General features: G+C 38.3%; 1 protein-coding gene and 1 pseudogene across 3 annotated transcripts; both read left to right on the top strand.

The window, feature by feature from the left end:
• Positions 1-45,942: 45,942 nt before the first annotated feature.
• On the top strand, positions 45,943-130,159 carry HTR1E (5-hydroxytryptamine receptor 1E). 2 transcript variants are annotated; one of them, XR_013992510.1, is made up of 3 exons: positions 45,943-46,424; positions 126,868-128,203; positions 129,134-130,159. XR_013992510.1 is itself a non-coding variant. In XM_081037550.1 (2 exons), the coding sequence occupies exon 2, from the start codon at positions 127,054-127,056 to the stop codon at positions 128,149-128,151; it is 1,098 nt and encodes a 365-aa protein (XP_080893676.1). In that variant the 5' UTR covers positions 45,943-46,424; positions 126,868-127,053; the 3' UTR covers positions 128,152-128,946. The 2 variants fall into 2 exon arrangements, 1 of the variants encoding a protein (XP_080893676.1); XM_081037550.1 differs by lacking the exon at positions 129,134-130,159 and having other exon boundaries at positions 126,868-128,946.
• Positions 103,241-104,322, top strand: LOC308495926 (E3 ubiquitin-protein ligase RNF13-like; annotated as a pseudogene). The gene has a single exon. The product of its transcript is annotated as an E3 ubiquitin-protein ligase RNF13-like (transcript).
• Positions 130,160-144,179: the final 14,020 nt, after the last annotated feature.

The following is a 144,179-nucleotide window of genomic DNA, read 5'->3' as shown; positions in this document are numbered from 1 at the left end:
CACATCATAATTAAAATGCCAAAGGTTACAGACAAAGCGAGACTCTTAAAAGCAGCAACAGAAAAGCAGTTAGTTACCTACAAGGGAGCCCCCATAAAACTGTCAGCTGGTTTCTTAACAGAAACTTTCCAGGCCAGAAAGGACTGGCCTGAAATATTCAAAGTGATGAAAAGCCGGGAACTATAACCAAGACTATTCTACCCAGCAAGGCTATCATTTAAAATTAAAGGAGAGATAAAGAGCTACCCAGACTAGAAAAAGTTAAAGGAATTCATCACCACAAAACCGGTATAATAAGAAATATTAAAGGGACTTCTTTAAGAAGCAGAAGGAAAAAAAAGATAAAAAAATATGAACAATAAAATGGCAATAAGTACATATCTATCAACAATTACTTTATTTTTTTTATTTTTTTTTTATTTATTAGTTTCAGGTGTACAAGACAAGGTAATACTTAGACGTTCATCATTTATATCCCTCACACTGTGAACCCCCCTCCCCCCATCCACTATCCCTCTGACCTCGCACCGAGCCATCACATTATATATATAAAATTGTAGTTGGCATTCATTATTATCAACAATTACTTTAAATGTAAATGGATTAAATGCTCCCATCAAAAAGAGATAAGGTGGCTGAATGGATAAGAAAGCAAGACCCTTATATATGCTTCCTATAAGAGACTTTAGATCAAAAGACACACACAGACTGAAAGTAAAGAGATGAAAAAGATATTTCATAAAAATGGAAACAAACCGGAAAAAAAAAAGTTGGGGTAGCAGTACTTATACCAGATAACATAGACTTGAAAACAAAGGCTATAACAAGAGAAAAAGAAGGACCCAGTAACCCACTTCTGGGTATTCATCTGAAGAAACTCAAAACACTACTTTGAAAGGATATGCACATTCATATGTTCATTGCAGCATTGTTTACAATGGCCAAGATGTGGAGGCAGCCTGGGGCCTGGGTGTCCATCAATGGATGAATGGATAAACAGGAGGTGGTACATACGAGTACATGCAATGGATTACTCAGTCATTAAGCAAACATAAAATCTTGCCATCTACAACAACATGGATGGACCTAAAGGGTATTAGGCTGAATGGAGTAAGTCAGACAGAGAAAGACAAATGCCATATGATTTCACTTATATGTGGAATCTAAAGAACACAATAAACGAATAAAACAGAAACAAACTTATAGACACATACAGAGAACATTTGAGGGTTTCCAGATGGGAGGGGAGTTGGGAGGATGGGTGAAAAAGGAGACAGGATTAAGAAATACAAATTGGTAGTTACAAAATAGTCATGAAGATGTAAAGTATAGCACAAGGAGCATACGTAGTCAATAATGCTATAATAACAATGTATGGTATCAGATGGGTACTAGACTTATTGGGGTGATATTTCATAAGTTATATAAATTTCTAATCACTATGTTGCACACCTGAAACTAATATGATATTTTATGTCAATTGTAATCGAAAACTTAAAAAAAATTTATTTTGAAAAACAGCTATTTCCTTACAGGTAGTAATTTTGTTTTAAGAAATCTGATGTTTAGCACCAGGCTTTTTAACAAAATATGTGTGAGAGAATTAAAAAATTATGTGAATTTCTTATTGTGTCTGGTTTCTTATTTATGGAAATACACCAAAACACCTGAACTTCAAACAGCTTTCAATCTGACAGCAGTTGATGACATGCCTCTGTTCAAGTAGCTAAAACTTAGCACAATAAATACAAAATTGATTCTTTAGTTCACATTTTAAAAAGAAATAATCTAGTTCACATTTATGTTTCTTACACATAAATTCAACTCATTTTATTTAAAGTCAGAATCTTTAAAAATATTAATTTTCTAACTCAAAGTATAAAGATGATGAAAGCCAGCACTCAGCATGATTTGTCTAAAGAAGCTAATCCTTCTTTAGACACTTATTTTCCAATTGATGGATTTAGCACAATTTTAGTTGCTTCTGTAACTTGTTTTCTGCTGCCTTTGAGCCATTTCACTATTTATTAGCAGCTAATTCAGAGTAACCAGGGTAACTAAGCAGGTACTAGAAAAAAAATTCAGTCAATGTTCTTGTGTTTTCCAGTAATAATTTCATTGGGATTAATGGCTGATCGGTGGTTTTCATTAATTTTCATTAATGGCTGATCGGTGGTTTCATCTACACTTCCATATCAGTGTAGATCCTTGGCCAAAAATGATTGATGAGTGATTGTAGTCAAAAGGAACTTGTTCTTATGAAGTTAAATATATATTCACCTTATGACCCAGCAATCCCCCAGATAGGCATGTGTCCAACAGAAGCGAAGATGTATGTCCACACAAACACTTGTATATAAATTTTTATAGTAGCTTTAGTCACTACCACTAAAACCTGGAGAAGACACATATTTCCATCATGGTGAATGGATACATAAGTTATATATAGAATACAACTCAGGATTAAAAATGAAGGAACTGCCAATACCTGCAAAAACATGGATTAGTCTCAAAGCATTATGCTAAGTAAAAGAAGAGAGACTCAAAGACTGCATATTGTGTGATTCCTTTTAAATGACATTTTGGAAGAGGCAAAACTATAACATGGACCAAGACAGATCAGTGGTTGCCAAGACTGGGAGTGCTGAAACAGGAATGACTAGAAAGGAAACCTCTTTGTGGTAGAAAAGTTCCACATCTTGATTTCCCTGGTGGTTACACAACACAGTATACATTTGTCAAAATTCACTAAAATGATACACACAGAAAGAGTGAATTCCACTGTACATAAATTATGTATCAGTAAACTCACTCTCTTTTTAAAGGTATATATTATAAACATTGTCCCTGACCTCAGAGAGCCTGTGGATGGTGGATAAGGAAAGATCAGAGAAAAGACAATTCACAGTAAGCAAGTATATCTTCAAACGTAGAACATTTCCTAAAACATGCACTGTAATAATCTCCCCTTATGTACTTCTTGGGTTTAATTATGGAGTAAATGAAATCTAGGAATGATCACGTATGAAATCATATTTTCTGAGGCATTTCAAATTGTGGCACTTCAATACATGGGAAATCACTTTTGAAGCTTAATGAAACAGTTTAAATTTTCCAGTTGTAGTTGGTTAAATCTAATCAAATTCTAAAGAGTTGAAATAGTCTTTAGCATGAGGGAGCCTTACCTTGTGGAAACCAAGAATACTTTTTTCATAGGTTATTCTCTTATTGTAAATGCTGTGATTTAAATGCAATCAACTTATTGCCTATCACCAGACCTGCACTATACTTAGCTGCAAAGAGGACCCAAATTTTTATGTTGGTTGAGTGACTTCCAACTTTTAACTGGGTTGTGATCTGAGACTCTATATTAAGCTGTGCATTTAGTTATGTGGACTTTTCTTTTGCCTTCAGAGAGCCTCTTGCTTCCCTGGTGTGTACTGTCTTGGTTCACCCTCAGGTTACTGGTGTGAAGGACTTGTCAGTGACCTCCATTTTTCCAAGTGTATTTCAATGCTTCTCTCTCCACCCTCCATCTCTGCGCCCCAACTCCTGGCCTCCAGCTGGTGATTAACTCAGAATTGCAGCTCTCAAGGTGCTTGCCCACAGATATAATCTCAGAGTTACTGCCAAGCAATACCTTCTGCAAAATTAAGGAAGGAGGATAGTCTATGAGAATTGCCTCAATGCAGGGGTTTTCAAACCTTTTAACTAGATTCACAGTAGGAAATATATTTTGTATCATGATCCAGTACACACATTTGAAACATACCATAAAACATTTCTCAAGACACTCTAATTTTTCTATTTCACATTCATCTATTTTTTCCTCTTTAAAATTGCCACCCACTGAATTAGTTTTACTACTCACTAACAGATACAACCTATAATTTGAAAATCTATGCCCTAAAGGATGTGAAACTTACCATTCATTTAAATATTATATAAACCAAGTGAGAGTAGATCATTATGAAGCATTTCACCTTGACCACACTGTATGACAAGCACCCCTTCCATGCTCCCATCTCCATGGACCTGAATTGTTTTACTGAGTTGTACTTTAGCCTAATACCATGAGCCCACAAGAAAATGACCCCTATGTTAATCGTTGAGAATGTTGTCGAAGACTTTGTTCTTTATGCTATGAAGTGTCCCCTCTATGAGGGTCAAGAGTAGAAAAAAAGGCTTTCTGGTCTCACTGTTAGAAAAAATAATGATTATCTTAGGTGACTGGCTTATTTTTTCTTTTGGAAAAACTTACTGTGTTTGCCAGTTAGGAGTTATTGCCAGTTAGGAGTCTAGTTTCACATTCACAGCCTACCTCTAACAAGCATGTTGAAATTTGTGACTAGAATTTTGGCACTTAACCTCATTGCAAATTCCCTTTACATTTTATCCATTATTTTTTCCCTTTACCTCATATATCTTACTGGTCTTATATTTACTATAACTTATTATTTATAGTTTTGTATGCTACTTTAAATCTTTGTGAAACAGAAGAGAAAGAGGAGAGAGAGTAAAGGAGGGAAGGAGAGAAAGATTAATATCCATTTATGATGATAAGATCAGGTTTTTAAGCTGTCATTTCTTACATTTTCAAACTGAAATTAACACAGTTACAAATTTAGAACACTTTGTACTACCTGTATCAGAAATAATAATTATAAGAGAAACCAATTTGCTGATATCTTAAAGCTAATAAAAATCAATTTTAGAGTTTTCTAAAGCTAAAGTATTCTATATGCAATCATAAACACTGCCTGTGACTTCAAGCAAAAGCTGCCTTCCATAACCGAATATGATTTTCCATAAAGCAGAGAATACAATAATTTCTTCATGGTCCAAGAGAACAATGTTGGAACACTGCGTGGTATCTAAATTGAAAGAATAGTTTCTTCTAAGAGAAGCAAATAACATGCATTTGACCAGTGACCAAGGTGACTGTGGCTTCAAATGCATTTCAAATGTCAGAATATTAGAGGACAGATAAAATCAACTACGAAAATGCATGTTTGATTCTATTTATTTAAGACCTCCCTGGAGAAGCTCAAAACCAAGGAAATAATTGAGTGACATCAACAATGAAGGAAAATTTATATTCTGAAAATATTTTAAAAAATGAAAACAAACTTAGCTTTGTTTAAGTAACACCCAGCCTGAAAAGTTGATTTATTAAATCTATATTAGTTGAATAGATCAAATATCAGTATCCAACCCACTAGTTTTCAAACAACTTTTATGATCTCTTCATACTGCACTTTTAACTTTTAGGAACTGATATGTAAATGATCAATGACAAATAATACTATTTCCTCTACAGGTCCAATTACTCTGGTGCTACTTTGATTTCACTCATCCACCCACCCCAGCCCCAACCCAGCTGTAATTACAATTATCTGCACAAAGACAAAAGAACAGGAAATGGGAACAAAAATAATCTATGGAGCAATTTAAGGATTAAAATATTTCTAAGTATTTGGTAAATAGGTATCTCAATAAATAGTAAGGAGATAAAAAGTTTAATGAAAGGACTGTAATTATGGTAAGCAATTACAGATTAATTACTTGAGTACTTTCTCTCAATTTATAATGAATAGTCTTAATGTGGCTAAGTTTCAGGTATGTAGACAAATTAACTTTGAGCAACAATACGATAGTTGAAAAATAATTTTGTTGGCGAAAAGATAAAATAAGAAGGGGTTGTTTCTGCCTTCCAGTAGCACTCACTTTTTGTAATCATGTCTCTGAACTCTTCTGATTTCCTTCGTGATCTTCCAGTCTTCTCCAATTATCACCCCTTGGTCTCTGTGGGCTTCAATACTCCCCCAACCTCCTCAATCCAACATTTAAATGTTGAGAGTGCCTTAGCGTTAGGTGCTGGCCCTCTCCTTTGCATAGTGCATACTCTCCCATGGATCATCTCAGTCACCCTGGAGCTTTACACACCATCTGTCTGCTAATGGTCCCCAACTGTACATTCTTGTCTCAACCTCTCTTTTGCACTTTGACTTACATAGTCATTCATGCAGTAAACACTTTTTGTGTTATTGATTGTGCATGATGTACGAGGTATTAACTTGGATCTGGAGATACACAGGTGAGCGTAACAAAGTCCCTGCTTTCATGAAGCTCATTTTCTAATGGGGAAACAAGCCATAAACACAATATCCAAGTAACATACTTATGTGTTAGAGGCAATAGCTTCTAGAAAAATTAATCAAGATACAGGGAGTGTTGAGTTGAATGTAGAAACCATTCTAGGAAAAGTGGTCAGGGAAGAATATCTGAAGAGGTAAATTTGATCAGAGACTTGAATAGAATAAAGGGTGAGAGACAGACAAATATCTGAGGGAAGAGATTTTCCAGGCAGAAAGTGGGGTGAGTGCAAAGGGACCTGAGGCACAAAGGATATGGTGAGTTTCCACAAAGATTTAGAAGATAAGCCTGTCTGGAGAAGGGAGTAAGGGGAAGAAAGAAGAAAGGTGAGAGCAGATAAGTAAGAAGAAGCCAAAACAAGACCTTGTCAGCCATTATAAGAACTTCAGATTTTATTCTAACTCAGATGGAAGCAAGCCAGTGGAGGGTTTTGAGCAAGTGAATGATATGGTCGGACCTAGTGGTCTACTTACTGTCTCTACTTGAGTGTTTCACAAGCATCTTAAACTTAACATACTCAAAACAGAACACTTAACCTCCCTCCCACCAAAAATAAAATAAAATCATCCTGTTCCTTCTCCATTTTTCCCCATTTTCGTAAATGGTATCACAAACTATCCAATTACTTAAGCAAATCATCCTAGCTTCATCTATCTCCTTTATCATCTCTCACATTTAGTCCATGCTAAAACACACACACACACACACACACACACACACACACACACACACACACACACACCTTACTTTTATCTTCAGAAGAGATGACTAATCTATGTGCTTCTCTGTGCCTCTCGTGCCAGCAACCTAGTCCATGACCATCTCTAACCTAAATTATAACACAGAGGCCAGATCTTTTACAATATCTATTTTCCCTCAATGGCTTCTCCATTCTCTAAAAGTATAATTCATACACCTTGCCATGATCTACAAGGCTCTTGCATGATGGGGTCCACTGCCAACACTTTGCTATTCCTCACCACTCTTCCCAAACTTCCTTTGCTCCAGCCACACTGATCTTTACCATTTCCTTGTGCAAAACTTTCAGATATTTGGCTTACTATTCTTCACTGTTCTCTCGCAGCTTGCTGGCTTTTTCTCGTCCTTAACTGACATATTCCCTCAGGGAGGACTTCTCTGCCCATCCACTGTACAGTTGTCCTCCCCTGTTGTTCCCTATCACAGCACCCTCTTCTTTCATTTTATGGCGCTTACCACACTGTAAGCTTTATGAGAATGAGGACCATGTTTGTGTACACATCCCAGAATTATGCCTGAAGCATAGTAGTCACTCAATAAATATTTGTTGAATGAAGGATCAGTTGGTACTCTTATCCCTGTGTCATTTGGAATTGTTTGCAAACATACAAGATTACCTCCCTTTTAAAAAAAAAGACATTTTTCTAAAATGCCAGCTGAAAATGAAGTAAATTTAAGGAATTAAACCATATTACCCATTTGACTGTTGTATAAATATGGTTATACATTTCCACGGGGGGCAGGAGGGAATGATTCTTAAAAAGTATTAAAAGTAGAATTAAAATCATAGCAAATCTTTGAAAACCACACAGTCCATAAATCAAACATTTTTTGAATGACAGGGATAGCATTTTTGAATCTCATCTGTTTCCTGGATACTGTTCTAGGCACATTCCTTATCTTGCCTCATTTAATCCTCACAACCGTCCTGTGTCTTAGAAACCATTGTGTCTCATTAATAGAGGAGAAAACTGAAGCTCAGAATTGTTCACTAAGCTGCCTAAGAGAATACAACTAATTAGGACAGAAACAGGATTCAAACTCCGCTGCCTGTTATGTTACAGGCACCATCTGAAAATACAGTTATATATTTTTCTAATCACAATATTAAAAATAGATAAAGACCAATGTCATTTAACTCAACTTTAATACATTGAATCAGAAAATGTCTTTACTTTGACCTCCATCATGGAAGGAAAAGAAATATGTTCTTTGGGCCTGTGCCAAACACAGTGAAAAACTCATAACAGGTCAATTGTTGACGATCATTTAAAGGATTCCTTAAATATCGGTTATGGATTTCTTTATCACAAGGTAAAAACTCATAAAAACTTAAAATCTTATTGTATTCTTCCTTGTGTGACTTCTTTTGATTGTTTGTTTCTTTAATAACAGCATAAGGCTTTTCATGTAAGTCAGTAGCCTCTTTTGTAAGGTTTTTCAATGGCAAAATTTATGGAGACTTATCTCTATAAATAAGACTACCAGTTGCCATTGTATGTATGATAGGCATAATCTATTATTTTAATGAAGCTAAATTTCTATGCCCTGATCCATTTTAACAAGCTCACATATGCATATAGAGTATGTGCATGTGGCTGCCCCAAACAGAAGAATCCCTTTGGTATTTCCACATTCTGATGAACAGGTAAATCGCCCATACAAGTTAGAAGTTAAGAATTCCATCTTTCTATCTCCTCACAGTTCATGGAACACAGTGGGCCCTCAAATATTATTTGTTAAATGAATGAATAATTGTATAAATGAACACATGAGACAAGTGAGTAGAAGGAAGAGACATATGAACTTTTGCTTTAAACAGAAAACACTTCTATTTATATAGAGGCTGTTGATTTTTTAGGATGATATTCCTTTTTCACAATCTTGATAACTTATCATTTAGTGCTTAAACTAATTTTTATTTTATCTTATAACTTCATATTTACTATGAAAAGCACAATGCTAAACATACTATAAATAATTAAAATGCTCATTTTATTTTCCAAAGTAGTATTTGTTAACCCTTATTGCAATGATATCTGCTTTGACCTATCTATAACTTAGAATGCACCATGTATTGAAACAGGTATTTTGCAAACTTTGTACTGTGTGATCTTTGTAAGAACCTCAAAAGTAAGTACCATTGTCAACCTTTTTTAAAGATGAGGAAAAAAAAGTTTAAGGGGGTTATATAATGTTATAGAGGTAACAATTCTGGCCTGGGACAGAACGACTTCCAGCCTAGGCTTGTCTGACTCCAAAGTCTACTCTAACTCCACACAAGACTTGGCTCTCTAAATTGGGTAGAACCAATGGCATTGCTGATAGTCAATCATTTTAGACATAGTGGAAATTGTGTATGATTCCATTCAATATGAATAAAATTAGTTTCCATTATTACTTTTGAATCAAGTACCATGATAAATAGCATCAAAATAACAGGTTCAAAGGTTAAAAACAGATTATCAGAGAATGTGGGTACAAATCCTGGCTTACCCACTGACCAGCAGTGAGAAATTAGTAGGCAAATCATCTCACTGCAGGTTTATTTCCTTGTTGAAAAACTAGAATTGCCTTGCCCTGAACACTTTATAGAAAGTGTTTTTGGGGAGCAAATGAAGTCTATAAAATTGTAAAGGATATAAAACATAAAATGATTTTATAAACAACACATATATATGGTAAATTCAACAAGCCACATTTCCAAGTTTCAAATGTGAAACAGTAACATTAGAAATTAGTGTACAATGTAGATGGTATTAATACAAAGTTCATAGGCTTTTAGACTCAAATGTAGACCAAGGTTCGAATCTTTACCCTCCACTTACTGTGTGACCTTGTGCAATTTGTTGAACTCATTTATAAAACAGATTAATAATGCATCTCGTAGGATCATTGTTGAAAATTAATAAAATCATTAACATAAAATGTCCAAAAATAAAAAGAAATTAGTGTAGAAGGCCCAAGAGCCCTCTACTGTGATGCTGACTCCATTTTTGATATTCGTGTCAAGGCCAAACCCAATCCTTCAGAACCCTATAAATGATTAGCGATTCTGACTTGTCCTAAGGACTATAGCTTATCTTAAATGTCAAACAAAAAATGCTTACACGGAAATTTGGCCTAATCTGTGAAAAACTCATCACCATTTTTGGAAAAGCGCTCAAAGTTGTTCAAGAAATAATTATTGCTATGCTATGTAAAAGCCCCAATTGAAATTTCAAGAAGCTTAGAGATTTCCATGCATCTTACACAAATTTAAGGAGAAGGAAATATTGGCCAAGTATCACAACCCGAGAACATGTGCCTCAGCTGGAGAAGGCTTCTTTAACAAGGGCTAAGAGGAACTCCAAGCAGCCCTTGAGATGCTCTTTTCTACAATGCTCTTTGCTACACACTCTTTCTGGAAACGGAAATTAACTCAGCATGAGGACATTCTTTGGAAATATTTTTGCAGTGTGATTTACATTCAAGAGTTTTATTCCTTCCAATCCTTTTAGCATGTGAGATAATTTAAGTGAACATACTTTGTAAATTGAAAGTCACTAGACAAATGGAAGGATTCTTCATGATTGTTTCCTAAGATAGACATAGAAGCCACTCTCCTTTCTGAACCCTCATCCAAGCAAGAATTTTAAGATGAACTTAATTAACACGTAACTTTAATGAAGATTTACATTTGCTCTTGCTACTTTATGAAAGATGTCTTCAGCAACTATTAGGTTTATATAACTAAAGCATTTGTATAGCGTATTGATCTAACCTTAAGTCTGGTTCAAAATTGGCATATGTGCTCCTCTGATTAAATAAGATAACTCTTGCATACCTTTTTTAAAAAAATTTTTAACCTTAGTCCATCTTTTCCCCATGGTAATTCGAAATATTTTTCATTCTAGGAAAATCTCCATTTCCACATTGCCTTCTACCCTTAGCCAATGACCTGATCTCCTTCAGCTCATTTTGTGGCAATATCTCTCCAATCCTACCCTCCCCACCCCATCTTTTTCTCATCTCTCCTCAGAAAAGGGTGGGAATTCCTTCATTTCCTAGGTGGACTCTTCCACCTGGGGTTCCATTCCTTTCCCCTACAACTTATCTTCTCTTTCTCCTTCATCTTTATGTGTTCCTTTCCTATGGAATGGAAGTCTTTCTTATCTCTAAGAATATAAATAAATAAATAAATGAATAAATAAATAAATAAATAAATAATCAATCAATCAAAGGCAAACAAAGACTTACTTCAATTTTATTCCTGTTTTACATTCCCAATTCATGTTACATCTTCTTTGACACCAAGCCCTAAAAAGAATATTCTGTACTTGTTTCCTGAACTTCTTAGCCATGTGCTGTTAATCCTATAACCTACTTTCCATTTACTGCTCTTCATTAATCTTCTAAAAAGTCTTCTCTCAAAGGCCTGAATAGTAAAACACCCTCCCAGTCATAGTTTCTAGAATTCTCAGTCATCTTTATTAATCTCTTCCCTCTTTCTCCAACAACCCCTTATCCAATCAGTATATTTTGTCAAGTCTTTCTCTACACTGTCCCTCATACCCGAAGCTTCCTATTTATTCCAATAATAATAGGTCAGGCCCAATTTCAGTCCTTCACCCCTTCTGCCCTGGTAATTACAATTCACTCCTAACTGGTCTCCCTAAACTTTTCTCCACCCCAAGCCTCTATAAGTGTCTAAAAAGTAAGCACTCTTCTTCCTCCATCATTAGACCCAAGCTCTCCTTCAGGCTCCCCACCTCCTCAGCCTTCCTGGCCCACACTGGTGTCCTCACTTCTTCCTGAACTTCCTGACTTATGATTTTGTTTAAACTGTACCCCTAGACTGGAAACGCCTTTCAAATCTGACTGAAAATGCACATACATTTACTGGCTCCCTCCTCCATAAAGCCCTCACCAAAGTACTCATAAATTAATATTACAAAAAAAATTAGGACACTAAAACGTAATTGCATTGTAATCCCAATTCACATGTATATTTGTATCGGTATATAAACATACTGGATAGAAATCAGCTATAATGTTAATGGTGCCCATTTTAAGGTATGATAGTCTGAAGATATGCTGTGGAACTTTGGGCTCATTTTCTTTTGTATTTTCTAAATTATTCAAAATAGCTAATACTCATTGAGTGCTTCCTATGTACTAAACTCTTTACATGCATTAATTCCTTTAATCTAACAACAACAACTCTCTGATGAAGCATTAGTAACTTGCCCAGTCACCAGGCTGGCAAAGGTGGTCTGGCTCCTGAGTCTATACTCTTAAACACTGAACTGCAGGAAGGATTTCCATAACTGAGAAAACATATTTTTAATTGTCTTTTTTTTTCCTATTTCTACCCTCTGCCCACCTCTATCCCTCCACCAAATTCCAAATTCTCCTTCCATTTCTTTCAAAGACACTAATCTCAGCTAGATGTTAAGGAGAAAAGCAATCTGATTAAGAAAATTTGCATGAACTTGTGAATTAGCAATTGCCATCTTGAGGTAATTGCATCTTAAAAAGGATTCTTGTTAACATAAATGAATCTCTAATTAGTGAAATTTCCGTTGCTATGACTAAGTGAATACGGCATATTATTGGCAATGTGTGGAGAAGTAGAGGAGTATCTTGGAAAGAGGATTTTCCCCATAAATCTTAAAGCACAAAGGCTGTCTTATGCACAAGCCCTCCCTCTGTCTCGCAAATCTATCCTCCTTCCACAATGAGTTTTGTTGAGCACCAATAATCCCCACCCTGAGATCTCTGTAAAATCCTATTAGACCTTTTTGATACTGTAGAGACTAACCAAAATCCAGAATCCAGGCTAAGAACCAGAACTCACAGGTGTGCCCAAGATTGATCTGGCTGGAATGCTCATTTTAGCCTGACAAGAGCACCACAATGTTAATAAATACATAACTGCAGCAATCGGTATGTTTATATTATGGCATTTATTCCAGCTGTGTGTTAGCTTTCACAGAAAAAAACTTTCAATGTAAGTGTCTAGTCTAACCTCCTTTGTACATTGCATATTTCAGGAGGTGAGTTTTATGGCTTGTATTTTTCTTGTCCTACTTTAGTTGCATAACAATGAGATTTTAAGTCAAGGATTCTGCCTTGTGTTTACTACCATAAAATAATACTAGGGATCCATAGGACATCATCTTCCCTCTGCATTCCTAGCGACTGAATGTCCATTGAGTATTTACTATGGTCAAGCTCCTGAGAGAAATCCATGGAATGAGCGCACTGGTGTCAACTGCAGGGCAAGCTGTTTACTCCCTGAGGAAGTGGAGGGGGCTGGAGAGCAATAGATGTTCATTTTCAGATGAAAAGTGTTGAATGAAATAAAGGATCAAAAACTGAGATACGTAGTAAGAACTTAATATTTTTGGGATGGCTGGACAGATGGATGGATGGACAGACGGATGGACGGATGGATGGATGAATCAATGGGTGGATAAAAGCACTCTTGGAAGAACAAATGGCCATAGACCATAGTGAGGGAAGCAGGAAGGGGAAAATACAATAAGGGAAAAATGAAATAAGTAACATTCTTTATTCCCTCTGCCAGTTTTGAAGATAGCTTTGTGGTATGCATGTATTCAGGGAATTGGGCAAAAAGCAAGCGCTTCAGTCTGACAGTCTTCTGCAAGACAGAATCAAATCTCAATGGGAAGAGAAGAACCACTGGAGGAGGCAAAGCTGAGAGAGAATTTCAGTCATTCTAAGACTCTACATATCCAATGGAGTCCAGAAAGTGCCAGAAAACTGAATGAAGAAGTAAATGTTACCTCAGTCTTGCATACCCACCCAGACAAAGGAATACCACAGCAGGGGGAGCAAGTGAGGTGAAGAGCCTAGGCAGGCTAAGGTTGCCCAGAAATTCTGAAAATCTAACGTAAGTTCTCTCCTGGCTTAAAGTTTGAAATTAATATTATTCAATGCTTTTCTGTTATTTAAAACTTTCAAAGAAGTTTCTAGTGAGAACAGCTATGGCAGAGACCTTTGTTACTCATCAAGTATTCTTTGCTGTCCCACATTTCCCACTGTCTTGCAGTACAAAGGGCCACATGACTAGCTCCGGACAACAGACTGCAAGCAGAAGTGGCTTTTGTCACTGCCCAGAGGAAGCACTTCAGAGCCAGCACACGATCCCATGATGCATAGATCCGGGAATGTGCATGTTCCAGATGTTGCAGCTTCAAGATGGCAGAGCCCCCATCAACTTGCACCCTAGACGATGTGGGCTCAAATTTCAATTCTTTCACAGGGTAGCTGAGTGATTTTGGGCATGTGGCTTAATATCTCTGAGCCTCATTTCCTCAAATTAAATAAGTATAATAACAATAGTTAGTACCTACATCAGAAATTTGTTTAGGGTGGCACAGACTGAGCACTCAATAAATGCAATCTATTATCAATAATCTTAAGAATAATAAGAAAGGTCACACAATAAATACATTTTTTTATTTCTCTGTCTCTCTCTAAGAAATGAAGGTAAAGTTGAACATTTTTTTTACAAAAGCTAAGTAATATAATTTATACTATAACTTCTGTGTCTTTTTCCTTGTTATGGAATTTCCAACCTCACAATCAACATTCTGCTTTTTTTAAAAAAGTCTATCACAACCACATTTTCAGATTACAAATATTTTAGCAGGTCTTAGTTTTCCTTTTTTTTAAAGGAGTATGTCTATTTCTTTAGAAATCTAGAATATTAAACTTCCCCACAATTTTCATATGATTTATGCCCCTCTGTCATGTTCAATAATTTCCCACACACACTGAGATACTTTGCAAAATACTGAATTGACTGGTGATTCATCCTCAGTGTAATATGAGATGGAAGCAAAATAAAAAGGTTGAAATCTGGTTCTGTTTCCAGAGATTCTAAAATAATATCCAAGCACTATTCACTCACAGAAATGTAACACACTGGGAGTTTTCTTGCCTTTTCTTTTTTATTCTTTCTTTTTTTTTTTCCTCTTTTTGGTCCTCGTAGTATCAAATGAGTAAACAGAAACTCACAAAAGTCTGGTCCAACTTCCCATGATATAGCTGAGTAAAGATAGTCACTAGACTCAAAACCAGAATATTGTTGCTACTTAGCCACGTGATGTTGGATAGATCATTTCATATCAATAGACTCAGTTTCTCCACTTAAAGTGTGATAAATAGCTTCCCTCTTATTGCACAAAAGAGTTTGTCAAGGATTTACTAAGAGAATATATGTGAAACATGCCTTAAAATCACTAAGAAAAATACAAAAATTATATAAAATGTGCACAGAGGCAAAGAATATACCAGCTTCCTTATCCGTAAGAAGTTTTTAATTTCAGAGCGAAATTTAAAAACTCATATTGATGAATAAATAGATGAATAACTCTCAGTGGGAAGAATCACACCACAGACAGGAAGCTGTACAGTGTCTTCAATAATTGCTAAAGGGCCAGGGTGGGAGAGTTAAAAGACAACAGAGTGCAAAACAGAAAGGAGATTTGGGGCTATACAAACAAGGGTGTATGGTTTGGTGATGAATAAAAAGATCATTTCATGCTTTGAGAAGATACTGGCTTATCTAACACCTATGAGACCAGGAACCATGTAATGCAGTTTCAATGGTGCAATGAGGAAATATAGTGAAACAGCCAATGTCAGTTCAAAAATATTCTGAGTTCTTTTCTTGCATTTATTGAATACTGTGAGGGGTATACGTAGACCATAGCAAAGCTTTGTGAACATTTCTCCCTCTCACCCCCCCAACACTTCCCTCTCATAGCACAACAGTCCTGGAGAATATTTTTTGTTCATCTGGAAATCACCTACTCTGGCTAGAAATAGCCCATAAGTATGTCACCCCTCTTTCTACTACAAGTTGGAGGTCCAACCATCAGGGAGCACAACCCCCGGCCGCACCAACACCAACAACAACACCAACAGGCCCCTGCACCCAGACCTCTGGGAAATATTGTGTCTTCTATCCCCAGGGTTTCTTCCTGTAATAATTGTAACAAAACCCTCCCCCATCCTCTTCATTTCTATAGGGGTGGGAGAAGGTTGTAGACTCTATTAATAATTTTTATCCCATCACTTTTATTTAAGGTTAGATTTAGTCTAGCGAGTTGAAAGTTTTACATTTCGGGAGGGCAGAGAAGACTGACTTGACATTCAATGGGGGACTATGCACAGGCAGTCAGGACAGGCTTGATACAGACCGGTGACGGATAAGGAGCACAGTGACAGAGACTCTAGGGTTTGTTTGATCACAAATGTTCTGATGGAGAGAATTATTAAAAAGTAGCCAGGCACAATATCAAAACTCTGACGTTTAAAGGAAAAATAAATGTGTTTCTGAGTTAGGTGTCCTGTATCTCTTAAGCATATATCTAGTTCAGGAGTTTCAACAGGGGACCATAAACATTCAGATATCCTTAACCAAAGAATTCTTATTTCTCTTTCCTCTCTCTGTCTCTCTTTCTCTCTCTTTCTCTCTGTCTCTCTCTGTCTCTCTCTGTCTCTCTCTGTCTCTCTCTGTCTCTCTCTGTCTCTCTCTGTCTCTCTCTGTCTCTCTCTCTCTGTCTTTCTCTCTCATTCTCTCTTTCTTTCTCAACTAAAACTTACAAAACATTTGCCATTTGCCAGGCACTATCCTTAGTGATGTAGATGATGTTGGATCTGCCGGCAGTTTCTGGGTGTGGGCCAGGATAGTGTCTCATGAAGCTGAAGAACGGAACCAGGGACCAGGGAGAGGCAAAGAGTTGTAAAGAAAGGTAGTTTATTAAAAGCAAAGGGTCAGAGCTCCCCAGTGGGAGGGTGTCCCCCATGGGGGTGCCCAATGACTGAGGCAAAAGCTCTTACTTTTATACCTTCCCTTGCCTGATTGGGGAAGGGGTCTGGAGCCTTCTAATTGAATTCATCCATCAGGTTTGTCCTGTTTGCCCATCCTGAAGGGATTAACAAAATAACCCATTCCTATCTATAAGATCTGTTCCTTTGTTTGGCCAAAGGGATTTGAGATAATTTGTTAACTTCAAGGCACATTCTCATATCTTTGTCCTGGAGCGAGGGAGACATTCCAGGACATGGAGTTTCAGAATATGACTGCTTTTTGTTAATTCCACTAGGGACACCAACCCCCCCCCACCTCACCCCACCCCCATCTACCTAGCAATATACTAACTAACCTGTCTCATTAGCACTTTACGAATATTAAATAATTTCATTTTTCACAATGCCTATTTTTCAGATGAGAAAATCCAGGTACCAAGAGACTAAGTGACTGATCCAAGTGGGACAGCCAGGGTTCAAGCCCAGGTGATCTGGTTCCAGAATTAAAGCTCATATGTACTATATTATCCTTCCCTCCAATTAATGGTACAGTCTTGGGAAGGATGCACATGATACAGAAACATAAATATTTAAGGAGTAAAAAGATGAGGAGAAAGTCTTATTACAGAAACCAAAGGAGTGATAATATCAAGGAAGAAGCTTCAAAATATATCAATGTACAGAAAAGTCAAGTCAGCAAAGGACTAGAAAAGTATCCATCGAATGGGGCAATCTAGGAGTGACTGGTGACCTATTCCAGGTTGGTTTCTGTGGAGTGGAGGGAAATGAGCCAGAGCGCTCACAGTACTGGAGTGTGGAGAGGTTTTACTCAGATAGGAAGGGAGCCCAGGAAGGAGAAATGGTGTGTTCCCTTGAAGTAGCAAGTTGTCATTGCAAGACACTTCTTTCCTTCCTGTTTCTTCACTTCTCTACTCTTATCACATTTCTAAGGGTAAAAAGACAGAAATTAAAATGGTAGTGCAGGTGGTAATTAGGCCTTTGGTGGTATGAACATTAGGCATATGAAAGGCTTCAGGGAAATGCTGTTGGCAAGGCTTCTCATTATGGGTGGGCTGGATGGACTGAAGACTGGTCCACATTGATGGTGAGACAGAGGAGGCCACATAGAGATGATAAACCGACACCAGGAGAGAGAGTAGGGCTGAACTCCTTAGGTAACATGACCAGATTTTGACCCCATGCATTGCTCCAATCTCTATTTAACCACTGGGACTAGTAAGGCTGTGACACAAGCTCAATTTAACCCAACCTAAAAAGTGAGAGATTTAATAATCTCTGAAATCCTTTGCCTTTTCATCCTATAACGCCATAAGTATTAACCTAAGTATAACATTGGCCAAAATAGCCCCAATGTTCCATCACCATAACTCCCCTTCTCTATCATCCATTTCCATAGTTCCAGGCATATAAAATAAACTCACTACCAAAGCCAACACAGTTCATGACACCAAATGTGGTGAGGGAGAGAAAACATCAAGTTCACTATCTCTGACATTCTTTCTGGGTCATCCTGACACATTTTTTGGCAAAGCTTGAATTGTCACAGTTTAATGATTCAGAATGTCAGCCTGTAGAATTATAAGCCTATAATTTCTATTAAGATCATTATCTGCTACGAATAAACAATAAAAGAAACTTCATGTTAAAAATAACTTTTCTGTAACTGAGTTATATTTAACAATGTGACACAAGAAAAGCATTGTAGATTGCAAAACTAAAACTAGCTCTGCCCCTTGAAATATCTGTGCATAAAACCACCTCACCAGGCTTCAGATACAGGCCAAGTGGTTCACCAAAAGTTACAAAGAAGTGGAAAGAAAAATTGGAGTAGGGAAGAGAAGTTTTTATTCTGTTTTTACAGGAGTGCTGAGAACAACTAAATGTCAATGAACTTAAATAAAGAAAATTGGAGAGACTCTTCTATTCATTGTTGAAATGATCTTTCTAAATTTCAGGGCATTAAAATAAATAATATGCACATGACCCACCACAGGAAAATATTTGAAGTCAAGGTTTACTTTTATGTTTTTATACTACTTTGAAAGATGTCAGGCAGCACTATAAATGATGCTTTCCTGTTACGTTTGATTTCCCAGCTTAACTAGATTTTTATTACAGAAGAACAATAGGTGGCAGATTCAACAGCACGATAATTATGTATCGCCTGGACTGATACGCTAACTCAGTGAGTGACATCATGAGTTTATAAACTTCATACTCCAAGTTCAAGCCGAACACTAAAGCAAGTCAGTTTCCCATTAGCACCCATCCATTGTCTTATAAACATGTACCCCTCCATTATGAGAGGAAGAGAGAAAAGGGGCTGAAAGAGCAACACAGCCAAAGCAGCTACTACAATGGCAATTCAATGAGCACTCTGTGAAGAGTGACTCAGACACCATCATGATCTCTGTATATAAAAAGCAGATCATGGTAATATTTTATATGGCACAGTTTCATAACCAATATTCAAAACTACTTTATTGATCATGATGATAAATCTGAGCTCAGATTGGAAATCTGAATGATATCCAGGCATTCAGACTAGAAACATTTCTCAATATTAAGAAAAATATCTATTTTGATCTCTCTCAATTTCTTCCATAGGCATGTCTAATTATTGACCTATCCCAAATATCTTAGAGTGCCAAGTTTATAATACACTTCTGGGTTCATTCTTACAAATATTATTAATCCTTTTGTAGTGTACATATGAAGACTGCCTACTACAGTAGAGTTATGGAACCATCTATGTTTTTGTGGGTAGAAGAATGTGTATATGCCCCACCATGCATCATGCTTATACAAAAAAGTTTCCTTATATGTGTGACATATTTTGATGCAAAACACTTCAAATCAGTTAATAATTAATAACTATGACAGCTTCACTAAAACTACACTATAAATTAGATCACCACAATTTTAGCTAAGTTAAAATAGTGTGACTCTCTTGAGTCTCACTTCCTCTCTCTCCCCCAATGTGAATGTGGCAATGGGTCATCTTATAAGTGTACAAGGGATCTGTGTTCTATTTTCAGCCTCAGTGTTATAAACTAATTTGTTTAAAGAATAACATTAATGTACCTTTTCCATCTATACCAAATGTAAAATTACTTCTTATAACCTTATTTGAGTGGTATTAGTATGGTATCATTATTATTATATTAATAGAATCTACACAGTATCCATCATTTGTTGGATTTCATTTCATTTTTGTTGTTGCTGTTTATTAAAGGTCATCTCATACTAATTCATTAATTTATCCTGTTATAGTAAGATGCTCCAAGAATGCTGGGGGTTGGACTAATTATATAAATATGTATTGAGATTACACAGAATATATTCTAGTCCTAAAAGAATATAATCAGCTGTATAGACACATTCAATGAAAGTCTCACCAGAAAAAAGATAATCAAGCTAATACTACCAGATTCAGGAAAACAAACCATGTCATTGTTTATCTAGCACTATTCAAGACAAATGCAAGCAATCCCATCACTAAAGAGCTATTCTACATTGAGGTCTGCTAACACTCCATACTACTTCCTCAGAGCTCAGTAGAAACATCCAAGCAAACCATTCTGTTGTTACTATCAGTAACACTTGGGGTTACTTAAGTAATATGAGGAGAAAGACATTAGTCCACTATAACAAACTACATCAAACAGCCCCAAAATATAATGGTCTGAATCAGATTGAGGTTTCTTATTCTCTCACACAGCCATCTGGATGTGAACACCCCAGGTTTGGTGAAGCCTACTCTACCATCCCCTACATAAGGCTCTCAGGGTAGTTCTAATTCTCATCATTCCCCAATCAGTATGGGGGGAGGCGGGGGCGGGGGAGAGTGTCTAGGATGAGAGAACTAATCTTAAAAGTGAGGACCAGGAACCACACAGATCTCTTGTATTCACATACAATTGGTCAGCAATTAGCTGCAAAGGACATAAGGCAAGGCCATTCCTAACTGGAAAAGGTGAGAGGATTTTCTTACTAAAAAAGAAGAGGAGAAAGGATACTAGGAGGAAGTGATTAGTTTTTGTCACATTCCAACCTTCTGATCATCCAAATATGCATACACAGTCATTTTTGCACATATAGAACACTCACACCTTCCCCACGCCCCCTGCATTTCATCCAGCTCAAAGCCCTGGGTCTTTGAGTGAAACAAAGTCTTTTCCATCAGGTCCAAATGAGGCTCCTTACATTTCAGTGAGCTACAGACTAATATACAAGTTCTTCTCTCTCTCTCTCTCTCTCTCTCTCTCTCTCTCTCTCTCTCTCTCTCTCTCTCTCGCGCGCGCGCGCGCGCGCGCGCACACACACAACAATGGTAGAGAAGGAAAAGGATAACTGCCATAAAATCTATTTATAAAAGACAAGAATGGCACATACACAGCAATGAGTGGTCCCAACAATGAAGAATCCTGCTGGGTAGAATTTATGAAGACACCCTGTACTGGAAGTATAGGAGTTCTCTTTTTAAAAATTGTTTTAGTTTTTTTTTAATTACAGTTGACATTCAGTATTATATTAGTTTTAGGTGTACAGCATATTAGTTAGACATTTATATTATAAACTCATCCCCCCAATAAGTCTAGTACCAGCCCCCCCGCCCCGACTCAAAGTTCAAGCCTAGCAGTTATTATAGTATTATTCATATAGGAGTTCTCTTGATTGGAACCTGGTTCTGCTCACCAGTTCTCTTGATTGGAACCTCCTTGTCAGTTATTCTCTGTGGCCACTGGCATTGCTCTCTGGATGGTTTTCTCTTGTTCACCATCATAGTGGCCCATAGCTAAAAAAGGGGTCATTGACACATACTCTAGCTTTCTGATGGTACAGGTTCAGGGGGAAGGGAGGAATAGTTATAAGCTTTTGTAGGTCAGACTTGTGGTTTCTTTGGCAAAATAATTCCCTCAAAATGTAGTAAGCTCCGTGGGTTTGCTTCTGCCAAGTTCCAAGTGCAATAACCATTCCTAAAGTTCTTCTCCAGGCATAGTTCTTAAATTGAGGGACTATTCCCTTTATTTACTGACCTCTGTGTTTCCTCAATTTCATGACTGCTACCCGGAGGCCATTCCAAACAATAAGCTTGGGAGGGAAAGCATTGCCCTTAATCAGATCCTTGCCACTGAGTTACTCCCAGGTCTGGATGTGGTGTCTTAACCGATTTGTCAGAAAAGCTCTCTAAATGACAGTTTTATTTTCAGACGTTTGCTGCAGAAGAGTTGAGTTTTCTAACCCTGTGAATCCCAAATTTAACCTGCAGGTCACAAGCAGAGGTACTTTCCTTTAGCAGATCTATACTCCTTTCCATCTCTCTTTCTGAAACTGGCTAATCTTGTCTGTTTTCATCTCTTTTGTAAAAAACCAGCGAGAAGAAGCCAATAAACATCAAACCTTTAAGTTTTTCCATGTAGTTACCCTATGCCAACAGACTCAGTAAGCATATATTTTGTCTTCCAAGTTATTGTAGACTAAATTTGACCAATTATTTTTCACAGCCTACAGTCAGCAGCATGACAACTGCAGTATCTGTCGCCTTGCAGTATCTGTCCCCTGTGCGGGGACTGCTAAGCGCAGTTTTAGTTATTGGTATGTAGGACCTCACTTCTAGGTTATCGCTTCCTTTTAGTAGGCTGCTGTAACCAAAGACCCCCAAACAGTAGCTTATAATAAGAATGAAGTTCACTTCTTTCCCACAAGTCAATCAAAAGCTCCCAGAGGGGCTCTACCATTGGTGACACATGGTCTTCAAGGTTCTTCCAGTTGTCACCATTTCTCAGCCAGCACACAAGGAGGGAGAGACAACCCAAGATGCACAGGTTCTCTCTAAGGAGATGACTTAGAAATTACACACATTTCTGGTCACATCCCATTGACTTAAACTTATTTACATGGCCACGACTTGATTCTAATGTGTTCTCTAGCTAGATAACCACCTGTTCCACTAAAGTTTGCTGGAGAAGGACTCTATTATTAAAAACAAAGGGGAAAAGGATGAGTGAAGAGCCATCACTAGTCTCTACCGCATGGGGATTTCAATATCCCAGCCCACCATTACTCTATTGTTCTGATTCCCTGTTTTAACGCAGGTTCCTAACAGTCTGCAAAGCAGAATAGGCAATGTAGTATCTCAAACAGAGACTCAAGACTCACTTTTGATGAGTTTTCATAGATTACAACACCCACACACATTACACAATCCCAGTCCAGCCTCCAATTCACCATAATATTTCACATCCCATAAAAAGGAGGGAAGAAGGAAGCAAACCAACATGTAAGTCTATTACTTCCATTCTGGAATGTTTGTACCTGAAGTTTGCTTTTATTACCTTTTTGTTATGCTGAAATTCTTGGAATGCTGTGTCACACAGCACCCACTCATTTGCAACAGCACAGTTTTCAGATGGATCTGGGCATTGCCAACCTTTTCAGCCCAGATGTTATCCTCCCGAAATTCCACCAACACCAAAAGTATGACTCGTGGGAATATTATTACTCAGAACATAGTCACATAAATGTGATACACAGCATTCTAAGATAAAATGGAAAACAAGTCCATTACTGATTATAGTTTATTGTCCCTTAACCCAGGTGCCAAGGGTTCCATTTGAGTCTGTTTAATGCTATTTCTATGACATTCTACTTCTAGGACTATAATTCCATGCTTATCTTCTGATAAGTAATAAGCTCACTTCCCAGACACTTGGATACCAAGAATATATATCATGGATAAGGGATTCATGAAAGGTCTGTCACCGAGCATAAATTGGATATAATGTTATTATGCATAAGTTGCATGTGCATTTAATAGCAGTGAGGCTGTAATTAAGAGACAATAATCTGTGGTTTAACCAAGAAAATCTTTTTTCTAGACCTACAAGGGCTTGGGACAAACAATAGAAAAATGGTGACTCAAACAATCTTGTTTTTCTAGGAGACTCTACTTACAACTGAATTGTCTTCCATACAGCAGACTCTCATTGGCCTTCCCTGAAACTCCTATAAATGCATTTCTAATTCATGTCAGTAGATCTTTTGTGAGCTGTAAATCTAGGGGAATGTGTGATCTTGCCAGTTATTTTTTAAAACACTTAAATAAGAACCACTCCAACACTAATTAAAGTAATATGACTGCTCTTGGTTTCTTAGTTTCTTTAACGAACTCCTATTTAGAAGAAATGCCCATGTACACACCACACATACCAGAAGACCAAACACTGAAGACAAAATCCTTTTTATCATATAGGTTGATAAGTATACAATATGCATCATCTACGCCCATAAGAAATATTCTAAACCAGTCATAGCACCCTTCCCCACAAATGCCAGAAGTAGTCTTGAAATCATTCTTTATACAAAACCCCAGGAAACTGTCATCAATTAGAACTGGTCCTCAGAGTGAAACCTGTTCAACACTCTAACAATTACACACACACACAGATCTAAGGTCACATGAAAAATTAGTGGTAGATCTAGGACTAGAGTCCAGAATTTCTCTTTCGTGAGATTAGCGCTCTTTCTTCTACAAAGTATTGTGACGGCTTATTAGTAAATTAACATTTGTAACAGCTTGAAATGTCTTTATTTGCCAAGGGGAAAATTACTGAAAGAAAAATCAATCCATAGCTCCCTGGATAGCATTTTAAAAGATCCATACCATAAAAATAACTTCTAAATGCCCTTCTAAATGTTAAGAAGGTAAGAAAATTGTGGTTAATTAAATGCTCAATTAATGTTTATTATAGCTATTATGTCACTATTAGGCTAAATTTATAACACAGTAGAGCTGTATGCATGTGCTTTTTATACTTTATAACATATTTGTGCTTCCTTGTATAATCAAAGTTTGTGAATATCAATGCCAGTTATATAGGATTTTAATAAGGAGTATAATAGTCAGTATTCTGACAAATTGGAAGACATAAGAGGGATCTGCCCTTAGGTTAGAGGATTGGTCTTAGCTAGTCACTGACTTCTCTACACCCTAGCTTTCTCTTTGTTAAGTTGAAGGGGTCTTTATAATCTCTGAAAGTGTTCAAGCCCTGTTATTCAAAGCATAATTTTGTTATTATTATAGGATACTAAACTTGAAGCTTTCTTTCACAACGTACCTAAAATATTATCAGCTTGACACTAAAATTTCAAAAAATTTTATGCCTCCTCGTATATTATTGAGGCTGAATTTTTATCTCAAATGTAATAGTTACAAAGATGCAACTTCTAGTATATTGCATATTATGTGCAATAATTAAATGCGTTTTTAAAATATACTTAGAGTTGCAAATTTCACCTGTTCAATTAATGAAACATATCTGCTATATAAAACTTCACTGGCAAAGCCAGTCCTCATGGTCAAACCAGTTAGTCAAATCAGACTTTGTTTTTGCCATAAAAAACCCAACTTCATTTTTCAATTTAAGTAAAATGTCAATATATGCTCCATAGCCATGCTTTCATGTCTGAATCCTATTAATATTTCTAACATACACAGACAGAAGCAAGGTGGACATAGAGCCTTTCCATGAGTTTGTGACCTGAATAAAATCAGGCATTACTTTCATCCTTTTTTTAAAAATTTGTTTGTTTGTGTTACCAAATCTAGGGACTCTCATTCAGAAGCTCTATATTTTCAAACATCCCTTTGTTTAGTGCCCTTCAGTTTTTTATACCCTGGGAATTGCCTCATAATAAGATTCAGATGGGAGAGAGGTGCACTTTTCTTTTTAAGTAGAAGAAAGTCTTCTGTAAAAAAGGAGGGAGGAAAGGAGAAAAACTGACTGCAGGTGTGGTTTTCCAGTCAGCTTTAGAAAGGGACACAATAGAAGTTGAGCATCTACAAAATGATTTGCCTAAAGCTACCCAAACTGTGTACCCCTAGAAAGTCTTCAAGTCCCCTAAGGTATGTATGTCCTATTGAAAGATATCTAGACTGAAATTTGTATAGGGTTGGGGAAAAAAAAATTATATGCAGCAAGTTGGGATGTCCTTATTGGAAGAAACGAGACAGAAATCAAATTCAAGTAAGAATTCACTTCCCTGGACCATTTATGCTCAAGTCCTCATGGCAAAATTATTTGCCATGCCGCCACACACAAATGGCAAAGAGGTTTTGTCATGCAGGGACTCAGCTCCCACTCTCCACACAAGAACGCAGGATATGGCGAGGCCAAAAAGGAACACCAATGAAGCCATAGATAGGGGAGTCATACCGTTAGATTCTCGCTGGTGTCTGGGTTGGAGACATAGGAAGCAGGACACACAGGAAGCAGGAGCCACACGATCTGCAATCCGTCGCCCATTTCTCTGCCAACCAACCATCCAAAACAACCCCCTGCTGTAGCCACAGCCGTTATATTAGTGGCTAATAGCTAACTGGTTACAGCTGACGGCCAACTAGTCACAGCTGATGACCATCTACTACCCGAGCCAGCACCTTTCCCCGTGAGGTCAAGAGCCTGGAAACTGCTCTCCTGGCTCTGTCCCCACAGGTTTCATCTTAGAAACTGCTCCTACTGGCAGGAACTTCCTAGAGTATAGGGATGGGTTTGTGATGTCGAGTCTAAGCTCTTCACAAAAAAAGGCCATGATTGATGAGCAATATCGGCCAGGGTGGGGAAGTGATAGCATAAATGCCATATCATTCCTCCTACATTAAAGTCATGATGACCTAACCAAACAACTTTATTTTAATGTTATTAAAATAAACTATGGTTCCTAGAACTCTGAATGTAGGTACATTCCAAAGAATATTCCTTTTTAAATGAGATATACACAGGATTTTTACTTTATCATATTAGGTTGGTACAAAAGTAATTGTGGTTTTTGCAATTATTTTTAACCTTTTAAACCACAATTACTTTTGGGGCAACCTAATATACGTGATATCATATGTAAATGTAAACAAATTTTCCCCACATCAAAAGAAAATAAGTGTATTTATTAATCAATTGAGAAAATAGGATTTATTCACTCATTTATTACTAGATAGATAGATAGACTTAAAAGAGAGTACACATGCTCTACTTAAGGAATTGAATTAATTTTAGTACGGCTGGAAAATAAGGTGCAAAGGAGTAAGAAGTAAAGAGAAGCCTGAACTAATTAGCAGAAGCTATGTCATGAAGAACCTTGTAATCCACAGGACTAATTCATAAGGCATGGAAGCCATCAATTTTAATCTTCATATGTGATCAGATTTACGTTGTAGAAAGCTCCCTCTGGTGACAGTGTAGGGAATAGATAGATTAAAGGGCAGTAAAACAGGAAATGCACTTGGGAATGTTGAGGCAAAAAATAATGTTGAGCTGAAAAAAATAGTATTTGTAGTGGGAATAAAGAGAAGTGAAAAGACTCAAGATTATAATAGTTGGAATCTCCCAGACTTGAGAATTTGTTGGATGTAGGCAGAGGAATGGCAGGTAGAGTCACCAAACTGGGGAATAAAAGGAAGTATAACAGGTGTAGAGTACAAAGACCGGGAGTTCAAAGTTGGACACACAGAGATTGAACCACTTAGAGGGGTCTATAGTTCAGAAGAGAGGTCAAGAAATGGAAGTGGGCGATTTCTGGCATAGAGATAACGGTCAAAGATGTGGAAGTGTAGTGAAAGTGGGGAGACTGTGTAGTGATGAGGTGGGATAGGAAATGGCTATCAAAAGAACACCAACATTACAGGGATGGTTCAGAAATAGGAGCTTGCAAAGGAAACTGAGACATATGACCAGAGAGTTAAAGAAAAACTGTAGTAAGGTGGGGTTCTGGAAGGCAAGGAAAGTGCTTCAATAGAAAGTACCAAAGGTGTAAAATATTGCCAAGTGGGAAGTAGAAAAAGACTAAGGCATATGGACTGGATGCATGGCAAACTATTTGCTGGTAAGAGGTTGCTCCCTATGTTGGTAACTTAGGACAGAGTGCCATGGCTTGAGAAGTTCACCTTTTTGAGAGGTGAAAAAAGGGAAGAAATTTGAATATAAAAAGGTGACAAGAACAGCAATAAATGGAAAAAGGAACATGGGCTCAAGGAAGGCTGTTGTTTTGTTTTGTTTTTTAATTTATGGAGTGACATTGTTTAATAACATTATACAAGTCTCAAGTTTACAATTCTATAGTACATCATCTGCATCATTTCCATTTGCAAACGCAGCAAAAAGAATAAAATACCTATGAATAAATTTAAGAAAGAAAGTGAAGGATTTATACACTAAAAACTACAAAACATTGTTGAAAGAAATTGAAGAAGGCACAAAGAAAAGAAAAGATATTCCATGTTCATGGATTGGAAGAATCAACATGTTAAAATGGCCCTATTACCTAAAGCTATTTAATGCAATCCTTATCGAAATTCTAACGGCATGTTTTGTTTTGTTTTGTTTTGTTTTAACACAAGAAAGATTTGGACTGTTTTAAAAGGAAGGGGAAAGTCTGTACACAAATGAAATGTTTAAAGATTGAGGAGAGATGTGGTATGCTGGAATTGAAGTGAAAAGCAAGAAGAGGAAGGAGACTTTGCCAAGCAGAGGTGGAGAGAAGAGCCTTAGATAGGAAAAGGGACATTATCGCAGGAGGGAAGGTTGAAAAAAAAAGTAAGGATGAAGCAATAAGTTTGTACGTTCATTTATAATTATTCTCTGTACAGAGCAGAAAGAAAGGTCATCTGCTGAGAGTATTAAGAAGAGAGTAGGAGGGGGGATGTAGGGAGATTTCAGAAGAGTAAAGAATGTGGAAGCACTGGCATGAGAAACAGGAGAGAGCTGATTATGGAAAGGGAGTGGAGCTATTCTAAGTTACCATTTTATTTGACACATAGTTAAAATCTAATTGAACTAAGAATTTTTAATAACAGATGAAAAACTGCTTAGGTCAACAAAATACCCTAAATTAATGTTAAGTAATGATTGTAAGTTGTTCTAAAGAGCTGATTAAGAAGACTGTACTTAAAAAATAAAAATTAATGAAAGAATAAATATAAACCAGCATTTTACTTGATTATAAGTCTTTTGCTATTTCTGCTCATTCTCCTGGATTTTGTAATCTTTTCTGACAAGCCCCACAGGAAGATATACATGTAAGAAGTATGGATTCATTGACATTATCATTTCAAATTACAGTTAAGAAAGGTGTGGAAAAGAAGGTAAATGTTGTGCTTATCTTCTCTCACAACCACGTCAAAATTACAACTAACCTACAGAACAGCCATCATTGAGAATCACCTAAAATCATGGTGAAGCGAAGCTCTACAATGAAGGATGCGCAAAAGAAGCCACCTCAAGACTGGTAGAAGGGGCAGAGACACCAAAAGGGCTGGTCCCACACCCCTATGTGACCATGAAAGATCAGGAGGGATATCTTGGCTATGGAGGTCCAAAGGAGCTACAGGACCCTGCTACACCCCAGCCCAGGGTTCCAGTGCCAGGGAAAAATGTCCCCATAATTTCTGGTTGCGAAAACCAGTGGAGATTGTGACTGAGGGTGGCTGCATTCCCAGGCGCTCCTCTTAAAGGGACTGCACGGATTTACCCACCAATGGAATCACTTGCTCTGAGCTCCAGCACAGGAGCAGCAGTTGGAGAGGCAGCAGGGACATATGGTGGGGAACTGAATTCTCTGGTTTGGGACAGGTTCTGGAGAGGTGGCTTTCTCCTGGATGAAGGAGCTGGTGGAGGCCATTGTTTCTTTTTGAGCCCTCCCCCTCCCTGGCACCCAAACACAGGTGGCCACTATATCTGAATCTCCATCGTTTGTTTGCCACACCCTGGCAATTTAAGACCTGCCCCACCCAACTTACAGACACAACCTTACAGACACACTTCCAGTGACTTTTTCATACAAGCCACCTGCCTTGGCTCAGGCTCCAGATTTTCCCCTGGTCTCTCAGGGGTTCACAGAACCCAGACAAATAGCATCTGGCTTGAGCATGTCCTATACCTCTGGCTGAGCAGTCCTTAGCTCAGCACTGGCAGCAGCCAGCCTTGGTTCGCTGCTTGGCCTCTCAGGGCACATCTGGGCATGGCACAGGCAGTGGCCATCTGCGGATTTCTGTGTGATTCCTGCCCGGTGGCCCTGGTTGGTACATAGGCTGTGGCTGAACTTAACCTGTAGTGGATCCCTGCCAATGTGGTCCTGAGGCTGGCACCCCCAGTGGCCAGCTTCAAAATAAGCTGAAGCATCACCAAGCTGCCTTGAAGTATGACACACCAAAGGGGCAGATTGGGCAGGCACCAGAGTCCTGCTGAGGCCGATAGGGTAAGCCCCTGAACAAAAACTCTTCCACTGTATTCAAGTCTAGTCCTCACAACGAGTGAGCCCAAGGGTCAGTCCTTCCCACTGATGTTCAATTATCAACCAAGGCTCAACTACAAGAGGAGGACACACATAACCCACACAAGGGACACACCTGGAATGCATGGCTAAGGTGACCAGAAAGACTGTGCCACTGAGCCCCACAGCACACCTACTACATAAGGCCACTTTACTAAGACCAGAAGACATAGCAGCCCTACCTAATACATAGAAACAAACACAGGGAGGAAGCCAAAATGGGGAAACAAAGAAACATGTCTCAAATAAAAGAAAAGAACAAAGCTCCAGAAAAAGAACTAAACAAAATGCAGACAAGCAATCTATCAGAAGCAGAGTTTCAAACACTGGTTATAAGGATGCTCACTGTTCTCAGGGAGAACTTTAACAAAGAGATAGGAAATATAAAAATGAAGATAGAAAACATGAAAAAGAACCAGTCAGAAATAAATACTACAATAATGGAAATAATGAATATATTACAGGGAATCAACAGTAGATTAGATGAAGCAGAGGATCAAATCATCGATGTAGAAAATAAGGTAGCAGAAAACACCCAACCAGAACAGCAAAAAGAAAAAAGAATCCAAAAAATGAAGAGAGTTTAAGGGGCTTCTGGGACAACATCAAGCGTACCAACATTCACATTATAGGGGTACCAGAAGGAAAAGAGAGAGAGCAAGGAATTGAGAACCTATTTGAAGAAATAATGACAGAAAACATCTCTAACCTGGTGAAGGAAATAGATATACAAGCCCAGGAAGCACAGAGAGTCCCAAACAGGATGAACCCAAAGAGGCCCACAGCAAGACACATAATTAAAATGCCAAAGGTTAAAGACAAAGAGGGAATCTTAAAAGCAGCAAGAGAAAAGCAGTTAGTTACCTACAAGGGAGCCCCCATAAGAGTGTTGGCTGATTTCTCAAAAGAAACTTTGCAGGCCAGAAGGAATTGGCAAGAAATATTCAAAGTGATGAAAAGCAAGGACCTACAACCAAGATTACTCTACCCAGTAAAGCTATCATTTAGAATCAAAGGACAGATAAAGAGCTTCTCAGAAAAGAAAAAGCTGAAGGAGTTCATTATCACCAAACCAATATTACAAGGAATCTTAGAGGGATTTCTTTAAGATGGGAGGGGGTTGAGGGTGAGTGAAGAGGGGAGGAGATTGAGAAGTACGGATTGGTTGTTACACAGTGGTCATGGGGATGTAGGGTATAACCTAAGGAATATGGTCAATAATATTGTGATAACTGTGTGTGGTGCCAGATTGGTATTAGATCTATCGGGATGATGGATGGGAATGGTTTGGGGGCAGAGTGAAAAAGGTGAAGGTACTGAGAGATTCAAATTGGTAGTTTCAAAATAGTCATAGGGATGTGGAGTATAGGGAATATAATCGATAATATGGTGAAAACTATGTATAATGCTAGGTAGTACTGGTTAGAGTGATCACTTCCTAAATTATATAAATGTCTAACCACTCTAATTGAAAATTTAAAAAAAGGGGGGAAGATCAATAATATTGTGATAGCATGGTACAGTGTCAGATGCTTGCTGGACTTATCACAGTGATCACTTCTCCAGTATAGGGAGCAAAATCAATAATGTGGTAATAACACTGCATAGAACTAGGTGGGTACAGTAGGATAACTATGATGTACTCCTGAAACTAATATAACATTGTTTGTTAACTGTATTTTAAAAGAAATAAATAAAGAAAGAAAGAAAGAAAGAAAGAAAGAAAGAAAGAAAGAAAGAAAGAAAGAAAGAAAGAAAGAAAGAAAGAAGAAAGAGAGAGAGAGAAAGGAAAGAAAGAAAGAGAGAGAGAGAGAGAGAGAGAGAGAGAGAGAGAGAGAGAGAGAGAGAGAAGAAAGAAAGAAAGAAAGAAAGAAAGAAAGAAAGAAAGAAAGAAAGAAAGAAAGAAAGAAAGAAAGAAAGAAAGAAAGAAAGAAAGAAAGAAAGAAAGAAAGGTGTGGAAAACATGACAGAAGTAGAAGATCAGCTGTCTAGATTCCCAATGATTAGGAATAGAGAAATATCCTTCCCAGCCTTCCCAGTCTTCTGTTCTGCAACTATTCAACAAACATCTACCCAGTGTTAAATGCCATTCTAGGGAGTAGCCCAATAGTAAAGGGGACATAGTTTATGTTTGCAAAATGTTCACAGTCTCATGGTAAATAAAGTAAGTACATGGGCTCTTTCATCTCCATGTAATGTGGACTAAGCATATTTTGAGACTGTTATCACAGTTTGCTCATTGTGTTTACTTATCCCCACCCCCCCCCACACACACACACCCAACACCCCTTGTACAGAAAGCATTCAGAGGATTCTTTTCTGAGGAATGTTATCAGTCTAAGAGAAAAGCCTAAAGATACCACCCAGATTCCCTGATGAAATGGCCCAGTCAGGTCTCCTGACAAAGCACACTATCAACAAGCCCTGCCCACATGCACACAGCTTCCAATCAGCTGTATAGACCCCTCATTTAAATATGAGGAGAGAGCCAAAGATCACTAGACATTTAAGAAGTGTGTGTAAGGAGTGGGCTTTGAGAGAGTAGGGGAGAACTGTGCCATTACAATTGAGAGGGGCAGAAATATAGGGCTTATATTAGTTTATAAAATTGTTAACATGTTTGAAGATCCAATGAATATATGTTCTACAACAGAGGTCAGCGAACTAGTCCATGGGACAAATCCAGCCTACCCACCCACAGTTTTTGTAAATAAAGTTTTATAAAAACACAATCATGTCTATCATTTACCTATTACCTGTGGCTGCATTCATACTACAATGGTAAAGTTGAGTAGTTGAGAGGGAGACACTATGGCCCACCAAGCCTAAAGTATCTACTATGTGGCCCTTTATTGGCAAAGTTTGCAGACCTCTCTTCTACAAAATAAATCATTCGAATGGTCTCTTCATTCAATTTTTCTTTTTTTTTTTTTGTGCTTACTATATGAAGGGAGAAACAAAGATGATTAAGATATGGAATCCATCCTCAAGCAACTTATAATTTTGTAACAAAAGATTATATATATATAAAACCACATTGGGAGTACGTGGTATAACAATTAAGTTGGTGAACTTGCCACCGTGTGCTTACATTGGCAGCACTGTACAAATAGCTCAGTAAGGTTTCATAAGGTTGGTAGATCAGTGTCTCACAGCTGTTTTTGTGTCAATGTGTGGAAGTGTCTTCCTGAGTGGTGTTCATTATTTTTGTTGCGTGTTTTTGTGTGCTGTCGCAAGAATGTCTGAGCTTGAATTAGAGCAATGAACAAACATTAAATTTCTTGTTAACTTAGCAAGAGTGGAAGTGAAATCAGGGACTTGTTAGTCCAAGTTTATGGGGATAATGCCATAAAGAAAACAGCACAGTACAAATGGATTAAATGTTTTCCTGAGGGGAGAGAACACATTACTGATGAAAAGAGGTCAGGGAAGCCAGTAATGAGCAGAACTGATGAAAACATTGAAAAAAAATCATCAAATTGTGCATCAAAATCATCGGCTGACTACGAGAAGCATAGCAGACCAAGTAGACATCGATAAAGAAACAGTTAGGAAAATCTTAACTGAAAATCTTGGCATGAGAAAGGTGTGTGCAAAAATGGTCCTGAAGGAGCTCACCAATGAACAAAAGCAAAGGAGAGTTGAAGTTTCCCAAGACATTTTGGAGAAACAAGACGATGTTTTGGTCCATAATATCACTGTTGATGAAACAGGGGTGTACCAAAACGACCTTGAAACAAAGCATCACAGTGCCCAATGGAAGTCAGCCAATTCTCCATGACCAAAAAAGTTCCGTTAGTCCAAATCAAGAGTCAAAACGATGTTGTTAACCTTTTTTAATATCAGAGGGATTATTCATTATGAATTTGTACCAACTGGACAGTTAACCAAGTTTACTATTTGAATATGTTGAAAAGGCTGTGTGAAAAAGTTAGACAAAAATAACCTGAACTTTTCACTAACAATTCATGGCTCTTGCATGAGTTCACATGGCACTGTCTGTGAGGGAGTTTTTAGCCAGTAAACAAATAACTGTATAGGAACTGTATTGGAACACCCTCCCTACTCATCTGATCTGGCCCCCGATGACTTGTTTCTTTACCTGAAGATAAAGGAAATATTGAAAGGGAATTGCCATTTTGATGGCATTCAGGGCATCAAGGGTAACACGATGACAGCTCTGATGGCCATTCCAGAAAAAGAGTTCCAAAATTGCTTTGAAGGGTGGACTAGGCACTGACGTTGGTGCATAGCTTCCCAAGGGGGGTACTTCGAAGGTGACTGTAGTGATATTCAGCAATGAGGTATGTAGCACTTGTTCTAGGATGAGTTCACAAACTTAATTGTCAGACCTCATAGATAGTGGAAAATACTATGTGGAATACAGATAATGTGCTATAGTTGTTGGGAATTAGACAAATATATATATAACACAGGGACGCAGAGATTCCTAAAGTAGAGGATATTTGAGTTGGAACTTAAAGATATGTCTTTGAAATCTTTACATTCTTTTATGCTCTCTGAAGTACTTTAAATATTTACTTGAAACTATGGATTTTTAATTCAGATATTTAAAACATAATAATAATCCTGTCCTTTAAAAATATCTTTTATACAGCTCTTTTTGTTACAATGGTATTTAATTTCATTTCTATCGAATTCTTGTCAAAGACCTTGAAAAATTTGTCCAAAGAAGCTAAAAATGAGCTTCTCTACATCATGTTCTCTACAATACTCTGATTTGGTAGGAATCATTTATTATGAAATACTGTGTGGCAGGGAAGAAGAAATGGTTAGGTCAAAGTAATTACAGCCAAGTTGTCCTCTATTTCAAGGTAATTTTGGCTGTTTGACATGAATCTAATTTTACAAAAGATGCCATTCATTATTGCCGCTGTGAAAGAATATTTTTTGAAGAACACTGTAGCTCTATATAGCAACAGAAGACTAAAATTTTATTTTAAGTTTTGAAATTGTATTAAAATTAAAGATGAACATTTTTTCTGAGCTCCATATACATGAGTAAGCTGAGGCTGTTCACACATACCAGTCTGGAATGATGGCTTACTACTTTCTTTTAAAATAATGCAGCCAACTATTGCAAGTTTCACAATAAAAGGACAATCTCTTCTTGGGAGGGGATCCCTAGCTCTTATCTCAAGATACCTCTATGAGCCACCTCTTGCTGGTTTCAAGAACTGATTATTGATGCTGACCAATAATCAACAATGCAGAAAGGAAAAAACCTGAAAATTCACCAAGGCTTTATTAAAGACTCTGGAATAACAAGTAAACAGCATTACAGACAGAGAGAGAGAGAGAGAGAGAGAGAGAGAGAGAGAGAGAGAGAGAGAGAGAGAGAGAGAGAATTTTACATTATTTAACTTTTTATTAAGCCATTTGAAAATAAGTTGTAGGCATAATGACTTACAGATACCCTACTCCAACATGCATCTTCTAAGAATAAGAATATTCTCTTACCTAACCCCAACACCATTATTTCATCTAAGAAAATTAAGGATGTGTAATTGTTGTTAATGGGATGTAATTGCTTCTGAGACATTTTAGTTAAGAGAGCAGGGAATACCTATACACAATTAGTTCACGCTATCTCCAATGCAAATCCAATATCCCAGGGTTCGTTCTTAATTTCTCCCGTTCCATATTTGTAGCCCATTTCTCTCACAATGAAAATTCTTGTTTTCCCCAAAAATTTGTGTATTCACTCATTCGTTCTGTCCTACTCCACAAAATAGTTTGAGAGTTACAACACCAATGTCACTAACAAGAGCAAACCTACGAAGAAGAGTTCAAAAGTGTTTTGTAATTGTTTATGTCCTTGGAATATATTCTTGTAAGTATATATGATCAAAGCACTCTGTTCAAAACTTACTTGAATTAATGCCTTCTTGTGTGTAGTTATGATATCAACCTTACACACAGTAAGAATAGTTTGTATCTGTACTCAGTTTTAGTGTTTGTTTACTTTTTATTTGTTTATTTTTGAATATATAAAATTATATAAAAATTTTAAATGAATATATAAAAGATTATCAAAGTCAAAACTACGTAAAAGTACATTCAGAGAATTCTAGTTTCCAGTTCTATCCCTTCCTCAATTCTCACCTGCCTACTTATGGAACCACTTACATTAGTTTTGTTTGTCATTCTGTGTTTCTTTTTTGAAAAACTAAGTAACAGGGTGTGTGTGTGTGTGTGTGTGTGTGTGTGTGTGTGTGTGTGTGTGTGTGTACTCTTGTATATTTGGTCTTCACTGTACAAAACGTAGTTTACTACAACCCTTTTTGAACCTTGCTTTCTTTATTTTCTTTATTTTTCAATATATCCAGGAAATCATTCCATATAGTTTCATAAAGATCTTGCTATTTTTATGGTGGAAAATTACTCCATTTTTATGGCTATTCAAGTAATCTAAGAGTGGGTATTTAAGCTGTTTTCATTTTTATTAAGTTTCATTAAATTTATTGGGGGGACATTGGTTAGTAAAATTATGTTGGTTTCAAGGGTACAATTCTATAATACATCATCTGTATATTGCTTTGTGTGAACCACCCAGAGTCAGTTCTCCTTCCATCACTATATATTTGTCCCCCTTTACCCTCTTCTACCACCCTCTGGTAACCACTAAGTTGTTGTTTGTGTCTATAATTTTTTGTTTGTGTTGTTCATTGTTGCTTTCAGTATTATATCTCACATATAAGTTAAGTGATATGGTTCTCGACTTTTTCTGTCTGACTTATTTCTCTTAGCGTGATAATCTCAAGATCTATCCATGTTGTCATAATTGGAAGTATTTCATCTTTTCTTATGGCTGAATTGTATACATATGTGTGTGTATATATATATATATATATATATACATATATATATATATATATATATATATATATATATATATATATATATATATATATGTCCCTTATCTTCTTTATCCAATCATCTATCGACAGACACTTTGGTTGTTTCAATCTCTTGGCCACCTTGAATAATGCTGCAATGAACATACGGGTACATATATATTTATGGATAAATGTTTTCAGATTTTTTTGAAATCCCAGAAGGACTGCTGGGACATACGGTAATTCTATTCTTAATTTTTTGAGGAATCTTCATAGTGTTTTCCATTGTGTCTGTACCAATTTACACTCCCACTAGCAGTGTATGAGGGTTCCTTTTACCCCACAGCCTCTCCAACACTTGTTATTACTTATCTTGTTGATAATAGCCATTCTAACAGGTGTGAGGTGGTAGCTCACTGAGGTTTTGATTTGTTGTTCCCTAATAGCTAGTGAAGTTGAGCATTTTTTCATATATCTGTTGGCCATTTGTATGTCTTCTTGGGAGAAATATCTGTTGAGGTCATCTGCCCATTTTTTAATTGGATTTTTTGTTTTTTTGATGTTGAGTTTTATGAGTTATTTATATATTTTGGATATTAGCCACTTATCATAGGTATTGTTTGCAAATATCTTCTCCAATATCCTTGGTTGCCACTTTGTATCATTGATGGTTTCTTGGGCTGTATAGAAGATTTTTAGTTTGATATAGTCCCATTCATTTATTTTTTTCTTTTACTTCCCTTGCCTTTGAGCTCAAATTCATATAATATTCTCTAAACCTAAGGTCTGTAAGTTTAGTACCTCTGCTTTCTTCTATGCAATTTATTGTTTCAGGTCGTACATTTAGGTCTTTGATCCGTTTTGAGTTAGTTTTAGTATGTGGTGACAGATAGCAGTCTAGTTTTATTCTTTTGCATGTGCGTAGGTTGTTTTCCAATATTTTACTAATACATGTGATTTTGCCATGAGTAATTTGGGACATTTTTGTTTTGTATTTGTAAGATGTATCTTCAGGGGCTTAACTGTTGTTTTAAGCATTTGGCATGAGAGATGGTTAAATGCTAGAGATATGGTTAGGATAATTTGATAATTTTCTATCTAATATTCATTTTATATTTCCTCCTAACAGATTCCTGGTGTAGTTATAGGCCTCAATATGCCAACTAGAAGACTATATCCCCTACCTTCTCTTAAGGAGGCAAACTCAATAGGAAGAGGATCCCTTTGCCCTTCTGTCCTCTGCATTCTTTCTGTCTAAAACTTGAACAAAATGTCTGGAAGCCCCAGCTGCCATTTTGCACCACAAGGCAACCTAAAAAGCTAAAATCTAAGTGCAAAGGATGGCATAGTGGACAAATATTAGACTGAGTTCTAGCCCCAAATTGCCTGCCTCCAGGTTTCTTTTACATGAAAGAGAAACAAACTTTCATATTGCTTGAGCTATTTATTTGGATTTTTCTTATAAACAGCTGAATAAAATCTTAGTAATTCAGAAACTGGTATCTGAAAGGGGAGTGCTACTAAGAACTTAAGCCAAAATATGTCAAGGCTTAGTGGAGGCAAATCAGCTGGAAAACTAGTGATCCTTATAAGAAGGTGGCAAAATGCTCAGTTAAATGCTTTCCTCTGTACTTTGGAAGAATGTTCATGTGCTGATAGAGACTCCAGTGTTAAGAGAAATGGTTGGAATATTCATAATGATACATGTGTTGGCTCTTTATTGTCACTTTTAGTAAAACCTACAAGGGAGAAATAAACTCAGACCACAGCTATCAATTCTGTAAATTGAGATTAAAGGAAACACTGCGTGAACAAGGAAACTGTTCCCTACCCGAGGTCTGCAATGTAAGTTGAATGAAAGACTCACAGTTTAAAGCTTCCAACCTGTAAGAGCAACCACTGCTCTGTACTTTCAACCAGAGCAGTAATAAGAACTGTCTATAAAACTGCAGACTTTGCAACACTACTCACTACATTCTCCATGCTGCACTCCACTTCCCCGACCACCCCACAATTACCAATCTGCACCTCTCAATACTTCTAACCCACCCCCTCCGGCAACCACCAGTCTGCTCTCTGCATCCACGAGTCCATCTCCATTCCATTTGTTTGCCCATTCTGCTCTCTAGACTCCACATATAAGTGAGATCACATGGCATTTGTCTTTCTCAGTCTGACTTATTTCACTTAGCATAATGCCCTCTAGGTCCAGTAGTGTTGTGACTGCTATGTTTGGTTGTGGTGGGTGGTAGACTGATTGGGGGTGGGGTGGGGTAATCGCTGCATAGGTTGTCTAGGTATCTGGTCACTGTGCTGCACATCTGAAACTAATATAAAATAGTGATGAATGTCAATTATAACTGAAAAAATAATAATTTAAAAAATAATAAAGTTAATTCAGAACCTGAACCTATGTTGTAGAAGTACAAAAAAATATTGCAACATTAACAGTATTTAAGATGGAAGGTGTATCTGCTGGCAATGACAAGCCTGAGGATGCAGCTTCCTACTGGAGCCATTATTTCAAATGTCCTCAACACTTCAGCCTTGAAGTTAAGAGTGTTGGAGAGAACACCAAAGCCAAAACTAAAAGCTAAAACTCTTCAGGCTTTAGAGTGATGTATCTGTGGGTGAGCTGGAATGCTGTCGTCTTTTTCAGAATGGATATAATGCCATTGAAGCAGCCCAGGACTGCGACCATAAGAACTGTTCCCTGCCTCGTTGACTTCTGTCTTCCACAGGAAAACCAACTGCTACTGGGGCTCAAGTGTCTACCCTAAATGAGTTATATCAGAAATGCTGCAAGAGAGAAAATTTGTCATTGGCTTTTTTTCTCTTAAGACTGGGGGGAGATCAGGAGGTCTCGCTGCTGCTATTGGATGGATCAACTACAAGTTCACTGAATCAGAACATTCTGCCAGCTGGGTCCTGCTGACCAATATACAATGTTACCTCATAATCCCTGATACCTTTTGAGCCAAAAGACTTGAATGCTAGTCTTTGACTCTTTGAGGGAAGAAAAAATATCTTCAAAAGAAGATACCTATGCCAAGATTAAAGTCTGCTTTGCCTTTTTCAAATAAATTCCCTAGATAAGATCATCACAAGGCTAAATTGAAGCGATATCCCTTACAGACTTCATGAAGGAGGTGAAACTTGAAGAATGGGTAAAACTTAAATTAACTGTTACCTCCTTCAAGCAGAATAAACAGCATGAGTGATATATTTGGTCAGGGTGTTTAGTGCAAAGCTAATACATTTGGACTTTGTTCTGTTGGTAACAAGGGTTTGTAGAAAACAAAGGGTGATGTTTGCAAATACTGTTTTTTGTATGAGTTATATAGCAATGCCCAAAGGTAAATCATGGAGTCAGCTAGGACTCATAGAAACTAGCACAAGTCCAATTGAGGAGAGTGAATAAGCAAAATGAAGTAAATCAGTGGTTAAACTAGCAAGTCGCTTTAGTGTCACCAGCATTGGTCACAATGGCAGGGTTAAACAGGGTCAATTCTGCTTTTCTGGAAAAACGCTTTCATTTTTATTTCTACAGAATCAGACTAACCAATTTGGGGACGTAGATAGCATATGATGAATAATACTTGCCAAACGAGGACTTTTTAAATCTTGCCTCTTTTCTCTGCCTCATTATTTGATAGTAGGTGAGCATTGGACTGCTTCTAGGAACATCAAGAGTCAGATTTGTAACTTGTCCCTCTAGACTAAATCTGTTCAATTGTGTGGCCAATTCTCTTTTTATGAATGCTTTGGAAATGACTAACTAAATACAAGGACAGAAGTTCTTTTAAGCTTACCAAGCAACCTTGAATTTTTTGCATCAATTTATGTAGTACTCTCTGTAAGCCTTAATTGAGATAGGATACAAGATATTGTCTTTATTTTGTCTCATTATGTCCATCAGATTGTGTCACCTCACTCTGGCAATGTACTATGATTTCTCTGAATTTTTGGCAATGTGATCCTGAAATGTGCTGTAACCTTTAGTGACCTGTAATCTTTAGTGCTGATTGTGATTTACTGATAATGATTTACTGAACAACCATTATACACACACTGGTGCAGTCATCTCAGCCTCTGGACTGTCAGCTCCAGATTACAAACTTGATTTACCAAGGTGGGTCACAGAGAGAGAACATCAGGTCTGGCTTTAAAAAGGGAATAGAAGCAAAGATGGATTCGACTGTAAAAACACTATGAAAAATAATTAAACAAAAACAAATATTATTAATGCCTCTCTAAGCAACAGAATTAAATTATCTAAATATGACTGCAACAGGAATATTACTATTTATTAGAGTTTTTCTCTCTCTGTCTGTCTGTCTGTCTCTCTCTCTCTCTCTCTGTCTCTCTCTCTCTCTCTCTCTCTATCTCTCTCTCTCTCTCTGTCTATCAACTCTCTCCTGTTTGGTACAGTACATCCTTTAAAGTTATGTTTTGCTAAAGGCAAATATAGTTTTTGTTGGTGCTGTTCTACATCTAAAATGAAAGCAACGCTGAGAGTCATTTGAAGGTAGATAGCATCTTATTTGTTCTTTTGGAACACTTGCACACCACAGATACTTGATAAAAGCTTAAAAATAAGGAAGTAACCTGCTATCAGCGGTATATACCATAAAGATCACTGTTTATGGTTATCCTGAGAACAAAAACTTTAACTCCATAATTCCAGAGTTTGTGTTCCCATAGACACATGAAAACCCTTCTGAACTCAGGCATTTGACCAGCTTGATCTAAGCTCATAAAGAAGGTGAGAGTTCTGATTATCTTTTTTCCTCCACAAAATAATACTTTCTACTCTTAAAAGGAATGCATAGCCATCAAGAAGAAATTAACTGAGCATTTTCTTTTCAGTTTAAAGATTTTTGTTTTTTTAAGGAATGATATTCTCTAAATTACAGAACAGTCTCCTCAGGTTAGCATACTGTATTAATATGGAGACAAAGATGATTATCTGGTACAGAAATCCAGGGGTTCTTACCAGGGTACCAGGTGTCATGGATTGAATGGTGTCCCCAGAAAGATGAGTTGAAGTCCCACTCCCTTGTACCTATGAATGTGAGCTCATTCAAAAATAGGATGTTTGCAGATGTAATGCAGTTAAGATGATGTTATTAGATTGGGCCCTAATCCTACATGACTGGTGTCCTTATAAGAAGAGGAAAATGCCATGTTAAGACAGAGACACAGAAAGAAAGCCATGTAACAATGGAGGCACAGATTAGAGTGATATGGCTGCTAGCCAAGGAATGCCATCCACCACCAGAAGCTAGGGATAGGCAAAGAAGGAGTCTACCCAAAAATCTCAGATGGAACATCACCCTGCCAACATCTTGATTTTGAACTTCTAGTCTCAAGAACTCTGAGGGAATAAATTTCTGTTGTTTTGAGTTTGTTGTACTTTGTTATAGTAATCTAGGAAATTAATGCACTAATATAGTATTAAAACAAAGGCAGGAGAGATGAGTCAGGAGCCTGGAGTAGCAGCAGCCAGTCAGCTGTCTCTTGCCTCAGGAGCCACCTAGGCTGGGGAAGCAATATTTTGTCCTCAGCAATATTTTGTCTTCAGCAATATTTTGGTTTTCTTTCTAACACATTAAGGAATAATTTGGGAAAGACTTTGAAAGAATAGATTTCTGGGCTACAGCTTCAGAGATTTTAATTCACTAGGTCAAGGGCGGGGTCTGGGTTGTGTTGTTGGTGTTTTTACATTCTCCAGATGATTCTGATGCACAGCCAAGTTTAAAAACCATTGCACCTTCTCAGAAATAATAGAAGAAATGAATGAAATCCCCTCCTCCCTCTAAACTTGTCTATACCCCACCCACTCCTTTTCTTACCAGTAAAATGAGTTTAAATTAATCAGAGTGTTAGATCGGAATCAGTATGTAGAAATTCTCTGATGAAGAACAAGAAACTTGCCACTCTGTGGTCCAATGATGAGATAATCTGCACAAGAGCAGGATAAGAACCTCAGGAAGACACAGAATCAATTCTGTCTGCTCACCAGATCTGTTACAGATCTCCAGATACTTGGATTCAAAATAATCTCCTGGATTAGTCTGTTTACTTTCTATTTACCTTTGCCTTTTAAAACCATAGATTTTGTCTCCCAGCCTAGAAACAAGTGAAAATTCCAACACCATTTTCCCTCCTGCCCCTCCTCTCTAGTTGGTCACCAAATCCTATTGATTTTGCCTTTTTAAGTCTGTCTTAAATACTTTCTTACCTCTATACTTAACCACAACCTCTGCCTTATTTCCAATTCTTATGATTTCACACATAATTATTGCAATAACTCTAGTTTTCATTGCTTACAGTCTTGACCTTTGATGATCTAATCCTGGTTAAGGTCCTCCACATTCCTTACAGGTACCAGCAGGGATTTTTCCTCTTTTCAAGCTTAACTCCCACAGCCTGACCCCAGTCCTGAACCATAAACACACAGCCCAGGGCCAGTCACATGAACTATTTTATTCTCTGAAAATTTTGTCTCATGATACAAATGAATTTCATACACTTTCTATTGTAAATTGCCCCTCTCCTTGGAATATGACTTCTCTAAAACTTATCCAGTCATACTCATCCTTTCTTCTAAACCATCCTAAATGTTGCCTCCTCTGTGAAATACCTGCAGGGTTAACGGGGGGGGGGGGGGGTAAGTTTTGTGAATAACTCAAATCTCTAGATAGGGCTGTTCTTGGTAAGCAAAAGAGTATGGGGAGTTAAAAACCAAGCTGTGAGTTTATGTCTCCAGAGTCTGGGATGTAAAGCAAAGAATCTGATTAGATTGCCCTCCTTTGTTCTCCCCCAGTACCTTGTACTTCCCCTTTCTCCCAACTATTACTCTGGATTGGATTTACTAGTTTGTGGATCAATGTATCCACTAGATTCTAGGATCTGTCAGAGAAGAAACTTTATCTTCTTTATTGTATTCCTAGAGTTTGCTCATGCCTGATACAGGGTGGGTGTTAACCATCATTATTGAAGGAAGGAAGGAAGGAAGGAAGGAAGGAAGGAAGGAAGGAAGGAAGGAAGGAAGGAAGGAAGGAAGGAAGGAAGGAAAGAATGGAGAGAGGGAGCGAGGGAGGGAGGGAGGGAAGGAGGGAGGGAGGGAGGGAGGGATGACTTTGATTAACTAATTCCTTCATAATTACCTTTGAGTTCTCACTGCAAGTTGATGAATTTGTTATGCCTTGTGCCCAGGGCTCTACTCAATTGTTATAGATTTTTTTAACTGACAAGGAATTCTTCATTATCAAAGTGGCATGTGATTTACATATACCTATAGTCTTAAAGCACTCATAGAGTCCCATGGAAATGCAAATGAACAATCCACAAATTGAATTATCAGCTACTAATTAAGCAGATGTTGACTTTCATTAACACTGGTAAAATATATTCCAGAAGTTAATTAATAGCTTGAGAATGCCATGAACCTCATGAAACTGAAATCTGCCAAAGCTGGGGTATTCTGAGCTACGTGCAAGAGAGTTTCCAAATCTAATATATGTTTCTATAGTTGCTTACACTGCAATAACCAAAGAATAGGCAAGCTAATTTCCTTTAAAAAAGAATATAACAAACCCAAATTTCCTTCATCTTTTGGAAGGACCATGTCCTCACTTACTCCTGAGATATCTAAAAAAAAACTTTGAGGTTCTTTTATAACATGAGGACTGATTCTTGTTCTGTTTATTTTTATGTAATGCCTCTATCATTAAACACCTTTGAAATGATGACTTGGAAGCACTATCTTTCTTTGATAGGAAAACATCCTTCCGTCCCATCGTCCTGTTAGGTTTTAGTCCACTTAAGCCGTTTCTGTTAGTGTAATAGGATGAACAGAAACAAATCACAATTCATGACTATAGTTTGCCAGCTTTTCTTTCTCTTGTTCAGAGAAATTCCCTTTCACACCCATCACCCAAGCCTTGCTGATCCTGAGGCATTCCAGGTGGCAGGAAGAAGGGCACACATGCTTGCTTTCTGAATTGAAGAAGAATTCCAATCTACAGACAAAGAAAAAAAAAAAAACCTTCTCAATTCAGCCAAAAGGCTACACATAAGAAAGACAAATGTGAGGCAGATATTTGGGGGGAACAGCATGAGTTGTCTACAGAGGTTCCCAGGTCGAGGTCCTTTCAGTGTGAAGATTGTATCAGGCTGTCTACAGATCATTTTCTCTGCATAAGGTTTTCTATTTCATTTATTGGCTCCCCATCTCTCCTCTCCCATCTGCCAGGGTTGTAGTTCAAATAATCTTGAGTTTTCCCCCCAAATGTTAGGGAATCGATCTATGTAAAGCTTCAGGGTTTCAGAGCCACCCAAGTTCCTGACAGAAAGTAACCAACCAGCCCTCAGGAAGCTTCCTTCATCAGTGCTAGGATTCTATAAGGTCCCTCCCAAGTTAACTTCTCTGGCCTTGCATCAGGTGGACACTCCTGGACCACTAGGAAGAGCACAAAGCCTCCCGCCAACCTGAAATACCAGCTCCAACCTCCCCACCCCACCCCTTCTCCTTTTCTTCTCAGCTTTCCCCACCTCTCTGCCCCGTTACTTTTCCCCACCCAATTTCCCTCCACTTCTTTCTCACATCCTTCTTCCCTTCCCTCTCATGAAGGCATTCTGTGCAGGCTGACTGTAATTTTCCCCTCGAGGAATGTTGAGTAATTCACCTCCAAAGGCTTTGCCTGGAGGAGCCCGCAGAGGCAAAGTTCAAACCTGCCCGCTCTCCCTCCTCTCCTCAACCCAGGCTGTCCGCACAGGAGGGGAATGGGACCTGCCGCTCCTTGCACCAACTGGCCCCTTCTCCTCCAGGGCCGCCGCCCACAGAGGGCTTAGGAGGGGGAACCCTTGTCCACACCCGCAACGCCGTCGGCCAGGTTTATAGCGTGGACAGCGCTGCCCTCTAGTGTTTGCAGCCGAGAGCACTGAGGGCTCCATCAGCTCCAGAATTTCTCTTTTACCGCCTAAGCAAGACCTGAAGCACCTCGGAGCTAAGACCCCCAGCTCTCTTCCACCAGCACCGTCTGCATTGCACCCCGGCTCACGTTTTCATCCCACCCATCCCCTTCTCGGGTCAGGGGTGTCCTGAATGGCTGCAACCTGCCGGTTGATTTAACAGACTGCCCCCCTGCTCCTGCGCCTCCTCCTCGTCTCCGCTCTCGCCGCCTCTTCCAGTCGGGGCGCCCGGACTTGACGAAGCGCAGCACCTACCACCCAGCGCGCCGCGCCCCCGGCCCCGTCTCGCCGCAGCCCTGAGGCATCGTTGCGGGCAAGGGACGCTCGAGAGGACAGCACCCCGGGACTCAGCGTACCTCAGAGGCAGGTATTGCGAGAAGCGGTGCTTTGATAAAAGCTCGGGAGAAAAAGGAGCGTGTTCGGAGTCAGACTTCTGGAGCCAGCGGGACGCCCCAGCTCGCCCAGTGCGACGCGGCGGCACGCACCGTCCACAAGGTGAGGGGCGCACTCGCGGGGGCGACCGCGACTTCCCTGCTCATCCCCACCCCGGACCAGGGGCTCAAGCTCGGCCTTGGGGGGGATTTTTGCTACCTCTGAGGTGGCGGGGGTTGGGGCAGGAGGCGGGAAACTAAGGGGGTCGCCTGGTAACCGTACCTGCCCCCTGGACCTCTTAATAAGCAATGCATTTCTCAAACAATCCCCCCAGATGTGTGAACCTGAGTGTCGACATTGTGTGTAACTGTGGTTTACGAATTTTATCCTGCTTCCTTGTGAAAGGATTTGAGGCGGCTTAAAGATTTTTAAAATGTGGAAGGGATTCTAGGAGGAAAAACTTAAGTGGAAATCCCGCGGAGAGGGGTGAGCTCCAGGGACTGCTGGAGTACGGATGAAGTGATTTCACAGCCAAGGCCGATTGAAAACCCTTTGATTGGAGAGGACAGCATGGTCGCTCCATCCCTCACCGAATAATGATGTGCTTAGTCCTGATAAAGAAAATACCCAGGTGGAGCTGACTCTTTTTCTTAAATTACAAAATAAAGCTTGGAAGTGCGAGTTATGATGGGAAGTTTAGTCTTAAGCTATTTCCACCCAATACTGCAAGGTGAGAGACTGGCCCCCCACGTAGTGAAATGAAAGGGAATCGAGGCTAAATGCAAGTGGTTCCTGCTCCTATCACAGGACCATACATGGTTCTGCCTTGCTAACATACGGTATGTATACTTCAGGCGTCTGCCTGCGTCCAGTTTCGGACAACACCGTGTATACAATCCAGCCCTGCATGTCCTTGGGTGAGAATGATGAGGCAGAGGGCGGCAACAGCCCAGGGAGCTTCTTCCTGACCTTTCTCGCTGTCCTTCTCCGCCTCCTGCACCAAATCTCTCAGAGTCCACGATGGGATAATGGAGGGACAAATGCTTTGGAGAGGGCTGTTTTCCTCAATAATTCAGGGTTCTCCTATCATTCTGTTTTTACCCGCAGCTCCAAGCAGTATATGCTCTGATCTGAACTTGACATTGGTTTAGGATATATATTTGCCACAGTTACACATTTGGACATAATGTGTATGATCTTAAACACCCGGGACGGGCTTGTGAATCTGGGGCTTTTCTGACAATCCTATTCATGCGGCAGGAAGCAGGGGCCTGGGGCTGGCTCCCTGTGCAGTCTCTTCCCTGGGGAGTATATTCAAAATCCCTTTGAAATACATATTTCAAATACAAAGAGATTATAGCCAGCCTTTCTTCTCCTGCTGGTGAATTTGTATTCCTGCCGAATTAAGTGAGATGACCTTGTCTTCAACAAATAAATGAGAGGAGGCATTTCAGGCCCACTTAGCAATTTCAGAAAATAAGCCTATGCCCCCGCCTGCCTTTCTCCTCCCTACAGAACTTTAGCCCCACAGAACTCTGAAAATGAAGCAGGCCTCCTAGGTAGCAGCCCATTTTCTGTAGCAGGTTTAAAGCAAAGTATGTTGCTCATTTCTGAAACTGCATAGCACCTCCACAGCTAACCATTTTGCTGCCTAGAGGTGGGAGACGTGCTTCAGCCCAGATATTTCATCACTAGAGAGCTATACAGAAAACTCATTCAAGTCCTGATTCATCATTGTTGAGAGAACTTCACGATTATGTCATCCTCACCTTATATGGGCTGTTGAAACACAAGGATTGCTACATATCTCTATAAATTGAGACTTGTGATGGTAGAGTGGGAGAGGGGCTCAAAGAACAGTGCAGGTAAGACTGATCCTCAGAGTCAGGTATATGGATGGTGCCATATTCCTGTAGGTGACATTGTCCCTTTCTTGAAGATTTCCAGGGATGAACACTTCGCAGATTATTTTTATATTAAAAAGTATTCAGGACAACAATTTATTAATACATCCACCAGCTGGAAATTTTAAAATTCCACAGAAATCAACATCATGAACATAGTAAACTCAAGTTTTCATTCTTTTCTCTTCTCCTGGCCATGGTGACTTTACTCAGGGCCTATTCCTAGACCCGGTGTTCCTTGGTGTCCTCCTGGACACACCATTCCTTCAGCACGTGTTGAGACATGAGTCACAGCCTCCCTTGCAGCTTACCCTGTTGTTACCTTTGTTAGTCAAATGTGCTATTCTAAACATTTGCTCTCCATTTCTTCTTAGTGATGCCCGGTCAGCATTAATCATGTAAATACATTTCTGTTCTTTGGAAGAAAAGAACCAAGTTAGGATTTATCAGAGATGCTATTTAGGAAGAGACAAAATCCAGGATACATCTCTAGCCTAGATGACACTGCAGTATGTTCCTATTCGCTGCTGTTTGATGAGATTATTATAGGTTGGTGCAAAAGTAATTGTGGTTTAAAAGGTTAAAAATAATTGGAAAAACCGCAATTGCTTTTGCATCAACCTAATATAATATGGAGAACAAAGTGAGATGCGTCACTAGCAGCATCTCCTTCCTACCTGGCTCAATCACCTTATTACGCCCCACCACTACCACCACCAAGATCCCAAGTTGTCTCATGGAAAGTAGTTCCCTTTTCAGAAAGCCTCAGGCCCTGACCCTTTAGGTCTCTTCTCATTATGCAAACATTCTAGGTATTCCCTATACCTCAGCTTTACACACAGGTTATTTTTTTTTTCATGTTTCTGTTGTCCTTCTTGGAATTTTACTTCTATGCTACCCTTTAAAAGTGAAAGATCTAAATCTAATACTTTATGGGGAGGCCTTCCCTCTATTTCTGTAGATTTATTTACATGCGAAAATAAGCTTAAGGCTGCTCAAGAGGTGAATTTCAACCAAATAAGGCTTTATTGTTCATACCATATGTTCTCAAGGCCATCTCAAGGCAGAGGTGAATCGGGCATCTCATGTTTTTGGCTCCTTTCTTCTCCACCTCCCCCATTTTCATACACGTGTAATTAAGTGAACATTAACTTCAGGGAAACACTGAAGATGAGTATGCCAAATGAAAGAGAGGGCAGATGGGTGGACAGGTAAGAAAAAGGGGGGGAAATGGGGCAGCGGTTCTTTAGAGTGGCTGACTTCTCCCTTGTTTTCTACTCCCTGAGTTATTTTCTAAGAACCAGTATCATGGCCCTGAAAGCTTGGGGCCTAGATGAGTTCACTTACCAAAGTCCATCTTTCTGAGAATAAAAGAACTTTTATCAATGTCTAATCTACTTTTCATAACTTGGTATCCCTTCCCACATTTTGTGGATTAAGAAACTGAGAAAAAGAATTTATAAAAATTGGCATAATCCTTGAGAACTCTGATACAGTTTAATTTAACTCTGTTTTTCATGTTTGTTTTCTTTTGTTTTATTTTATTTGTCTCACCCACTGTGCATTACTTGGTTCACTATGGTCCTTGTCCTAATAGAGTTCAGTGCTTTTATTTCATGGTCATGTTCCCCTGAGACTTGCAAAATGAAAAATACACATAGGCAGCAGCACACTCGTTGTTCATTGTTGTCCATAAGTTCATTGTTAATCAGTTCTCAACATGCAGTTGTAGGATTAGGAAGACAAAATCGTTTAGAAGAAGCTGTAAAATCCAATCTGGACCATTGTAAAGTACAAGTTGGAAGAGGAAGGAGCATCTCAAGATTCTGGTTATCAGTGCAGACCTGATGGAAGGTCTGTATGAAATCTGACATCAGAAGGAAAGCATTTCTACAGCAAGAAGATAATATTTTGAAAACTAACCACCAGTAGCTGCAGCACTTGTAGTTCTAAATTCTCAGATCTGCCTATGATCCCATCTACCTAATGTGCCTAAATAAAGCAAAACTAGACCCCATGAAATATTTTTCCTTAGCTATAGCTGTTCTTTACCCCTTTATCAGATAATGGGCATGTGGTAATATTTCCAGGGGATTTAGGAAGGATCTGACTTCAACATTAAAGTATGGGTTTTGTTGGGACCGTTTGTCCAGGAAAATGAAGTCTGTGTCAAGATTTGTATTCTAGAGAATTCAAGACAAGCCAGAGTGTCTCTGGGGAATAAACTCCACCAAATGGATAGAGATTGATAGGTACTACCTCCCAAAAAGTGTTTTTAGCTACAATACCATAATAATGTTCAGAGATATCAGAATTCTATTTATCTGTACTGGGGGGAAAGAAAAAAGAGGAAGAAACACAGGACGAGTGTCTGCTATGCTTCAGGAATTGTGCTAAGAACTGCACATATGTTCTGTTATTTAATCCTCAAAAAAGCACTGAAGGGTATGTATTATCAACCCCACAATTCATTCATTCATTAAAAACCTGTATTTGTCATTCAACCGCCTGACCTTTTCAGGAAGCTGCAAACAATCCAGAGTGATTGAAGTGAACACACACAGTGAAAATAGCTAGAGAGAAGGTTTGAGGAGTGTGCTGTTCATAGAGAGGATCCTATGAATTTGACTTTATTCTGTAGGCCTGGGGGAATCATTATAGGAGTTTCAAATATATTTAAAGAATAATGTACATACAGGAAAATGTGAAAATCCTAAGTATTAAGCTCAGCGACTTTTCTCAACATGAACATACTCACGTAACTAAGCACCACCAAAATAATAAATGCAACACCACCACCACACAAGTTCCCGTTTTGTCCCCACCCGGTCATTACTTCACCCTCCTCCCTAAATGTAACCACTACCTGCATTCCAACATCATAGATTATTTTTAGCTATGGTACAGAATGATCTTTTTTTGTGATTTGGCTCAATATTATATTCATGAGATTTATTCATGTGGATGGTTATACCATAGCTTGTTCATTTATTGTTGCAGTACAGCATTGTATTGTACAAATATGCCACCATTTAATTATCCATTTTACCATTGATAGTTATGTGAGTTACTTCCAGGTTTTTGCTGTAATAAATAATGCTTCATTATAGTATTTTAAGCTGTTGACCAAAATAATTAGTTTCGTTTTACAGAGAGCTCACCCTGGCTGTAATATGGGGTGGAAGGGAAGAGGTCTGCAGGAGGCAGTAACCATAATGACAGCCCAAACCAAGGCAGTCGTAGTAGACATGGAGAGAGGGAAACAAGATGAATTGAGGTTGTAGGGGCAGAAGGAAATGATAACGCAGAGATTAAGTGGATGTGAGGAGTGGAGGAAAGTATGAAATGCAGGGCAATTCCCAGGTTTTTAAATCTGGTGATCGACATTTCCTTTCTCCAAGACTGAAAACACAGGAAAATGGACAACAACATATTTGTTGGATCTCAGAAGATTAAAAGAATTGCCCAAGGTGGTTCCAAAGCTATGCTTCTGCTACAAAGCACTTTGTTTCTCCCCTGGTTCCCATCATGCCCCTTCCTTCTGCAATAGCACCCCTCGCACCCCAATTTGCAATGGGTAGTAACCTAAAAAGGAACAAGAACTACTGCATATTTCCTGAACTGTTGCCCTTTAAATCATTGGCTTTTCCCTTCAATTTTGTCTCCTTCGAACAGCACAATCACAAGAAAAGGAGATGATGAATCAGCTGAAATTTTGTTTTATCTTTTAGACTACAAGACAGAATCCAGGGCAAGAGAGTGGAAATGAAGGAAATAGAATGTAGACCACCTCATCTTGTTCTGGGTGGTTCAGGAAGACAGACCCAGTTAACACAAGAATAGGGAGGCAGACTCCAACCCTTAGTGGAAGAACTGCCTGACACTATCTGAAAATGCAGTGAGATTGCCTATGAGGTATGGAGTCTGCATCAATGGAAAGTGCAGCACCCTTGGGGGCACGTCACAGGTTGTGTTCTCCATACTCTAAGAGAAACATACTCTACGATGGGGTTTATTAGGCAGGATGTATATAAGGGAATGCCCTTGGGAATCAGGCTGGAGGAAGGAAAGGAAGCCAAACTGGGCAGAGGGAGAAATTGAGCTGCAAAGTGGGCCCAACAACAGCCTCAGCTAACCTCATGGGGGCTCTGCACTAAAATGGTCCATCAGAGTTGTCCCAAGCTAGGCCAAAAAGAGTCAGGCTTTTCAATCACTTCCTGCCTCTGGAGCTGAATGTGAGCTGCCCCTGAGAAGAGCACAGTCTTGAGGAAGCAGCTGTCTGCCACTGAAGACATCCCTGAAGGGGCTGACAGCTGAAGGCTGACCTGACCCAGTCCCAGCAGCTGGGCTATAAGCCCTTTCTTGAAGGAGGGATCTAGGAAGCTTGTCTCTGTCTAGGAAGCTTGTTTTCTGCCCCTACAACTTCAATTCATCTTGTTTCCCTCTCTCCTTGTCTTTATCTCAGGACTGTTTTCTTATGGACTTCAACCACAAAGAATTAAACTAGATAACTTTCCAAGCTCCTTCCAATTCTGAGACCTGCATTTACTTAAAATATTTCACTTGACCCACTCAAAATGGGTGGGTGCAAGAATTCTCATAAACATATATGGCCCCTTGATGCAGAACTTCTCATAAGGTAGAGAGGGTATACTGTCAACTGTCTTTAGAAGGAACTTTTTAGATGATCATAAAGGCTGTGTGTGTGTGTGTGTGTGTGTGTGTGTGTGTGTGTGTGAGAGAGAGAGAGACAGAGAGAGAGACAGAGAGACAGAGAGACAGAGAGAGAGAAAGAAACAGAGAGAGAGGATAATACCTGTATTTAACGCTTGAAAAAGACTTGGACCTGCGTGACACCTAAAATATAACTGAAAAACTGCTCATGAAAAGTCTCTTCTTACTCTCTCAGCCTATGCAACTCAGTAAGTACCCAGAAAAAGGATTTTATGCTGTACACTTCTTTACACTTTTGACAGGGGCTGGCTGATACTCGTCAGCTTGAGGAACCTCTCAGAGCAGATTCTGCTGGGGATATCCCTGCTCTCCCATCAGACACAGCAGCCCCTGAACTGGAGACACTGCCCCTGACTTTGTGATTCAGTGCTGGGGCTGCTGCTTCCAGCTTTCCTATTTAGTGAATTCCTACCAAAAGAGCCACTCCACAAAATTTTAATGGCCCAGAAAGGGTAGAATCACACTGTTTTCTGCATTCATCCAGCTCCATTCCTGGGTGCTACTTACTTTTTCTCCCAGTTTGGTCTCATTTCAGAAATAGTTGTAGTGTCTGCAGAAGCACCATCATAAAAGAAACATGGTTCTTTAAGAAACTGTCACTGATTTCTGGCCTTTGTTGTATTACTTTTCTGCATCATTCTTACTCCAATTTTCTGGTTTGCTTTTATTGATTGTAATCTGATGCTCCCCCCTCACTGTGTTCTTATCACCTAAAGCAAACTCTTTCTTTGATGACCCTGTGCCTCAGTTGTCCCACCTCTAAAATGTGAACGACAATTCCTGCCTTATAGGCGTATTGTGCGGAGTGAAGAAAGGGTAATGCCACATACACTGTGAAGAAATGGGAGGTATTATTACAACTATTATCTTCATAGTCATTCTTGTGTGGGTGTTGTAGAAATAATACTGAATTTAAGTGAAGCACAGGAAGCTGGCCTTGTAGAAAATAAAGAGAAATGGGTTTGGGCTGAGTTCAACTGCTTTGAACCCTATTGGCAAGAATTTTTTCTCTTTTACTTATAACAATGCCTCAGATCAGGTATGTCCTCAAGCCCCCAGAGAATGCCCTTGGGTGGTGCTTTCTCCAACCATTAAATCTCCACACTGAATTTACTCACAGATCCCTCCTTTATAGATGTGGAAGCAGAGACTGACCCCAGGATGTGATTCAAGTTCAATTGGCCATTGCTCTGTACCCAAAAAGTCACATGATTTCCACATGCTCTGTAGTGGTTCCTCTCAAACCTTAGTGTGCAGAAGAATCACCTGGAATGCGTGTTAAACCTCAGATTCCTGGTCCCCACCTTCAGATCTGCTAATCAGTAGGGTGGGATGAAGCCAAGAATTTGCATTTCTCACAAACTCCCAGGTTATGCTGACGCTGCTCATCTGCAAACCACGCTTTGGGTGTCATGAAGCTACTGGGGTCAACGTAACATAGAAAACTATATGTTTTTGTTACAGCTAAAGAAACAGAAAAACATATAAGGGAACTGACTCTCAAAGAACTACAGCCCTGATTAGAGATATGTAATCTTTAAGCAAGGAAACATGTTGCTCTCACATTGCAAATATTTTATTACCAGAGTCTACTTTATGGGGAAAGCAAACTGCCTTTAGAGGTGAGCAAGAATACCGCATCAATGAGCCAATGCTCATCTCAAAGGTCACCAAAAGTTTATAAAATTCAGTATAAATTCATAACTTTTAAAAACTAATAAACTAGAAATAGAAGAAATAAATTTCCTTATAAACTAGAAAGAAACAGCTTGTCATAATAAGAACATGTTTCTGAAACAAAAGCTAACATCATTCTTATTGGTAAAGCACTATAAAGATAAAACAAGGACGCCTGCACTGTCATGCCCTCATTATTTAACACTCATCTGAAAGAAAAAGGAAGGGAAGGAAATGGAAGGCGTGTTATAAATTTATAAATTCTGGTCAGGCAGTAGCTGTTTATTGTTTACCGATTATCAACTAGGAAAACTCAAGTGAATAAATGAAAATGCCATTTAAAAGAATGGGAGAATTCAATAAGATGACTAGCTACAAAATATACAAAACCAATAGCTTGCCTGACTAGCAACAATACAATTGCAGGGATTTATACTAAGCTTGCAAATCACTGCAGAGAAAACAGGCCTGAAAAATGGAAGAAGATTCTGTCAGAGTCCAAGAAGAATGAGAAATGAAAGCCTGCCTCATCTGAACACAATGGAGGAAAAGGACCCCGTAGGAAAGGACTCCACATTCCAAAACTCATCCCTATGAATTCTATAATATTTATCCCTACAATACAGTGTGGCATTGTAATTAATTATCTCCTGTACTATCACAAATGAACAAGAACTGTATTCTTCCTTAAGTAGCTTACATCTTAAAACTTTATTACATACTGCAAATTTTAACGTGGAACTCTGCCCTACCAAAGGAAATTTTTGTCACATGGCTCGAGAATTTGACATTTAGAGAATTTGACCCATAAATACTCTCCTACTATACAGTCCGGCATAATTTAAGTAACCATTCAGGGAAAGAAATAGGGTTTCCTCTTTGATTATGCTTTTATTAGAATTATCTTAACTTTTTGCTGACTCTGTCCCTGCAAACCTAATTCAATTCCTTATACAGATGCTCTTTTAAAAATCTAGTATTAAATAAAACATTTAAGAAGTAATTGGCCATTTTGCAAATAAATTTACAAGTAAATATCTTTCAGAAAGAAATTTAAATAAAATCCGTATTGGCATATTTTATTTCATAGATTCTAAACTGGTAAATCAATGCATTCTCCTCACCCATTCCATGACATGATAATCCTGTTTAAGGCCACCTGAGGCCTTATTTTATACTTAAGGCATTGGAGGACCAAAATGGACTGACTCCAGGGTTTGGTGATTTACATATAAATAAAGCATCTTACTAAAAAGGGATGAAAATGACTTAGCAAAAACAAGAATCTCAAAGCTCTTAAGACTTGATTTGTTTTTCAATTTGGTTGCAGAGGCAATGCTCCTGTGATACAGATGGAATAATTTTCTCCAGCACATCGTGGCAATTTATACCATTATACCAAAAAGGTGATGGTCAGCCAGGTCCCACTGACTTTTGGATAATCTCTCACATTGCCTTGAGTGTACTGATTGCCTCTTTCTCAGACATATAAAACATTAGCCTGCATCTAATTAATTATTGACGGTTCCATATTATGGTTATTATGATTGCTACACATTATTGTTACTATATTAAAATATGTGGATTTTGTATCTTATCATTTACCTGTTTAATAAAAATGAGTATGAATCTAACAGTGAGGAGCATGGAGCACAGACTTAGGGCCAGACGGCCTGGGTTAATGTCCCCATATCCTGGAAGTGTGAGCTGACTGGTTTGTCATCATTACAACAGGACAGTAATACCTGCTCTGCCTACCTTAGTCTCCTTTCAGGGAAGTTTCTTAAATCCAAGTGTGCTGTTGAAATTCATCCTTTAATTATCACCTGTATTAAGTCAAACTGCTTCTTATATCATTTATAAGGGCAATTCAGCATGGGACTGAAGCCCAAATTCAGGTGTCCAGGGAGTCGGCTTCTTACCCCAGCTCTGTCAGTTGTTAACTGCTTGAGTTAGGAAAAATTACTTCACCTCTCTAAAACGTAACTTTCTCATTTGTTAGGTGGGGCTGGCATAATAGTATTACCGCATAGGGCGATTATGAGAATCAAAAAACATGCATTATAAATTACCCCAAAGCCTAATGGCTTAAAACAACAGATTTTTATTATTTCACACTTCATGTAGGTTGGGAATCTGGGCATGGGTCCTCTGGCTCAGGTTTCTCACAGGGCTGCAAAGTATCAACTAGGACTGCACACATCTCAAGGCTCAACTAGGGGAAGACATGCTTCCAGATTCACTGGCGTAGCTGTTGACAAGCCTCAATTCCTGGCTGGCTGTTGCCTGGAGACTGCCGCTCATTGCCACATGGGCTATTATCAACACCCTGCTTTTCCCAGAGGTTGCAGCTTGCTTTCTCCCAAACAAAGGCTAAGAGTGAGAGATTCCAACATGGAAGCCACAGTCTTTTTGTAACCTAATCGCAGAAGTGACATCCCATCACTTCTGCTATATTCCTTTCATTAGAGGCAAGTCACTAGTTCCAGCCCACACTCAAGAGGACACAGTGAAAGAGGGGTCTGAATTCCAGCAGCAAAGGATCCCTGAGAGCCATCTTAAGGCTGCCTATCACAACAGGATAATACACAAAAAGCGATTTGATTAAGGGCTCAACTTAGTATTGGCTGTTGATATTATTACCACATAGAACTATTTTTAGGCTGAAATGAGATCATCCAGGTTTTAAAAATTTGTAAAATGTAAAGATGCATGCAAAATCAAGATTTTATTAGTTTTATTAACATTGAGAATCTAACATTGAGAATCTAGTTCCCAGTTGCAAGTGGTGATATGAGAACAGCAAACCAAGGACTAATAGATCTGAATTCTACATCTTACTCTGTGTGTGACCTTGGAAAACCATTTATTTGTTTCATGCCTTAGTTTTCTTATAAGAGCAAAGGTAATAATAGCCTTACCCAGATAAAATGTGATAGTATACATAAAATTATGCTGAAACCTAAAAAATTAGATGATGATTAAAATTAGATGATGATGATGAAGATGGCAAAAATATGTAAAAAGATTACATATTTCAGCTACTGCTTCTTGTTCCTGTGTTAACAGTTGAACTAAATAGGTGTGATTTTTATCAGTTTTATTTAAATGTTTGCATTATATCCTGCTACTCCCAATTTTTACAGTAACTTTATATGGCTTAATCTAATATTGCTTTGCACATTAGATATGCTGCCCTGAAAAGCGGATGCAAATAGAATTTTTGAAAATGGACTCATAATTCAAATGCAAAGAGAGGGTTTCCATATATCTAGTGGAATTTTCCCATGCACATGAGATATTGTAATATAATTAGCATTTCCATAATGTAAATCATTATCTTTATCTAATTAGCTTAAATTATCTGACATTATATCAAGTGCTCTAGAATTAAACACACCTGTATAAATATTCTTCTAGTATATAATCAAGCCTTATATTTATGAAAGAAGGAACTTGCAAAACAGCCTTTTAAAGTAGACAAATATAACCAACTCTTGGTTATCTCAAAGAGTGTTTTATGTTTGATTCTTGTGCTACCTACATTCCTTCTCTCACTGTAAACTGACACAAATTTACAGGCACAAAACAAGTAAAGTTCAAAACCCTCTGTTCAACAGTTTTAAGGGTTTTTTCCTTGATTATAAAGGAATTATTTATTCATTGTAGAAAATGTGGAAATATAAAAACGTATACAGATTATCAAAATTACTCAAAACCCCACCATCAAGAGATAGTCACTATTGAGACTTAGGTACATTTCTGCCTCTTCCCCTATGTTTTTGCTCTATATAGGCAGAAAACAGATTTTTCTTTTTTAATAAAATTAGAAGTATACTGTGTATTTTTTATCCAATTAACTTTTTTTGCAATTGATATTTTATCTTCAATACTTTCACATATAATTGAACATTATTTAAAAACATCACTTCTAGTAAGTGTATAATATTCTATCATAAGGATATATATACCATAACTCATTTAACCAATCATTGCTATTGGACTTTTAGGTTGTCACCAGTTGTTTGTTTTTTTAATATAGTACTATAAAACTAGAGTAAGAAAAGAAATTTTTCACATAAATCTTTGTTCTTCATTATTCTGATTATTTTAGTAAAAGTTCTGTAGCAAAGGAAGTTACTAGGGGGAAATGAGGTTTGGTAATTTAAGTGCGGATAGGATTTATATATACATCATAACATTCTCTTCCCTCTTCCCTTCCTTCCCTTCTTTGGCAGAAGTTTATAGGCTTTTAGTGCTGGAAATTGCTGAAGCAACAATCTAATTGGGGTGGCCATCTGTGGTTTCTGGCCTACCCAGCACCCATCCCCCTTCTGTGGTAACAGTGCCCTGACTTTCCTTGAGGAACCACATCTCTTCACACTCGGTCTGTATGGTTCAGATCAAACTGAATGCACTCTTTACTCCAAGAGTTGTATGTGACCCACACCAATCACATCATCTTGCTCTCCTGGTCACTGTGCTTAGTTCAGGGATGGCCCATGATTCAGAGCAGACCATTCAGAATCGATGAAACTCAGTTCAGGGGCTTACAGGGGCCACGAAGGAATTACGTCTATACTGCTTTGGAAATATGAGGACCTATGCCTGGAACCGCTGGGACCTGGCATAAAGGCAGAGCCTCCTAAAGATTCTTGAGTACACTGTTTGAATTTCTAGATGTACCCTGGACATTGAAGTTTCCCAAGCAAATACATTCCCTTTTATTTTGCAAAAAAAAAAAAACAATTTAAGAAGATTTTTTTCATTTGTGTTTGAAAGGATCATCACTGATTTAGAGATCTTCCACCCTCAATCGATGAAAATGAGTGGTGATTAAAATACTAGTAGTACATATTTTATAACTTTGTGAGGTGTGGTTAAAACAGATCTGGAGCTAAACCCTAGTTCCATCACTCAAGGTACATGACCTTTCCCCACTCAAGGCTAATACTTACCTAACAAAGTTTTGAAGGGTTAAAGTTACTATGTGAAAATAATGTTGCAAAGATTTTGTAGGGTGTCAGATGGGCACTTGTCTTATTAGGGAGACCACTTCATGGACAGTATAGATGCCTGACCCCTGCTCGGTACACCTGAAGCTGAAGCTGAATAATATCAAATGTCAACTATAATTTAATACACATATATGGTCACAGGATGTGGAGTACAGCATAGGGAACAGAAGCAATGGAATTGTAACAGCTATGTATGATGTCAGAGGGGTAGTAGATTGGGGGAGGGTGGTTATAACTTTGTGAGGGGTGAAATGTCTAACTGTTACATTGTTTTGTAAATCTGAAACTAATACAAAAAAATAAAAGAAAGAAAGGAAAAAAAAGTGCTTAGAACAGTGCCTGGTACCTTGTACATGTTCTAGAAGTGTGGCCCTGCTGCTACTTTCTTACCTTGAACGTGAAACACTGGAGGGTAAATTTCTCACATGCAGGGATTCATTGGCCAAGCTAAAATTCCAGCTGAGGTCTTCTCTCTTCTCTGCTTAGTGGGCCTTCTCAAAAGTTAACCATATCGTCATCTTTATGACAGATTTAACCATTGAGCTTTGAGAGATTTTCTGTCTATATATTTGAATGTTTCTGTCAAAAGCGTTGGAGGGGAAAAAAAAGAAAACAGTGCAAAAACATTGTACAAATTAAGTGAGATAATGCATACAAACTTCTTGGCATTTTGATTGGCACATAGTAGAAATTCAGTAAGTGCTTGTTAAATGAATAAATTAGGTCACTGGTCTGAATGAGGGGTAATAAATAAATAAATAAATAAATAAATAAATAAATAAATAAATAAATAGTATTAAGGAAAAGAACATATCCAATTTATTATGAATCATTACGTTTCTTGAGCTATGGTACCAGTAAAATCTTATAAAGATAAAATGTTCTGTATATTTGTTCATCTTGAAAATTGCTATATCATGCTATTACTTTTATTAGAGGGAATATCATTCATATTTTTAGAAGCAAATTAAGTTTCTATGTCTAGAACTGTTTCCAAAGAAATGGTGAATGGTGCTAAGCTTGTCTTCAGGATTATTTCATTTCCTTTTCAGCACTTTATATGTTGTCCCTACTTTCCTGAATATAACATTTCATTCATTTTTTTATCCCTTAATCGCTCTCTCCACCTACGTAGTGCGCTCCTTCCCTCCCTCCCTCCCTCTCTCTCTCTCTCTCTCTCTCTCTCTCAGATTCCTTTGATATGGTAGTAGACTAAAGTTGGTGTCATATTTCCAACAGTTCAGTTTAATCCATAACTGCTGTCTGGAGTCCTACGTTGAGAAAGATTTTAAGATTACAGCTCAGACCAATGGAAAGACTACTATGATCAGATGTTGATACCTGACATGTGGACATGGGGAGTTCTAGACTTTTCTAGATTGTCCTGAGACCAACAATTGCACCAGTGAGTTCGGTGTCTATTTAAAATCTTGACAACTAATTTGGAAAATAAATCTGTATGAATATAGTGAGAGAAAAAAAAAAAGCATTGGAGGGAAATCTGGAGCCCACAAAATAGGTTTATGTTATTAGCAGTGACCAGATTCTATGGTTAGAACTATAGCTTATAACTTATATCTGAATATAACTTATATAACTGAATATCTTTTATTATAAGAAATTTAGTTAAATTCACGTTTTACTTAAAATTAAAATATGTTTCATTGTAATTTCTATTATTACAAGTGACTGAAAAAGAAATACTTGGCATTCTTCCCAGTTTTTTATTTTGTAAACAAAATATACCTTCCCTTCCCGGTTGCACTTACAGAATGCTTAAATCAGTGTCTATTCAGTTAGTAGCTCCCATTACCTACTGAGCACTGGGTGATCATGTTTGCTGGGAGAGGCAGCTGGTCTCTCCCAAATGTAAATCAGATTTCATCACGTCTGGCTCAGAGAGAACGTGGCATATGGCAAATGAATACACAGCTGCCTGGTGAATTTTTCCACCGAGAATTAGTCTAATACCTAAATGCACAGTGAATAAAACATTTTCTAAATAAGAATATTATGTTCAAATTCCTTGTCACTGTTAAATATTAAGAGTTGGGTCATTCCTTTGAATTATAACAAAATCCCACTATCTTACTTGAAAAATACATGTACTTAAGGTCATACTATTCAAGTACAGGCTGCCTTTTAAATTCTATTATTCAAAAACATTTTCAGACAGCTACTATTGCCTATTATTAAAATACAAACTCTTCCTTAGATAGAGAAGTTCTCCGTAAGGCCTTGGAAATTTCTGATAGAAATGGGAGGTGTGGAGGAATAAGGGTGTTGGGGGAAGTCCCTGGCCCTGAGCTTTGGAATAGTCAGATCAGAGTTCAAACACAGCCCTGCCACTTCTTGGCTGCCTGGCACTGAGCAAGGTACTTAACTACCCTCTGCCTTAGTTTCCACATTTGTAAAATGATAGTAATAATATCGTACAATGATGATGATAATATGTACAAATCTCATCGGATTGTTGGAATGAAAATGAAAAAATGCATACAATGCTCTGAGCATAACACCTGCTGTATAATAAGCACTCAAATATAATGACAGCTGCTTTGTTGTTGGTTCTAAGGTTTTGCTGAATTATCTTTGTAACCATGGCAAAATTATCAAACCTTTCTGGGCCTCAGTTTTGTCATCCTTACAAGTAAGTTACCAGATTAGGTCTAAAATGCATTTCAGGTCTAAAATGCCATGGCAATGCCTACAGGTGTGGAGAAAACCCAAAAATCTATCACAGTGTTAGAGTTGGGAGAATTTTTTTAACCTATTCTTTCACAATGAAATCAAGCTGCTTCCGTTCTCCAAGGGTGATCATGTCCTCAGGTAAAACAGCAAGGTTCATCCACTCATAACTTTTCATTCATCCTCTACTCAGATTTTTCACCATTTGTTTGGGGAGGAGAGTTCAGTGGTTCGTGGAAGAACTTTCCTCATCATGGTGACTTTAATAGTATCGTTGACATTATTTCAGATGACATAATGAAGTCTTATCATAACCGAAGAGATTCATGATGGGACAACAGAGACAAAAAAAAAAAAAGTAACCAATTCAAATATGAACTTAGTTAATGAGGATCACTAAAGCAGATTTTCCCCCTCCTCAATTGTTTTGGCAGGGTGGATGTTGGATGCACTGTCTAGCTGTACACTGATCAAGCTAACCTGAAAATCTCCTTATCAGACTTTAACTTTGTACTTCACCAACACAGCCTTTGAAGTGTTTGCTTTTCCTTTCATAAAGAGTATTTAATTTTTTTTGCCTCCAAAAGTAAGAAATCAATTTAAATAGCATTACTTCTAACGTTGACTCTGAAAGCCTCTGTACATTATCATTAAATCTAAATTGATGAGTATTTTTTTCTTAAGTGTTGCAACTTTTAAAACTAGTGCCATTTCTTATGTGAATAACTATGACTATATTGATTTATGAACTCTAGGAAGAATTACCACGAGGGAAAAAGAGGCTACAAGAGCGTTAGTCGTTAAGCAGATTTTAAACTGGTAATAATGACCCTCTTACAACATTTGTTTATGTGCTAACTGATATGTATACCAATTTTTCATAAATGAATTGTAGATTGAAAAAGAATATATTCAAAACTCAATTCACTGGAAGAATAAACAATAGCTATGTCTATTTAAATATACCCTGTGAGATTGAAAAATGTTCTTCTAATAATATAAATGGAATTTAAAGTGGTACACAATATTTTTGGCCCCCAGGTTGACCACTGGCATAAGTACCAGTAAGTAAAATAGAAACTTGATACAACCAAATGCTGGCAAATATCCTTTTATTTGATTGTTAAGAAACTCATAAATACCTTTTCATTAATGTGAATTTTCCTTTGCTGAGGCTCTCTTGATTACAAGTAACATATTCCCACTTCAAATTATCTTAATCGTGAAGGGAATTTATTGGAAGATGCTAGGATACCTGGTGGAATTCAAGAGCCAGAACTAGCTGCTAGGCCGTTACGGAGAGAGAACCTGGAACCCAGTGGGTATGTGTCTCTCTTTTCTCTCCTCCCCTCTCTTCCCTAGCTAGCTCTTCTCCTCCCCTCCCCTCCCTTATAATCCTCTCTCCTATTTGGTTTTCAGAGCTTCTACATGCATGTGGCCAAATACAGGCGTTCCACAGCTCCTTAGTTTATATGTCCAGATTCAAACAACTCAGCATCTCTTACAGTTTCAAATATTTAAAAAGAGACTGATTGGTCCAGCTATAGTTATGTTTCTATCCCTGGCCCAATCAACAATGTCCAAGGAGTGAAGTTATGGAACACAAAAATGGTTGCTGGGAATCTAATCCTAGCAGGAGGGGAACAGTGTGCAGGAAAAAAAAAAAGGGATATGGATTGCAGAGCTACTCCCCCAAAGGTTGTGTATTCTTCCTTTTGGATGGCACATGTGTGAGCTCTTGCGTGCACACGTGCAAGCGCACACACACACACACACACACACACACTCCTACATTTCTTCCCATTTATTTAGCACTCTCCCTGCCATACACAATTTAACCGTCTTACGATAAACTACACTCTCACCCACCCTCTTCCTAAAGGGATATAATCCAATCAGTCAGCTAGTAACTGAATCAAAAAATGTCATCAAAGGGCCCCTCTTCTCAAAGTGAATAATTTCCAGATTAGTCCATTTTCCCTCTAGATCAGACTCCATTTTGTTCAAACAACACTCCTCTCCACCTCACAATACAGTGTTTACATGGAAAAATTAGCTAACAGAACCTCAAACATTCCCACTTAGAAAAAGATACAAAATGCAAAACTCTTCGCTGCAACCATACATTGCCTACCAGAGCAGAGAATATATTGCATCCCATAGGACAAGGATCATGAGGTCAAGGGTATGGAAAACATGTTTTACTGGCATCCATTGGTGTTGGGGTGTTTCACTACAACATAATACAAATAAGGGTATTCTTTCTGTATGCCGCCCTGAGTGATTCAGCCACTCATTTCCATATTCTGTAGCTCTGTTCATTCTAACCTTCACTGTCGATACAGTTTTCTCTTCGTCAAGAGTCTTCATGTTGTAAGTAAAAACAAGCACAGATACAAGCCCACATACGTCAAGTTAGCTTGGGGAAAAAACAAGTTGGAAGCAGTGTATCAGAAGGGTACGGGAATGTATCAATTAGCTTTTACTGAATAACAAATGACCCCCAAAACTTAATGACATAAAACGGCACGCCTTATTTAACTCAATTTTGGAGATGGGCTAGGTAGTTTTTCTGCTCTGATCCAGCTCAGCTGGTCTCTGCTAAGATTGCGCTTGCATCTGCACACAGCTGGCAGGTCATTTATAAGCCTATGATCTGGTATATTCTCACATTTCTGGGGGTTGACAGGCTGTCAGCTAGTGTAAAGGAAGCAGGTGGGCCATGTGATACTCGACATCCAGGATACTAGACAAGGTGTCTGCACGTGGTGGTCAGAGGGATCCTAAAAGAGCAATGGAGGAAGCTGAGAAGCTCTTGAGACCCAGATTCAAAACTCACACAGTTCCATTTCTGCCATATTCTATTGGTCAAAGTAATTCATAAGGTCCACCTCCTGATGGGAAGAGCTGCAAAATATCATGGACATTTTTACAATCCCCAGCAAGGGATATTTCAAGGAAGACAAATATAATATGCACGGCCAGACTCCAAAGCGACTAGAACTGGGAACTGTAAAGCTAGCAGAGCCCAGGAGAGTTCCCTTTTGATTCAGGCTATCTGTCTACCTCTCCTCATAAGGTCTCTGGCTGTGCTCCTCTCAATAAAACAACTAGCTTTATTCTATGACTTTTTTCTCCTCTGGTGTGTGTGTACAAGAGCAGAGAGGACTGTCCCACACGTCACCAGTGTGCATGTCTATCAACACCAGTCGGGTAGCTGTTCACCCAGGTTCATCCACTGTGTATGGGCAGAGAGCCACAAAATAGACGTATGGTTGCTGGGAGGCCACCCTGTGGGAAAGGATGTTGTGGGATCCTTCCCAGAGGATGAGACACCGTGTATAGTGACAAAGCCTGCGTGTGGTGAGAAAGCTCCCGAAGTGAAGTGAGCACTCTATTACCAAGTCAGTAGCAGGCAAGTGCAACAAAAATTGAAAACAAGTTTGTCATTTTCTTTTATTCCTTCTGAATCTGAAATGCCTATAAAATAGTTTGTTTGTTCAGGTTTGCAAACCATATTTAATGGAAGTTAAACTTGGTCTGCAGCATATTTTTTTCTGCTGATCTTGGGAACATCCCCTAATAAAAGAAATATTCCGGAGCAGAATCACAGAACGTGTCTGGCCTATGAGCGCAGCATAAACCAGAGCGAATAGCCTACCTGCTTCCTGATAGCCAGCCTGATTTTCAGAAGCGTCCCTGAGCCCCTATCTTAGGACTTCACCACACTTTGCTGTACTTCCTAGAGGGCCAGCAAAGAATCAGCCTCCCTGGCAGTCTTGTTGTGGCAAACAATATCTCTTGCTGGCACTATCATTTATTTCCTACAAAGAGATTAGAGGAAACATGGGCCTCACACAGATTATCTCCCCATCTGCATTTGCCAGTCATGTGACCTCAGGTAGGACCTCCTCTCTGTCAGTTTGTCAACTGCAAAATCTAGATTAAAATATCTGCTCTGGCTGGTGCTCCGTATGTTGGTTATCGAGATCCAAAAAGACTGTGTTACATGTGGTAGCTCTTTGAAAACAGTAGAATGTCCCACACGTGAAAACAAGTGGAACTTCTCTCCCAGGTACTTGGTAGTGAGATGAGTTGCCACAGGTCATTTTATGGCCAGTGTCACCGTCCAGAAGTAAAATCCCACCATGGAAATGTAGGTGACCACGTGCAGTATTTTTGCTCTGCCACCCCAGCCTGCTGCTGCTCCTTGCAATATCTTGGAGGATTTTCCTCTTAGCCTTCCTCCTTAGGTAGAAATACTTGACTGTTCAAGTCCATCAGAAGAAGGTTAAGGCATGAGAACTAAACAAAATTTGGTTTTCCCAGAAAGCCTCCAGAGAGCCTTCCAGTGGGTTCAGTGAAGCCTTGTCACGCGATTCTAATTTAGAAGACCTTTGGCCCACCCACCTTCTGATATCTGCTTCTGTAGTTTCTCCTAAATTTAGTATCGCCTCCTCTGACTTCCTTTGAACTTTTGTTTAACAGATGATGCTTTCCTATCCTTGAAATTTCTTCCAAATGTCAAGCAGACCCAAAATTGTAAGATGCTAAAACACCCAACCTTCAAATTATGTTCTGGATGTAGTACCTTTTGCTATTATTTTTAATTCTTACACTTGAAGTTTTTCCAGTACTCCAAAGTTTTATTTTGATAAATGTCAAATCTACAGAAAATTTGAAAGACTAGTACCATGAAAATGGGTATATTCTTCTAGATTCAACAATTCTTAACATTTTTCCACATTAATTTGTCCTCTAACTCTGTCTCTTCGTGTGTGTACATATACACAAATTAAACATAAACACATTATGCATATTCATATATGTCTATATGTGTATATATGTATACGTAAATGTATAGGTTGAACTATTTTAAGTCACAATATTCTGGGCTCATTTTCAACTTTTGCTACAGCAATTTGGAATCATCCATTTCGCCAAGGTGTGCTGGTTTCTTTTAATGGGGAATGAGGCTTAGAAATCACAATTTGGGCTCTAGGTATACTTGTTACTAAGGTTTCATTGCTTCTAGGCTTTCTTAGTGAATAGAACTAGGAAAACCAGTTTTAAATTATGAATTTATATTAATGTTTCCAATTCATATCTAGCACCCAGGGTTCTTCCTCACCATCCCATTTTATACTTATGTCTCTCTTCTTTCACAGTGAGAACTCTTGTTTCCAACTACATTAATGTGCTTTCTCACGTGTTCTACCCTGCTGCATGCACAAAATAGTTTCAGAATTATGGTACCAATAATCATTGCTAACAATAAAGCTTCTGAGAAAAGGTCAAGATTTCGTTGCAGTTATTTTCCTCTTTAGAATATATATCATTTAGTATTACAGAGTATGAGTCACTATATTATCAGTTTGATTAGGTACATTTGTTTCTATTTATACCCCATTTTACAATTTGCTTTTCAATTCATTATTCTTTGAGCACGTAAAATATTCATGAAATTCAAAAGTCGGAATATATATATATAGATATATATAGAGAGAGATATATATATATTTTTTTTAATTACACTTAGAGAAGAAGTATGTCTATACTTTTTACCTCATTCTCACCCACTCTTCACAGATAACCATTTGCATTAGTCTCTGGTTTATCTTTCTTGTGTTTCTTTTTGCAAACTAAAGATATACATTTACTTTATGTCTTATACAAAAAGTAGATATATTCTTTTATCCCTTGCCTTATTTTGCTTAGCAGTATATCTTGGGAATATCAGTTCAAAGAGATCTTCCTCTTGATTATTTTTCATGACTACATACGTAATACTCTGTTGTGTGGTGTGGATGAACCAAGGTTATTCAACCAGCAGCATGTGCAAGAGCTTTGCAGTTGTGTCTACTTCATTGTTATCTTATTTTGAAACTTGCCACAGCCATCCTAACCTTCAAAAACCACCACCCTGATCACTAAGCAGCCATCAACATCAAGGCAAAACCCTTCACCAGCAAAAAGGCTCAGATGATGGTTAGCAATTTTTAGCAACAAAGTATTTTCAAATTTTAAAAATAAGTTGTTTCTAGTATTTTATTTTTAAAATAACATTGCAGTGATTAATGTTGGGCTTTTTAAATATTTTTAGAAGTAAATTCATAGAAGTAGGATTACTGAGACAAGGATGAAATATAATTGTATAGTGAATTCCTAGAAATGGGATTGCTAAAGCAAAATGTGTGTGTGTGTGTGTGTGTGCGTGTGTGTGTGTGTGTGTAGATTTGTTAGATATTGTCTGATTGCCATATTAGCAGTGTGGAGAAGTGGTGTTTTCTCTCACCCTTGCCCAGTACAGTATATTGCCAGGTTTTTTAAAAAATTTTTACCAGTCTGCTAAGTAAGAAATAATATTTCAGTATAGCTTTTTTTTAATGTATTTCTCTTATTGAGTGAGTGAATTTGAGCATATTTTCATATATTTAAAATTCATCTATTCATCTTTTCCATGAACTGTCAATTCATGTCTTTTGTCCATTTTTTATATTGAATTTGGGTCTTTTTCACTTAAAGAGCTTTTTATATTAGGTAGATTAAACTTTTATCTTCCATACATGCTACAAATATTTTCCTTCTGTGTATTTCTATGTGTCTGCATTTTGCCGTGTAACTTTTTTTATAGTCAAATTTATTAATATTTTTTATTGCATTTGTATTCTGAAGCAACATTATAAACGCTTTTCCTATGGACTATAAAAGAATTGACCTATATTTTCTTTTGTTTCATTTTTGCATTTGGAACTCTGATTAATTTGGAATTCTGGTATGGATTTAATTTTGTCTTTTTCAAATTGCAATCCAATTGTCCCAACACCATTTATTTATAAGTCCATTATTTTCCCAGTGATTTTAGATGCCATTTTTATCACAATCAAAATTTCCATTTGCACTGGAGTCTATTTGGGGATTTTCTATTCTGTTCCATTGGTCTATCTGTCTATTCAAGCTCTAACATAAATGTGATAACTTTCCAACCAGGTTTCATACAACAGCCACTCCTTCTGCAATTGGTGCTTGTAAGGGGTGAAGGCAGGAGGTTTCATCAGGCCCAGTATCTCACAATTTAAAGACTTGGAAAAGTGTTTGTGGTGGACAGACCCTAGAGTGATTCCCAATGATTCCACCTTCTGATATTCATGCCTTTGTGTACTCTCCTCCTTTTCAATGTGAATTAGCCTCATGACTTGATTCTAATGAGTGAAATACAGTAAAGGTGAAGGGAGGCCATTCCCTTCCATTATATAAGACTGGGTCTTGCTAGCAGACATAGTCTCACTCTCCTACTGACCTTGAAGAAGCAAACAGCTATGTTGTGAAGTACAGAGTGGACCAGAAGGCAGAGAACTGGGGGTGACCTCTAGGACCTGAGGTCAATCTCTGGCCAACAGCCAGCACAAACAAACAAACAAATAAGAAAATGGAAGCTCTAGAATCTCAGTCTCTCTCTCTTCTCTTCTCCTCCTCCTCCTCCTCCTCCTCCTCCTCCTCCTCCTCCTCCTCCTCCTCCTCCTTCTCCTTCTCTCCCTCTCTCTCTCTCTCTCTCTCTCTCTCTCTCTCTCTCTCTCTCTCTCTCTCTCTCTCCATTGTGGGCTTTAAAGAAGCAGGCTGTCATGAACCCTGCAGCTACAAGGAAATTAATTTTGCCAAAAACCTGAGGAGGCTTGAAAGTGGATCTTTCTGGCTTTGAGTCTGTGATGAGAGCTTAGCCCTGACTGACACCTTGGTTGCAGCCTTGTAAGACCCTAAGCAAAGGACTCAGCTAAGTCATGCTCAGATTCCTGATCACAGAAACTGTGAGATAATACACATGTATTAGGTTTTAGGATGCTAACCCTGTGGTAGTTTATTACCTAGCAATGAGCAACTAAAAATGTTCAATCTTTGATCTAAAAATAACATTTTTTTAATCAGTTCCAGGTGCACAAGACAAGGTAATACTTAGACGTTCATCATTTATATCCCTCACACTGTGGACCCCCCTCCCCCCATCCCCCCATCCACTATCCCTCAGACATCTCACCGAGCCATCACATTAAATATATAAAATTATAGTTGGCATTCATTATTGTTCAGCTTCAGGTGTACACTACATTGATCAAGCATCTACAATAACAGGCTCTTAAGTGTGTATGACTGTGTGTAGGCTTGAGTGTGAGAATATGTGTGTGAGAGAGAAAAGTTACACATTAAAAAATGAAATACATTTTTTAAAACATGTTTTTTAGAGTGAGAAAGAGCTAGGATACTACTCACTTGCCCTATGGCCTTGTAAGCATTATGTACATTTTTGTTTGTTTCATTTGTATGTGTGTGTGTGTGTGTGAAAAAGAATAACCCCACCAACCCCAGATTTCTATGAGAATAAAATGATTAAAGTATACGAATATGCTTAGCACATTGTTTGGCCATGCTCAAAGACTGTAAAGCTAGGTTTTTGATTATTTGTTTGATTCTTTATTGGTCTTCACTGGGTTCAGTGGCTGAGTTCCGTTACATATCGATCTAGTCATTCAGTACATAAAACAATGTGGGATCTGTACCATTGTTGAAACAGTCTTCAGATTCCCAACAAGCTTTTGGCACTGAGACAGCTTAGTAAAACATACCCAACAGAATTTAAGAAGGCTTGGAGGCAGATCTTTGGGGGCATTTTAAAACAATTTTAGGCACCAACCCAGGGGGGATTTTTGCTCAAGTGGATCTGGCATGATGGGACTTTTCAAAAACAATAAACTCTCAACATTGTTTAAAGCTAATTATGAGGTGATTACTTGAGCAATATATTTCAAATAATCCTAATTTAAGAAGATTTTTCCATTTTAACATTTTAAAAAGGCAAAAAAAGAAAATATATTTTTTTCTCCTCTTAATATCTATGTAGAATAACCTCTGTTTACTAGGACATTTGGAAGTTTACTTTTATGATAGATGCTGGCCAACACCATGTATGGTTTGGTGAAACACTGCTAGAATTAAACTCCAGAATTCCAGATAACCTTTCCCATACACTGTCACTTTTCCACCTCCCTGTTACCTCTGTAAGGCCTCTCCATGAAGACCTCAGCCCTGTCATCTCAGTCAGGTGCGTTGGAGAAGGAGCACAGTGGGACCTTTCTCCCACGTCAGTTGATTTGAATGTTTACTACTTTCCATTTGTTTTAGAATTCCTTAAAAAATAAATTATTTTTTCACTGGGAAAGATTTATATGCATTTGCATGGACAGATTTCAAAGATATGTTGTTAAATGGGAAAAAAAGCATGCGGTGGAATGAGGACTTAGCAAGATCTCATATGCATGGAAGTGGGTGGGCAAAGGTGCATGAGAGGTAACCCGTGGAAGAGGAATGAGGTATGAAGGAGGAAGGGACCTGTCACCTTTGGTTATGGACACTTCAATATTATTTCAGTGTTTTACATTTAAGCTATATTCACATATTGTTTACTTTTTTAAGCTGGTTTTAATTGAAAAAGAACATGTAGTCCTTGATCAGTAGAGGCACTTGTCATTGACAAGCCTATACTTAAATGTCAGCTCACTGAAATAACCTTCCTTGACCATTCTAGCATACCCTCTCTTTTTCTAGTCTGTCCTTGCTTCCCTTTTTTCCTGAAAACACTTGTCACAATGCAAAACTAGCTGCTATAGATGTTTTTCGGCCTCTCCCCTCACCAACTAGAATGCAGGTTTTGTGATGGCAAAGTCTCATCATTCTTGTTCAGTTTCAATTCTCCAATGCCCTTGTACCATTGTTTTTCAGCTGCACAACCCCAAAGGGGCAAGAGCCACGAGGAAATGGAGAAATTTGCCCAGGTTTTACATCTGCTTCCAATAGACCGCTCTCTGCTTTGTTAGGGACACTGTTTCAAGGGCCCCAGAGAAAAGTTGCCCAGTGAGAGATCCTGGCAGTCACAGGCTAGGAAAGAGAAGTGCCTACCAACCACATGTTTGTTGGCCAGACTCCAAAACAGTATGAGGCTGTGTATTAATCAGCATTCTCCAGGGAAATAGAACCAATAGTGTGTGTGTGTGTGTGTGTGTGTGTGTGTGTGTGTGTGTGTGTGTGGAGAGAGAGAGAAAGAGACAGAGACAGAGACAGAGATTGGTTTTAAGGGATTGGCTTACACTGTTGTGAGGCTGACAAGTTCAAAGCCTGCAGGGTAAACCAGCAGGCTGGAGACCCAGGGAAGAATTGGTGTTACAGCTCAAGCCCAAAGTCAGTCTGCAGGCAGAGCGCCCTCTTCCTCAGGAGACATTCGTCTTTTTTCTCTGAAGGCCTTCAACTAATTGAATGAGGCCCATCCTCATTTGGAGGGTGATCCGCTTTATTCACAGTCTACTGATTTAAATGTTAATCTCATCTGAATAAAATACCATCGCAGAAACATCTAGACTAGCATTTACCAAATATCAGGCTACCATGGCCTAGCCAAGTTGACACACAAAATTAACCATCACAGGCAGGACAACTGACTGTCAGCACATGCAGATGGGTAGAGGCTGTTGTGATGAAAAGATTTAGAAACAAGGGCATGTGTAAGGAAGAAGGGGCAAGTAACTTCCTGATAGGTTATGAACCTCTTTTAACCCTCTTTTATGTAATGATTGCGAAGAGAATCAGAAAATTAGAGCCAAGTTCAGCAGGGTGAGTCCTAGCTTTCCAATCTCATCTCAGCCAAGAGCCGAGAGAAAACTGTTGTCAGAGACCAGGTATCTCCAAATCCCCCACTTTGTCGGTAGTGACACTCTTCCCCGGTGTCACTGTAGTCTTGAGTACTAGTAAGAAAGCCAGTTCTACCCAATTTACTGGTAAGTAGATTGAAAAGCAAACTGTCTATGTAAACGAGCGAACTTAGGTGGCACACTGAAAAAGTTGTCCAGATAAATCAGGATAAGATTTGGCAGTCAAGTTTGAAAAGCTTATATTTTGGGTTCACATTATTCCAGCTAATGACCTTCACCAGTTAGATTCTCTTTACGACTCAACTCAGGCAGATGTTCTGCTGCCACAGGTGTTCTGTTAGGTGCTCCGTTGAGGTGCAGGTGGCCCGAGGAGTTGATCAGGGACAACCGCTCTAGAAAAATGGGAGTTTATGAAAGAAAACCTGGACTGGGGATCAGAGGAACAGAATTCAATAGGGTTAACACCTCTCTGGGTAATTTGGGCAAAGTCACTTAATCTTCAAGCCTCAATCAATTTCCTTTCTGATTCTCTCCCAGCCCAACAATTTCATGGGATATCTAATCTCAGATGTTCAGCTGGCCTTAAGGGCCTTAGGCTCCTCTCCTCATGCCGAAAGCTAACCCCATGTGCCTTCAGATATCCGCCACTGCTGCTGTTGATTTTATTTCTACCACTTAAGTAATAAAATAACATATTAAAAAACATTTATTTGTTCCACAATGGTGAGTCAGAATACAGGTTCTGAATTGCTTTACACATAAACTCTATGTTTATCTAATTATGAATAGAAAATAATACTGTGCCAGTGATGAAAAAAATTAAGCTAGGAACTATCAAGAGAACCTGGTCATATTTCCAAATCCTATTATGCTCTTTAATAGTTTGGTTTCAAATAAGTTTCCAACATTTGGGGAGTCGGTTTTTCCTTTTTAATATTCTTGTTGCTCACTTGATTCAGAAAATCTCTTGTTGCTATGGAAGTCGACTGGGTTTTTGCATCTGTTTTAAAATACCCTCTTCATACCTTTATAATTAAAAGTCATACCTAATTATAATGCTGAAAAATTGAATGTGAGATCACGTGTGAAATAAAAGAGTATACTTTATCTAAGTTTATTATTCTACCAGAATTTAACTCTTTCCCATTCTTTCACATCCAACTTGAATACAACTGAAGTATGACTAAAATCAATTATGTAAGTTTAATTTGCCCAAGCTCAGGGTAAAATTTTATTACTCTTTTCCTGAGCATCTGGTTATTCTAATTAATTTTCTCCTTATCAGTGGATTTAATGATTCACTTCCATGCCCTTTTTTCGCCACGTGCGTCAGAGCAGTATCGTTAGTCAGCGGTGTTTCCTTGGCTGTTAAGAAGCTCTGACCCTGGATAAAGAAACAAGTAGCATGCTGAGCAGAAGAGGAATGAGGCCATGGCTTTGAGCAGTGACTGTCACCTTTATTTTGCCCTTGGGATTTGTAGTGTACACACACACACACACACACACACACACAAATACATGCATCATTGAATGTATCCTTATGTTGGTAACGGGTGGCAAGTGCAGATGAGGGACATAGTCCACATTTTTTAACCTAGTCTAAATTCAGCTCATTTGCAGAGCTGCATCTGAGTAACCCCTTTTAAATCAGAGTCCTCTAATGACTCCAGATTCCCTTAACATTCGGCTATTTATGTGCCTTTGCTGTCCTAGCAAAGTCACAGGCTGACATGCACGGCAGGGAAGGTACGTAAGAAATGCATGAACTATGGTACAAGTTCAGACCCCAAGCATACATGCTCATGACTGGCATTGAGGGAAATGTTAAACCTGCTAAAGGAAAATGAAGACTCTGATGTGAGTGCCTGCGATTAAGAATGAAGACACATTAAATCTGAAAAGGTGTGTGGCTCCTACCTATCCACAAAAGCTATGAAACTGTCCCTGGTCCACTGCAGCCCTCAGTAGGTTCCTTTACTCCTTCCTAAGGCACATGGCTCAGCCCCATACACTGAATGTCTTCCAATACTAAAAATGTGTGGAAAAGCAGATGCATGAGCCTGAGTACATCCTTGCGGAAGGGTACCAAACACTGTACTGAGGCTAATGTCACTCGTAGAGAAAGAATAAATCTACAACCCGTGCCCTGTGCTTCCGACTGGCCATTAAGTCCCAAAGGTAATCTTCTAAGTAAAAACTGCCTTCTCAAAAGAAGTTTTTCTGTGTACCTTTTGCTTATTCGCACAGAATGATCAAAAAAGAAAGGAACATAAAGCAGGTGAAATACTGTTTTCACATTAAGAATTTTCTGGTGACGAATGATGGAACAGTTTACAAAACGTGGTTGTGTCATCTCCAAACCCAGAGCACGTAAAGAAAAACATCAAAAACCATTTGCCTGAAGTTACTTGGATCTGAAATGTAGGGATTGAATGCAAACTATCGTAACCAGCTGTGAAACTGGTCAGACATAGATATGAAGAGATTAATATAATCATTTATTCTATAAATACTCACCAAGCACCTCCTACATGCCAAATGCTATGCCTGGCGCTGGGAACACAAGGAACAGGCTCTCTGGTCAAGGCCCTCACAGTCTTAGGGGTAAGACAAATAGACAAGCAAAAATTACTGTACAGTTCAGGACATAGTTCTAGAAAAGCCAGGACAAACAGACAAGCAAAAATTACTGTAGCGTTCAGGACATAATTCTAGAAAACCCCGCAAGAGAAGTGTGTACTGGGTGCTCTGGAACCCAGAGAAGAGGTATCTTATCTGGGCCGTGCACGCTAGGGAAGGCTTCCTGACAACATCCAGTCCTCCAGTTCTAAAACCTAAATGATCACGTGATTATGAAGAAAGCTGATGTAGTCACCTGTGGGAATTAAACAATATGCATTGGAATAGTATCTTGGGGTGTGGGATAGGTTGCACTGTTAGCACACAAGACAAAAGTCAAGTATATGTATTTACAATTATTTGTAAAATTCCTTCATGTTGCTCTAAAATACTATGTACATGAATATGTGCAGTTTTGTGCTATAATTATATTCAGTAAACATGCATAAATATGTGGTATAAGCAATAAATATAAGAATCACAAAATGTGATGGAGCGCCATACATATTTAGTGATATAGCAGAATTGTTTGCAGTTTTCAAATTATTTCTTCCTACCTCTGCCTTTAGTTTTTTTTTCAAGCCTGGTTAATTTAATTTGTCTAAGTTAAATGAGCACATGGTATGATTACACTATATTACTTTGACTTTTCTTTACAACAGTAGTAAGTTACAATTTGAAGAAAAGTCCTCAAAATAGCTTAACAAATTCTCTTAAAATAGTATTCACAGTACTGAGAGTTAAATGAAACAGAAGTAAAATTACCCTTTACAAATAACTAATGTAATTAATTTTAGTATCCTTAGATTTTTTTTTAGTGCTCTGCAATTATGAAGAATTATTTCATTTGTAGGAATGATAGCTTTTACATAAAATTGCAACTGATAATTTAATAAAGGAAACAATATAGTACCATTAAAGAAATTAAAAGGAACATCATTAGAGACATATTCTCCAAATTTCTGTGCTTCATCCACCCCCAGATTGTTGCTTTTTTTCAGGCTGTTGCTTTAGAACCAAATCTGCTCAATTAATATCACCTCCTGCCTTGTTTCTGTTGCCTCTACAGGCCAAGTTCCCCATCACTGCACCCACTCCATGCCCCACATGCAGCTTCCAAACAAGTCCTGACTTGAGGGACTCAGCACCTTTGGCTTCCTATACCCCCTTTCAGTGGAACTGTCTGAGGGCTCCTCCATCAATCCCAGCGCGTGCTCACCGCTGCTCTGACCCAAAGTGTGGCCAGAGCTAACCTCTGATGTAAGGCAATCCTGAGTGTCCTCACCCTCTACAGAAGTGTTCCCTACCTGATAATGTGGTTCCCATTCCTGGCATAGAATCTATCTCACTCCCCCCAACTTCTGAATCCCAGTTCAGAGATTCTCAATGATTCTCAACTGAAAACATTAGACGTCTTCAGTGCAATGGTTCTCAAAAGTGACAGCACATTTTATTCACTTGGGAAGTTTTTGTTGTTTTTGTTGTTGTTTAAAATACCAATATCAGGCACTAACCCCGTAGATTCTGATTTAATGGTTCTGGGGGTGGGTAACAGTCATCAGCATTTTGTAGAAGTTTCCCAGGTTGTTCTAATGTACCGCCTGATTTGAGGCCTATTGCCCTAGTAGGCTCTACAAATAATCCCAGTCTCACCTTCCCAGACAATGCCAACAGCCAGGCCAGTCCACCCAGGGGTTGTACACACACACACACCCGGACTTGCTATAAGTAACTCCAGGAATGATAACAAATAAGTGGTCTTTCTCTATAACTAAGAAGTTCTAACGGATACAGTCTTTCTTGGAGGGTGGCAAGGGATGAAAGGATAAGGTAGTTTCATAATTTTTCAGACTCAAAAAGATTTAAATAAAGGAAGTGCCTTGGCTATGTGGAATTTGAGAGAAGAAGAATATTACCAAGAGGAAAGAAGAGAAAAAACAGAACCAAAAACAAAAGTCAGGTGAAGCCATTGAGTCCAAAGAAAAAAAGAGGTGAAATGAGGGGAGAGAAAAGTAAGGAGGGAATAATTGAGATTTTATGGAAACTTAATCTTACCTAAATTACAAACAAAGGAAATCTTCATCCAATTATTAGTATAATCAAATGACTGAGGCCCTGTGGTGTAATGAAAAGTATACAACTCTTAAACTAAAATAGACAGGTTGAATCACATCTCTATCTCTTTCTAATTCCAAAACCTTGGGCAATTGTGGCAGATTTTCCAAGATGCCCACAAGATCTCTTATCACAGATGCTCTTCTTACAATGTGACATTAACTCTTTTAATGAGAGGTGGGGGTGGGGTCCTCCCTTTTTGTTTGTTTTAAGGAGGTGGGCCTTGACCGAGTGAGGGAACAGAGGCCTGGTTCCTCCAACGAGCAGAGCTCGTTATTGGATGGTTTTGGGTATCTTTTGTGGAGGAGAGGTAGAGATTTTTTGATACCAACCTCTATGCAAACCAGGTATGTTCTCAGGAAAGTTAAAGGGAGCCGACCGTTGTGAGTCGAGCCCTTTCCTTGCAAATGCTTTGCTTTGCACTCACCTCGGTGCCCATACCCCTCCCCAACTCGTGGGGGGAGTAGACATACCCTTAGTATTATGTCGTCCCCGTGGGGAGGAAGCCAAGATAGCCTTCTTCGAGGCCGTCCCCTGTTGCTAGCCGCTGATAATGGATTTGGATTGGTTTGGCCAAAACAGCATCGATTTGGTTTTTAATGAGGTCAGTAATGCGCCTAAAAGCCCATGGCCCGAAGGCTATTAAGAGAAGGATGCATAGGAGGGGGCCAAGGGTGGGGAGCAGGTAGGGGAGAAGTCCGTTGAGACCCGTCCAGAGTGGGTTTTCGAAGAGTTCTTTGCGTCTTTTTACTAGGTCCTCTTGTAGTTTTTTGATCTTGTCTCGGACGATCCCAGACTTGATAGCATAGAAGCAGCAGCGTTCCTGTAAAGCTGTCCTTGTGGGGCTGGCTCCTCGGTGTGGGCACGGAGGTATCCACTGGGCACTGTGCCTCCCGGGCAGTCACATGGGTTGCCATAGAGCTGTCTGTATAGCTGCTCGCGGCTTACGGGGGGCCCAAACCCTCCGTAAACGGGGATGATGAGGAATGTGAAGAGTGTCAAAGTGAAGGACTCCATGAAGAACTTTATGTCCTGTGAAAAGAGAGAGAGATTTTCTCAGGGAAGATATCCCTGGAGTCTTCATGTGTTATTTGGATTTGGGGTGTTGACAGGCTTAACGAGACGCTCTGGCAGCCATCGCGCGCCGCCTTCCTGAGAATCATAAATGCAGGCTGACCCACGTCCCCAAATGAGGACTGGATCGGGGCCGTTCCATTTGGAGGTTAATGGATCTTTCCACATAACTGTAGCATATTGATTTTTTGTTTCTTGGTGCCAGAAGCGATCGGCAGCCGATTTTCCCTGAGCGTCAAGTTGTAGGAAATTAAGGGTAGGACCCTTGAAGTTGGTTACAGGCAGGCTAAATGCGAAACGCTCTCTGTCCAGGGGGTGTAAAGGAATGGTAAAGAAACAATCTTTAAGGTCTATAATAATCTTGTGATAGTTAGCTGGGATAGCTGTCGGGGAAGGGAGGCCTGGTTGGAGGGCTCCCATGGAGAACATGGTTTTATTAATTTCTCTGAGATCCTGAAGGAGGCGCCAAGACCCAGACTTCTTTTTAATAACAAAAATGGGTGTATTCCATGGCGAAGTAGTTGGTTCTATATGTCCTGCCGCTAATTGTTCCTGCACTAACCGAGAAGCTGCGGACAACTTTTCCTCAGGTAGTGGCCATTGGTCCACCCAAACGGGGGAATTATCTTTCCATTTTATCTTCTCCGCATGGGGTGCAGGAGGATCAATGGCCGCTAGGAAAAATCCTGACTGCCTAATCCTTGTCGGTTAGGGTTGGGCTTTATAGAGAGGGGATTTTTTATCCCTTGACCAGCTTTTCCCAGTCCCTGTCCAGGGAGATAGCCTTGGTTAAGCATCTGTTGAGCAACTATTTCGTTGGGGCTGCACATGATAAGTTTGAGTTGTGATAGGATATCACGGCCCCACAGATTAATGGGAATTCCAGAAATAATATATGGCTGGACCTTACCAGTATTGCCCTCTTCGTCTTCCCATGAGAGTATTTTAGAGCTTTGTCTGGGATTGGCTGATTGTCCTATGCCCTGTAGATGGGTATATGAGGCTTTAGAGGGCCATGTTGAAGGCCAGTATCTATCTGAGATGACTGTTGCGTCCGCTCCCGTGTCTATTAAACCTTGAAATTTTTTTCCATCTAAGTACAGGGTTAAAAGTGGCCTCTCTAAAGTGACCTGTTGTATCCAATAGGCATCTGAGGAGCCGAAGGCGGACTCCCGTCTCTTTGGTGTCAGATATTGTTTATTAGAGGTGTCTAATGGGAGAAGCACAAGCTGTGCTATCCTTTGGCCTTTTACTATGGATACAGGGCCCAGAGGGGCCGAGGCTAAGAGTTGTATGAGTCCTGTATAATCATTATCTATGACTCCTGGGATTATATTCAGGCCGGCGAGGGAAGAGCTGCCCCGTCCCAATATAAGGCCAAATGTTTCCGGGGGCATAGGTCCCGTCGTGGTGGTGGGAACGAGTTGGACCCCTTGGTCTGGGGTTAGTATCGAGTCGGCGGCGGCACAGAGGTCCAGTCCTGCGCTTCCGGGGGTAGCCCGGTGGAGGGAACCGACACTTGAGCTGGGAGGATCTGAGGACTTGGTTGTTGGGGAACAAACCTGACAGCCCCTAGGTTGTGTCCCGATGGAGGGGCCAGGGGCTGGCCCCGACTGGGGTTTCCCGGTTTCCTGGAAAGGGGGATACCTTCAATATCTGTTTTAGAATAACAATCAGAGGCCCAATGTTTGCCCCGTCGACATCTTGGGCACACGGTGGAAGGCATTGGTCTGGAGGGTGTCGGTGGGGGCTGTGATGAATTTTGGGGTTGTGGACCTCTATTTTTTATTGGGCAATCTCGACTAAAGTGTCCAGGTTGTTTACAGGAGAAACATAATCTAGATTGTTGATTAGGAGGCTTGTTTGAGGCAAAGTCTCGGAGGGCGGCTCCGATAGCGAGTCCCAAGGTATGGGAGGCTCCAACCCCTGAGCATAGTTTAATGTAGTCAGCAAGGTTGCCTCCACGGTGGGGGCGAATGGTTGCCTGGCAAGTGGGGTTAGCATTTTCATAGGCTAAATGTTTAACAAAGGCGCTGTCGTTCTCGCCTTCTCCGACCAACCGTTCGGCGGCGTCGGTGAGTCTGCTGATAAACTCACAATATGGCTCCTCGGGGCCCTGACGAATCTTTGCCAGGGAGGTGGTAGCGGAGCCTTTTGGGGGTAGGCGGCGCCACGCCTTGAGACCAGCGTTCTGAATTTGAGCTAACAGCCCCGGGGGAAAAGTTGCCTGGATTTCATTGGTATGATAGGGTTTTTCTCCTAGTAATTTATCCCGAGTCCATGATCTTGTTGTTCTATTTTCACTATTGCGCTGTGCTATCTCTCGGCAGTTTTCTTTAAACTCTGTGTGCCAGAGGACGTGGTCCCCCCCAGAAAGGGTGGCACGAGCTAATTTAAACCAATCATTGGGTGTGAGCCAACGGTCACTGAGACCTTCAAGAATTGCCAAGGTGTAGGGCGCTGTCGGGCCATAAGAGCTTACTGCACCTTTTAAATCTTTAATATGTTTGATGCCTAGCCGGTGATATTTTTGGCCAGTGGGATCATTGGAGTTGGGAGTGTTATCTTCTGGGTCTTCTGTGTCAGAGGCCTCATCGGCCGAGGGGGGATTATGAGAGTCGGGGGGTTCATTGTCAGTCTCTTCCATTGTATCCTCTTGAGAGGGTGGGCCACGGTTTTGGCTGCGGGTAACTGGAAAGGTCATTAGGGTCTTTTTATTAAGTATTGGGCCTTTTTGAGGTTTTTCAGGGTTTTGGTTAGGCATTAAGGTTTTAAGTTCTTTTTCAAGGGCATGCAGCTCCTTTAGGAGTTGCATATGTTCGCGTTTTTGTTGGAGTGTCTCTCTAAGAGAAGAAATTTCTTGGGTTAAAGATATTTTTGCCTGCCTAATGGGATCGGTTAAGGATGGGGTGTTTTGAACTAGGGTGTCTTGAGGGAATAGGGGTGGGTTTGGGTTTAAGACTGGGTCATAGAATGTTGGGAGTTCCTGAGGGGGGACATAAGGGGGAGGGGTATGTATTTTTTGTGAAGGGGCGCGCAAGGTTGGCGCGGCGAGGCCCCAGGGATCTTCTTTTTTATTATAGCGGGCAGCTTGTTCCTCTAAATCTATCTGGTCTCTTGGGGAGAGCTGGTCCTGATTATTAAAGGCCAAAAGGGAAGGGTAGATTTTAGGGGGGTCTTTTAATGGGTGATTCTCTAAGGCAGAGGCTTCCTGATTATCAGCTTGTTTTTTAGGTTCCTCTGGCATGTCTATTGAAACAGATCGGCAGACAGAAGGGGGGCGGGAACTCTCTTTTAGGACTGTTTCCCCTGTCTGTAAGATCTCTCTAACATCTGGGTCTGAGGAATGTATTTTTAGGATATCATTAATCAGATTCCAATATGAGAATGCCGATACAGGGACCTTGTTGGGTCCAAAAACCCGATAGTAATCATTAAAACAGTCTCCAACTCTCTTCCAATATTTTTGATCAATCGTTCCTTCTTGGGGGAACCAGGGGCAGATATCAGAGACAAAACTGAAAAACTCACGTAAATCTTTTTTTCTAGCCTTAACTCTCCGCATCTTGAGAGATTCCTTAATACCCTTAAGGAAGAGTTCATGTGAACTCAACTCCTGTCCCATGTCAATCACCTACTCACCAATCTCTCGTCCTTCGCTGGGCGGCTACTCCAACGTCGGGCAAACTTGGAGTCTTTTCTTACGGGTGAATACCTCGTGAACTCCAAACGAGCCTTTTTACTGCCGAGGGGGCTGTCGAGTCTTGTCCCTTACGGGCTCGAAACAAGCCACACTCGCGCCGGGGAGGCCCTCGAGTCTTGTCCCACGAGTGAAAACTGCGTGGGCTCGAAAGAAGCCAGCCCGTGGAGGCTCAGGGAGGGGGGGGGGCCGCGGCGGTTTCCAGAGTAGGTGTCCTCATAGAATCTTCGTACCTCGGGCCCCACGTTGGGCGCCAAAATGTCCCGACCGGCAGGACAATGCAACGTGGGACGAGGGGAAGAAACCTGTTGAGGATGAAAAAAAAGGGGAGACAGGAGACGCGAAGAATGGAGGCAAGACAGGGATCTGATCAAGCCTCAAAATTTTATTACGATGGCGGGTTATATATATAGCTATGTCAGATGGGGGTGGGATATGCTATGTCATAGGGTGGCGAGGTACTTGTCGCGGGCTGATAGGCTAGGACAGGGCGATGCCATATGAGGTACAAGGAAATGGGCAGGCTCTGGGTTTGGCGCGCGCGGGCTCTGGGTTTGGCGCGCGCGGGCTCTGGGTTTGGCGCGCGCGGGCTTTGGGTTTTGTGACCAGGAAGTTCTGCCTAGGCAAGGCCTGGGGATTTCTATGGCTTCCGACAGTGGGGGAGGCTATGTTCCCCATGAATCTGGGTGGGCCTTACAGCTGTTTTGGGGAAGCTCTCTCTTGGGCTGCTCCCTCTTGGATCCCAGTCACCATGATGTGAGAAAGCAAGAGACCACATGTGTAGAGGCCACTTATAGATATTGTGCCCAACAGCTCCAGCTGAGGTCCCAGCTGACCACCACCATCAACCTCCAAAGTGGCCCCATCCTTCCAGGCATTCCCAGTTTCAAGTCTTCCCAGCTGAGGCTCTAGACATAGAGGAGCAGAAACAAAGTATTCCCACCATGCTGTTTCTGAATTCCTGACCCACAGAACACTGGAGTATAATAAAACAGTTATTGTTTTATAACATTTTGGGGGGGAGCAGTAAGGGGGTTGTTACATAGCAATCGATAATTGGAATAGCAAGTTACATACTTTTCTAAGGTTTGGTTCAGTGGTTTTCTAAGGTTTTGGTTTAGTACAGTCTCCTTTGGAAGGTTGTGTTGAAAATTAGAAATGATGTGTGTAATTTACCTGGCACAAAATAAGTGCTCAATAAATGACATGAATTCATGATAATGATTGTCGTTCATTTCCATTAACTATTGTCTCTGAGATCTGGCCTCTGCCATCACTCTATTCAAATTTAAGGATGCGTAAGAATGGAAACAGAAAGCTCTGTATGACGGATGCGTTTTCAAAGCTAACTGTGCCTAAGGACCACCCCTTTTGGGTTGAGGTGATACCAGTCATTTGCTCAACAACACAAATATAGGTTACTTTTTAGATTTATGTTTCTCTGAGTAATTTAATATTTATTAAACAGTGTGCTGAGCACAATGACACAATATATAATCCCTGAAAAAAGGAGTTAATAATCATAATAATAATTAAGAAAGAACACAAAATCATCAAATAGACCAAAGAGAGCTTCTAAAATGTCCCTTCATTTCATACTTGAGGAAATTGAAGTCTGGGAAAGCTAATGAAGTTGCCCAGGACCACACATTATTATCAGCAGAGCTGGGATTAAAACTCAGGATTTCTCACTTCCAATCATGTATTCATTTATGCCTTCAGGAAACATCTGTTGAGTGCTTCCTATGTTCTAGCCACTGGGGATTGGAAGGTAACTAGGGAACAGTCTTGCTGATAAGGAACTCACAGTCTGATGAGAGATACAGTCACAAAAGCAGATAAGTATAGAGCTCCAGGGAAGTGCCTCAGCATAATCAGATAGTTTGGGAGCAGAGAAGGGAGTTGCCCACTCTTCTCTATTGAGGAAAGATTCAGAAAGGTAATGACATTCTGGCTGAGCATTGAATGCTGAGTAGGAGTTTACCCAGCAGAAAAAGGGCATTCCAGGTAAGATAGCCAATACAGTAGCCCCTCCCCGCACCCATGGTTTTGCTTTCTGGGTTGCAGTTATCTATGGTTAACCATGATCTGGAAATATTAAATGGACAATTCAAGAAATAAACAGTTCATAAGTTTTAAATTGCGCGCCATTCTGCGTAGCGTGATAAAATCTCACACCGTCCTGCTCAGTCCCTCCCAGGATGCGCATCATCCCTCTGTCCCGCGTCTCCACTGTATATGCTCCCAGCCTGTTAGTCTCCTAGTAGCTGGCTCTGCTAGCAGAACTACTGTTGACGTATCACACTGCTTGTGTTCCAGTAACCCTCATGTTGCTTAATAAGAGCCCTAACGCACAGGAGTGTGGTGCTGGCAATTTGGCTATGCCAAGGAGAAGCCATAAAGTGCTTCCTCTGAGTACAGAACAATGAGATAATTTTGAAAGAGAAAGAGAGACCTCATTCACATAATTTGTATTACAATATAGTGTTATGATTGTTAAATTGTATTATTTGTTATTATTGTTAATCCCTTGCTGTGTCTAATTTATAAACTTTATCATAGGTATGGATGTATAGGAAAAATTGTGTGTATATATATATGTATATATATACACAATTATGTACTGATGATATATATATATATATATCAGTACTATACAAAATTTCAAGCATTCACTGGGGGTCTTAGAACATATCCCCCACAGACATGAGGACACTAGGGCATGTGTGAAGACTTGGGGATATGAGTGCACATTTTCATTATACTGGATTTCTAAAACTCGGCTCTGTGGACGTATTCTCAAAGGAACTAGAGAATTTTTATCCTTTTCAAGGGTTAATATTGCATTCAAGTTTAATAAGCCGACATAATTCTTAATAACCCAAGGCACATAAAACATACATTTTTTTAGAGCGACACAGAGCATCTGCCTTGGAGGGGCCCTCAGACATTATATACGAGTAACCCCATGTGCACACGTGCTATGGCTGAGGAGTGACACGGCATAATGAGCAGGGAGGCTGCAGATTCAGAGCCACAGTTAAAGAGCAAGAGCAATTAAAGGTTAAAATTAGGTTATTTTCCCCTTTGATGCCCTTCCCCCATGGCATATCACAAACTATAAAAGCAAAGGGAAGGGGAAAAAAAACAGCAAATGAGAAGACAATATCCTCTAGCCAGCCTATCACAATTATAATAAGGTATTTGAAAGAAGAAAAGACATTTCCAAAGGGCACCATTATTAATGGCACCAAGGAGGAATTGGAAAGAAGCAGTTTAAATCATTGGTTTTTTGCCAGTTCTCTTTTTTATATAAATACCAATTCTCACTGTGAGTTACTGCACCTTAATTTAGTTAGGAATACATTTTTAAAATGGCTTGCTAAAAGGTGTGATTCAACAGCAGGGAAAGTATTATCAAGTGGTACAATGGTCCATAAATAGCTATTATTATTACTATTATTATTATTATTATTTAACATACGTTAAACACACACAGTGAGCTAAGCACCCTACTAAACTTTAGAAAGATGTGGTTCTTTCTTTGACAAGGAAAGATTAAATACACCGAAGAGTGGAAAGCTTAAATCTACATAGGATCAGGGAAATACATCTTTCTACTCCAACCTGTTCTCGCTTTGCTTGCCAAATTAATATAATTCAAGATATTGGACTAGTACTAATAACAGTTATTTCTTACTTGTGTTCAGTGTTTTATACTTTACAAAGGGATTTATATGCATATCTCATTAGATAAGTTAGCATATAGTTTCTGGAACATGTGAATGTTAAAAAGAGGTAGTTTTATTTCAAGAGAAGACCTAAAAAGTTGGTGTAGTCAGCTGGCCTGTGAGAGCATCAAAGGACAGATGTACTTTGAAGGAGGAGAGAGATATTTCAGAGAGGAAATACATTCACAAAATAATTGCCGCTTCCACCTTTGTCTGTCAGCCACTAGATTCCCTCCCTGGAGGCAGTGACTGTAACCAATTTCTTGTGTCTCCTTCCTGACATAGCAAATTCACACACTAGCATACAGTTTACACACATGGTATCATACTATTTGCATTGTTCTGCACCCCACTTCTTTCTCTTAGAACATATTTTGGAGAATATTTCATGATGCACTATTATTTTTAATGGTTGTGTCCTATTTCAGGTATAAATGTACCACAATTTTTTTTAACTAGCCTGCTCTTACAGCATATTTTGGGATTTTTTGGTTTGTTTCTTTGTTTTTACAACCTTCTACTATTACAACGATTCAATAAATAGCCTTGCAGAAACAACTCTTTCTTATATATGTGTAAGATCATTTCCCTTAAGTGGAGTCACTGGGCCAAAGTCTGTGTGAATTAGTAATTTTGATAGTCGTTGTCAAATTCCCCTCCAGAAAATCCATATTGATTGACATTCCAGCAGCAATGTAATGGAGTGCCTATTTCCCCACTGGCACTAAAACCAGTTATCAAAATTTTTAATCTTTGATAATCTGATAAGTGAAAAACAGGATCTTATGATAGTTTCATTTACCATCCTTCTAATTATGAAAATGCTTGAGTGTTTCTTCATAGTTTAAAAAACATCACTACTTCCTTTTCTGTGAACTCTGTTTAATAGCCTCTATCAGTTTTTCTTTTGGGTTAGTCATTATTTTTCTGATTGACTTAAGGGAACACTTAATATTAGTGAAATTAGTCCTTAGTAGATAATCTGAATTGCATATATTTTTTCTTAGTATGCTGTTTGTCTTTTGGCTTTGCTAATGATGATTTCTGCATTACAGAATTGTCTAGTTTTAATAAATTAGTGAATTAATCAATCTTAGGTTTTGTTTCATATTTATAAAGGTCTTTATTAATGCAAGATTATTTCTAAAAGAAACTCACTCATTTTCATCTAGTATTATGATTTTTGTTTATAAATTATAGATCCATCTGGTATTTATTTGGTGGAAGTAAGTATCTAACTTTGGTGTGTTTTTTTTTCTTGGTGGCTACCAAGTGGTCCCAACTCCATTCATGAATAATTCACCTTTCCTCCACAATTTGAAATGCCACTTCTGTGGCATTTCTTTCATATATTAAGTTCTCTTATAGAGAGTAATGCATCATTAAAGCCATTATTCAGTTGAGGGATCTAGAAATTCTCCTGGGTTCATTCACCAGAGCTGATGCTAGACATGACCTACTAAATCCAAGTAGATCTGTGGGGCAAAGAACACAAAAAAAGTAATATGCAGGAAACAAGCAGAGTGCTTAGCTGTCATTAAGACAGCAAATAGGAACAGAGAAAAGTTAAAATAAAAATATAAGGGAAAAAGTAGGGAAGATTCAAAACAAATGTTTTAACAATGCAGAAGGTCATAGGAAGAGACCCGTTCCAACCACCCTCATGATAAAGTCCAAACTCCATCACACGAGCTCCAGGACCTATCTGATCTGGCCTCTGCTTGCTCTTTAGCCCAGGATAGGTTACCCCCTACTTGTCTTTCAGGTTTCACCCTAAGCATTGTTCCCCCAGATCTACTTCCCTGCCCTGGCCAAGACTGAGTCAGGAACTCCTCTTGTGTGTCTCTGCAGGATTCTGTACATTATAGAGTCTAATAGTCTAGACTCTTAAGGCTCCTACCTCTGTTGTGGACATTTTCCTCCATTCCCCAGCTTCTATTTCTCTTTCTTCTGGTAATTAAATTTCTTTCTGGGGGTCTTTGCCTTCTCTTACAATAAACTTTTGTGTTTCTGGTGCAATCGACTCCACCCAGAGGTCCCATACGAGATCTAGAGCAAAGCCACTTAGCACCAATCATTCTCCAAGCCCCAGTGATTAGTTCAGGGACAGCCTATGCCCTATGACAGCCAATAAGATGCAGTGAAACTTGGGCCAGAGAACCTGGATGAAAATTCACACCAGAAGTCATTTTACAACACAAGGCTGCAGAATGGATCAAATATGAAGAAGTGGGACCAAGAAATAGAGAGCAAGAGAATGTCATTTGAAGCCTTAGGTCAAATTTGAAACTAGTCTTGTCCCTGGACTGTTTAATAGTGTGAGCTAATAAATTTCCTATTTTTTCTTAAATTATTTTAAGTTGGATTTTCTGTTACTCCCAATAACTTCTTAACTGCTCCTAAAGTTTAAGCTTCTTAAGGGCAGAAACTGTGTCTTAGTGCTATTGTATTTCTAGTACCGTGATTGGAACACAGAAGCATTCAATAAATGTACAAGGGGAAAAAAAGGAATAAACTATCTTTTAGATCCTAAAATAACAATTGCTTCCATGTATTGATACTCTACCTTCAAAAGATCATTGAGCTAGCTGGTGGCAGAGCCCGGATTCAAATTCAGGACTCATTTGGGTCAAAATCCTTGGTTTTCTCATCTATGAAATGGTGATAATAATATCTACTTTGAGGTTTGATGATATTAAAGTGATGATAATAGGCCCATGTGTGCGGCCCTCGTGCCAGCCACCGGCCTGCAAGACCCACCATTAACTGCAGGCCAAGTCTAGGATCGCTTGCTTGGGGCCTGCTCACGATGGATCCTGCGCAGTTCTCTGTGCTGACCAAGAACTACCAACTTTACCACCACACTATGCGTCCTCAGGCTGGAGTTGGTGCAGGAAAGGTGCTGGAGGCCTGGGCTAAGTCATGGCAGAGCGCAAGACCCTGGAGGATGAGTCTCGGAGCTCATGGCCAAGAGCCAGCATTTGTACTCGCTATGGCAGGAGGAGAGGTAGGCCAGGGAGAAGGCACACCAGGCTAGAGGCTCAGGCCTGGGTGCACAGCTCCAAGGGCCAGAGGTGCTACAGCTCCAATAAGGGGCGGTAAACCTTCCTCACCTGAGAGTCCTGGAGCCACAGACAGAAGAAGTGTTGAACTCCCTGAAGAGCCACAGATGGACCATGCCAGAGAAGGGCTGGTGGTCAGACCACAGCACAGGGGCTCCTAGGGACTCAGAGAGGGTACAGTACTGGCCCAGGGCCCAGGGCCTACGTGTGCATGGAGTTAGGAGAGTTGGGCCTGATCTGGAATAAAGCATTTGGTGCGTCATATGAAGGAGGCTCAGCTTATTCCAGCTTGGCCCCCGCATTCTGGCTCCTGCACCCACCACTTGGTCAAAAACTCCCCAACACAGTGCCCTGTTCCGCCCACATATACAACTCTGGGCACAGCACCAGGCCTTAGAGTGGTTTCTGTCTTACAGAGAAGCAGACTGAGCCATAGTCCCCTGGGGCAGCCAGGCCATCTCCTGAGTATCATGGAGTGCAGTGTGTGGCAAATTACAGTCCATAAACCAAATCTGGCCTGATGCCTGTGTTTGTAAAGACAGGTTTATTAGATACACAAATAATAATGATAGTAATAATCATAATACATAACAAACACTTATTCTTAAAACTGATAATTCCACCCTTTTTCTCCTGCTCCTCAGAATCCTTATGGATTATAAAAACCACATAGAACTCCCTAAACTCTGAAAGGAAGGCATCATGGCTCTGGGAGATTACTCTGATTTCTGCAAATAAAATTACGTTTTTACTCAGCTTCCAATTGTCTCTGCTAATGAGAGAATGCAAAGTAATGGATAATCCAAAGTTATCTATATGTGCTTGGGGACCTTATTCTATGATGTGTTCAGCAGTAAATTTTCTTTCCTAATTGCATTTTGCCTACAGTGGCACCAGAATGAGTTTGGACTGTCTGAGCACATATTGACTGGGTGATAAAGAAGATAATCATTATGCTGGACAGGAACAGAAATGATTTTAAAATGTTTAAAAACTTGACTTCATACAATCCTCAAAACAGTCTATAAGGCAGAGAGATTACTATTGGGGGAGTACAAGAAATTTTTTTATTCCACTACATCATTATGATTTTAGCCTAACAGTGTCATCTTTTATTTTGCAATAACTTAAAACAATCTGACCTACTTTAGTTAGTGGAAATTTCACTAATTGTAAAATTTTATACCACTTAAATGATCTCATTCAATTACCATCTTCTGAAAATAGCACAAGTGATGGCTAAAGCATTATTTATTCTGCTCATAAATTAATGCTGTTAAAATTGCTAGTGAAATGTATTAAAAATTCTTTACGCATTTTTTTCACCCTTCATATCCCCTGCTATGCAGGGTTTAAAGGTCAAGCAGAATATTTGAAAACGTACTTTGGGCAATCTTAGAAAAAAAAGTTGCCTAAACTAGGCTCTGCTACCCTTTTCATGGGGTCTGATGGTTGTCTACATTAATATATTATTTCTGGAGGGCAATTTTCCAATTTGAATAAAAAGCCATGAAATAGTTAGCATTTGATTCAATTACACTTTGAGGAGTTATCTTAAGAAAATAATTAAATACACAAAAAAAGATATGTCATTGAAGCATTATTTATAAGGAAAAAATGTAACTTTCTAACAGTAATGACATGTCTATAATTTTAAAAATCGTGTTTTCAAAAATTATTTCATAGCAAGACAATACACTTATAATTATTATTAAGTTTAAGATACACACAAGGGCAGAGGATTATTCCAGATATCTACCGGTATATGTGTAAGTATAGAGTATGGGTGGAGTCAGAAATGGAAGAAATTTTGACAGTGATTATTAAGGTTGTAGGATTATGGATAATTTTTACTTCTCATTTTCAACTAATTGTACCATCTCAATTTTTTATAATAAGCATGTATAACTTTTATAAGAATGAATTTTATTTCAATAACTAGATTCTGGTTTCCAAAGCAGGTAGATTAAGTAAACAACCCTATTTAGAGGCTTTCTCTCTTAAGGAAAAAAAAAAAGAGGCTTCCAGACTGGAGATTGTTCTAATTAGCCAGTTCCTTATCATAGCTGTACTTCACAGCATGGCCTATGATACAGAAATTCTTTAGCAAGGTTGGATATCACTTTGCTGTTCAGTAGGATAATTTACTTTCCTAGAGAAAAATACCATCTTCCTTTATCCAGTCTCTTCCATTCTAACATCCACCTTCTCATCTTAAACCCTTGGTTTAAAACTCACAATGATTTCTATGCTTCTTCTCCAGAAGCAGGAAGACCTGTTAAGAGGCTGTTGTAATAGTCTGGGGGAGAAATGATAAGACTGAACCAAGGCAGTGGCTGTGTGTGTGTGTGTGTGTGTGTGTGTGTAGCTGAGCAGGAGATGAAACAAGTCCACACAACACACATGTGTCCTCTGCCTAGAATGATCTTCCCCTCACCTTTACTCAACCAGATCCTCATATCTTTCAAGCTTCCATTCAAATACCTCTTTCTTTATAAAAACCCTTTTTGTACTCACAACCGGAAATAGTTTCACTTCCTTTGATTTCACATTTTACCTTTTTTTGTATCTGTACTTTTTATTTTGAAACAATTTAATAAAAACGTTGCAGGTATAGTACAGTACAAATAACTTTTTTCTTGAACTATTGAGAGAACTTTAGTGTATGTTTCCTGAAAAAAAAAAAGAAGAAGAAAAAAAGAGGGAGAGAGAGACATTCTCTACATAACCACAGTATAACCATCAAAATGGGAAAATTTGTATTGAAACAATAATGCCATCTATTCCTCACTCCAGTAATAGCAAAAGGATCCTCTTCTGAATCAAGTGTTGCATTTAATTATCATGTCTCTTTAATCTCATTCAATCTGCAACAGTGTCTCAGTCTTAACTTTCATAACCTTAACACTTTAGAAAATTACAGGCCAGTAGAATATACATGGATTTGAGTGTGTCTGGTGTTTCCTCATGACTAAATACAGGTTATACGTCTTTAGTAAAAGCATCACAGAAGCTGCGCTGTTTCTTGTGAGTGGTATGTGATTGCAATTTGTTCTACTTTTGGTTATATTCACTTTGATCACTGGATAAAGATGATTTCTGCCAATCTTCTCAACTCTGAAGTCACTCTTTTCCCCTTTATGATTAATAATATTGTGTGAAAATGTACTTTGAAACTTTTAACTTATTGATTCACTTTTTATCAACATGGACTCACCATTTATTCTATGATCTATAATCCCTTACTATCATTATTTATTTTGAAGCCCAAACTGACACAGTCCTGGCCAGTGGCAGCCTCCTTAAAGTGGCTCCCATGTCCTCTGACGTGTCCTCATCATTCTTTGAGCATTTCCTTGTTTTGCGATATAAAATGTTATAAGCTTATTTGTATTCCTTTTGTCCCAGACTTGGAATCATCCATTTCTACGAGGACTCCTGTTTCCCTTAAGAATGGGATTTAGAAGCCAAAGTCTGAGCCCTAGGAGTTCTTATTGCTTTTGGAGTGTCACTGCTCCCAGGACCACTCAGTGGACAGAGATCAGTCATCTTGGAAATACGTGTATGCGCACATACATATAAATCCACACACATCTTCTTCTATAGTTATTAAGACATCTACCTATATACTGAAACCGTAAGTGTTAATGCTTAAGTCCTCCAGTTCCACTGAGCTTACTCCAGCTATCTCCCTTTCCATACTTACAATTCCTTTTTTCAGCAGTGAGAAACCTGGCTCCCACTAACCTTAATATAATTACTTATTTAAACACTGCCCCTATATGTAATTAATCTCTTTCATTTGAAACTACCAGCTTCCCCAGATTTTCTTCTTACTCTACTTAGACCATGCCCTCTCTCCCCTGAAATTGCATGCCAAGTCACCCTTCTTATCCCCCTTCCCATATGTATACACTCCTCAACCTGTTCATTCTCTAACTCCCCCAAGCAAGGCCACTGGCCCCCATGTGCATTCCCTCTTTACCCTGCTTAGACTCTGACACGCCACTCCAGGCTGTCCTGAACATGACACGCCACGCCAGGCCGTCCTGAACATGTACGCTCCTCATTCCCCCGGGCTGCCTTATGCATGGATATCCTCTTCACTTGGTTTATAAATAATAAAAAATGTTAATTAAAGAAAAAGAGATACTGGTAGAATTTTGAGTCTAAGAACATTCTAATACCTTAAAGTCTTGGCCAAACATTGACTTTATTAGAATACGTGAAACACACTCAGGGAAGAGGGATTCCTTCTTTCTATCCACCAAACCAGTCATCAATATAATCATTGTTTACAAGAGAAAATGTATCAGTCTTTCATTATTAAGTATCACACACATGGACACACACTCACACTCACACTCCTTCACCAGGGGAGTTTCCTTCACTCTCATTTATTTCTCTCTGGATCAAAATTGGGCAAGTGATATTAATAATATCAAATTATTATTAATTATTAATATTTCAAATGGAAAATACTGCCTATTACATTCTGTTGCTGGAAAGAGTCCTCTGATGCAATGAGAGTGATGGCGGCAGCAAAGGGACTATAAGGAAGATGTTATGGAACAGAGGACGGAGAGAGATGAGAAAAAAAGACAGTTAAAATGTGGAAATGAGGAAAGTAGCATGGAGAGAGGTGCAAGGAGGAGGCCCAAGAGAGGTAGCCTAATGGGAGGAATGTGACATTCAGGAGAGTCTGACTTGGCCACCAAATCCCATGGAAACAACTCTATAATTAGCCCGAAAGCAGTGCTACTGTCAAAAGGAAAAAGAAACATCATCTATTTCAAGATCACTGACATGTTGAAGTAAGTAATGGAGAAATTGTTATTTTATACACTTCCTTTAATACACAACTGAATGAGATTGACATCCAGAAGCTCGGTACAACCAACTTCTGGATTTGGTCTAGATATTTGCTTACTGACGTCTTTAAATAATCCCTGTTTTGAGATTCACTTTTGGAGACCACATAGGCATGGCTATCTACACAATGAGAAGGTTCTTGGTTAACTGAAACTTTAACGAGGAAAAATACTGATATTCTATGTACAAATGGAACACCTTAACTCAACATCACATCTAATTTTGCTGCTTTGATAAAAAAAAAGAAACTGCATATCCTGTAACTCATAATATCAATATTTCAGACTTAGTCCCTTATCAACCATCTAGAAAGATGTCTTATGTTGTGGTGTTGTAAAAACCAGGGTATTAAACCACTGCCTTTTTTAACAGTTTTGGTTCAAAAAAGTATAACAGAATATGAAGTTCTTCTTTACTGTACCTAAGACTGCTGGATTTCCAAAATGTATTCTCGAAACACAATAGAATTTAAAGCCAATGTTTTAGAGAAAAAGAATACCCATTCTCGAAATAACTTAATACATACTTAATTCATAGTTTGATTTAATTCACAGATATTTTTAGTGAAGGTTAATCTTTCTGCATGCTTCCCACAGGTGCTATTACAGATACTACTGAAAATATCAGTAGAAAACATTAATTACTTTCCCAACACCCATCTTTCTTCCTTCCTAAGAGAACCCTGGTTTCATTTGGATACCCCTCCCCAAAAGACTGAGAGAAAACAGACCTCATTGCGAAGTTGTTCTTGCAGTCAGCACATGGGATTGCTCTGGCTCCTGTTGAAGACAGAGAAGTTATGTGGCCTACCTTGGTCCAATCATAGTGGGGGGAAAGGTCCCTCTCTCTTTTAGAATATGGACAAGAATATATTTTGGATCAAATAGTGTCGGCACGTATCTTGCAACCATAAGAGAAGCCAGTCGGAATTCAACATTGTCACACTGAGGAAAGCAGAGCAAAAATGTAGGAATAACTGGGATCCAAGATGACATTGTTGAATTCCTGAGACACCAACCTGACCAAACCTGACTGTACTTCTGGACTCACTGTTATGTGAGATAATAAACTTCTTTACTGTATAATTATTGCATAATTCTCATTAAATTAGGCTTTTATATTTGTAGCCAGAAACATCCTAGTTGATCAAACCAGGTTCAATCTCCAGTCTGAAAGCCGAAATTGTAGGCAGACATCCATGCCAACCTTGCAGTGCTGGGGAAAGTGCTTTTACAAGTTAGAGGCAAGAGTTACAAGGACTTCTCAGTTTCCCTGCAGAAAAAAATAAATCTGAAAATAATTGAGAACACTAGAGAATTCTGTTGCAGATTCCTTCTGTTTAGACAACTTTTGAATAAATGTGGACTGTAACCCTTTATTTTCTGGCATAGACAGTGAAACAATAATACCTGCTTTGCAAAAGTAAACTTATTGGTTTGTGGACAAAGGAAATGATGTTCCATAAATTCAACCAAAAGAGTCTTGGAAAATTCTGATGTTCTTTCACAACTATTTACCTTTGAGTCACAGTTTTCAGCACAAGCTGCCATCAAAATAAAAATGTCAAAATCAAATTAGTGCCCAAGATAACTTTCATGTTGCTATGTCAACCTCTTATTCAAATTTAACATCTGATGCCTGAATTTGGGTAGAGTTAATATTTACTTCACTTTTGGGACGGGTTTTTTTGCACAAATTATATTTATTTCAATTATTTCCAGAAAGTCACCATTAGATTGTACATGATTTTTTCTATAATTATTCTGTGCTCAAAATCAATTTTCAATTTAGTAAAATAAAACACATTCAAATTTGTGATATATATGTTTTATGTACTTTTCTGGGGAGAAAAATTATATTTTCATCTGATTCACAAAGAAGTCATGACTCAAAAATTTTAAACTATTGCAGATGGAGACTGAGTAATAACTGTAGGTGGTCAGAGATATTATCATGAAAGGGGAAAGGAGATAGAAGGAATGTATTTAAAGAACGGTGACATGGACAGATACAAGGGTGAACAGATATAAGAAAACTGTCTCCTACGTATGGCAAAGTGGTAGTATATGTATTTGTTACAGTATAGTGGGAAACACAGCAAATGCATAAAAAGCCACAGAAGACTTGAAGATATTTAATGACAATACATTGCAGTACATGTAAAATATAGGTACATGCCTGCATCATTCATAGCCCTGGCAGGAAACTTATGGCACAATGAAAAGGGTGATTGAAGAGATTTTAATGAAAGGAATATTTACCAAAGAGTGGACAGGATTAAGGGAAGCCACAGGGATGGTGAAGGAGCCTATGATGGACAAGAAGAGGCAAGAGGAGGAAGTTTTCTCAGAAGCTAGCCTTGTGAGATCCATAGCTACAGGACCAGGGCAGCTGACCTTAAGAAGAGGAATGCAGAAACTGCCAAGAAAGGAGCCAGGAACATAAATGCCCCAACCTCACTAGCTCCACATCCTCTGACCTCCTACCAGAGCCTCTCACTGACCAAATCCACACAAAACCTGAGGGAAGGGGTAACTGGATTATCCTGTGTAAAGACGTCAGTCCCTGAGGCCAAATAGGGTCAAGGGTGCGGAAGAACCCGACAGGGGAAGCAGACACCGCCCGACACAGACACTGCCCAAATACCAGCACAGGAGAGACTCTCGTTAAGAAATGGAGATACTTGGTTCTACAACAGTTTTGAATATACATTTTGGGCTAAGATATATATTTTATAATCCTTTCCATTTTGCTAATCTTAGTTTTTAGTCATCATATTTCATGTTGAGAACTTTTTGAATATAACCAAATACATATTTCATAATCATTAATTTTCTGACAGTTAATCCAATTCTTTTCCCTCAGACAAAAATACTCTTCTAGTTCCATAATCTAGGCAGTACATTATTAGTGTCAAAGCGCAAAGTAGTTGTGTAAACTTGAGAGAATTTACTTTGATTCCATCTCCAAACTATATTGATTCACATTAGATTCACATTTCTTCTTTGAGCTGCTATGAGTATAAATTTTGTCTGGGAGTATGGGTAAATGTGTACGTATAATTTACTGAACTGATCAATAGAGAGTCTATGTGGATAGGTGATCTAAAATGCCACACTAGCTCACCAAGTCTGTGTCTTTTCAAGAACTGATTACATAGATTGTGTGATACAATGGAAAGCATTCTAGACTTTAGGTCTGGAGGCACTGGTTATGACCTGTCTCTTCGTTAACAAACTGTAGGACTCTGGCAAGTCTCTTCACCCGTCCAGCTTCTCTTTTATTTCCATAAAAGGAGTTGAGGCAAAAGAGGCTCTGATGCCCCTTCCAACTTTCAAATTCTGTGGTTCTCAATGCCTGTCTCTATTTATCATGCCTCACAGGAACCATCAGTTTTGCTGCTTATTGGTTGCTTTAATTTGAAAGGACTTTTTTAGCCAATGTAGAGAATGCTAAATACTCTATCTTAAATTAAAATTTAGATAAAGAAACCAGCAGGTGACATTAAAAGCAGCAAATCCTCAGTGATTTTTTGAGTCTAACAGTTATAGCCTCCCATGAACCTTGGCATTTCCCTGGATTGCATAAATTATGTTTACTATTTCACAGGTAAATATTTACATGCCTAAGTAATGACTCCACAAAACCATGAGAAATGAAGAGGATAATTTTTGCTCTGGAGTAGATCTGTACCTTGTAATTCAACTCCATTGAAGAAACTCTCCTTTACATCCTTAATGTGGTCTTCAGTGCCCTAGAATCAAAGAAAGAGATATTCAGCCACTGCTGAGGGTGAACTATTCCATGCAAGCTGTCACGTGGGTACTTGTACACATTCCTGCATGGTATAAATAAATAATTACTTATGTATTTAATACCTACTATCCATTGTATTAAGTTTATTACATTTTTTTTAATTCTCACAACTGTCCTTTGATAATAAATCAAATTTGCTCGTCTCAGAGAAGTCAAGTAACATAATTAAGACAATAGCTAGTAAATGACGGAGCCAGGATTTGAACCTAAGACTCTAAAGCCGATGCCTTCATTATTGTTACCCTAGTGTTTCCAGCAACACTGGTCAGATACATCCACTACATCTCAAATACTTCATTTGTTTTTCATAGAAAATGAAGCTTTCAAACTAACTTTGCTTTCTCCCTTTAGCAGTGCCACAGTACCTTGAGCCCCTTCACATGTCCCTCTAGCAATATCCACCACTCCATCAGGAATGAGAACCGATGGACTTGTCCTCAACTGTCAGCATTCTCAAGCTCTGTAACGGGCAAATGAGACCTCAGCAAGGCTTTCAAGGCCTTAAAAGTCCTATCTCATTTCCCCATAAGTATCTACCTCCTCTCTCCTTCCACCATAATTACCCCACTGTCCAAATAACTTATCCCCTACTTTGATTCTCCCTAGAAAACATTTACCTTCAAAATATGCTTTAGAAAATTTTACACCTTTATTGCTCTTTGAGAAATAAAGGATTGGAGGCACTACCATTGACCACTTCCCTTCTGTCTTAGATTGGGTTTCCTAGAAACAGACTGAGATGGAGAGCAGTAGGGTGGCTGTGGAGTATTCTCAGAAAATACACTGCAAGGAAGTGAGGCAAGAAGGACTGAGGGAAGGAGGACCTAGGATTAGGTTATCCCTAATGAGGGGTCTGGGATGAGGAACATGGTATGCAGCACACCCTGTCAGACTTGAGGACCTAATTTATGTCTTCTGTCTAATTACCTGAACCTCTTCCAAGGTTCTTAAGACTAGTTTTGGATCTGACTATGCAGAATTTAAAAGATCTTGAGCCCTCTCTCCTGGGAAACTAAATGGAACAAAGAAAGATTATGAAATATGAAAATTCTAAAAATAATACAATGAAATTGGGTAATTTGAATGAAAGCCAGTTAAATATATGTGGAATATATCATGCTACTGATTCATTATCAGGCTGCATAATTTAATTATATTCTACTTACCATGCAATTTTCACACCCTAAACCTTTTAGTGTGAAGTCTGTGTTATATTGTCGGGGGTGGGGGGGGAGGGGGGAGAGAGGGAGAGAGGAAGAGAGGGAGAGAGGGAGAGAGAGAGAGAGAGAGTCCATGTAAGAGAAGCTTAAATAAGGATGGCAGAATACAGGCAAATTCAGGAACATTTTTAATATGTAAAAGAAATGATGGAAGTTCATCTTTCGTTTTCTATAAATAATCTGGGTTTATGTTAAACTATTAGTAATTTCCTTCCTTTTCATCTTTCCCTCAACTTGAGCCATTTACAATTTGTAACACATAGAACCGTTTTCAGATCTAACTTAACATGAAACTTTGTTGCTTCCATTGAATTTAGTAAAACCTAGAAATAAAATTCTTTCCTAGGACATAATTAATTTCCACAAAGTGTTAATTTAAAATTGCTAAGTTAGGAACATACATGTCTCTATTATCAGGTTCTTCTGTTCAAACTTTAAAGATAACCTTTCATATATATATATATATATATATGGTATATATACCTCAAGTTCTAGGATAAGAAGGTTTAGTGACTGAATGACGTTGAGGAAAATGTAAAGCTCTTACTTTAAAATATAGAATCAAACACATGGTGGTATTACCTGTATTGAAAATAATTATTTTTGTCATAATAGATTACAGTTGACCCTTAAAGAATACAGGGATGGCTTTCAGTCAAGATGGCAGAGTAGGTAAACACTGTGCTTGTCTCCTGTCACGACTACATCAAAATTACAACTAAACAACACAGGAATTGGGGCTCTCTGTGCAGTCAAATCCATCTATAGCTTTTAACTCTCCAAAAACTTAACTACTAATAGCCTACTGTTGACCAGAAGACTTACTGATAACATAAACAGTAGATTAATAGATGTTTTTTGTGTTATACATATTATATACTGTATTCTAACAATAAGGTAAGCTGGAGAAAAGAAAATGTTATTGAGAAAATCATCAGGAAGAAAAAATAAATTTACAGTATTTATTGAAAAAAACCACATATAACTGGATCCATGCAGTTCAAACCTGTATTCTTCAAGGGTAAACTGTAATAATAAATATGTAAGTAATGCTGTTAGGTTAATCTGATCAAATAAATCAACAACTCAAGAAACACCCTAAAGTTTTGAAATTATTTCCATATAAAGAATAAAGGGGTGACTTCCAGTCAAGATGGTAGAGTAGGTAAACATTGTGCTTGTCTCCTCCCACAACCACATCAAAATTGCAATTAAACAACAAAACAATCATCACTGAGAATCACCTGAAGTCTAGCTGAATATAAGTCTTACGGCTAAGGCAATTCAGAAGAAGCCACATTTAGACTGGTAAGAGGGACAGAGATGTGGAACAAGCTGGTCCCACACCCATGTATGGTGGTGAAGAATCAGGAGGTATATCTCGGATGCAGAGGACCCCGTGAGAAGTGAAAAGTCCCAGCCCCACACCAGGCTCCCCAGCCCAGAGTTCCAGTGCCTGGAAGAGAAGTACTCATGGCTTCTGGCTGTGAAAACCAGTGGAAATTGCGGCTGAGTGAGATGGAGGGCGGTTGGAGTCCCACATGTTCCCCTTAAAGGGCCCACACACAGATTTATTCTCTAATGGATTCACTCGCTCTGAGATCCAGTGTTGGGGCAGCAACTCAAAAAGTGCCAATGACATACAGGAAGGAACTGAATTCTCTGGCTTCAGGACACAGACCCGGCAGGCACCATATCATAGTCTCCATCAACCTGGCTAACACCATTCATCCTGCCCTGATGATTCCCTGAGACACTGCCCCATCCAACTTGCAGGACCACCCAAGCCACTTCCAGTGGCTTTTCCATACAAATGGCCTGTCTTGGCTCATGCTGCAGAATTTCCTAAAATCTCTCAAAGGTTCACAAACCCCAAACAAACAGTATCTGGCCTCAGCATGCCCCATACTCTTGCTAAGCAGCCCTAAGCCTGGCACTAGTGGCAGCGAGCCTCAGTTTGTAGCTTAGTCTCTCCCAGGCAGCTCCAAGCCCAGTACAAGTGGCAACCATCTGCAGATCACTTTGCAGCTTATACCAAGTGGCTCCAGGAAGGGCACAGATTGCCGCTGACCTTGGACTTTAACAACGTCCCTCTCAAGAGGTCCCTGAACCAACACTCAGTGGCCAGCTTCCACACTTGAGAACCACCCAATTAGTGTCACAAACAACACACCCAAAGGGCAGACTCAGTAGACCCCAGAGCCCAGCTAAAGTGAATCCTATTCTGTCCTGCTCTGTAGGGTCAGCCCCTCCACGATAGCACCTCCACTGTAGTCACAGCCTGTCCTCACAACCAATAAGCCTGAGGGGCAATCCTTCTCATTGATGTGTCAACAGCAATCAAGATTCAACTACAACAGAAGGGAATCACACAACCCACACAAGGGACACACCTGGAGTGCCTGGATCAGGTGACCAGGGTGATTGCTCCTGTGGGACCCACAAGATACCTACTACATAAGGTCACTCTACTAAGAACAGGAGGCATAACAGCCTTACATAATACATAGAAACAAGCACAGGGAGGCAGCCAAAATGGGGAGGCAAAATTTTCATGTCCAAAATGAAACAAGAGAACAAAGCTCTAGAAAAAGAACTAAACAAAATGGAAACAAGCAATCTGCCAGATACAGAATTCCAAACACTTTTATAAGGATGCTCAATGATCTCAGGGAGAATTTCAACAAAGAGATAGAAAACATAAAAATGGAGATAGAAAACAAGAAAAAGAACCAGTCAAAAATAAGCTACAATGACTGAAATGTAGAATACATTAGAGGGAATCAATAGTAGATTAGAAGAAGCAGAGGATTGAATCAGTGATTTAGAAGATAAGATAACAGAAAACACCCAATCAGAACAGCAAAAAAGAATTTTTAAAAATGAGGTTACTTTAAGGGGTGTCTGGGGCAACAACAAGCATACCAACACTCTCATCATAGGGGTCCCAGAAGGAGGAGAGAGAAAGCAAGAAATTGATAACCTCTTTGAAGAAATAATGATGGAAAACTCCCCTAACCTGGTGAAGGAAATAGACATACAAGCCCAGTAAGTGCAGAGTCCCAAACAAGATGAACTCAAAGAGGCCCACACCAAGGCAGATCATAATTAAAATACCAAGGGTTAAAGACAAAGAGAGTCTTAACAGCAGAAGAGAAAGGCAACTAATTACCTACAAGGGAACTCCCATAATACTGTCAGTGGCTTCCTCAACAGAAACTTTCCAGGCCAGAAGGGATTGGCACGAAATACTCAAAGTGATGAAAAGCAAGGACCTACAACCAAGATTACCCAGCAAAGCTATTATTTAGAATCAAAGGACAGATAAAGAGCTTCCCAGACAAGAAAAAGCTAAAGGAGTTCATCACCTCCAAACCAGTATTACAAGAAATGTTAAAAGGATTTCTTTAAGAACAAGAAAAAAAGATAAAAAAATATGAATAATAAAATGCAATACCAACATATCTACCAGCAATTATTTTAAATGTAAATGGAGGCAATTAGCGCAAAGTTGGTGACCATTGCAATGGAAGGCAGGAGACCACAAGCTCTGAGTGCTCCCCTGCCACCTCCGCATCCCACAGAACACCACTCTTCAAGCCCGGGTCCGCCTAACCCACTGTCTACTTGTGGCAGGAATGCCAGGTGATCTTATTCTCCTTGGACAAATCCAGCAGCATCTTCTCTGGGCAGTGGATTTCACCCGGCGCATGCCCCACCCTCGCCACTCCCCTACGGAGTCCAAACACAAAGAAGCTCCCGTGCCTCAGCATCCTGAGCTTTCATGACTAGCCTGCAACAGTGTTTCACTCAAATGTTCCCTATCATGCATGCTGGAGACAGAAGATTCCTCCATTTGTAAAAATCTTGCAAAGATATGAAGAATCAAAGCTCCAAAATTATGTAATAAGCCAGTGACAGAGCTGGAAGGAGAGGATCAGATGCCTGGACCACCTGGTCCAAAGTCCATCATTCTACACAGCAGGCTGAAAGTTGAAGGTGATTTTACAGCAAGATGCTGCTCTCCATAGGGATGTTCATGCTGTTGGCCACACAGGTCTACCATCTTGACTGTCCAGTTCTTTGCATTCTTAAACCTACTGCCTGTCAAAGCAGATATTTTAGCATGTAATTTTGAAAATGCATCTCAGACCTTTGATGATCTTCCTGCAAGATTTGGTTATAGACTTCCAGCTGAAAGTTTAAAGGTTTCTTGATTAACTCAAAACCAGAGAATGCCTGTGAAGCCATAGTGCCTCCACCAATTAAAGACAATTCATCTGGCACTTTCATCATGTTAATGACAAGACTTAATTGTAATTTTGATATAAAGGTTTGAATGCACAGAGAACAAGATATAAAGCAGCCATAGTTCACAATGTTGACTCTGATGACCTCATTAGCGTGGGATCCAACGACATTGATGTGCTTAAGAAAACTGACAGATCATCTGTCTTTATTGGTGAATCATCAACTAATTCCCTGAAAGATGAATTCATATATGAAAAAGGGGGCCACCTTATCTTAGTTCCATAATTTAGTCTTCCTCTGGAATACTATCTAATCCCCTTCCTTATCATAGTTGGCATCTCTCTCATCTTGGTATTCATTTTCATGATCACAAAATGCGTCCAGGATAGACATAGAGTTAGAAGAAACAGACTTTTTAAAGATCAACTTAAGAAACTCCCTGTACAGAAATTCAAAAAAGGAGCTGAATATGATGCACGTGCCATTGGTTTGGATGAATCTGAAGATGGAGATAAGCTCAGAATTCTTCGCTGTTCCCATACTTATTGTTGCAAGTGTGTAGACCGTTGGTTAACTAAAACCAAAAAAACCTATGTAGTCTGCAAACAAAAAGTTGATTCTTCTTAAGGAGATTCAGACTCTGAAACAGACTGTAGTCAAGAAGAAAATGAAGTGTCAGAACATACCCCTTTACTTAGACTTTGGCTTCTGTCAGCACCCAGCCATTTGGGGCTTTGTCAGAATCTCGCTCACATGAGAACATGACAGAATCTTCAGACTCTGGATACTGACAGTAGTGATGCAAAAAACGAAATTAATGAGCATAGTGCTGTGGTCCAGCTGTAGTCTAATGGTGAACGGGATTATAACATAGCACATACTGTTTGACCTTCAGACGGTGATGGGGTTATTTCCCTTTAAAATGTTTATTTAGATACATAATTTGACTTTTTTTTGCTCCCTTTAGAGTGTAGAAATAACTTAATTTTTAGTATTCTACAATTTAACCAGATTATTGAATCAGGTGTCTTTGATTGGTTATTTACCTGCAGGATTGTACTCCACTTCACTAATAACTAATAATAAACTGGTGCTGTAACTCAAGCATCAAATCAACTTATTTTGGAATGAAACATAGCCATAACATTTAAAAAAATTCCTCAGTATAGCTTGCAATTAAGACCTTGATCACAGTATGCAAATTTTGTGTTTTATACGCAAGGTCAGTGCTGTGGCCACCTAGCATGAGCTAAGCCAACTTCCATTTCCATAAAATTACCTAGAGTTGTTGAGTTGGAATATGTTTGTTCTAGTATTACTCTAAATGGCCATCATTAGTGAGAGGCGACAAGGTTATTTAGCATTTTTCCTCTGATCAGCACCACAAAGAAACTCAAAGCTATCTTTTTTCTTTTTATTTCCAAGTTATTCTGATAGGAACAGTCTGTCTAGTGCAGATTTCAAGTTTTAAGGTTTTTCATACTATAGTGTTATATATGAATTTGATTCATCAGCTAAAGTAATATGTCTCTGAACTTCACTTAGTAAATTTCAGTATCCTTAAAGGTTTTGAGTTGTGATCAAAGCAAAAAGGAAATGCTGTACAAAAATACCAACCTTCTACAACTGTTAATACACAGATCATATACCTCTTAATAAAGAGCATCTTTTACTAATTGGTCCTGCTAACCTATGACAGAGGAAATTGTAAAGTATTAGATTTGGAAATAATTGCTTATGTTTAATAGAACTAATAATGCACTTAAACAATGTATTATGAAAAGTTAAGTTATATACCATTGAAACTATGTAGAAAATATAGACTTATGTGTAATCAAAATGCTAAGAATTTTTATACAACCTGTATGAAAGAGGTTTGAATGTTAATAAACATGTTTCCCACTTTTAAAAAAATGTAAATGGACTAAATGCTCCCATCACAAGACATAGTATGGATAAAGGGATAAGAAAACAAAACCCTTACATATGCTGCCTACAAAAGACTCACTTGAGATTGAAAGACACAAACAAACTGAAAGTAAAGCGATGAAAAAAAGATATTTCATGAAAATGGGGGGAAGAAATTTGCTGGCTAGCAATACTTATACCAGATAAAATAAGACTTTAAAACAGAGGCTATAACAAGAGACAAAGAAAGACCCAGTACTCCCACTTCTGGGTATTTATCTGAAGAAACCCAAATGCTACTTCAAGGGGATGTGTGCATCCATATGTTCATTGCAGCACTGTTTATAATGGCCAAGGTGTGGAGGCAGCCTGGGTGTTTATCCATAGAAGAATGGATAAAGAGGAGGTGGTGCATATATACAACAGAATATTGCTCAGCCATAAAAAAAAAAAAAAAAAGAAATCTTGCCATCTACAACAAAATGGATGGACCCAGAGGGTCTTGTGCTGAGAGGAGTAAGTCGAAGAAAGACAAATGTGGTATGATCTCTCTTATATGTGGAATCTAAACAATAAAATAAGGGAACAAACAAGACAGACACAAACTCATAGATACAGAGAACATTTTGATGGTTGCCAGATGGGAGGATGAAAAAGAGGGCAGGATTAAGAATTACAAATTGGTAGTTACAAAATAGTCATAGGGATGTAAAGTATAGCATAAGAAATACAGTCAATAATATTGAAATAACTATGTATGGCGTCAGGTGGGTACTAGATTTGTTGGGGTGATTATTTTGTAAGTTATATAAATGTCTACTCACTAAGTTGTACAATTTAAACTAATATAATATTGTATGTCAACTGTAATTGAAAAATTAAAAAAATATTTTAAAAAGAATAAAAGGGTATGTGTGTATGTATGTATTTATTTGAAACGTTTCCTATAATGTATTGTGTCCTAGGAATTATATAAAATGAACTTTTAAGTCTGTGTCTAACGGAACCACAATTAATGTTTCATTTTAAATAAATTTGCTACAAACAGGATATAAAGTTGTGGGAGGCAAAGCTTTTTATCTATTTTATTTATACCGTCTCACCAAGTGGAACAGTAACAGGTATAAAGTAGGTTCTCAATAAATGTCTGTTTAATTAATAAATTAGGACAAAGTTAGTGAGGACTATAAGACAATATAAAGAACAAGAAATGATCCTGGCCATTCAGTGAATGTATTTTGTCTTACAAAAAGAACTAGCAGGTATTTAAAGTAAAGTTCAATCCAGGTTTTTGGGTTAACATTAAACACTCTATTGACGTCTGTCCAAATTCTTACACAAATGTTCTGAAATTTTTCAAAATAGCATAACTAGCATAAACCCAGACCCAAGACAGCTTTGTTTCAATAGAGAGTTAAGAGGTGGCCTATTTGTGAAATATCTTAACCATGAATTATTCATGCTGAGAAACCAACAAAATACTGACTAATTCAGCTATGATGCTTACTTGTGCTGTTTGACCAAGACATTAAAATGACCCTGGAAAACTCAGGAGAGACAAGAGAACTTGGCAAGGAATAACACCGCATGGAGTCACATAAAGACCTTAAATAATACATCATTATCACTATTATATAACGTGCTTTATAATTCACAAAGCGTATTGATATATATTGTCTAAATTAATGCTAAGGACAATCGTATGATTCAGGTAATAGTAATGAACCATGTTGGAAGCTTGAGAATACTAATTACAACCTTTTATAATCTAACCAATTGAAAATAATAATAGCAATAATCACAATAATCATAGCTAGCACCTAAATAACATTTATGTATGTGCCAATACTACTTGTACATTTGCTAACTCATTTACTCCTCACAACAATCACAAGTGTTCCAATAGAATCAAGCCATCTGCTTTATTAAAATTGGTTGGCAAATTTAGTTTCCACCTGATACAAAATTGCACTTTTTGTCCCTTTCTCCTGAATTGAAGATAATCAAGGAATGACGACCCTGACTTTCCCACCCATTGTCATGCTATAAAGCTGGAACAGAGAGAATTGAGGTCTGAGACAGAATTGTGTGGTCCGGAGGTCTTTTCACTGACAGAGCCTGAACGTGCGAGTTCCAACCTTACCTCAGCCCAGGCAGCCTTATGAGCTGAAGGAGAAGAGGCAGGTGCTTTCCCCCATTTCACTGATCTCTCACAAGTTTTGTCAGTGAGTAGAAAACTGTTACTGAAAATAATGCTGCTCTCTCCTGGGAAGTAAAGCAGATACCTCTCATGCCTTCATGGGAAACTCCAGGGAAGAAAATGAGTGGTCCAGTCTATCCTACTCTCAACAACTCCAACAGCCAAATACGGAAAACTGAGAACTAGGTAGGCTTAATTCTCAAAGTCGAAGAACTGGCAAGTAGCAAATACATACAGGTTTTGAGTCCTACTATTCTGACGGCCATCCATATCGTCCACATTCTACACTGCTCTGGCAAGCTTCCACTCAGACCTGTTTGGTGAAAGGTGAAAGTAAAAAACTCTTGAACATTCTTCTAGAAATGCTTCCATGCCTTAACCAAACTCTCTTTTTCCCAGTTCTTGACACATGTGTTGAAAACATATTCAAACCATTTTTTTCTGAGCCAAGTTAAGGGACTAAGGGAACAAAAGAAAATAGAAAACAGAAAAAGATTGTAATTGCACTTCACCTCGCATGAGCATATTTAAAATTTGACTCGGTTTGACTTTCATGCATTTCCATTATTCAATAAATACTTATAATATTGAATAACAGGGTAAAACATCTTCAGTTTAGAGTTACCAATTGTGCCAAAAACACTAATATTTTGTTTTGGTGAATATTCGACTCAGGAACAGATACCACATTATTCTCTTATTTGTGTTTTTCATCAGTCTTCATTCAACAGGTATCCCAATATGAAACTGTTTGTTAGCTTATTTTCCACTAAATATATACACATAATTAATGTGTGCTAGTTCATGTGGTATTTACTGTACTATTTATTATAAACAGACTCAAATTGTAGAGTATGAATAAATTTGACAGCATGTCACCACCAAGAAAGAATCATATCAGTCTAATACAATTAGAGGAGGTCTTTCTTCTAATTTATTTTGTGGGTTTTTAAATGACAGCTTGATTCACTGTACTATATTTCTAAAGTTCTTTAAGAATCCCACTATGGGAATTTAGAGTTTAGTATCTAACTTCTCAGCTTGGCTCTGATCTCTTAAACTATTCTCCCACCGATAAACTCTCTAATTGCAATTATAGTAGGAGATGTGGTGACATTACAGAAGATTCTGAGATTTGGGTTGTAATGGGAATGAGGAAGCTCCAAAAATCCTACCAATTCTGGATACTGTTAGTGTGTCTATGGGAGCAGGAGACTTTAGCTTCTGCTGTAATGCTTCCTGATTAAATAAAAAATGAAAACTGTTAAGTAACTTCAAAACCTCATACAGTCATGAGAAAAATCATTTTAGTTTTGAATAAGGCAGTAATTACTTCAAATAATGATATCTATCTCATCTCTCTTCTACTTCCTTTGGACAGATTCTCCTGGGTACCCTTTGAAATGTTACTTGTTTTTACATTTGACTATTTGTTGTGATGGTTATTGTTCAGGGGCCTAATTTAAGTATGTAATATTTGTTTTTAAAGATCAACAATCATTGTTCCCACTAACCCTCATAGAACCAGAGTATCTTTCAGCTCAACCATCTTAATTTTGTTTTCGAATGAGTTTGGTTAGTTTTACAATTGTATCCATTACTAGACTGATATAGTTCTGAATAATTTCATTGCCCATGAAAATGTAACCGGAGTATAGTAAAAGCTTAATAATCATGAAAGAAATGCATTGTGGTAGTATGAAAATGTTTCAAATCAAATTCTTTTTCTATTTCTGATTAAATAAACCTATTTATCTCACTAAGCAATTAACTTCCAAAAATAACCAATATGTAAAATTAATAAAAATCAAAGATCATATCTTGAATTACAACAATGGTATAGTTATTTAAATATGTATATAATTCTAGAGTTATTTGACCTTCACTTAACTAATACCTTTTCTGATTCATCTCCCTGATTAAATTCAAGTTTATATTGGCCTATACTCACATTTATTTCGGAAGTACTATAAACTTTTTTCCAAATTGGGCTTTTAAGCATAGTTTATTTTTCGTATTGCTTTAAGAAATTCCAGTATGATCCATTTCCTGGAGGTAATTAAAACTTAGTTGCTGTGGTCTTTGCTTCAATGGCTTTGATTTTGAATGTAAAGCCTCACTTCCCTAATACATTCTATGACTGGGCATATGTATTCAGGCCTCCAAAGGCCACATCTTCAAACTTAAGAAACAAAAGCAGTAGTGGTTTAGAATAAATGTATGTAAAAATATAAAATTATCTTTTAGGGTGGAGGGTCCTATAATTCTACCCTCATTAGGAAGAAGACTGGGACTCTGATATTTTTCACAAAGTGGATAAATGAATTTGAACTGATAAATTCAAATTCTCTCAATCAGGCTCCTTTAAAACCAAAGCACAGCCCTCTGAGCTTTGGTGTTTAGAGCAACTCTCTCTGGCCTACACAAGGAACCCACCCATGACTTGGGTTTCAATATTGTGCTCTTAACAAATGGCAAGACCACCAACAAGAGAAAACAAGGATACTAAATTAAGTAATCAACTACAATCTTCACAGGTTAGAGTAACCCTAAGTAATATAACAACTAATCCCTGAAATGTCGGTGGCTTGAACAGCAGATGTTTATTTCTTGCTCAGATAATGGTCCATGGGAATTGGAATTAAGAAGATCCCAAAGTCCTACCAATTCTGGACACCATTAGTGTGTCTATGGGAGCAGGGGACTTTTTGTTTCTGCTGTAATGTTTCCTGATCAAGTAAAAAATAAACACTGTTAAGTAACTTTGGTCTAACTTGGGAACTACTGATTGAGAGGTAGCTCTCCTCTATATGGTGATTTCAGACTCTTTTGTCTTTTGGTCTTGCCATTCAAGGCCTCATAATCTTCTGTATGCAGCCAATGAAAGAGGAAAGCATGGAGAAACACCCTGATTCTTTAAAGCCATGGCCCAGAAGTAACACACATCACTTTTGCTTACAGTTCATTGATGAAAAATAATTACAAAATCAAACCTAGGTGCAAGGGAAGTGGGGATTGAAAATAGAGTCCTTGATTGGATGGCAACCTCCCAATGATATGCTTAGACTATAGAATGAGAATCATTACTACCATAAACATCATCAAACAATAATGTATTAACATGTATTTTGTTCTGGATGCTGTGTTAACAATCAAACACAGCAGATGTGAAGTGACAATAATTAACTACAATGTATTCACTCAGTCGTTCAACAAATGTTTATTGAACATTGAGTGTGTGCCACTTGCTGGGCTGGAAACTAAGGAAACAAGAATAGTGCTCTCAGTCCAGTGTAGGAGACAGGCCTGCATGGGGCTAGATTACCCCAAAGTAAATCAAGTACATGTTTAGGGATCCAATGTAGGAGCATCAAAAATAGAGACTTCTCCATCTCTTTTTTTCCTCTAAAAGAAAGCTTTTGAGATGATTCGATCTTTGATATGTCCTTAAAAGGCATTAAAATGGTCATCAACAGAAAAGTAAGAACTTTGCGGGACTTTCTTACACTTACATTGTTTAGCATTTTTCTAATTACACGTAGAAGGAACATCAAAATATTTTACAATGCCTAAGGCTTCTGAAGTCTGAACTTGGTCTTAGATATTTAAACAAATAACTTAGGAATGTCAGAAAAGACCTCACAAAAGGGATGGGATTTGGGTGCCTTGGGAAAAGAGTGGGGTTCAAATGAGGGAAGGTGTGCCAGGTTAAAGGAACGTCAATATTGCTAGTCTGTAAACAGTGTCACGCTACAATTATGGGTAGGAATATCAATTAACTTGGAGGGAGGTCGGGTCCTCTTTTCATCCTACCTTCACACAGGCTATGATTTAGACAAATCAGGTCTGTCTTCCCTGGTGAACTACGAGTACCTCAAGGGCAATGACCATAGTGATCCTTTAACTCCAACTTTATCTGTGCGATTGTAAGTGTCTGCCCAAGTTTGGAGAATTGAATAAAAAGGAATGTGTGCACTCAGTTGCTTCTCATAAACTCTATTGTAAACATTACAACAAGGGAAAACTTTCTAATTGTATCTTGACTTTGTAAGCTATGTGTTATCAGGTTGGGATAAGAGGAAGGTTAATGCTCTTATCACCTAGGATTGAAATGCTTCTGAATTTTATCATAAAATGTATTTACTGGAATTTTTCTTCTCTGTACATTTCTCCTTCTGTCATCCCTCCTTACTTTATGCGGTAAATATGAGATTTTTTTTCTCCACATAATATTTACCCCAGAAAACTGTCATTATCTATTTTACTAGCCCTAAATATCTGCCAAATTGGAAAAACTATTAGTTAAAAATTCATGGTGACATTCTTCACATTTTGTAGAACAAATTCTGGCAATGTTTATTTCCAATATCTAGAGAGCTGTTATTTACTATTTGTGCTGTTGTAGAAGTGGAAAAAGTTATATCACTACCTTGTGCTTCGCATGAACTATAAAAAAAAAGTAGCATGAAGGGTCACAATTCTATCAGTTTTCTGATAAGAGCTTGGTATTGGAAGAATGTGGTTTTCTCTAGGCAGAATTGGGATTGAAATTAGGTTGAATCAAGATGACAGTCTTCAAGAACTTTGCTGCTCTTTGAAAGGACAGTGATTTCTTTTTTTAATTCTAGGGACATAAAACATGTTAGCTTTTCACATACCAATCTAGGCAGTCATAATTTTCTTCTGCCGAACCTAGATACCACCTCTGACTCCTCAGTCCAACATTCCAGGAGCCAGGATCCATGACATGGAGTTTATATTCAGTGAAACTATTTGCCTTGTCTGTTATATGTGAAGTACCTCACCTGTAGCAGTTTAAGAAGAAAAAAATATAATCCTATAATATTTTCAGAGACATCAGTGCCCTTTCAAATTCTGATTAGTGATACTAATCCCTATAGACTCTTTCATCACTTTGCTGGAAAATAGTGAAATCTAATTAACTATATTCTAGAAGGGATTGTGACTGATAATAGCTTAGCAACTAAGAGGATTCATCAGGGATAAAAAGAAACATTAAATCCTCTAGTGCCCTTAATAACCATCATGTTGAGGAATGGGGGTGGAGAAGGAGGTGAAAACTGACAAATGTTGTAAATTTGGGAGTCAGACAATCTAACTATAAGAAAGTCAAAACAAAAGGAAAATCAAAACACATTTATTTTCTGAGAGAAAACAATCAGATACAAAGTAAACAAACAAATACCATGTTTCCCCGAAAATAAGACCTAGCCAGACAATCAGCTCTAATGCGTCATTTGGAGCAAAAATTAATATAAGACCAGATCTTATTTTACTATAAGACCAGGTCTTTAATATTATATCATATTAATTACATTATATTATATTATAATTATATAATATTTATAATATTATAATTATATAATATTTATAATATTATAATTATATAATATTTATAATATTATAATTATATTGTATAATAAAACATTATACAATATAATACTGGGTCTTATATAATATAACATAACATAACATAACAATATAACATAACACAACATAACATAATATAATATATACTGGGTTCTATATTTTTGCTCCAAAAGACGTGTTAGAGTCAGTGTTAGAGCTGATTGTCTGGCTAGGTCTTATTTTCGGGGAAACACAGTATAGGACTGAAAAGGCAAACATATAGGGTGCATGTGCTCCCACCCCTTCCCACACCCACAGTAAATATCACCCACCATTCCCAGCACTCGTGCTGAACCCTGATGCAACCTTAGAAAATTCAACACATCAGTCTGTGCAACAACTGGTCCATGAAATGAGGCTTAGTTTTCATTCCCAGTCTTATCTATCTGTTACCAAACTCCACTTAAGTTTTTGCTGCATACAGAAAGCCAAGGCTTTCAATGGCACACATGAATATTAAAATTTACCATAAGTTAGAAAAAGCTAGGTGAACTGGTCTCATCCAACCTCCCAATAATAGTAAAGGAACACAAAAATAGTCATATTTCTATAACACTCCATGTGTGTAAAGAGCTTTGTCAGCACTGTCCAACAGAATTGGGGGCCATAATAAAAATGTTATATATCTGTTTTATCCAATATGGTAGCCACTAATCACATGCCACTACTGAGCATTTGAAAAGTCGCACTAGTATAATTGACAAACTGATTTTTAAATTTATTTTAATTTTATTGTAAATAGCCATGTATGGCTGCCATATTGGATAGCACAGATATGTATTATCTTTTACTGTGAAGGTTAACTTCATAGTAACCTTGTGAAGTAGGTCATCTCCAATAAAAAGAGAAGGAAAAGAAGTGCAGAGATACTAAGTGACTTGCCAATGTTACAAAGTTAGAATATAACCAAATGTATGCTTGAATCCAGTTCTTTTGGAATCCAAGTTCTCAGCTGTTTTTTATGGTAACTCATCAAGGCAATTATGAATTAAGAAAGGACCACCTCACAAAATTAGTTATTTTATATAGCCCACTAAAACTTCACAATGAATAGTACACTGCAAAGAACTAACAGAAAATCTGAGATTTTACCCTACTTACAAGCTAACCAATGTCACAGTTTCATGGAACTATCAGAAGACAGGAGATTCCTGGGTCAGAGAGTAAGGACTTTATTACAACAATAGCAGTAGCCAGAGTATTAGCATTTTCTTGTACCAATTTCCCAAGCACAAATTCCCACACAGTGATGCAAAGAGAGCCAGATAACTCGTGCATATGCAGTGAGTGTTTACAGGTTGCATAGTGAGCTTAGGGAACCCAAATATTTTATAATGGGCAGTAAGCATCTAACCCCTTATTCCAAAAAGAGGTATTATCTTTATCATACTAGACAATAAGCATGCCTCCCTTTCCTAATCTCTGTCTTTCAAGGCTATTCTCTATACAAACATCCTTGAAATGATAGTCTGGAACAAAGTCAATCCCAAGACTGGCATAAATGTGAGAGACCACATACCACCCATGACAAGTGACAAACCAAGAGAAAAACAGTCAAAAAAATAGAAAGATAGCTATATATCAACATGAGAGTCAAAATGTAGAGATAAATGTGTGTGTTTGATAGAAAGGTTATGTGTTCAAAGTTGAAAACAAAAAATCAATCTTAAAACCAGAAAATTAATGTGAAAGTAAATTTGAAAAATAATAGACCTACATAAATGTCAAGAATCCTTGGCATTTTTATTGAGCATCGACTGCACATTTATAAATATAATTTTCCCAAAACTAAAGGCTACTTTTCTTTTGGAATTGAATCATAAATATATGCACATAGCCTTTTTCTAGCTACAATAAAATCGTATCATAAAAATCATAGCATGTAAAAAAAAAGAATCATAGCATGTTGGACCTGAAAGATGCTCAGATACAATGAAGTCCTAATTATACAGAGAGGGAAACTGAGACCCAAAGGCATGGAGTATCTTTTTCAGGGACAATCAAGCATCAATAAATCTGAGATGCATTTGTAGGAGGTTTCTATTTTTTTTTTTTAATAATTGTTTTATTTTTCAATTACAGTTGATATACAATAGTATATTAGTTTCAGGTGTATAACAGTGATTAGACATTTATATAACTTACGAAGTGATCACCCCAATGAATCTAGGAGGTTTCTATTCTTGACCCTTCCACTTCCATATAGCACACTATCGCTTGCTTCTCAACCTGAAGTATGTTTAGAAAAAAGAAAACAAAAAAAAAACTTGCAAACCTCCCTCTTGTAGAACATACCCTTGGAGGCAGAAGGAGCATACCACGTGATCTGAAATAACAATGCTTCCCCAAGTGGAAACACAGTAAAGAAAACACCTTAGCCCTAGAGGCAGCTTAAATGCTCATTCCTTTGGGTCGGTCACAAAGACACCTTACATTGCATTAGATTTAAAAGAAAAGGGTATGTACCACGCAGGAGGGAGTCTAGATCTTTTCTGAGGAATCCTTAAACTGAGTCAAAAAGAAGTCATTTCATTTTTTTAATAAATATGCTAATACAATCTCAAGCACTAGCTAACTTAAATGACAGGTACTTCATAAAGTTCATTTTTATTATTCTCAGCTGAAAAGCAAATAACTTTTCCACAGATGTCCTTCATATTAAAGGCTTTATTTGCTTGCAGCAGAGACTCTCTATTGACTAAAACCTTACCTACTTCACAAGACAGATTGGTTTTTCTCATCCTCTTTTAATAAGATGTAGCCAGCCTATACAGGACAAAGGAAAACAAATTTATAAAAGAGATCATGCAACAGGAGCTGATTGGAAGAGCTCCCAATGGCCAAAGTTGGAACAATTTGAGCAATAAACAAATAATGTAGTATTGGATTATAATCCAAAGAATAAGATAAATATCCATGAGCCCATACTGTAATATAAATAAATAATATAGCTATCAATCACACTTTTATAAAGGTAATTTTCCCAAAACTAGAGGCTACTATCCCCTTGAGACTGAATCATAAACATGTACACAGATAAATATAAATTATTGGATATGTAAATAAGTAGTGGATAAGAGACAAATCTTCCTTACAGAAGAATTTGAAATGATACATGCACATATTCCCTCCTCCATGAGGCGGAGCTTTATTCCCCACCCTTGAGGGTAGGCTAGAATTATGGACTCAATTCCAAAAAAACAGAGAAGGGAAAAGGAAAAATAATGAGAATCCTAGGAAATGCTACCTTAACCAACTGATAAAGGTTAACAACCCTATTGATGTCATGTATATTCCGTACTCCTGATATGACGTAATGAGAATGGCACTTCATCTCCATGGTATTCTTTCCAAAAACCATATCCTGGTCTAATCAGGAGAAAAACATCAGAAGAACTAAGATGGGGGAACTTCTGAAGGATACATGACCAGTAATCCTCAAGACCATGAAGGTCACGAAAACCAAGCAAAGATAGAAATTGTCACAGACCACAGGAGACAGGAGATACAATAACTAAATACAATATGGTATCCTGGATTGAAACAGAAAGAGGGTATTAATGGGAAAACTGATTAAATCCAAACACAGTCTGGAGTTTAGTTAATAGCAATGAACCAATGTTGCTTGTCTAGTTTTGATAAATATACTATGATAATTTAAGATATTAACAATGGGTAAAATGGGTGAAAAGAATAGAGGAACTCTATACTATCTTTACAACTTTTCTATAGATAAAAAATTACACCAAAATATAAAAGTTTATTAAAAAAAATAGATGCTACAAATTTATCGTATTGTATGCTCCTGCCTGATGTATGGCAGAGTTTTATAGTTAATGAATTGCCAAACCCAAGAAACACAGTTAAAAAAGGCTTTGGAAAGCTACATGAATTCAACAGCCAGGGGTGGAGCGGCAACAACAGACGATAGAACGAAAGAAAAAATAATGTTTGTTCTTCACTGAAGCTAAGCATTATTTGTGTAGTAGTTTGAGATGCAGAATATGTTCTGATCATAACAAAAACTAAGGCTCTCCTTTATGGTAAAGAAAAAAAGAAGTGATAAGGTAAAGAAAGAAAACAAAAGCCCAAACCAATGAACTAACCAGAGTTCACAGAAACACAAATGTGTGCTGGCTATCTAATAATGACTATGTTTAATGGTAGAAAAGACTTAAATTAAAAATATAAGTTTTAGGCAAACTCCTCAAATTTGGGAAATTTCTCTAAATTCTCTTTGTGAGTTATCTAGGATATTATAATAAATACAACTTTTATATTGTCATTACCAATGTAGTAAAACAATTTGGTCAATAAAGTATATCACGTTTCTGCACCCTAGTCCTCTAAATTGCTTTTTATTCACACTCAGGTTTTTAAACCTGAAGATTTCATTCCATACCCAACTTTCTCCCTCTATCCATCCCACCCACATCCCCTGACCCTCTCAACCCTCTTGCCTTTGGCACCTTCTCTAGATTTGTCTAGAGTAAATTTTAAAGGGACAGATTAAACATTCAAAGACGCAAACACAAGTAAATATCCCTTAGTTCACTATGGAGATAACAAATCCATTAGTATATCAACACATGAGCATGCTCAGCAAACAATAGATTGAACAAATGTTTATTGAATACCTCTTACATGTTGGGAAATGTACAAGTACTTTGGCAAGTGCTATCTCACTTAATTCTCTCTCTAAATGTATAAAATAGATGTAATTATCTTCATTTTTCAAATTGTGAAACCAAGCTTCCAAAGATTGAACCACACAAGGATAGTTGATGTGTCACTTAAGGTAAATAATATTAGCCCCTTTACTGATACTCTCCAAAATATTAGTGGTTTAATACAATAAAATGTTGTTTCTCACTCATATCACCATCTAATGCAAGTCAGAGAGGAGTAACATTCTGCCCTACCTGGTCATTCAAGGACCCAGGATACTTCCATCTCATCCAACTGGTGGATGGAGATTGAGAATAAGGATAGTACATTAGAAGTTTTTGGAGACCAGGTCTAGAAGTGGCACATACTACATCTGCTCACATTCCATTCCTTTAAAATGGTCCCTATTCTGTTAATAAGGAAAGAATGAATGCTTCTTCCTTATGATAAGGCCTAAGATAAAGATGTCTGCTATTACTATTGATAATCAACATAGTATTAGAAGGTCTAGCCAGTTCAATGAGGCAAGAAAAGTTATACAGGTAAGAAAGAAGAAATAAAAGTGTTCTAATTTGCAAATGACATGATCATCTGTTATGTAGGAAACTACAAGAATCTACCAAAAAAGTCTTATCACTATTAAGTGAGTTAAGCAAAGTTGCATAACACAAGATCAACACACAAAATCAATTACATTTCTATATCTTAAAAATAAACATGTGGAAACTAAAATTAAAAACATAATGCCATTTACAATCACTCCAAAGAAAACAAAATACTTAGGAATAAATCTAACACAACATGTACAGGACTTTTATGCTGAAAATTACAAAATGCTAAGGAAGTAAATAAAAAGAAACCTGAATAAATAGAAAATAAATAAAAAGATGATAGAATTAAAGCCAAACATATCAATAATTACATTAAGTAGAAATGATCTAAACATCTTACTCAAAAGGCAGAGAATGTCAGACCAGATGAAAATGTAAGATTGAAATAGAGGTTATCCATAAGAAACCCACTTCATATAAAGACATAGATAGGTTAAAAGTAGAAGAAGAGAAAAAAGATATATACCATACAAACATTAATTAAAAGAAAGCTGGAGTGGCTATGTTAATATCATACAAAGTAAACATCAGAATATAAAACACTATGAAGGACAAATGGAGACATTACATAATGGTTAATTCATCAAGAAGACATAACAATTCTATATTAGTATACACTTAATAACAGAGCTTCAAAATACATTGACAGAACTAAAGGGAGATATTGTCATACCCACAATTATAGCTGGAGATTTTAACATTCTTTTCTCAATAATTGATAGAGCAAGTTGACAAAACATCAGTAAAGGTATAGAAGACTTGAACAATACTGTCAAGCAAATTACATGGAATAATCACAGTACACACCAGACATTATTTTTAAACACACGTGTAACATCACCAAGATATACTATAAGCTGTGCTATAAAATAAATTTCAAATGATTGAAACCATACAGACTATGTTTTATGAGCCTGAGTACACTGGAATTAAAAATCAATTTTTAAAGAATCTATAAAATCCTTAAATATTTTGAAGTTAAGAAATGTATTGCTAAATACTGCATAAGTCAAATAAGAAACCACAAAAGAATTTAGAAAATATTTCTGACTGAATAATAATGAAAATACAAATATTAAATAATATTAAATAGTAAATAGCAAACATTAAATACAAAAATTTTTAGGATGCAGCTAAAATAGTGCTTAAAGCAAAATCTATAATTCTAAATGCTATATTGTTGGTGAAAAAAGTTTTAAACTAATTAGCGTCTACATTAACAGACCAGAAAAAGAAAATAAAGTAAAAGAAGGAAAGGAAGGAAATAATAAACATAAGGGCTGAAAGTAATTAAATAAAGAATAGATAATAGAGAAAATCAAGTTATTCAAAATGTGATTTGGAATAAAAAAAGAAAAAAGATTATTTGTAAAGATCAATAAAATTGAAAATCCTTACCTTACTGATCAAGAAAAAAACTAAAATTATCAATACTAAGAATGAAAAATGGAATATCATTATATATTATAGGCATTGAAAATATGAAAGGAATATTATCACCATCTTCATGACTATGAATTCAACAACTTAGATGGAATGGACAATTTCCTTACAGGATGTAAATCACCATAAGTGACACAAGAATAAACAGTAATCCTAAAGAAACCTATATATGTTAAAGAAATTGAATTTATAATTAAAAATCTTCCCATAAGGAAAACTCAAGATCAAAAGAATGCACAGGTACATTTTAACAAATATTTGCAAAAGAAGTGACATCAGTATTTCTCAAACTCATTCAGAAAGTTTTGAGCACTTATTTTAAGGCCAGCATAGCTTTGATACCAAAAGTAGGCAAGATAAATAGAGGAAAAAATTTTTTCACACAAATATCTCTCCTAAATACAAAATCCTTAACAAAATATTAACGAATCAATATATAAAAGGGACAATACACCATAGTTAACTGGGTTTTTTCCAAAAATGCAAGATTGTTTTAATATCCAAAAATCAATTACTGTAATTCACTACATTAACAGAATAAAGATATTGTAAAATCATCTCAATGGTTGAAAAAGATTTGATAAAATTAAATACCCACTTATTATAAAAACTATCAGCAATTTAGGAATAGAATAAAATTTCCTCAACTAATAATAAAAGAGATCTAAGAAAACCTTTGCTAATACCATATTAATGGTGAATTATGAACATTTCCCCCTCTGATATTGAGAACAAGGTAAGACTGTCTGCTTTCACCATTTCTACTCAGCATTTTACTCGGGTAAGGCAAGGCAAAGAAATAAAAGCAATCAAATTGGAAAAGAAATAAAACTATCTCTATTTGTAAGTGGTATGATAAGAATCTACAAAATATCTACTAGAATTAATATGGGTATTTAGCAAGATCACAGGTTTAAAATTAGTATCAAAAAATCCACTGTATTTCTCTATACAAGCAATATAAACAAAAACTGAAACAAGTACCACTTAGAAAACATCAAAAATACCGGGGGTGCCAAAAAAATGTACACATTTTAAGAAATATTATCTATGTATGACTTTCAAAGTTGAATTGAATTATGGTAGCAATATGTAGTATGACTTTCACTCAAAAGATGGCATTAATCAAATGAATGCTAGCATCATTTATTCACTGTATTACAATTTTAATACAGTTTTTTTTCTTTCTTAAAATGTATATACATTTTTTGGCACCCTCTGTATTAAAACACATAGGGATAAATTTAAATAAATATGTGCAAAAACCTCCACACTGAAAACCACAAATGTTACTGAGAGAAATTAAGAAATACCAAAATCAATGAAGTATGCTATTTTGTTCATGAATTGGAGGATACACAATATAGATAAATTTTCATTCTCCTAAAATTATTCTATAATTTTTATAAATCCCAACTAAAATTTCAGCAGGGTTTTTGTAGAAACTGACAATTTGATTCTAAAATTTATATGGAAATTCATAGACCCTATAATAGCCAAAAGAATCTTGAAAAAGAACAAAGTTGGAGTCACACCACCAGACCTCATGACTTACTATAAAAGTTACAGTAATAACATTATATTGTCATAAAGGTAGATCAATGGAATAGAACAGAGGGTATAGAAATAAACTGATATATATTTCATTGGGGAAAGACTTTCCCACAAAAAGTGCTGAAATAACTAAATGTCCATATGGGGGAAAATAAACCTCAACATCTACCTCACATCCAAATGCAAAAACTTATTCAAGATGGATCATGAACTGTTGGTTCAAAAATTCAGGAAATTGGTACTTGTACACACACAGAGGACAAGGAAAGACAGAAATAAGAGGCAGACCACTCCAGATTGGCACCGTAGGTGGCAGGCTTAATAAGCAAAGGAAATTACATGTGAGGCTTGTTTTGGGCAGTCACAAGATGAATAGCTCTCCATACCCACCTGCAAGAATCTTAAAAGTTTATATAGAAGCCTTAATGGGATTCAGTCACATATACCATCCAGATGGTCTCAACAACAAATTGCTAGCTGAAGGCTGTGTCCTTAAAAATGGCTCTAGCTGTGAGAACAGCAGGCAGCGTGTACATTCCAAGGACATGAGGGGTCCAGGAACCTCTGATTGCCCAGGTCCAGCGCTCCCATCAACCAGCAGTCATGTCCTCTGCATGACCTCCTCTAACATGAACATAAAAGTGAAAGCTATTAAATTTCTAGAGGGAAATATAGAAAAATACTTTTGTGACCTTGAGGTTGGAAAGGACTTCTTAGGACACAGGAAGCTCTAATCATAAAGAAAAAATAGATAACTTAGATTTTATCAAAATTCAAATCTCTGCTTTTCAAAGCATCATTAAAATCTACTAAGCAAACCACAGAGTGGAAGAAAATGTTCACAAAACATTGTTTTGACAAATGTTCTTATATGTGGACTTGTGTCTTGAATATATAAACAACTGCTAAAACTGTGTACTCTGTTTTGTTTTAATCTTTACAATGATAATGTTTTCCTGTTGGTATGCATATAATAACCTCATAATAACCACATGTCATGTTCCAATCACAATTAAAATAAATAAAAATAAGTAAATAAATAATTAAGAAAAAGAGAATAAAGAATCCCACACTCTAGCATTTCCTCTACATCTTCCTTTGCTCCCACTGAAGATCAAATTAAGAAACATACCACCATCTATACTTCCTTTGATTGGTGTCACGCAGGGGACCCTGCTCGCTGCGCCATTTGTCGTGCCGGGCGTCCAGCGGGGTCTCAGCTCCCGCTCCCCACATAAGAACGCAGGACATGGTGAGGCCAAAAAGAAACACCCACGGAGCCATAGGTAGGGGAGTCAAATCACTATATTCTCGCTGGCGGCTGGGCTGGAGATACAAGAAGCGGGATCTACATAATCTGCAACCCGCCGTCCTAACAGCAGTCCCCGCTTGCCAGCCACTGTCTTCTTGCTAGCCCCCATTCTTCTTTCTGCTAGCGTAGCCACAGCCGTTATATTAGTGGTCAATGGCTTACGGGTTACAGCTGACAGCCAACTAGCCACAGCTGCTGGCCATCTGATCATAGTTGCTGGCCATTTACTACCCGAGCCAGCACCTTTTTATGTGAGGCCGAGAGCCTGGAAACTGTTTTTGGGGGCTTTGTCCCCACAATTGGACAGGCAAAGAAAAGTCTTTATGAAGGCTAAGGAAGTGAACTTAACAATTAGAGAGATGAAATTAGTTATGTAAAGTCAAGCTGCCACTCCTGAAATAACAAGAAGAAATTGGCACATATTGCAGATTTTTTTTAATGACTCGAAGAAATTTGGGCAAAATGAAAACAGTAAAAGAAGAGATGAAAGAATATGGTGAATTATCAATAGTTATTGAAAACCAATAGAAGACTAGAAAAGATGGGGAAATTAAAAATGAGTTGAGTGTGCTTGTGACCTCATCCCCTTGGTCTCCTACAATTGCTAGGATAGCGGCATCTGGTAAATGGGAGCAGCATGCACTAATCCATTTGGTTTAGAGTGATTCTCTTCTACTCATTATTTTAATGAAAAACCATTGAAATATGGCTTTGGACTGTACTGGTATTTTCCATGTCATAATTAGAGCAGAAACTGAAATTTACAAATTCCCCAAGAAGTTCCTGCATCAACTCCTGATAGGAAATGTCTGATTTTAGCTATGATTATTGCAGTTAATTTTCCATTCCAGTGGACTAATAAAAGTTTGATGTGTTGATATTAATATTTGGACTGGTTCTGCAGAATATGTTTTGAATTAAGTGTTATTATAGTCCTCCCTCCTCTACTATGTGAAAAGCTAAAGAGACTTAAGAGACTCAACCAGCACTGTTCTAATTAGAAATCATACTACCTCCTAAAAAGTTGGTAGTAATTATAAAACCATGTATTATTTTCTTAAGAAGGCGAAAGGAAGCCAAGACAACTGAGGTTGGATCATTTCCTGATATGGCTGTTTATTTGGCCCCTTCAGTGCCTGCAATGTGATCCTTTAAATTGCTACAGGAATTCTACTTCCCCGGGGTCTCCAGACCTCACTATCTGACTCCCAGCCTCCTCCATTACTGCTTTTCTGCTTTTTATTTTTTATTTTTTTACATTTCACTCTCTCCCAAAATATTCTCTGTCCCAATATAAAGAATATCGAGTGAGAAAATGGTAAATAGCCTAGTTAAAAAAGACAATTTCTCACTTTAAAAAGGAAACAACCTTGACCCCACATGTCCCTCCACAATCACTACCTTATTCTCTACTCCCCTTATCAGCAAAACTCTTAAAGTAATTGCTTTTATTCACTATTTCCTCTTCTCCCATTCCTTCTTGAAACTATATTCAGCCTTTCGTCTTCATCACTGCACCAAACTGCTCTTGTCAAGTTCATCAATGTCATTCACATTGCCCAGCCAATAGTCAAGCACACACCACCAGTGATCAATTTACATCGTTGATCACTCTCTCTTACTTGATACACCTCCTTCACATGGTCTCGGGATGAAATTCCTCCAATTGTGCTCCTTCACCTCAGCAGCTGTTCTCTGCTTTGCAGATTTCTCCTTACCTACCTGACCTTTAAACAGTGAAAAGCTCCAAAGCCCAGTTCTCAGACTTGTTCAATCTGTCATTGCTACTTAGGTGATGTCACCCTGCCATTCAAAAAATGTGCTATATGAGTTGTTATGAAATAAAATTTAGGATATATTATTAAATGAAAAAAGATGAAAGATGGCAAGCTGAATGTGAGCAGGAGTTTGGGGTGACTGACAGCACAAGGATAGAAAACTTAACTCCTAGTCTGAAAGGCTTGGGCACAAAATAAACCAGAAAGTCACACTAAAGAGCTGACAAGGTAGTCCTCACCAAATTGCAATGATTTTTCTGATTTAACTAAAGGCAGTTAAAAAGATGAATCAGGCATATAACCCACCCTCCAGAAAGGCACAATCTGCTTGGTGGGGGATAAAAAATAGTTCCCAAATAAAGAACAAAATGGGGCCATCAGAAAAATGACAATTAGAAGTTATGGGAGCTCGGATAAATACAGCTGCTTTTAAAAGCTCTGTAAAGCTGAATTATTCTTTTTATTGCATGCTTTCAAAATAACTTCATTTACTAATTGCCTCTATTACCAAATTGAAATTTCTAAAGCTTTCTCTCCCTTATCCATGCTATTCTCTATATTCAATCTTACAACCAGAGTGGAAAAATCTTTTTAATGAGAACTATTTTATTTAACAAACCTCAAGAATCCAAGGAAACCATAACTAAGGATTAATATTTACAGGGGGAAAAAAACAACTTTACTAAATTTTTATTACAGAGAAAGGGGTCAAAATGGAGAAATAAACACATGGGACACAAGAAGAAATGTAACAGGGTTGCCCCAAACAGCCAGCAGATGGCCCAACGGAAATCTAAATACAGGTTTGTCTGATTCTAGAGCCTATACTCTTTCAACTTTATAGTCTGGTCTCAAAAAGTAAATGCACACTTAAACTGATTATAAAAGGAGGGAAAGTGACCAGTGGAGAATAAAAACACATTCAATTTATTAAAAAGAGGGGATTGTTGGTGGAGCAAATCCCCTGGGAGAACTAGAGACATGCAAGACATCCAAAAGTAGGTACATCCACAGAAACTGTAAAACCATAATGGAAACAGAGAGGCACAATGATTCTTATTTAACTGCACAAAGATAGAGACTGTCTTTAAAAAACAATTGCCCCATTTTAGGTCTTTAGTGAAATCATTATTATTTTCTTTCATTTTCTGTATCTAAAAGATAAGTGGCACCCATTGCCCTTCTTCCTGGTTTTAGCCCTATGGACAAGAGAAATTAAATCCTGAACTAGATTTTACATAACCTGGAGATTTTGATTCCTGCCCCCTGACTTCCTGTCCCCACTCCACCCACTGACCCTTACCACTTTCACTCCCGTTTCACACATGCCTCACCTACTCCTGCCCTCATCTTTTGCTGAAATCATTGTGTTTGTTAGGCCTAATCCACATCAGTCTATGCCCCTTCTTAAAATTGCTGAAACAATCAGTTTCTCTTTGAAGTTTTCCCGGACCTAGTCCCATAGAGTCTAATCAGAAGATCTGATCAGTATCTAACCAGCCATTAGCTGTGAATATCCCTACGTGAATTTTAATTGTCTTGTGAATATACGTCTATATTTAACTTTACTTTTAAAAATTCCTTACAGCTATGCATTCAATAAATGTCACTGATTATCTCAGTGACTGCCCAGCTTAATCACAGTTAGCCAATGAATAGATGATGATGATGATGATGATGATGATGATAATAGATAGATAGATAGATAAAGATAGATGATAGATAGCTAGACAGATGATAGATTACGTAGATAGATGATAGACAGACAGACAGACAGACAGATAGATAGATAGATAATATAAACAGAATACAAATGTTAACCAAAAGTAAACACATTTTTTTAAATGTAAAGATTTTTTGAGCTTAGTGATGATGCCATTTCAGTAGGTTGACTGTATTACTCTGAAGACAATTTGCCGTAAACATCAAAGTAATGTTACATGCTTTTTTTCTCTCTTTTCTCCAAAGAAATGCACAGTAGGATATATAAAATGTCAGAAATAATTAGACAAAATTGCACAATCCCACTTGAGACACTAAAATATATATGGAGATAAATATTTGCTGTGAAACTATAAAATCTGGTTTGAAGGCTGCTTATTATAAATAACATAATTTTTTTAATGTAATGGTCTCAGAATTTTTAAAGCATGATATAATGTGAATATATGTTTCCAAGCGTAAAAAAGTCTTTTATATATAAATATGTACCATATATAAAAGAATAAATATAAAATAAGAAAGACACTCAGATGGAAAGATGGACTTAAAATTTAGTTATGTCTTCATCAGAAAGAGTTCAGGAACTTAACCCAACAAAAAAATACCCTTTGAGGAATAAGGTAAGATAAAGTTTACATTCAGAGAGGAAGAGGAAAATTATATCCAACTTGTGCAAAGAATTTATGAATACTAAATATTTTCATGTTTTCCAGGAAAACTAATATGCCTTTTTCTTTCACTAACCAGTAGCATACTATTTTCCAGGAACTGTCCATCCAGAAGAAATGCTGTGGTGCTTCTCTTTACCCACACAAAATGGAACACAAGAGGCTACATAGCTGAAGAAATTACAGCCTCCTTCCAAATGAGAGACATTCAAGTCTAAGCAGTTTCCAGCTGAAGGAAAATAACCAGCAGCTTCTCCGCAGTGCCCATTGGAACGGGGAAAACATGAACATCACTAACTGTACCACAGAAACCTGTGTGGCTGTGAGAGCCAGGACCATCACCGAGAAGATGCTCATTTCCATGACTCTCGTGATCATCACCACCCTGACCATGTTGCTAAACTTGGCTGTGATCATGGCCATCTGTACCACCAAGAAGCTCCACCAGCCTGCCAACTACCTGATCTGTTCTCTGGCCGTGACGGATCTCCTGGTGGCAGTGCTCGTCATGCCCTTGAGCATCATGTACATTGTCATGGACAGCTGGAAGCTAGGGTACTTCATCTGCGAGGTATGGCTCAGTGTGGACATGACCTGCTGCACCTGCTCCATCCTACATCTCTGTGTGATTGCCCTGGACAGGTACTGGGCCATCACCAATGCCATTGAGTATGCCAGGAAGAGGACCACCAAAAGGGCTGGACTGATGATCCTCACCGTCTGGACCATCTCCATCTTCATCTCCATGCCCCCTCTGTTCTGGAGAAGCCACCGCCTGCTCAGCCCACCCCCTAGTCAGTGCACCATTCAGCATGACCACGTCATCTACACCATTTACTCCACTCTTGGGGCATTTTATATCCCCTTGACTTTAATACTGATTCTCTATTACCGGATTTACCATGCAGCCAAGAGCCTTTACCAGAAAAGAGGGTCAAGCCGGCACTTAAGCAACAGAAGCACAGATAGCCAAAATTCATTTGGGAGTTGTAAACTTACACAGACTTTCTGTGTGTCTGACTTCTCCACCTCAGACCCTACCACAGAGTTTGAAAAGATCCACACCTCCATCAGGATCCCTCCCTTCCATAATGACCTAGACCATCCGGGAGAACGCCAGCAGATCTCTAGTACCAGGGAGCGCAAGGCAGCACGCATCCTGGGACTGATTTTGGGTGCATTCATTTTGTCATGGCTGCCGTTTTTCATCAAAGAGTTGGTTGTAGGCTTGAGCATCTACACCGTATCCTCTGAAGTGGCCGATTTTTTGACTTGGCTTGGTTATGTTAATTCTCTGATCAACCCTCTCCTCTACACAAGTTTTAATGAAGACTTTAAGCTGGCTTTTAAAAAGCTCATTAGGTGCCGAGAACATACTTAGATTGTAAGAAATCAGAAGGCATGACTTTTACCCGCCTCATGAGTGGACGGGGGTAAGGGGTGCAACTTCTTAATTCTTAAACATAGTTGGTTCAGGAGAGTCTGTAAGTATGTGTGATCTTGTTTGTTTTGTTCTGTTTTGTTTGAGGCTTGTTATTCAGTGTGCTGTTTTCTACCTCTGGTCTTATTTGTGGTATATAATTTCAAATAAACATTATACAAAAACAAACATTTTATAGAAATAATACTTAGGTGAAATAGTAAATACTTTTTATTTTTTTCAGCCATTTCAGTTAACCCTGAAATTAAAGAATGCCAAAATAAATCTTTATTTGCAGAATTTTGTATTACTTAAAAATAAAATGTCTGATAACTTGCCCTCGTGTAACATTAAATCTGAGGTTATGGCTCCAAATGCTTACAAAGTCCAGTGGGAACTGCATGGTTACATAAAACAAAAAACAAACAAACAAATAAAAGTATTGTGCTGTCATCTACTGCTTGCAGACCTGAGCTAAAATCATTTACTGTGACTACATAGCCCACTCCTTTCAGGCACAAATAGTATAGATGGCATGTTGTGTTCAGTTTATGATTAGATAAGCTTCTTCATTCTCTAAAAAGAACCTGGAATGAATACACAGGCACTTTCCTAGGTCTTTGACTATAAATATGAAACATAAGTAAGTTTGAAATAATCTAAATCTACTTTGGTCAATGTGTTGCTGTATTACCTGAAAGATATATGGGGCTCCTCCCATTCTAAAAAGTGTCCCAGCTAAACTTTGCATACACTCTCTCACTCTAGCAGGATTAAGGTGGGAATACATGACAGATTTGGGGAATTTTTAAAGCAGCTTGATGAGGGGCAGTGATCAAATGAGGGAATATATTACCTGAAGAACTGTGTTGGAGAATATTACTCATTAAATTACCGATTGTGATGTTGAAAAAAATTAAAAGTTGAATATCTATGTTTACAGCAAAGGCCACCCATCAGGAAATGAGTATGAAACTGTGTCTCCTGGAATTCCTGTGGCATCCATGCCAGACTTCACCCTGGGGCCAGGAGACTGCAGAAGGGAACCCAAGACCACACAAGGGCTTGAATCAGCCTCGCCTGTCCTGGAGTGACCACTCTAAGTTATGTGGAGGAGCTCACCACTAAGTTGAGAGTGATCACAGAAAAGGCTGAATATTTGTAAATTCTTGTATACTCCTAAGGAAGTAACTATTCTAAACCTCTGCTTCCCCTCTCACCTTTCACCCACAGCTTCTCCCCATCGCTTCACTCTGCACAGATCATCTCTCTTCTTTATTTACTGAGAAGACATTAACTTGCCCCCCTCCACCACCATGTTTTAGCCCTTAAATTGATCCCCTCTTAACTTTTCTGTAACCTTGCTCCTTTCTTCTCTCTGTCTCTCTTTGTCTCTCTGTCTCTGTCTCTCTCTCTCTTTGTCTCTCTCTCTCTCTCTCTCTCTCTCTGTCTCTCTCTCTCTCTCTGCCCTCCCAACCTTTCTTTCTCTGTCCCAACCCTTTCTCTATCCACTCTTTTTTAATCTTACCTATTAATTTGCTCAAGTCTCCTAGGCACTAGAATAAATCTCCTCTGGCCCTACTTCCTCCTCAAACTCCTGTTTCATCTCTTTCCTAAATCTCCCACCTGAGTTTCTCGATAATCAATTCACTCATTCTGCTCCACCTCTCACTTTCCACTGATTTTTCTGTCCTTGCTATCTGAGTATGCCCCTCCTATTTCTTTCAAAACTGATATCCCAAAAGTCATTGGTGACTTGCCAATAGGCAAATCTAGTGGTCTTCCTTTTGTCCTTATTTATATCCCATATCCCATTCTCTCATCAATTAAAACAGCTAACTATCCCTTTCTTGTTTAAGCCCATGCCTTCCAGGATACTTCACTCTCCTAGTTCTCCCACTACCTCCTCATTCTTTGTCCTCTTTTCTTCATCCTACCATGTTTCCCCAAAAATAAGACTTAGCCAGACAATCAGCTCTAATGTGTCTTTTGGAGCAAAAATTAATATAAGACCCAGTCTTATTTTACTATAATATAAGACCAGGTAAAATATAGTGTAATATAGTATAATATAATATAATATAATATAATATAATATAATATAATATAATATAATATAATATAATATAATATAATATAATATAATATACCAGGTCTTACATTAATTTTTGCTCCAAAAGACGCATTAGAAACTGATTGTCCGACTAGGTGTTTTTTTCGGGGAAACACAGTAAGGCTTTCTTTTCAGCCCTCACCTCCTGTACATTTATATTCCATTCCAACCTCATCATTTCAAGAATTAGTTCTATGACTATGGCTCTTCAATGTATGTCTTTAATTCTGATCTCTCTTTTTCTCAAACTCCAGACCCATGAGTGGGCCTGCTGAACATCTCCCTCTGAATACTCTGTCAGTGCTTCAAACACAAGCTTTCCAAACTGAACTCATGTTTGTTTCCCCACATTCAAACTTTCTCCTTCCACTTTTTCAGTCTCAGATAACAGGATTACCATGCTTTTTATCATTCATATTAAATAAATGTGATTTTCTCTCTTTGTGGCTTGTCTCACATCCAGATAGTCTAAACTCTTGTCAATTTACCTTTATAGAAATGTTTGTATATGCCCCCTTCTTTTCCAATAATTTGGTCCTCTCACCTGAACCAGTCTTCTTGTCTGATCCACCTACCTGCAGATTCCTAAACTGGCAACTCTTCCCCTATGTACCTTCCAGATGCATCTTCCTAGAACAGTGATTCTCCGAGTGGCATCTCCAGCAGCATTAGCATCACCTGGAAATTTATTAAAAATGTAAAGTCTAGGGTCCCTACTGAATCAGCAATTCTGAAGGTGGGAGGACCCATCAATCTCTACTTTAACTAGCCCTCCAGGAGATTCTGGTACGTGCTAACGTTTGAGAATCACTATCCTAGAGCATATCATTTAATTTTTAATGGCAGTACTCAAAATCCTCTACAGTTTCCCCATTAGCATGAAATAATTAAGATTTCTTAGTATAATACTCAAGGCTACTTCAATGTGTGGCTTCAAACTATCTTTCCAGGGTTTTTTGTCACCACTTCTTCTCACCTCCTACTCCAGAAAAGTCTGGATATTTCCTGTGTCTTCTGAGCTGCCCTAAAATCCATTCCCAGTTTCAGAAACCTGACACCCTGCTTCCCATTCTTCTTCTACCAACCCTTCATCATGTAGTTCAAACACAATTTCTTTTGTAAAGTCTTCCTGAGATCCTCTGTCCCTCTATCACTATGGAAGTCCTTTCTCTTAGCTCTATGCTCCCATAGAACCTCATTTTTATCTCTATTATTATATGCATCCTATCTTGTAGTACATTTGTTTGTGTCTTTTTGCTGTCTGCCCTAGTAGACTGTGAGCTCCATGAAGACAGGAACCACATCTATTTCATCTTTGTATTCCCTAGGGACTCCTACAATGTTTTACACACAGTAGGCACTGAATAAATATCTATTAATATGAATGGAATTAAGTCCCTGAAAGAGAAAACGTAAATGTGCTACTGTGTTTCCCTGAAAATAAGACCTAGCTGGACAATCAGCTCTAATGCGTCTTTTTGGAGCAAAAATTAACATAAGACCCGATATTGTATTATATTATATTATATTATATTATTTATATTATATTACATTACATTATTTATATTATATTACATTACATTACATTATATTATATTATATTATTTATATTATATTATGTTAAAGACCCAGTCTTATATTATAGTAAAATAAGACTGGGTCCTATATTAATTTTTGCCCCAAAAGATGCATTAGAACTGATTGTCTGGCTAGGTCTTATTTTCAAGGAAACACGATATATCTTCTCTCAGTGAGAAAACTGAACTTCTGAAATCTCTTGGTGGAGTGCTGACTTCCTTTTCCCCCAAAATTTATCCTAGCATTCCCAGCCTTGTTTGACAAAATGCTAGGAAATGCCTTCCACATGGAAAGCAAATGGACTTCTCATTGAATATAAATGAATGTCCTCTACTAGTTGGCGTTCAGATTAAACTGCTCTGTAAGAAGAGACTTCAAAATATAGCAGTTCAAAGAACATAGTTTCTTTCTCTCTCACATGACAGTTAAGAGATAGGAAGGCAGTCCAGAGTGAGCAGGAGACTCTGCTCCACATAATTATCCAGGGACTCAGGTTCCTTCCATCTTGTGGCTCTGCCTTCCCCTCAGGGATTGTCCTAATCTACATGGTCAAAGCTGACTCTCCATCATATCCACATTCTAGTCCATAGGAAGGAAGAGAGAGAAGTAGAGGACAAATAATTTCCTTTTAATGTAGTTATATGGAAGATATACATGTAACTTCTGCTTGTATTCCATCGGCAATAACTTGTCATTCGGCCACGCAATGTTGTGAGAGAGAATGGGAGAGTAAATCTGTAGCTGGGCAGCCATATGCCTTGCTAATAATGAGGACCTTATAATAAAAGGAAGAAGGAGAAGATGGCTACAAGGTGACAATGAGCAGTCACTGCCACAAGGGGATATTGGTTTCTGTATGTACAGATCAAATATTACCAGGCAAGTCAAATGGCTGCCCAGCTCATGGTGATCTGTGTACAAGGATGTTGAGATTTAAATGACAAGTGATTTAACTGAGATTGTTCATATGCTGAAAATCCAGTATTTATTACTTATGACTATAATATTTATAATGTCTAAAAATTGTAAGAGCAGTTTACTTGCTTTCCCATCATCTTTCACATATCTTGGTAATTATAAAGGTTTTTAAATTTCAAGAGTCTAAGTAAATAAAAAGCAAAAATCAGCTGCATAATTAATTTTCACTTACTTATTTTCACCAATTTATTTTTAATTTACTAGATAAACATTAATAAAATGCATTTCTCTCACACCTTCCCCTGCCCTTAACAAAGAAGAATCTGTATATGGTTTTTAGTATAAATCAAAGCTGTTGAAAAAAAAATCTGTACTTTGGTTTACTCATTAACTGATAGTTCTAGCTGCTATGGACTACTATTGCCTATTTAAATTAAAACTAGAGTGAAGTAACGAAACCTTCTGATATGGTCAGTTTTTGTAATATAAACATTGGCAGATTAAAAGTAAACCCCAGAGGTGACATTTCAATCACTTCAATTAACTAAAAAATTTGGACTTCCTGGTCTGTGTACATAGTGAAAGAATTCTTGGATGTAAGTCACTCCCTTTTAACTGAGGGCATTAAGAACCCCTAATAGCATTGCTATCATTATCTGCTTTGGGTAACTGTATAGGACTCCTATACTTAATGAACTTCAATTTGCAAGCTCTGATAATTATATACAAAGTAAGTTCCAGAGCGAGATCCAGCAACTGTGCTGGTTAACAGCACAAGACACTTTAGTTTCAACAATCACATAGGTCTTTGTCTATTAATATGTGTTCATTGTGTTTGCTTAGTTTTTAAGGTCTTCTACACATAACTTTTAACTTAATTATAGACAGTATTTGCAAAAGCATGAGAGCATCAAAAAAGTTAGTGAAAAGAAGCATATGACTATAATAGAAATACAAGTAAAGGTAATTTTTATGAAAAGTGCTGAGAAAATGACAACCATTGCATATGAGAATGTGATCAAATTTTGTTCAGTTTTCAAGGGCCATTATATGCTATATGTGAAAAAGCCCTCTCACCTAAATTATCGACAATAATCTGCAAATAATAAGGAAAAGCCGATTAATGAGATGGGAAAATATCTAAACATTACACAGCAGTTCTAAAAGGTGTTTGGGTATGTGTGTGGGCATGTTTAGTTATCCCAATAGAGAACACGAATGGCATGTAGTGGTAGGATACAGGGAGGCTAAATGCTGCAATTAAGAAACCAGTCCCACTCAATTAAGAATTGCTCTACCCAGAATACCAATGTCACCGCCTCCTGAAAAGCTCAGGAATATCAGCATCAACATGGATGTTCGGAAGCCTAATGTTAATTCAGGTGTCAGCTAGGGGTTATTTGAGAACTTAAACATTGAGCATGGTGAAAGTGCTGCTTATGAATTTTAGTGTAATCCATGTAGGGTTTGAAGGCTCAAGGCCAATTTTAATCTTCCCAACATGGAAGTAAGGGTCAAGCCAACAAATACAGGTACCATATGTGTTAAAGAGTTTCCCATGACATTAACAAAAAAGACCCAATAAATGTCTATCAACAAGGAGGAGCATATTCATGGTATTAATGCTTCAGAGGATTGACTTATATCCTTATTTGATGGAAAGGCCTTCAAAGACTAAGTAAAGTCTCACCTAAGTCACCCCAGACTTAGAATTAAAGAGGAATCTCTGGCACCTGTTAGTAGGAGGAGGGGATAGTACAAACAGAAGGAAGGAAGACATTGGACGTTCCTGGGACCCTTAAATTATGCAGGAGACCTCCTCTCTTTCCCCATAAACCCCACCTTGGAGAATATACAGCTGCTTTCAGCCTTGCCACAAAAATAATGTGAAATTATTTCCTTCAGAATAGAAGGGAGAATTGCTTCAGAAAAGTAGTCTGCTGGCTTCCTGGAAGCTCCTAGTACCTAGCCCAGAGGGTGATGCAGAGTGGCATTCAATTTATATAATATATATCTGTTGGATTTAATTGAAAAGAACACTGATTACAGACTTCAAGGAATTTAGGAGCAGAACTACATCATGTAGAACTACATCATGTGGCACCATGTGACATAACATATTCTCCCGACCCCCCAGCCCACCCACCCCCCATGTGCAGCTGATTGGTTAGGACAGTTGGGTACCTGGCCTAAGATCAGCCAGATCTATAGGCCGGCCAAATGTTATGAGGTGGTCTGGCACAAAGGCTTTCCCCAGACAGAAGGTGATTAGTTGTGATAATGACATTCTTATTTCTCAAGAATTCAAATGAAAAAGGCATGGCAACATTCCATCGTCAATGGACGCAGAAGTAGAAAGATAAGCAAAGTGAAGCTGAGACCAAAAAAGCAGCTAATTCACGTTCATGGCAAAGCAGAAGAATGAAGTTCAATTAATTCCTGCTACTGGGAAACTAACAATGTCACCTGTCCTCCGGAGCTGCCTATTACAATCCAGTTTTCCAGTTTCCAAACTGTGCTCCAGATCCTTGAGGTTTGGCTGTAAGAATAGTCCAGAAACTCCTTTATCTCTGATTCCAACATTTACCATGACCTTTACCACCACTTAAAGTAACCTGCATTATTTTTTCTTCCAAACAAAGGAGCCCTAACACACAGAGCACCGAGGTCTCTGAGCTGTGAGCTTCTGAAACAGGCACACTGCCTCCATTTGAACATTAAGTACAATTGGGCCAGATTCAAGTCTTTCCATTTCCACTGACTTTTCTAGTGTGGAAATAGTTTTCATTACCCTCTGATACCCTCCATTTCCTCTCACGAAACTAAATTTCTGCATTTAGTTTGCACTCCATGTATTTCAATTGTATCCATCATAGGTTTGGGGTCTTTTAAGTTATCATTATTTGTTTTGGTTTCTAGGATAAAGTGACCTACCCTTTGCTGAATGAGCAACTGATTTTGATTTCCGTAAGTCTTAGCCTTGGGAGTGGGAAGGAGGTGGAAGGGCAGTGACAGTGGGCAGATAGATCCAAGTACTGCATTTGTTCAGGGTGCTATAACAAAACTACCACATGCTGATGGCTTACAAACAACAGAAATGTATTTCTCACAGTTCTGGAGGCTGGAAGCCTGAGTTCAGGGTGCCAGCCTGGTCAGGTTCTGGTGAGAAAACTCTTCTGGGTTGCACAAAGCTGACTTCTCCTTGTATCTCACCAGAAAGCACACTCTCTCGTGACTCTTAAATGGGCACTAGTCCCATTTATGAGGACTCCACCATCATGACCTCATCTAATCCTAATTACCTCCCAAAGGCCCCACCTCCAGTAGCATTGCATTGAGGGGAGACAGTTTTGATATATGAATTTGCGTGAGAAGCACTATTCAGCACGACAAGTACTAACAAGCATCTCTAAATGATTTGTGGACCAGGCTTCGCCAGTTTCACTTGCATCCTCTCTGGGTGTTTTGAGGGCCTGTGGAGTCATGACATTATGGACCACTATGTATTTAGCCAGGCTTAGCTCACTCAAAACTATCCTGGGGAATAGAATTACTTCCTTTAACCCTATAAAAATTTTGTAGATCTGAGTATCCTGCAGCAAATGGGTGTATTCCAATGAGATGAGCTTTTAAAAAATAAAAACAAACAAGAAGCATTACTAAAATCCAGTGGGGGCTGGGGGAAATTTACTAAAAAACAATTTGAAGGTAAAGTTCAGCCAACAAACATTCATGAATATCTGTGTGTCAAGCTTTGCAACATACTATGTTGTAAATGAGACAGCCTCAGCCCTTCAGAAAAATATGGTAAACAAGTAAACAAGTAAATGATTGAAATAAACAGTGACACATTGTATAATAGATATATGCGCAATGTGCTATGTGTACAGAAGAAATACACAGTTCTATGGAGGGAGAGAGGAGCCTTCACTGAAAATTGGAACTGGAACATAACATAAGAGTTCGCTATGCTGACAATTTTTTCAGATAAACAGCATAAACAAAGGCATGGAGACACAGAGACCCAAGTGGTGTTCAGGGAATGAGAGGTGGCCTGTGGTGGCTAGTGTGGGGTATGAAGGAGAATGGTAGGCGTGGAGGTTGGCGAGGCAGGCATGTCCGTGAAGGGCCTGAAATGCCTCACTAAGGACATTGGATCTTATCACGCAGGAAACAGAAAATTGTCTGAAAATTCTAATCAAAGGAGTTGACCAGACCTGCAGTTTTGAAAGCACCCTTGAATGAAAGAGGATGGAAGAATGAAAACCAGGTAGACAGGTGTTGGAATAAGCCAGAGAGCAATAAAGGGGAATCTGTACTAAATAAGAAAAGAAAAGTGAGGGGAAGGAGAGGGTGGAGAGATTTCAGATCACAGAGATAAAGCTGGAGGACAGACTAATCAGTTGATTTAACTGGAATATGACCTTTATAAGTTGAAAGAGAGCAAAATTTCAGACTGCTAAAAGGAACATGTAATACTTTCAGCAGCAGATCATAAACTCACAATTTGAGCATATAGTAGATTCAAACAAGAGTCACCTTCTTTGACAAATAGTCCAATCCTTTCCCTACATTGGAGACTTGTTTAATCACAGTCAACTGGGCAGAAAATCTCTTCTAGGAAATAACAATAGGATCTGAGGTATTAATTACACACCTCATTTGTCTCCACTGTGAGCAACACTCTTTCATTGAGCTATTCTAAACACATTGGTTACTTAACAACTTGGTTAAGCAAACAACCCTTATTCCAGGGTTATTCCAGATATTCATTCATCATTCAACAACAAACGTTTACTGAGCATCTGCTATCTGCCATGAATTATGCCAGGTCCTGACTATTCAGTGGTGAACTAGACAATACAGATTCCTTCCCTAACGGAAACTTCAGTCGAATGGAAGAGAGAGATAAATTAAGTAACATTTCCAATAGAGTGTGTTAAAATGCAGTATAGGGTGCTATTTCTCATGCTTCTAATTTGGTAGGTCTAGAGAGAGACCTGAGATTGTACATTTCTAACGAATTCCCAGGTGGTGCTGATGTTGGTTGTCTAGGGACCACACTCTGCATGACATAGGATGCTGTAACTCAGTCTAGGGCATTGTCATCCAAACCCATTTAAAGAGAAATTGGCAGGAAAATGTACTTTCCTGCCCTTCAGGATATGAGCAACAGCAATTAACAACAGAAAAAGAAATAAAAACCACAATACAAGCATACTTGCAGAACTCTGATGGGACTGAAACAGAAAATCTGAGCTCATCTCTGATGAAGTTGGGACAGAATGACAGTGGGGATGAGAATCCACACTTGAGACCTCAAGCAGATATGTGGAACCAGACTCATGAAAGTTGAGAGATCGGGGCGAGGATAGAGCACTCACTTGTTCTCTCAGGCTTTCATTTTCTTCCCACAGCACAATGTAGGAAGATTAATATTTAATACCTACCCCCAGATTAAGTTGCACCAGTACTTTTAAAACAATATGTGCATTTATGCTTAAGTTAACTATTCTATCAATAAATGCTCTTTATCGCACTTCTCAACAAATCCTATTGTTGTCCTAACAAAATCTCTAGATTTTAAAGATCCTCTTCAGGAAACATTAAAAAGAATACCTGAGTTAAAAGAGTTTAAGTTACGTAGGCCCTGAAACCATGTAAACACTTGGGCAGTTTGTCTTTTTAAAGGAAATGAAAATGCCAAGAGAAACAGAAAGAAAATGGGAAAAGGAAGAAAGATGCACTTGTTTATTTAGTCAGCCTCCTTCACACCTGCCTATATTACACATTGCAAGCCTGGGATCCTAACAGATACAACAGCAACACACAGGAACATAAAGCAAGCAATCTGAAGACATCAGTAAAAGACCCTTCCCTCAGGAAATGTCCTGTACTTTGCATTTTAATATAGTATAAACAAACTAAAATGTGTGCTTAAGTTCCCAGATTTAAACCTTTACCATTGACAGAAGATATTTAAATGTATGTCTGAGTCAGCATCCTGAAAAATGGCTCACCTGGCTTCCAGAGCTCTAGCAGACCATATTGTGACCTCATTACCTGCCAGGATGCTGTAATTCTTAGCCCTGAGTGTCCAGGTAAAAGCCTCAATACAGAGGTGAGCCCTGGGTAAGGAGGCACATCACACCTCCTCATTTAAAGGATTGGCCCTACGCTGTCAAGAAAAACAAAAAAAATCATAGCTTGGCACTCCTTGGCTTTGTTACATTGGTAACCTATAACTGCCTTACACAACATTTCTGAAGAGAGACCCTTAACACCCTTAGACTCTTTGGGCCTTTTCTACACTTGCTCTTGGTTACATTCATTGGCTGGACCCCAGCAAAGGAGTTAGATAAATGAAGTTTGCTCTCTGTGTTCTTCAGTCCTTTGATAACCATCAGATAGTACCAGAGTCCTCCTGCTGTTCCTAGCTGCCCACAGACTTTCCCAGAGGTGGCCAACAGCCAATGTTCAGAAGATTTCTTTCTTTCTTTGAAAACAGCTCCCTCAATTGCTTGGAGAATTTCCCCTGCCCCCATTTCACGTGGCTCAGAAGAGGCTTTCAACCATAGTGACCACCTTAACATGACCCCCAGAGAGAAATAGGCATATGAGCACGGCCTGGCCAATCAAAGTCCTTCCCTGGGATTTATGCATGGTTTCTGGGAATTGTAAAAATAGGAACCCAGTGGGCAAATTCTCTGCTATTTGAAGGCACCTGAACTAATGAGACCAACACAAGAGACAAGATGAAATAAGAGTTGGAAATATGGAGAAAGCAATAGTGTTTTTGTTAATGGGGAATTAGAACAGCTAATTCTTTCCACCTCTAAAATCTTATGATTCTTGAAAATATATCCACAAGTAATTATAATTTAATAAGTTACTTTTCTCATGTAATATGTATGGAATTAAAGTGGGACTTACTCTGGTAGAATAAAAAGAATATTGAACATGGAGTAGGACAAACTAGACTTAAATGTCCATTCCAAAATTATTGAATGACATGAGGAAAAGTTGTGTAACATCCTGGAGCCTCTGTTTCTCCATCTATAAAAAGAAGGGTAAAAATATTTACTCCCCAGGTTGTTGTGAGAGTTAAATGATGTAATACTCCAAAAGGTGTTTTGGTGAACTGAAAAACTAAAGGGAGGAGTTGGAGGGGAAGGGTAGTGCAATCAGAAAATCTCTAAAACCCTATTAGATAATGCAATACAATAATGGTTCTATTTCAATAAATAATGCTAAGAAATCAGACACACAATGTCCAGAAATTTTATGGCACTTGTAATTCAAGTTCTGATTTGATCAAGGGAGCCCCCAAGTGGCTATGGATAAGATGCATCTAAATTCTCCTGTTTGCAGAGGAGCTCCCAGATGAACAAAGACTCATTGTCACATTATGATATAACTAAAAAAAGGTTGTGGAGAGCATTCCCTCAAGCTCCCACATAAGAGGTGAGGAAACAAAGGCACTAAGAGTCTGCATATACATATTTCAAAAGTTAGCAATCATACCATTTATTTTGAAATTGAATACCTCACATTTTTCCTGAGAATGTCAAAATTCAACAATTTCCATTCCAACATCAGAGCTACTCTTATTTTCAAAATGTATAACTAAGGCATGTATGTAGTAACTAAGACCTGAAATTATCACTCATTAATGTAACCATGATGCTTGGTTTTTTGTTTTGTTTTTATGAACAACAGAAATTTACTTTTCACAGCTCTGGATGCTGGAAGTTTGAGATCAGGGTGCTAGCACGGTCAGGGGAGGGCCCTCTTCTGCCCTACAGATTTCTGGATGCGTCCTCACATGGTGGAAAGGGCTAGAGAGCTCTGTGGATTCTCAAGAGCACTAATCCCATTCACGAAAGCTCCAGCTTCATCATTTAAGCACCTCCCAATACTTTCTAATACTTCTTAATAACTTCACATTGGGCATTACCATGATGCTTTAAACACCTTTACATCATAGAATTATTTTATATTAATACAAATGTTTTGGCTGAAATTGTCCTTCAGTTAAAATACCAATATTTTTGTCTCATCAAAACTTGTATTTGTGAGTATTCCTTAATGCCCTCTACAGGCCATAACGCTATTGTCCAATATACAATGTAAGTTATTTCTGCACGGTCTACTAATCTACTTCATAATATGCATGAACACTAGAAAGATTGACTTTGGAGATAAAATAAGTAAATAATGTAGGAATTTATAAAAATACAATAATGCATCAAAAAACATTTAGGCAATGAAATAAACCCAAAACAAATTATTTCTGCAGTAAATTATGACATCAACTAATTTCACCAAATATTTGATCTATAAACAATAACTAGGCTGTGAATTTTGTTCTTATTTTAAAATTTTCCAACTGCACCAAATTCTATTAGGATGGTCTCGTGAATCATATATTACTGAATTTGACACAGAAAAACAGAATTGTTAGGATTCAATTATCAAATGTTGAGAGATGCCATATTTAGAAGTACAGGCAACAGAAAAGCATGAGTGAATGTACTAACCACTTAGATAGCCTTAGACTAAAACAAACCAAACTGAAATATATTCCTGGTTCCCAAACAGTTTTATACATACAAACATGCCAACATGCACTCATGTGCACGTACATGCACACCATTTACAGCGTAAAATCATGCTTTTTGACCCAGAGAAACAGCAAAACCCATAAAATAAACCAAATTAAGGTCAGTTAAATCTATAACAAATCAAACCACTGATGAACCTCCAAGATCCACTTCTATCACCACATCATTTCTGGGGTCTCTGACTTTCCTAGCCCCTCATAGGTAAGTCCAGCAAAAAATTCCCCACATGGAGACCCAGTGGGGTCTGCCCTCTAAACAAACTTTTCCAAGGCCCACTGTCTAGTCCTGTTCCATAACTTAAGGGGAGGCCTATGTCGCTCCCTGCCAGTCATACCTAAGGCCTTAGGCTCCCTGTAGCACATAGCTCTTCTTGTCCCTGTGGGCCCCAATTCTTAGTCCCAGACTCATCTTTGGGCTCCCACCTGCCTCCCTTACTCTACCTGTCTCCTACATCCCAGACCAATGTCTACATTTGTTTCCAGAGCTTCCATAACAAAATACCACAGACTGAGCGGCTTAAACAACAAAAATTAATTTTCTCACATTTCTGGAGGCTGTAAGTCCAAGATCAAGGTGTCAGTAGGAGTGGTTTCTCCTGAGACCTCCTTCCTTGGCTTGCAGATAGCTACCTTCTTGCTGTGTCCTCATATGGACTTTCCCTGGTGTCTCCGTGTGTCCAAATTTCCTGTTCTTGTAAGGACACAGGTCAAATTGTATCATGCCCTACTCTAATTGCCTCATTTTAACTTAATCACCCCTGTAAAGGCCCTGTCACCAAATACAGTCACAATCTGAGGTGCTGGGGGTTAGGGCTTCAACATATAAATCTTGGGGGAGGGGGACACAATTTAACCCATAATATCGATGGGTACCTAATAGGCCCAGGGAGCGAGACTTTATGCCCATGTGTGATTAAGCAGCCCCTGCCTTGATGTTCTATCAATAGGTTGAGTCCCTCAGATCTGCCCATGAAAGTTGAGGTTCTCGTTGTTGCTTGCCTCTACTCAAAATTTCTTCTTCCCTAAACACAGAATCTTATCAACCTTGGTAACAGCTCCACAGTTCATGTGGACCATTATATTGGTTCCTCTGGTCTACTGGCTGGGTCTCAGGTTGAATCATCTGTTCATGTAGCTCTTCGTCTATGTCATACAGTTGCCAAAATATTATTACTACTATTTATAATAATACTAATAACAGTTCTTTATTTCGAACCATGTTTTAGGCACAATGACAAGTGCTTCTCATGCATAATTCTCACTATAATGCTGTAAATTTGGTGCGAAATAGATGCTCAATAATTGCACAAATAAATTAATGATTGGAGACTATAATTGTCCTCATTTTACAGATAAGAAAATGTCGGCTCATAAAAATTACGTAACTTGCTCATGGTCACGTAGCCAGTAAGTGACAAAGCTGGACTCAAGGCTTTCTAACACCAAAGCCCACGCTCTTTACCAGGCCGCATGCCTTGTGCACACCCCTTGAGTTATAACAGCCAAGCTCTCAGCTGCCTTGTCTCTCTTATGACTCATCCACAGTTCAGGGAGATGGGACAAGTAACACTTCTTTGGTGACATTCAAAATCAAAATTCAAATGTCAGACAGACACACTTACATAGAGTAGGGTGAGAAATATAGTTAAAATTGAAAACACTTTGTTGCTGGTGGCAATATTAAAACATACCCCCCAAACTATATGATACTACCCCTATCTCGAGGTACAGTCTATGTCCTCTTTCTTTCAATCTAGATGGGTTTGTGATTGCCTAGACCAATAGAGTAGGACAAAATTGGACTCTGGCTTCCTAGGATAGGTCAGAAAAGACCATCAATTTTCTACCTGGCCCTCTTGGTATATGCTCACCTTGGAGGAAATCAGCTGCTATGTAAGAAATCCCCCTACCCTGAGATTACCAGGCTGGAGAGTTCAATCTGGTGTTCCAATTGACAGCCCCAGGTGAGCTCCCAGCATCGACTGCCATGAGATTGAGCCACTGTATGTCCAACTGACTTGAGTCTTCAGAAGACGGCAGTCCTACCTGATATCTGATAGCAAAAGTGTGAGACACCCCAAGCCAAAACTGCATACCCAAATCCACAAATTGTGACCAAGTAAAATGATTGTTTGGAGCCAGTACATGTTGGGGTAATTTCTAATGAAGCAATATTAACCAGACCATTGCTCCACTCAATTTTAATATCTCTTGTTACCACAAGTTCCTAACCTTGTCCCGGTCTGCTAAACATGGGAAAGCTCCGTCAATCATGTTCATCTGTGATTTAGATGTTTGCAAGATACAGTTCCAACAAAGGCACATAGAAAATAGGAACCTCATGAAACGGAAACAAAAATATACAGACACACTTCCTAAAATTTAGGCTGACTTGTTTTCACTTTTTAAGAAGAAATAAATATTGCTATTCAGAAAAAATGCACAAACATAAATGAACTCAGGGCTTTGTATTCCAGAAAAACATGGAACAGAGCCCTTATTCTCAGGCCACTATCCTTTCCCCAACTGTATGGATCATTAAAGGGTCTTATTCCACAGTCAATATATTTTCCTGGTACCACTCTGCTGTGGGGACTTCTGAGGTTACCCAAGACCTCCACATTTAGTAGAGTACCCACCAAGGTACCCATCCAAGATTCTGCCATCTGTTAGGTGCTGCACACAGTAGGACACAGCATGCCAACACTCTTGGGACTATATCATGGGAACATTCACCTCTGTAGTCTCCCAGTTTCA

The sequence above is a fragment of the Rhinolophus hipposideros genome (genome assembly GCF_964194185.1).
Source record: "Rhinolophus hipposideros genome assembly, chromosome: 3".
Lineage (NCBI taxonomy): Eukaryota > Metazoa > Chordata > Mammalia > Chiroptera > Rhinolophidae > Rhinolophus > Rhinolophus hipposideros.
This window is presented reverse-complemented; position numbering and strand designations above follow the sequence as displayed.

Bases quoted from the DNA above. Each gene is read 5' to 3' on its own strand.
- HTR1E (XM_081037550.1), top strand. From the start codon at position 127,054: ATGAACATCACTAACTGTACCACAGAAACCTGTGTGGCTGTGAGAGCC.